We start from the raw sequence: 142985 nt of genomic DNA, 5'->3' as shown, positions 1-142985 counted from the left end.
AACAAAAGCAGCCTGACCTTACGGCCTACTCTTCTCAAAAAGATGGGACACAGTGGGGGTGTGGGAGTGCTGTGTGCCTCCTTGGGACGGACGGGGGTTGGGGTGAGAGGAACCAGACGCACCAGGACCGCCCCCTGTGCTCCAGCACGGCCTGTCAAAGAGTAAAAAGTACATTCAAAGTATATTTCATCTTCTCATTTGAGAAAGTTTAAGACCCTCCTGTAACTTTGATTGGAGACATGAACACACAGCAGCTGTGTCATGTGCGGCTTCACGCACTCACAATGCAAACTCACTGTCAGCCACACAGACATTAGTTAAACATAAACCTAAAACACACACACACGCGCACACACTAGCACAACAACATGAACTTGAGGGCAGAAAACACTGAGCTCCACGTGTCTTAAAAGAAGAAGAAAGTGAGAAAGTGTTTAGAGCTCCGTGACTTCACCAACGTCCCTGTTTTCACCAACAGGAGGCCTTAAGCAGAGCAACCACGCGCAAGTGCCTCAAAACGTAATATTGACGAACTATACCTTTAAATAAATAAATAAATAAATAAATAAAGGTTTGTAGAAAGTCTTCCCAACTAATGGCTCTATTTTCTGTTCCAGTGTTTGAGGCAAACTTGATCAACAAAATGTCGGCATTATTTATTTATTTTTAACGCAAATATTGAATTAGATAAAACAAAAACAAAAACTGGGGCTTCTGTGCAAACTGTCACGTGAATCTGCAATATTGAAATTCACCAGGACACATTGTGACTCCGTCATATAAGAACAATAAAAACCTCAACAACAAACAAGACACCCCCGACCGAAGCGCCACTTCGCAGCACCGACAAGGACTCTTTCACGTGCCGCAGCCCCCTAACCGAAACCACACCCCTTCTCACGTTGCAGCAAAAACACTCTACAGCGTTTTATTTCCCATCGCCTCAGACCTTTTTCCCACAATTCACCTGGAGGGGCACGGTGACGACAGCGTGCCGGTGAGGAGTTCAGTGGCGTCGGGAGAGTCATAGACGGCGAACATTCCCAAGTAAGTAGTGCATCTCAGTGCATATTTTTTCTTAATTCGCTTCACCCAAACATCACCCTATGCTTTTATGTCGTTTGGGCCGTGCAAACAAAACGATCAAAGCACAAAAACAAATTTATACAACTTAACGAAGGAAGATTGTCGACCTTTATAGGTCTTTAGTCAGTTTGTTTCAATCTGTACGATTATGGAATGGCCTCGATTTCACAGTGAAATGCGGACCAGAAGGAGGAGATGTTAGTCTGAGGGTTTTTTTTGTGACTCTAATTTTACCAGGAGGAATGAGACAGTTTGAGGTTGCTTGTGTAAAGAAGTGTGAACACTGTGAGCGTTCAAGTGGATGACTGCTGAACGGATGGCCCCCAAAGTGCACATCAGCAGATGACAACAACAAAACAGACGGAGCTATTAGGAGGGCGATAGCGTCGTTAGCTATCGGACGTAAACATCCAGTGGGTTTTGTCCGTGTCCCTCACTATTTGGTGTGGGATTTATTGAATCCCCAATCTTCAATACAGCGATGTGGTCTATCGACGCGACCCATCATGGTTGTCACGTATGCTAGTTTCATTTAGCTGCATTAGCTGCGTGGCTTGCTAAGCCAAATACATGTAAATATCTATACGAATGCCAGGCTACAGGCTTAGCCAGCTAGCGCCAGTGCTAGCTTGTTAGCGAGCCAGCTTGACTAGGCGAGGTGGAGACTGAGAACAGGCTGATGCGAGGAAAGTCAGGTAAGACAATTATACCGTGTGTCTAATCAAATGTGTGTCAAGTGTCATTCGTTAGAGACGGTGTATCTGCGAGGTCGTGGTGGGGATTTTGTTTATTGGTGTCACAATTCTAAAAAAAAAAAAATTAATCGATCTCAGTAAGAGCTGCGCGCTGGCCCGAACAGCTGTGTTAGCTCATAGCCAGTTAGATAGCGGGTTATAACCGACTAGCTTGTTCGTTAGCCGCTGACGGGGGCCCCTCAATGTTACAGTACTCGTTTTTAACCGCAGGCCTCGATACTCGGGTAAACAAAAGTGGCAATGTTCTCTCCTTCTAATCAGTAACTATAAACACTTCATTAGACACAAATGATTAGAGAGTCTGGGTGAAATGCAAAACATCAACGCCGGTTGTGAGTCCAATACACTCTTTGATGCCAGTCTCACTGAGTTACTGCCCTGTTTAAAGTGCTAAAGTGCCGTTGGATGTATCTCAACATTTACCCCATTCCCATTGGAACGATCACCTTTCTGACTTGCAACATACGTTTGCATGTCAGCATATGTAAACTATCAGGTTCTTTTGGTATGCTTACAAAGTTTTTGCTCTGTCTTGCATCAGGCAAACACATTAGATGACATCACAGGACAACAACAAGTCACTTCTAACACGACTAACCCTAGTGGCTGTATTTACAAGGTCACCGATAAAAGTTGTTTTAGTTGTTGTAGGGCAGCCTGGCCAGCTGAATTTTCTTCTAAACCTGAGGTGGCAGAAAATAGTCTGAAGGAGTAGCTACAATAAAATAATTCTTAGCGCTGTGTTAACAAAATGCCAAATTTTGATCCCACCACCGTTGTCTCATAATGGTGTTCTCTTTTGATCAGACACCACTGACCATCAGAATCCTTAATACGTTTGCAAAGAAATTCTTTCAAATTGTGGAAAGGGGGAATGATGTGCTTTCTCTTGCAATTCTTATGTTTACAGGAAGGACTCAAATGACTAAATGAGCAAGAGAGGCCAACTTGAAACACTCTGGAAGATCCAACATGAAGTTGTATGTGTTCCAGGTCAACAATGGCAGCACACTGACATTTGACACCGATCTTGCTGTCCAGACGTAAGGAGCTGACATTTTACAAATCCTGGTTGGAGAACCGTGCCCGTAATAATCAGATAACCTTGACCTGTTTTGCATTTGCCTCCTCTCTTCCAGCGTTCTGGAACTGAAAAATGCCATCCAAGCCAAATACAAGATTGCTATTCAACATCAGGTTCTTGTTGTCAATGGAGGGGAATGTATGGCTGCAGAGAGACGTGTCTGCAGTTACAGTGCAGGCACTGTAAGTTCACACACATTATTTGTGTACTTTTTTTTATTATTTGTCTCATTATCGTGCACATTTTTGCTTGTGTAGTTTTTGACACTGACATTCTCCTGTTTTTTGTTCAGGAAACCAACCCCATATTCCTGTTCAACAAAGAGATGATCTGGTCTGACAGGGATCCAACCATCCCCAAAATAACCTTCTCCATAGAGAGCGAGATCAAGGTTAAAGTGGAAGAGTCTCTAATGATGCCAGCCGTCTTTCACACTGTTGCCTCTCGAACACAACTTGCTCTGGTACTTTCTTTTTATCATTTACGCGCCTTTCTTTAAGTATAATCGTCGATGGAATATCCCCGACTGACTTTCTGCTTCTCCTACCTAGGAAATGTTTGAAGTTGCCAACAAACTCAGCTCTTTTTGTGAACGCTTGGTGCACGATGAACACCTTCAGCACCAAGGCTGGGCTGCCATCATGGCTAATCTGGACGACTGCAGCCTGTCTCACCAGAAGTTGCTCAGGAAATTTGAGAAGGCCTACGCAAATTATCAGCACAACTTGGAGGAGATTAAAGTTAAGCTTACCAAGTAAGTACGGCGCTCAGAACAGCGCATCAAAGAGATCAAAACAGTGATAAGAACACTTGTAAACGTCCCCTTTCCAATTAGAACACGAGTGTGTTAAAGCTGTTATTGACGTGTGCAGGTTGGGAACGGCAGTGTCGGTGATGGCCAGGATACCTCTGCTGGAGTGCTTGACGCGACACAGCTACAGAGAGAGCGTCGAGAAGTCCAGCTCCACCCCGGGAAAGGATTCGGATGAGACGGAGGAGGAAAAATCTAGCGACTCTGTGCTGTGCACGGCCGATGCGCAGAGGCAGAAGTCACCGGCGGCGAGCGCGGAGGAAGCGGCGGGCGAGCAGGAGGAGTTGAGCGACAGTGGCGGCCTGCGAGCGCTCCTGGGCGGGGAGGCTCCAGACTGCAGCCACCTGCCGTATTTCAACGTCACACTGCTGGACTGGATCAACGTGCAGGACAGACCCAACGATGTGGAGTCGGTTGTCAGGAAGTGCTTTGACTCCATCAACAGGGTGAGTCATGGATAAACAGTCATAAGAGCTCTCACCGCTGTAAATGGTAGTTGCGTAGGCCTTCACTTTATTTATTTATTTATTTATTTATTATTAATTATTTTTTCTCGGCAGCTTGACTTTCGGGTCATCCAGCCCTTTCTGTCGGACTGTCGCGACACCATTGCCAAGTTAGATAATCAAAACATGAAGGCCATCAGGGGACTGGAGGACCGGCTGTACACTCTCGACCAAATGATCGCCACCTGCAAGAAGCTGGTGCACGAACAGAAGGAACTCGCTCAGGTACATGAGAGTGAGACGTCTATGCTGCTCCGCCTGTCTTTCCTCTCCTTTTTTCAGGTCTGCTCAGACATTTTCTGTCCATTTGCAGGGATTCTTGGCCAATCAGAAGCGGGCTGAAAACCTGAAGGACACGTCGGTGCTGCCCGACCTGTGTCTGAGTCACACCAACCAGCTCATGATCATGCTGAACAACCACCAGAAGCTGGTGGACATCAAAAAGAAGTGCACTACTGCCAAGCAGGAGCTGGCGAATAACCTCCAAGTCCGCCTCAAGTGAGCGCAAACTCCCCACCTTTCAATATGAGTCGCCTCCTTAAATTGCGATCGTTTCAATGATGGCAGCTGCAGCAGAGCTGATGGGTTTTGGCTTGTCCTCCTCAGATGGTGCTGCCACGTGATGCTTCACGTGGATCAACACGGTGAGAAGCTCCTGGCTCTCCTGCGGCTCCTGATGGAGCTGTTGGAAAGGGTGAGGGTGGTGGAGGCCCTCAGCAACGTGCCCCAGATGTACTGTTTGGCTGTGGTGGAGGTCGTCAGGAGGAAAATGTTCATGCGCCACTACAGAGAGGTCAGTGCCCCAAACCCTGTAGGCCGCCTACCGCCTTCTCTTGCCTTTGGCGATATTCACAGTTGCAGTCTTGTTTTTCCACATGTTGTGCTTGAAATCTTTGACCGTGTATTTAAGCCTGAGAGAGAGTGAGCCACTCCTTATAATGATGTGTGGGTCACAAAGCAGCGTTACCAGAGTTCAAACTCCCAGCAAGCCTGCAACCTCCTGCAAACTCTTGTGTGTTCTTTAAGGGAGAGTTCACTCGTAAATTATGCAAAGTCACATAAATCTATTTTTCGACCTACCACCAATTGATTTTTACCCATTTGCTTCTCAGCCCTTTGTCAGTGGCGGCTCATGTGGCTAAATCGCATAACCCTCCTGGAGTTTCACAGAGGCAGGAAACTCTTGCAGAGCGCAAAGACAATGGGACGCCTGTGGTGCCCTAAAATGTGGTGAAAAAAGGTGCTCGGGAGGTTGTTTTGAGTTAGAGCACGGCCACATATGCATACACACCACTGCATGAAAGACAAAGCAACGCGATGTATGCCAGCAGCGGCGACACACCTGAGTTTGAAAGAGGTGTGGAGTCTTCCAGGCGATTAGGAGGCACCACACAAGGAGCAGAGAGCAGGCAGCACCACGGAACCCTGTTGTGGCCTTATTCAAACTCATCCAGCATCAATTTACATATGACTGGATTTTGGGTTCCTTTCTTACAGCAGCCACATTAACATGTCTCCTGCTTTCTCATGCTTTTTTTTTTTTAACTCACATTTGGGTGCATAGCCACAGGAGACATAGCAGTTTTTTCTCACCTGAGAAACTGCTTAATGGTTATGGTGATGAGAGATTTTCACCAAAGCCGCTACTGATAATGTGAGTCGAAACTGTGGGCTCTCCTCTTTGAAGAGTTTCCTCTTTAAAGCCTGATTTGGAATGTTTAATAAAAATCAGAAAAGATTTTTGACTTTCTACTCAGCGTGGACACAAAGAATCTGAATGAAAGAAAGAAGCAACTCTGTCATTTTGTGCTGGTGAAAATTCTCTGTCTGGACTTTTCAGTGGGCCAATGCACTCGTGAAGGACGGGAAGCTACTATACGATGCAGAGAAGTTCAAAAGGGAATCTTTTGGGAAACTCTTTAGTAAGTTTTGCCAAACTCGCACTGAAGTTGCCATCAATTAAAACATGGTGAGACATGGCGAGGTCGTCGTTGGAAACATCTTCTGTTTTCTTCCAGGAAAGTCTTTCTTGAGAAATCGTTTGTTTAAAGGATTCGATTCGTGGCCCCCAACTTCATTTTGTGTAAGTTGAACTTTCACCTCCATTCCGTTTCCTTGTGGAGAATCCATTCACTATATCAAGTCATCTCTTTTGCTTTTTTCCCCCTTTGATTGGCCTGCAGACACAAAAGCCTAGAAGGTTTGATGAGGAACTACCAGACATTTCAGTGGAGGACCTGGAGTACTTGAAATCATGTTGTCCTGCTGAGGTTCAGCCCTTCCTGATGTAAGTCATGGATCGCATAGATGTTCACATTATCCCATACACTCCTAGTAGACATGAGTTAAGGTTTAACTCATCACAGTTTAACTGGATTAAAGTTTGAGATCTGTAAGGCTGTATTCACAAAAAATCTAATGTCAGTTACTGAAAAACATATTCTTTTATGATTACTTTCGAGCTGTGAAAACTACACCACAGGAGGGCGCTAGTTATCTAGCAACAATGTTGAGCATGGAGAAGCATCAGAGAGCAGTGTTCCATGTTAATGACGTGCCAGCAGCTTCGGCCTCCTGACAGTCGGGGCTGCAAGCGATCTCTGCATGTTTGCAGCGGTGTTTTTTTTTCCTGGACTTGGCCTCGTTTTAATCTAGCCAAAGAGTGCAGCTTCAGTAGAAACCTTAATGAGTGACTGTCAGTGCAGAGGGTGCATCACATCATCTCTGCAAGCTGCAAAACACTTTGTCTTTTTGTTTTTTTCACCCCCAGGATTCCCACGTTGTGCGACTTCGAGCCCTTAAATCGCCACATAGACGCACTTCAGCGGATGGTCCAAACTGCACAGAGCGTGGACGAGATGTCTCGAACCATCACTGACATGCTAAGCGAACAAAGGGTAATGGCAGCTCTCTCGTGACTCTTGGCTCTGACTTGACTCGCTCAGTACCCTCACCGTTTCCCCCTCTGCCCTGCCTGCTCTGCCTTTGCAGGAATCTAGCAGCCGCAGCTCTCACAGGTCCACCGTGTTGACCCCGCAGTCCGACGGCCCTGCCACGCCCACGCCCACCAAAGCTCCCTCCTCGCTCAACCTCACGGCCCACGGCGTTCCCGTCCCGGCTCCTCTGGAGGATTTGTCCCCCGACAGCATCGATGCCCAGACGTTTGACTTTGAAACCATCGGCCACCCGAACATGGATCCCGTCCTGCAGCAGGGCTCTCTGGACATGGACTCGCTGGCCGAGAGCCCCGAGTCCGACTTCATGTCTGCCGTCAATGAATTTGTCATCGAGGGGAACTTGACCTCGCCGAACCCCGCCAGCGACCCCACCAGCCCCGAGAAGATGGTGGAGTCGCTCTATTCCTCGGTCATCAACGCCATCGACAACAAGCGCATGCAGGACACGACCACCCTGGAGAGGGAGAACACCAGGATCGCCGCTCTGCAGCAGGTGACGGACAAGTACCGCTCGGCCGCCGAAGAGTCGCGCTGCGGCCTGGAAAGTGTGAAGGAGGACCTGCGTCACCTGCGGGGCAAGGTGCTGAAAGAGAAGCAGGACTTTGCCTTTGTCCTGAGGAGCGTGAGCGCCGAGGTGTGCGCCGCCGTCGACAACTTCTACCGCAGCCGGCAACTGGAAATGCAGGAGCAGCAGCAGAGCGAGCTGCTGACCGTGCGGCAGGCCTTTGAGAAGAAGGTGGAGACGCTGGAGGAGGAAAATCAAGTGAACCAGAACATCGTCAGAGACGTCCAGCGGGCCATGCTGGAGCTGGAGGGGCTCCTGGAGCGCAAGGAGAAGGAGCTCACCCAGCTGGAGAGCGAGCGCGAGCGGTGTGCCGAGGCCGAGGCCGACCAGAAAGGTGCGATCGGAAACCTGGAGCAGGTTGTCAGCGACCGGACCAAAGAGGTGGAGACGCTCCAGGCCTCCAACGACTCCCTGAGCGCTCGGCTCCAAGAGCTGCGCCTGGAGCTGGAGCGCAGCCAGCGGGAGATCCGCGAGGAGCTGGGGGCTGCGGAGCGCACGCACCTGGGGGAGCTGGAGGACAGGTTGAAGCGGGAGCACGCGGCAGAGCTGCAGAGCGTCGCCAAGGTGAACCAGGAGGCTCTGGAGCGTCTGGCCGCCGAAAGCGAGGCGGTGCGGAGCGAGGCCACCCAGCAGCACGCCGCCGCCGTCGGAGCGAAGGACGAGCAGATAAAGAACTTGGAGGCGCGGTGCACCGAGCTTGGAGGGCTCCGCTGCAAGCTGGAGGTGGAGCTCGCGCTCAAGGAGTCGGAGGCGGAGGAGCTGAGGCGGGAGTTCGAGGATGCCGAGGCGCAGCGGGCCGAGGCGTTCAAGTCCCAGGCCGAGGCCGACGCCCGAGCTCTGCGCGAAGAGCTAGCGGCCGTCCGGAAAGAGCTGCAGGCCAAGAACGAGGAGTACGAGGTGGACCTGGCCGAGCTGAGGAGCCTCATGAGGATCGAGAAGGACCACTGCATCTCCGAGCTGGTGGAGCGGCACGACGAGGAGACCGCCACGCTGCGCGCCGAGCTCTCGGCCCTGCTGCAGCAGGCCGAGGACGCCAGGCAGAGCCACGGCGAGCAGCAGCAGAAGCTGCAGCAGGAAGTGGACGAGAAGGTCGACGCTCTGCGGAGAGAGCGGGAGGAGCAGACGAGAGGCTTCCAGGAGCTGGAGCAGCAGTTTAGGAGCGTCATCGGCAACCTGCAGGCGGAGAATGACCAGCTGTCCAAGAGGCTGGAGGTGGACCGGCGAGCCACCCTGAAGGAGCCGGAGAAGGAGGAGGCCTTGAAGGAGCTGAGTCAGCAGAAGGACGAGATGGAGAAGAGGCTGAGTGACAGAATCAGGCAGCTGGAGAGTGAGCTTCAGGAGCAGCAGTCCTCCAACAGGTGAACGTCTGGACAGTTTTCCACCTAGTGCCCTTAAGACAAAGCCTTTGATGACCTTGTGCTTAAACTTATCCTGCATTCACTATTATTAGTTAGTCAGTTTATATGTGAGCTGGAATTAAGCCTTGCGATCCAACACTCATATGACCCCCTAAACAAAACTCACCAAATTTGGCACCTCGGTCGAGAGTGGTGAAAACTTTGATCAAATGAAAAGAAAATGACCCTGTTTTCAATGCCTCTGTTTTAGACCCAAGTGGGATGGAATTAAAACCACCTTGTGCGTCTCATCAAAAACTGCTATTTATATGATGTAATCCCTTACCTAAATTACACAAGAAATGCACAACTTGAATGTAAATACAAATAAAATCCTAACATTTGAAAAGCTTAAAAACTAGGAGTACATATGTGTTGTTGGTGTTAAAGTTGGGTCTGTGACAGACAAGACATTGTATTGCAAATAATATTCATTTCAGTTTCACGATCTACATCTCCACCGATTTCATCACTCTCCAAAGATGGAGCACTGTGTCCAGGCCCTGAAAAAGGCTCTGAAAGAAGCCACAGGCTCTCATGGGGACACAGAGGGAGCACTGCTTCTTTATGAAATCACATCCTCGACACCATGCATCTGCATGACTCAATACTGGGATGATAGATTTTATCATGATTAATGATCAGGCATTGAAGCCACAGTTGTAGTGTCTTTGGAGGGTTGTCTTTTTTTTTTTTTTTTTTTCTCTTGTTACAAGGCCATCGTAACGTTACAACTACTGGGTGTCACAAAAAAGGTATACACACTTTAAATAATCTTAAAGTAGGTGTTCATTAAATTTCATTTCATTTTCAAAATGTCATAGAATTAACAAACATCATTTTGTTGCTTTGTCACTGCTGACTGCTAACTGATGTCCGTCCTGGTCAAGACACTGCTGACAACACGAAGCAATGGAATTGCACACATCAAACAAATGGTCTTTGCACTCCAACTGCGTTTTCATACCTCCAGTGGCATTGTAGAATTAAGTCTGGTTGCCGTCATTAATTCCAATGGGTTTAATCGGCATAGAAAAAACAAATAATTGGGTTATCAGCTGCCAAAGTGTGTAAACATTTTTTGGGACACCCTGTATATTTACGTTGTTTTGAAGCATTAAAGGTCCAATGTGTAAAATTTGGCTTGATTTATGATTTTTATATTGTATAAGCTTAACATAAATACATTAATAAAAGTATGTACTCACAATACCATAAAAGTTTTTTTTTTTCAACCCTTAGAATGGTTCTGATATATACAAGAATATACATAGACAAGCGTCTCGCTTGTAAGCTGTCATCTTGCGCATCTTGCACAGCCTTAAGTAAAAAAAAATGCACTGTCAGATGAGCTTCCTTAAAAATTTTACACACTGGACCTTTGAAGCTGCATCTATAAAGATGGCCAGACAGTCATGTGTCTTTAATATCTTTCTTTTTGCAGAATCCTGGGAGTTTGTGTCTCATTTATAGACAGTATTAAAGACACACAAGTGGACGACATGATTTTAATTTTTTTTAATTATACGGTTAATTATAACTTCCAATAGATGGCATATGGGGCGAGGTCCTGCTCATCCCTGCTTGCAGGGCTAGTCTCAGTTTTTTTTAGTAGATGGACATATGAGGCTTTTTGGAACTGGATTGATTTCCTTGAAACTCCAAAAAGTGTTTTATATAAGTATGTCACCAAAGCCACCATTGCCATAACAGTTAGCAGACAAAAGTAAGAAACTCCCCTTTTAACAAGAAAATGCAACACTTCATAGTTCAAGTGTCTTGCGTTGCTGCAAACATGAATGAGAACGTCCTGTTAAACTGCCCTAAAAAATATATTTTTATTTTTATTTTTTTCCTTTGTCCTCCACAGTGAAAGACTGCTGTCGCTGGACACCAAGGAGCCTGCGGGTGGCAGCCCACCTGTGTCGCTTGACTCTGGGCTGGAGGAGCGACTCAAGTCCCAGATAGAGCTGATGGAGAGGCAGAAGAACGAGGAGATCCAGAACATGAAGACGTCACTGATCGCAGAGCAACAGGTCAGTTTGGCTTACAATCAGATTCATACTGTAGCTAATAAGTTTTTATATTTGTGTTTAAATGTAAATATCCTTGACAGGAACCTCACTGACGATGTGTTCAGGTTGCACCGCAATGTGTATTTAAGAACTAATCCAGTTGGGGGGAGGGGTCGCACTGCATGCTCTCTGTGTCCCTGTTGGCACTGGCCATGATCGGGCTGGTCAAGCCTGTGGAAGTTGACTGCGGAGGTCTTTTGTTCGGATCTGGCACCTGGAAAGCTCTAATTAGAGCATTCATGGATGATCTCATGGAACTGCAACATTTGTAGGCAGATGGCTCCCTCGAGGTCTTGATGATACACAAGGATGAGCCTCAAGCCTGCAAGGTCCTTCGTCTTGAGGAAAGGAAAAGTAATCGTCCGCTTCACGCTGGAAGAAAATTTCATAATTGCAAAAATCCATCACGGTCAGAAGAGCCAGTGAGGAGCCTGGGCAAACTCTTCACCAGCTTTTCTGAAGAACACCGCTGCATGTCAAGCTACAAGCGATGACCTTGATACGTGGCTCTCCAAGAAGAACCAAGGGAGACCTGCTTACAACATGAAGGGACGGGCAGGTCATGGTTGAACAACGGAGACCGTTAAGATTCCCGGACGTCATTGCAGCTACGACACTCCACGGGGAGCGAACGCGCAGGGCTCCTTGAGCCAACTGTCCCCTGGAGACTGGACGCAGCTCAGGAGAGGAAGAAGCTCAAAGTCGCCGGTCTGGCAGCTGAGTGCTGGAGGAGTGGGTGGAGGGCCTGCTGTGGCTCTGCAGGCAGGTCCTGGGGCTCCTCGGGATCTCTGGACTACACAGGCCAATAGCCATCAAGAACTTAAGGTAGCAGCTGAGAAGGTGGGGGCGGGGGAGGCGTGGCGTAGTGCGCTACCTGGACACATGCCAGGGCTTGATCACCCCTTGCTTGGTTGCCCGGGTGAGGGTGTCTGATTTAACATCAAAACAACCCATGATGCCGGGTCCATCACTGATTATGTGTCCGGGTTGCACCTCGAGTGTATTTATCATGGTCGTAATCATGATTTATATTCAGGGCTCCCTCCGGTCATGGAAAACATGGAAAAGTCATTGAATTTGTAAATGCCATTTTCAAGCAGGAAAAAGTCATGGAATTTTGTAAAATCACTGAAAGTTTTGGAAAAAGTCATGGAATTTGACCGTGCCAAACTTAGGGGCTTGCAGAATTTGTTTGTTGTTCGACCCTCAAACTCACTATGTGCTGCCCCCATGTCTGGTATCTCCAACCGTGCTACAGCTCTGTAAACAGAACAAGCCTGGCCACCAATGTACTTCAGTCTAATTGATCACCTGCAGATTTCACCTGCAATTACCTTTATTTTAGACCTACACAAATACTGTGTCTGTATTTTGAATGTTTTAAGCAATTGTTGTACCATAAGGTGATTTGCAAAGGTTCATGTCTTTTCAGAATGAAAGGTTAAGGTGAGGTCATGGAAAGGCCATGGTTAAGTTTTGAAGTTTTGTCACTGAAAATATGTATTTTTTGGTTTGATCTGATTTTTATTGTTCACTGTTAACCAAAGCCTGTCTTCGCGGCTTACGTCAAACTAACCATTTCTCATCCTGCTGTCTCCAGACAAACTTCAACACAGTTCTGACCCGCGAGAAGCTGAAAAAGGAGCAGATCATCAGTGAGCTCAGCGAGAAGCTGAGGAAAGTCACGCAGCAGCAGGATAAGGACAAAGGTGAGCGCCTCCGCAGCGTCTGTTACTCAAGTGAAGCTGCTCCCGAGTTCTGGCCGCTGTTCCTCACTGCACCCAGTTCCAACCAGTTCCACCTTCTTCCAACCAGTTCCACCCTGTCCCAACCTGTCCCAACCTGTCCCAACCGGTCCCAACCCGTTCCCAACCCGTTCCACCCTTTTTTACCCAGTTCCAACCTGTCCCAACCTTTCCCAACCTCTCCCAACCTCTCCCAACCTGTCCCAACCTGTCCCAACCGATCCCACCCTGTTCCAACCTGTCCCAACCTGTCCCAACCGGTCCCACCCTGTTCCACCCTGTTCCACCCTTTTTTACCCGGTTCCACCCGGTTCCACCCGGTTCCAACGTGTTCCAACGTGTTCCACCGTGTTCCACCGTGTTCCAACTTGTTCCAACCTGTTCCAACCCGTTCCACCCTTTTTTACCCAGTTCCAACCTGTTCCACCCTGTTTCAACCTGTCCCAACCTCTCCCAACCTCTCCCAACCGGTCCCAACCCGTTCCACCCTGTTTCAACCTGTCCCAACCTCTCCCAACCGGTCCCAACCCTTTTTTACCCAGTTCCAACCTGTTCCAACCTGTTCCAACCTGTCCCAACCTGTCCCAACCTGTCCCAACCGATCCCACCCCGTTCCACCCTTTTTTACCCGGTCCCAACCGGTTCCACCCGGTTCCAACGTGTTCCACCGTGTTCCAACTTGTTCCAACCTGTTCCAACCCGTTCCAACCTGTTCCAGGCCTCATCGAGACGCTGTCCGAGGACCGAGCCAGTGTCATGAGGGAAAAGAAGCAGCTAGAGGAAGAGCTCAACCGGCTGCGCAGCACAGCGTTGGTCTCCTCCGCCTTCTTCACCCCCAACACCTCAGCTCAGGAACCTCCAGAAGCTGCTGCTGCCGCTGCCGCCGCCGCTGCTGCTGCTGCTGCTGCTGCTGCTCCTGCTCCCGCTGCCGTCACCATGGCGGCGGCAGCGTCACTATCCCCGTTGTCACCGGCTGTAGTCGCAGCCTCGCCTGTCGATGGCGCCTGTGCCTCCGAGTCCACGGCGGACGTGGACAGACTGGCCTCCGTGGCGGCCCTTCGAGACGACGACCAGGTGGAGTCGGCGGTGGAGGCCAGCATGGTGGCCGTCCAGTGAGTGTTCTGCCTCTCAGGAACCCGTATCGCTGATAGTTTGATATATGTTACCTGTACATCACCCTCAGGAAATCTGCGTTTGTTTTAGTTTAGTTTGAACAGAATAAAATTAACATAAATAAGAATGCGTACATGTGGGTACACTCAAGAAACAAAACAAACTAGTTGAGAATTATCAAACATATCTTTGGACATTTCAAGTACATAAACAAATATTTCCATGTACTAAAAGGAGCAGGAAGAAGTTCAGAAAAACCTTTTTATTTTTAGTGCTACCCCTTTTTCCATTTATCTTATATTGTATATAATCATTAAGTTCAAAAGAGTTTGAAAAAGAAATTGTATATATAATGAATATAAGAAGGAATCAATGGTTTTTTTTTTGTCTTGACCTGATTTATATACGTTCCTCTTGCATCATATTTACCACCTCTCAGTTGGAACAACTCCTGCATACCGTCGGGTACCTGCTTATTGTTTATTTATTATATTTACTTGTTTTGTATATTGAAGTTATGACACATTAAGTTTTCATGGCAGCACATGAGGATGAATTAAATTTAATCAGTAGCATTTTTTTTTTTTTTTTTAAATCTGCCGCATACACAGTTTAATGTTTTCAATTATAATTCAGCAATGAAAAAGCTGCACCAAAAATAGGATAGAAATCTGTATTCTACCTTTTTTCTGCCTGCACTCCAAATTTCTGTATGCTGTATTGGAAATAAAAACTCACATACAGAGCATACAGAAACACAGTGAAGCAGGCACCAAACTGAATGGTATAAGACCACAAGCTCAAAGCCACACACGTCTCAATGAGAGCAGAAGAGACTTCAGAGTTTGAAAGGTATCAGGATCAGTTCCTTATAAATGACCTTTGACTATTAATGAGAGGTGACTCGAGGAGCAGATGCTGTTTTGATCAGGTTTCAGGCTCTTCACTGATCTGATGTGACGTGTCTTGCAGTGACAACATCCTGGTGTCGGAGGAGAAACAACGGATACTTCTACTTGAAAGGGTGAGGAAAGAGAAAAGCACTCGCGAGAAGGCACAAATATGGTGAAAAAGTGTCTGCCGCGCACTAATCGGTTGAATCCGTCCCATTTTCAGACCTTGCACATGAAGGAAGAAGAAAACAAGCGACTCAGTCAAAGACTGGTGAGTCCACGCTCCTGCGAGCTGTGCTGCACCTGCTCCAGTAGGTGGCAGTAGCATCAAATAGTAAAATCCTGACCCAGGAGGCCAAAGAGCTCAGAAAGGAACCAAATTTCATGAAAGGTTGTCCCTGAAATATTTAGAAGATGAAGTATTACATCTATATTGAATGCATATTAAGAAAATAATAATAATTATTAAAAAATAATAATTTCAGGAGATGTAGTAGTGATTGACGCACAGACAACAAATGTGACATGAGATTAGGAAATAATGTTGTTAAGCCAAAGTGGCTCATCAAAGCTGATCCCTCCTAAAAACCTGAACCGGACGAGTGACGGAAGCCGGCAGTGTGCGTGGTCTGCGTCAGTGACCTTCCGGTGAACGTGACACATCGCCGCCATCCTTTTCTTTGCAGATGTCTCACAGCATGTCGTCGGTGTCGTCGCGGCACTCGGACAAGATCGCCATTAGAGAGTAAGTGGGAAAAAAAGCCAAACAAGCGTGTACTTTCTGCTGTGTTTTCCCCTTCACCTCCCACCTTTCTGTTTTGTATCCGCAACACCCGATTATGAGTGGCGCAATTATACATATTATTGTGTAATTACCATTAATGTGTTGTCTTTTTAGGTTCGTTGTTCAGTGAACTCGCTGTCGCCATTCCTTTATCTCATTGTCCATCTTTTTTTTTTGTGTGTGTGTGTCTACGTGTGTCTGTGTGTGTGCATGTGTGCGTGCCCCAGTTTCCAGGTGGGCGATTTGGTCCTAATCATCCTGGATGAAAGGCACGACAACTACGTGCTGTTCACAGTGGGTCCCACCCTCTACTTCCTCCACTCAGAGTCTCTCACTGCACTGGACCTCAAACCAGGTCAGCTATTTTTCAGACGCACCATGTCTGCATTATTAAATAAATACAAATAGCTGATTCATTTGTTAGATTTTTTTCTGTGCAGTCCGTCGTCTTGATGTAAATGTATCATCAGTTGCTGCTATATTCCAAATAAACAGCGTCTTCGCTGAGTCTTTGTTCAATGCGCTGCTTTGTTGTGTTTTCACAGCGACGGGGACCTCAAGGCGGCCGTGGGTTCTTGGAAAGGTGATGGAAAAAGAATATTGTCAAGCTAAAAAGGTATTAAAAAAAAAAAGAAAAGAATGCAATGAGCTTTATATATATGTACAGACAGTTACAAAAAAATAATAATCCTGAAAATAAATGAGATGTGACGTGATTGCCCAAACTTTCTGCACAGGGCTGAAATCAGTTTTATTTAAGAGTTTTTATTGTCTGAATGTTTCAATTGGTATTAATTCTCACTTTTTTTTTCTGTCCCTCCAGGCCCAGAACAGATTCAAGGTTCCTTTAGGTACCAAGTTCTACAGAGTGAAAGCTGTTGCATGGAACCGAAAAGTATAGCCAAGTGCTGAGCTGAAAGAATTTATATTGCTTAACTTTTGAGCAGAAACTTCACATCCTATTTCATAACTTGAAAATCAAAAGACTTCAAAAATTTTAAAAAACCCAAAAAATAAAATAAAAAGAGTTCATCATGATATGCTATTATAATTTTTGGCTGGAAAGCCCACCTGCTATCTTTATTTTTCTCGAAATCCCAGATTTGGTTTTGTGGACCAAATGCTACTCGGTTTTTATTAGGGCATGGCCCTATTATTCACTGTGGCACGGAGCCACCTGACCTGTGTGTAAAGCAAGAAAATTTGGATGTTAAATATTAGTTCTCATTACCTGCATATGTCCTTTTGTGGGGAAATAATGTGTCATTATCCACCTAATTAAATATACATTTATCTAAATGTTTATGGAGGAATGTTCATGGCATGCATACTGATATATTTTCTTTGATTTTACTTATCCAGATAAATGTTGTAGTTTGAAACCGTAGTTAATGCTGTTTGTCACTCACGGAGCAGTGTGGCCCTCCATCAGCATTGAAATGTACATTTAAGGCTGACGGGTGGAGGCGCTCGCCTTTGCAATCCTCGAAAAATGCACTTTCAAAAGCGACGCTTTTTTTTTTCTTTTTCTGTTGAACCTGAAAAGGGAAGTTGATGGAGCTGTCAGAACTAAGTAAATATATCGGCACAAAACTTCTCACTATCATAGACTCTCTCTCAGTATGTAGAAAGGAAAAACCCTGTGGCTGTGTTCCATCATCAGATGACATTGTACATTACCAGTCGAATCACACATGTAACAATAAATGACTGTATTGTAAAAGATAGAGTTTTGAAACAATAAAGGAACGATCCCAAACATGTAGCCATGATTATTAACAACCCCCTCAACACTTACCCCCCCCCCCCCACTCCCAGTAATATTTCTGAGTGGTGTGATTGTTAGCATTCAAATCTTTAGATGCACATGGACAAAAATAAACATGCAGCATTACCAATTTCCAACTTGAATCGTCTGCTATTAAAAAAAAAAAAACTATAATCCTGGATAGTTCTACCAAATAAAGGGAGTTCTGGGAGATAAACAGTAAATAGCCTTTTATTCTTTTTTTTGTTTTGTTTTTAAAGATGCTTTTTTCCCCCCATTATTTTCTGTGGAATCGAGGAGTCAGCGTGGAATTGCACAGTATAGTGTGTTCATTTGATTTTGCATTCTTGCTTTTGTGGAAACATTAATGTTGGCACGCTGCTGCAGGAAACAGACTTCAAAAAGGCTTCAAATCGGGGCCCAAGAACGATGCGGCCCTCATGGAGAAGGAAGCCCACCAACATCACTTTCCCAGTTCACAGCGGGGAGCATAGCAGCTCTCCGCCCGAGCACTCTCTACCATGTGGGTCTAGGGGTGTTTTAACAATGTTTAGCTCTATTTTCTCCATTTAGCATAAGCCTGTTGTCACATTTGGATGGCTCCTTCATAAATTGATGGTGTGATTCCTACAATTTCGGGACAGGCCTGAATGACAAAATATGCAACACAACATTCGATACCGAGGTGGCTGGCAAGCGACGACCATGTGCACTGGACAGGCTCTTAGTGTAAATGTTTACAACCCCCCACTGAGCTCAGTGCTGCTGGGAGTCCCTCTCATCAGGCTGAATGGGATTCAACGTTGCCATGTGTATTCCCCGGCTAGTTCCGCCATTAAAACTGCCTTTGACTCGCTGTCAACTTTGTATGACCCTCGACGACTCATCTCCAGTGATGATCTTAGTGTGTCATTAATTTTTAGCTGCTGCAATTTATGCTCTGTCTGCCTTTGTTTATGTTGTGTTGGAAAAAAAAGAAAACAAAAACCCACAAAGCAAAGGCACTTGCATACAATAGTGTATGGTACAGGACACAGTGGTACTTAATAACTACGGAATCATTATTAATAATTATAACATTTACACAAACATGAAAGGGGGAAAAAAATAGGTAAGAGTATTCTGGGGCCATTTTTTCTATGTGCAATAGTCTCCTGTATAATTCACACCAGCATATATATTATAAAGGACAATACAGCAGTGTCCTAAGATCAGCACTTATACTCATGTATAAGTATTAAATTACTACTTAAACACTTGGCACTTAAACTGATAGGGTCTCCTAATTGTTGCACATGGGCAACATTATTTATGTGTTTGTTTACTTATTGTGTATCGATTATTATTGTATATTATATTGCAGTTGTATATGTAGTTGAAATCAACCAGCGAAAGGGACTGAACATAAAATTTGGCTGTCTGGCTAAAATCTTTCATTGTTTCAGTTAAATTTTCATTGATGCGTGCTGTCGATTTCAACTGATGAATACATTAAAGGTAAATATGATAATGTAGTTTACATATGTGTATTAAGCTATTTAAACAATCATGTAGCATTAGATAAATGACATTATATATGTATGTGTATATATATATATGTATATATATATATATATATATATATATACACATACACATACATATATATATATATATATATGTACATATATATATACATATATATATGTACATATATATATACATATATATATGTACAGTATATATATATATATGTATGTGTATGTGTATATATTCATACACACATATATACATATCTTCTTTATACGTATATATGTGTGTATGTATATATATATATGTGTGTATATATTCAAACACACATATATACGTATAAAGTATATACGTGCATATATACATTTATATGTGTGTATATACTTATCTACATACATACAGACATATATATATATATATATATATATATATATACATATATATATATATATATATATATATACATATATATATATATATACATATTTTATTTATATATATATATACGTATATTTATAAACATATATTCACAGATTTTGTTTGTAATCGACAGCAATTCTTCAGAGGCCTAACAAACTGTAAGATTCACTTCAAACAAAGGCCGGCCTATACGAAAACATACATTTTGCTCTCTTGGAGTGAAAGACAGCAATGAAGTGAGTCTTGGGATTCTTTTTGAGTTGTTTTAGAGTCAGTGAGTGAATGTATCTCGGGAATGACCTTATTGTTGGGCACCGCTCCCTTAAACTTAAATATACCTCCAAACACAGGATAGCTCCTGTCAATATCTTGTGTCGCTATCGTGCAGAGTTGAAAAACAACCTGAACTTTATTTTATTTATTTTGTGCCATGTTATTTTTTTCAAATGTACAAAAGCATAAATTCATCACAATATGCTCGATTGTTGTGCGAGGAGGGGACCATTAACGCAGCTTTCAAATGCCATCAGCTGAAATTCAAAGACGTATTAGGATGGCTTTTCTCTCCTTGTCAACATATGCTGCAGGCACTAAATTAAGGTTTAGACGAGTAAAAGGCGAAATATCAGAATGATGTCAGGGACAAGTCTCAAAGAGTGTCGCGCAGTCTCAGATCTCACCCTTTTGTTACTGATCTCCCCCCTCTATTTGAAGATAATGCACAAGTTGCATTTGATTAGCCAATATCTGTGACACGACACCAGATAGACGGGGCTCTGCAAATAAACAAGCTTTATTTGCTGTGGTAAATATATGCATGAACTTCAAATGATGGATAAATGAAAATAAATAGGGGAGCCTTAACATAACATTTATATTTCTCTGAGAATCTAAATGGAGCGAGTGCGTTGAAGAAGAGCCAAGAGGCATTAAGGCTGAAACTGCAAACCAAGGAGTAAATCGACTTAATGCCATCACATTTCCACCCTATTCATGCCAAAGAAAAGGGTTAGGGAAAGAGATTAGGTTATATATCTGCTGTCAGGGACTGAAGAGACCAAGAAGAGAACTTCACCTAAACAGAATGATGATCAAACAGACATGCTTTAACAGACATGCTTTATAATCTCATCCGTTATTGTCCCCTCGCTGCCTTCACAACAGGTTTGGTAGAAAATCTTAGACAGGGGCAGATTAAATGTGTGATGAAATGTCTGAGAAATATGTGAGAATGTGCAAAAAAAAAAAAAAAAAACAGAAAACAAATATATATATATATATATATATATGGATGCTTGATTTTCTACCCACATGACGAGCATAATCACTATTAGTAACACATATCCACATAAATATGATAATTCAAAATTTAAAACACATTTATTGGGCTCATATTGGAAATCATCGCCATCTGATGGCATAGTTTTATGGATAATTACCGGCGTGGAGATAATGCAGCGTATGAAAGGGAAGCTTTGAGGCTTCTCCACTCACTGGGAGGAGAGTGCGTAGGTTTTGTTGTGCATCTGAGCCTTTTACCCAACAGGCAAATGTGTGGAAAGTTTGGTGACAAGCATCCAGCCGTGTGGCTAACAAGATTGCATCTGCAGAGCAGGAAGTGGAGGGTGCAACTTAGCCACGTATTCAGAAAGGGGGGAAATTGTTTTCACATTAAGTTCAATGCCATCGGTAATCCCTCCAAATATAGACAGAACTATTTCATTTTCAGCGGGAAATAATTATTTAAAACCCTGTAGTGCAAATCCCATTAATTTAGTGCATGACACAGTTTTAGATTTCCCCCTACCACGGAAAACAAAAAGCGGAGAAGAATCCAGTAAACATTAAAAATCTGTTCTCTTATTTTGGTAATCTGGCTCCTCGCTGACAAGTGAATAATCAAGACAAATAGTTCTGAAGTGTCTGAAAATAGACTGGCGATTTAAACTGTAACTAACAGCCGTGTGTTTTCCAGCTGCAGTGCAGTATTGAGGAAATGACACCAGCTTTGATGGGTTGTATAGCTTTTGAGATGAGCCTCTTTATGCCGCTTGCAGTTCCATTATGGCTTTGTTCGAAAGCTTGTTTACCTGCTGATAACATACACTGGTGGATTCAGGAGCAGCGATCCAAAATCTGCTGCCAAAGTCACTCAAGTCTCATTGTACCGCAGGAGGGGAAGAATGAAATGTTTATGCGGAGGGGAATGCAAATGCTAAATGTGAAATCAAACTATGGGACCAATAAGGGATCAGAACAACTTTGCCAGGTTTTATTTTTAGCCCAGTTGCAATGCTAGCTTTGTGGAACACACTCTCCAGTTTAGCCTCTGTGCATCTGTGCGCTTAGGTTTTACTCAGAGGAGAAAAGCCTGTTCCAATTTTTTTTTTTCAAACAAAATTGTTTAAAACCCCGGGATTGTGTTGTTTTTCTTCTAAATAGTCGAGAGCACAATCTGAATCATTCATGCCAGAGTGCTTTAGAAATCAACTGGCAAAAAAATGAAAAAATCGCTTACCTAGACGGAGAAAATTTGCGATTATGGAGGACGTGTCTCTGATAATATTCAGTATCAAAAAGCCGGCGGATCAAAAAGTGCTCATCAAATCTCGTGGTCCTACATCACTTGGATATTTTTTGGATTTCACTGTTAGAAAAGCTATGGTCCCGGGTCAGAGGAATGGCCCCTTGGTTTGCATATTAAAGAGGCTTTGCGAGACCTCTGTTAGCCATGCATCTCCATGCAGGCATGTCTCCAGGGGGCCAGCAGGACCCCACAGACGGGCAACTAGGGGGCCAGGTGACCCTGTCTCTGAGGTTAGCAGGAAACACTAAAGAGGGATGGGCAGGGAGCTGCGGAGCCACTGAGTGCGAGTGTGCAAGGCTGGTGATGGCAGCTGTCAATGGTTTGGAAGGAGAAGCAGACAGATTGTGCGTTCTGTTGGTGCAGCCAGTTCGCCACCTGGCAGGCTTTTCCTTGTTAGAACTTCTTGCTGTTTCTGTTCTCATCAGAGAAATGTTTTTCCTCTTATCCTCTGTGTTCATGGGAAGTTAAATTTGTCAAAATGTGTAAAGATGTTTAGCGAAACGCAATTGTTTAAAGGACGCTCTGTGCACTCCAAAGGATTTCTCATTTCTGCTTTGTGATTAAATATGCACACAAAAACCAAACAGAAAAAAAAAAAAAACACTGAACGCGAAACATCACTTTGGATGACGCAATGATTTAAATAAAATTGTAAAACGCGTGCCAAATTTGACAATATGCCTTGTGAGTGTTGATCTTTGTGCATTTGTTTTTTTTAAAGGAAAAAAGCAGGGGGAGGCAGGGTATGTTTCAAGGGGAAGGATTTACTCCAAAAAAAAAATCTTTAACTTTCAAATCCCATCACAGCCGTAAATGCCGCTCCACGTTGTTTAGTTGTGAACAAGAAGAAAAAGAAGAAGAAAAAAAATGCAAACGCGAACCATGAACAGCTTAAAAGTACATTTCAAAATCAAATTTGGCAGGGAGTCCTTGTTCCAACAGGATTAGAAAAAAGTCTTTCATTTGATATAAATATATGCAAAGAGAGTGGTGTGGTGATCTGGGTGCCAGAGGTGGCGCTTTACTCTGGATATTCTGGCTTGGGCCTGTAAGGGACATAAATTACCATGAATTAACACATGCATGCAATAAGAAAATAATTAATTCAAGTTATCAGTCACCTCTTCCATTCCAGGAATCTGATTGACAAGATAAAGTAATGTGCAAACTGCTTTTCAAAGCTAACAGCCTGGAGCACCCCTCCTATTAGTTAGTCATTCCCTCAGTATCACACCCAGAATCTGTCATTTCACAATTTTCTCCTATAATGCATATGTGCCGCTCTCACCACTCCACTACAGCAACTGCCATCTAGCAAGTTGACACAGAGAACGATACAATTCACGTCCAGTATTCAGTTCCATATACCAGCGAGCAATCTGAGGCAGACGGGTCAAGAATATGGTACATTCTGTTCTCTCCCTCAAAAATTGCTTTTTCCAGGACTCTGAGAGGAGCTCGATAAAGCGCCCGCGACGTCCTCCAAGTACCTAACAGGAGTCGTCGGGATTAGAAATGCTCACCAGGAATAAAAACACCCGCTGCTAAAGAGACGTTTGAAAATCACCTTTTACAAGGACATTTATTTCACCTCTCAGGGTTGTATTTGCAGCAAATATCACACAGCAAAACTGTAAATACACAAAATATATAAAGATGTGTATATTTAGAATGGCTGTAGATAGTACTGTAATACTGTTTTCACGTTTCACATGAGGGGTCATTTTGCCTTGTACCCGAAAAAAAACCAAAAAAAAACCTCTACACATCTCTGCTGCCACATTTTACAGGAAGCAAGTCAAGAAGAAAGTAAAACCAAAGTCTAGATAAAAAGTGTCCCTCTCATATTTTGCCAGAGGGCGAGAGGAAGTACATGCAGTTTACCTCCACACCACTGGGTGTCTCTAAGAGTAAAAACGCCTGCCTTTTAGCGCTTGCATCCTGGTTTGGCAAATGTATCCTGTTCAAAATTTTCAGCCGAAAATGGGGAGAACTTTTCGCTCAATATTTGAGCTGTTGAAAGAACAGCAGCAACAAAACTTTGACACATTTTTACACATTTTTTTTTCACAGCGACTGCTCCACTCTGTCCAGCTGGTTGTTGCTTGTTGATGCTGTCAGAGAACATATAAGTCAAGCCTTAGTCAAGCACTTTGGCAAGGTCTGTTCATAGCAGTTCAACCACATGTACGGATGTATGGTTTATTATCAAAATCAGGATTTGTATCATTGAGTGATTGTATGTCACTGAGTGTTAGGTTTAATTTAGAAAATCGCATTTGCATTATTATTTGGCTAAAGTAAAATGTACCCCCCCGCAGTTTTGCTTTATAGTATTAGTATTAGTATTTTATTGTATTTATTCTTAATTTGCCTCATAGCATCAATGTTGTTTGTTTTGTTAAAGGCCCAGTGTGTAAGATCTGGTGGCACCAGAACCTGAGCAGTTCTGAACACTGTAGAAAGATGGTGGTGCTGTGTGGCTCTCTATACAAGGTAATTAAATTTTTTACGTATGGCTGAACAAAAACACTCAACAGTTAAGTATTAACAGGGAATTTATCTGATGAAAAACATAAATATTTATTTAGTGTCTATATATCAGTTTTAATATTACACGCTGGCCCATTAAAACCTGTATTTGTACCTATTTATTTCTCTCTCAGCACGTACAGTACAGGCTATATATGTCTGCCATTGGCACAGATCCAAGTCTATATGACAGCATGTTCAGCCTTTGAATCAGACAGTAATTTCAATCTTTTTTTTTTTTTTTTTTAGATTGCATTCATGCAAACAAATCTATTTAAAAGCTACACGCCGTGCCTTTACATTTCTAAATATTCCTTTGCAGACAATGTCTTTACTTTGTGTTACACTTGACATTAATTAAATGTCAGAAGCATTCCTTAGCCTCCTCCGGCTAACTATTCAGACATATAGACGTTTTACTAATGAGGCCGTGGGATGTGTTGATTTGGATGAAAGCGAACCCTGAAAACCCCCCTGAAAAACCCTGTCACTTTCAGTCTGAATTGGGCAAAACGGGCCGAAATAAAAGAAACAAGTGAGGGCAGGATAGTCTGCACAAAAGTTGTTCTGTTGCCGTGAGAGTGTGGTGTCAGCCGGTCCCAGCCCCTGCAGCCTTCACCGTGCACTGTGCAGGCCTGCCGGGAAAGCAACTCCAGCCCAGGACATGGCCTCGTTTGTTCACGGTCCCCCCCTCTGTGAAAAGAGTTATGCTGTCTGTTTTGAATGGACAGCGTTTTTCTTTGTGCGCCCGATCAAAACAGAGGGCAAAGTTAGTCAGCAAGTTGCATAGCTTCTGCATTCTGGTTCTTCGAGCCTCTTTTGTATGAAGTTTAGCACAATGTTTTACACCGCTTTTGACCTGACTGGCATGCTGGAGGTAGGAATATATATATATATATATATATGTTTTTTTTTTCTCCCACTGATGACTAAAAAAATTAGAAAGGGCTAGAACGTTATTTTGTGTGTGTCAAACGGTATTTATAAAAAAAAAAAAATTAAAAACAGGGAAAACCAAACAAGGCGAGTGATCGCATGGGGTTAAAAACTCAATGCTGCAATACACAAAATGACAGAGTGCCGTGGCGCTAAAATATTTATACGCTTTTATCTGATCTATTTCCTAACCAGAAGGTATTTGCCTGTGAATCCCTGGCACTTTTGATATTACCTGAAGGCAAATGGTATATAGATTTATACAAGTTATTTACAACAACAGCCAAGCCATTCCTCTGGAAACTAGGCTGCAGATCAAAGGATTGTTTTGATCTCTACTTAGCATATTTGTTTAACCTAGCCAGTGATTCTGAAAAGTGCACAAGCTTTTCGGTGATATGCAGAGCACCCTTTATCCGTCTTTTTCTTCTGTTAGCTCTGGGTTTAAGTACTTTCTGTATTTAGGAGACAACTGGATTTGCCAGCTTTTGAAATTTAGTTGCCCACTGCAAGCAGTCTTGGCACTCAGAAATAGATAACTAGGTATGTTCCACTGCTAATCCTGATCGGCCTTGTAATAGTATTTGCGGACTGTACTGCACTCAATTAGGGCATAATGTGCTATTTTTATTTCCTTTAAGTTGGATTTAAATGTGAAAACATGTTTGTGTTTTTCCCCGCTCTCTCCGCCGCCGACTGTTTACCGCGCGAGCACTTTTTTTTTGCAAAGTATTGTTTTATACTATTTCAATCGGCGAGTGCTCTCTCCGCACAGCATTGCAAAATGTCAGGAGAAAAACAATGTCCAAGCGCTCTGTAAAAAAAGATGCCAGGGCAATCAGGAAAATTTCTGGAATGCTTAAGAGAATGCATATGCACACAATGCCCTAATTCTCCCTTACTTTGGGTTTGGGAAAGATGAGCCCAGGTTTATTGAGAGCCAAAAAAGGGGGCAGATGGCTCACAAGAGGGATAAACCTGGGAAGTCATGCTGTAAATGTGTTTTACAGAAAACAATGAAAGGAGCGGACAAAGCGATTGTGGCAAAGTCCTTTGGAAAATGGAAAAACAGCTCTCTAAGGTCCAGGACCATGGAGAAGCCGGATGAGCCGTCCGAGGAGAGTAAGGAGGAGAGCCTTTCCAACTGCACCTGCGAAGCCCCCCAACTCGGCAAGAAACCAGTTGGTAAAAGTGCCTTATTTTCTTATTTCAACTCCATTCACACAACGGTGTCTTTGCAGCTTTTTTTCTTTCTTTTTCTAAATTTTTACTTGCAGCAATGTTAATTATTACTGTGGTGACTTTTTTTTTTTTCTTCCTTTCTTTCCTTTCTTTTTTTCTACCATTTGACTCTCTGGCCTGCCATATCCGCTGAACAAACAAACCACATTGTTGGGCAGGAGAATTCCTTTTGAGGGAAAGTGTGTCTCCGATGATACAGTGGTGCCAGAAAAAGACAAAGCAAAAAATAGCAAACACAAAAACAGTCACAGGTGCATGGGAAAAAGAGGGAAGCGAGTGAATGGTCACTGCGGTCCCCAGGAGGTCTTTCAGTGTTAGCCAGTGCGGTGGGTGGACTTCTGACAAGGACGTTGGTTAGCAGCCAGGTGGAGTGTGTAACTGAGAATGCCTGTGTTTATTCTTTTTACATGCTAATGTGGCTCCTATGCGACTTGAATGCGGCAAAACTTTTTTGTTGCGAGTTTACACACTTTGGCTGCAGCTCTACCTGCTTGTGCACTGCGATTGTGGACTGATCCGGCAGCTCAACACACTGCTATATGGGTTTGGGTCGGTGCCAGTGACAGACATATATGGACTGTGTCGTATGTGCAGAGAGAGTATCCTCAGTGTCAATGGTATATAATGTGTCAGTGGAAAAAAGGTAGCTTTTAAAGGTGCATCATGTAGCATTTAAAGGGGTCTGCTGGCATGAAATAGGATATAAATGTGTGTTTTTATTTAGCCAAGTCGTTTAAAAATAAACGACTGATGTGTTTTTATTTGCTAATAATAGCTCTCTGTGTTTCGATAAAGAGCAGGTGCACTTGCAAGTAGGCGGCCATATTTTGCCACCATGTTTGGACAGTAACCTTGAATGAGACTCGTCTGGTGAATTTGTAATTTCACTCTGACATGCCAGCTGCTGCAAACGTGGCCGTTGTCTGCAGTACACGTCGTTACCATTAGAGGGCACTAAATCTTACACAGCAGGCCTTTAAAAAACACACACACATTTGTGAGGTATAATAAGCATTGTGAGTCCATACAATGATGTCGAGTTGGCCTTCCTTGGAAGACGGCTGTGCCCACAGTGTTTATCTGAGGATGTATAAACGCTTTATCACTATTTCGGTCACGTGGCATTTGTCCCTCATACTCTGAAAAGTTGATCACTGTGTCTGTTCCATTATTAGCCTTTCAAAAAGCTGTCAAAAAAAAGAAAAAAAGCCTCTGAAACCATAATAAAAGACTACACGAGGCCTGGAGTTCTGAGCAAATGCACCCCTATGTGGCCAAAGTAAGAACAGTGGGCTTTTCAGATCAAACGGATCAGCTCACCAGCCCTCTGTCTCCGTTCCCCCATCACGCTGTCTGGATTGTTAGCATAACAGGATATCAATATAGCGGTAAACACACTCTAAAATATATCTTAAGCTTTCATTAGTGGCTTTACAAGCCGGCGTGGCGTCTAATCCAGGAGCACGGACGGGTCTTCCCCTTGCTTGTGGCACTACAGTGTGCAAATAGCTTTAAAAAGGCACTTGGTTTGCCATCTGCACTTCTAGGAACTCTTCTGCATAGCCATTAAAACAAGCTGTCTCGGGAGGACATCATTCGTATTTCAGCCTCAACCCTGAATTACTGTGTGTTCATTATAATTATAAGGGAGGAGGAGGGCTGCCAGGCCAGACTGCAGAATGCCAGGTGCACACTTCCATAATCTACCGTTTTAAACAACTCGCAGCATTAACAACAGTATCTACACGCCATTCAGCCATTAGTTCACTGCGGCTTTCAGGGCTGAAACTCACATCCGTCACCCGAGCATTTTGCATGTTGCAACAACACCGCGCGCGCAAGCACGCACGCACACACACACACACAGAGGGAGAAAAGAGAGAGAGAGAGAGAGAGAGGAAGAAAGTGCAATACTTTGTAGTGTTCCATTTTCCTAAGCCTGCTTAGGTTATGTGACTGAGCCATGCCGCTGTGTGAAATTTTTATCCCGATACTGGCACGGTATCCATGTGAGGGAGTCTTGTAAAATAGGTTTACTTAGCGCCTTTGCTGGCATTTTCCGAAGATAGCAAATGCACAAACACTGTCCATGATCGGATTAACTGTTCGACAAAATGATGTAACTCTTTGTCTTTCTTGTGTGGCATAGGTTCCTCCGCTTAAGTTTGGTGGTCATCCGGCAGAGAATAGCAGCACTCTGGAATCCAGTCACATCATTATAATCCATATATTACGCATATAATAGATGACAGCCTTGATTAGTCACCCTTTGTCGCATGAATGTGACATGTGACTGCCCAGAGTGAATCACATACACGCACACACACACACAGACACACGCGCGCACCCCTGAAAAGAACACGGTTGATTTTTTTCCACGATACTGTCTCCGACTGCACAACAGCGGCTCCTTAAATTAACACAAGTCCTAATTTGTGGAGCGTTTAATTTTGAACTTAGCCCGATGTTCCTCTTCCAGCGTTCAGGCGCAGGATTTAAATTGCATGTGATAAGTGTGAAGGAGTTTTCAAAGCATCCGTGCATAGTGTTAAGTATGCTATGCCAAGTATACAGAGAGCACAAATTGGCACCTGAGGACATGCCACCGCTATACAACTGGAGTCACAAGGTGTGTCAGGAGAAAATGTTAATTGCAACGTTTTGCGATGGAAATCAGCTGAAATATCTCCATGGATCTCTCTTATTTACATTTTAATTACTACTATTACTTATTCTTTTCTTTTTTTTTTTTGGATGTGACCACAGCGAGCCCAATTCCTCCCCTACACTAGAAAGAAGCAAAATGACTGTTTTCCACTGGAGGTTTAGATGCTTGTTTATCACTTTTAAATACCATCATCTTTGCTGAAATCCCCTCTCAAAAGAACCTTTCACTTGCTGGAATAAATTCAAATTAAAATTTAAATCCCTCTTTGCATTTCTTCAGCCTTTTTTAAAATAGCTGCCTCCTTTTAGAAAGCTGTTTATGTAGTGATCTGTTCATAATCCAGTTTGTTTCTCAACAGCGAAAAAACACAGAAATCGTATTATCACTATCTTGGAGAGATGATGCGAGAAATCGGCAAGTATAAATGTCGGGATCTGTGGAAGTTTTCAAAGTTGCAAAGCCGGCGGAATGTGGCAGAAGCCTTGCGTAAAGTCGTCGACAGCACAACAATTTGACTTGCAAATGCGTGGAAAATATAAAGTACATTGTGCCGAGAGGAGTCAAAAACAGCTCGGCAACCTTTAGCCGGAAAAAACAAGTTCACGCAGTGACAATGTGCTCATCCGACAGGCAGCGCGGATTCTGCCATGTTCCAGGCAGCGCGTCGAGGATGCTCTGTGTATATACTGTATGTGAGGGAACTCTTGTGTCGTGAATTAAAAGATTAACCTTTGGCACCGTGGCTGGCGAGTCGTACAGAACAATATCCAATCAAAAAGGAATTGTAATAAATGTAAACAACCCTGTAAAAAACCAACACAACACTTTACATGTGTGTTCAGAACAAACGGTTTCAGATGTAAATTGACAGAGAAGAGGCCATAGGGAGATTTAATTTTCGCCAGCCAGATTGGATTTATTGTTTGGAAACAAATTATAATTGTGTCCTCGGAAAGTTAACCAAGATCTAAACAAAAGGAAATCAATGACCCGGCCCCGTTAATCACTTCAGCGCCAGCTACTTGTGCTGAAGAAACTTACTTCATAATCAATTTTCTTTGTTTCGCTCGACGGGCATTAGCATTTTTTAGCCCGCGTCAGCGAGCTTCCTGGTATGTCGCGCAATCAGAGATCTCAGCCAATCCGAATGGCGTGGAGTTTCTGCTATTTAGTCAAGTGCATATCTCTGAATACTCGCCATGATTTTATCTTTTTATGCAAAATACGTGCTAATACTGTCAAGATGCAGGGAGGGGGTTTGGAGTGGGGGGGGTTAAAAACCCAGCTGAGGGGCAGACTCAACTTTTCACCTGCGCTCCGCCGTCGCAGTGACAATGTGACTTCCACACGGGCCGTAATTCTAACATTACTTTTGCATTAATGGCTAACAGTCGCGCAGTATCTGCTTGCAGGATCTGCCGCTGAGCTCCCGCAGGACCTCCCAGGCCAGACGGTGATGCCTCCTCTTAGTTTTGTCTAGACGCACCATTAAAGCCACCGAGGTCATTATCAAGCTGCGCATCATACACACCTGTTACCATTGTACGGGATGCTATTTTCTTTTTTTTGTTTTGTTTTGTTTTCTTGGCTGAACATCCCAGCTTCTATCTGGCCATTTATAGGCGTGTCTGCTTCATTGTCTGCTTGCCTGAGTAGAAAAGATGGGCAGGGACCCCCAGAGATTCAGATCTGGACCTAACCTCTCAATGACACGACACAATGATCCCCATGGCCCTTTGGGCTACAAAAGGCAGGCGTCCACTGATGCATTGATTTTTTTTTTTTTCCTTTTTCCTTTTTAGATTTGAACAATCACATGCTCTTGTTTGAGGGCAGCAAGTCTGAGGAGCAAGCCCAGCCCACTCATATCTTTAGCTGTTTTTCCAATCTATTCATTCTTTTACTGCTTTTTCATTTTTTAACAGAAATTTCAGTCGTTTCATTCCAGCTCATGCCATGTGCAGCTTAAACTCTATGCTGTTGTTGTTGCTGTTTTTGCTGCTCCATGCAACCTGTTGTTTTATCAGCGACTTTCCGGACAAATGTGACGTTATACTATATTTTTGAAATCCTGTTTTTCCAATTTCTCAGTAATTCAGCGTAATTGAGCAATAATGTGTGCGCTGCAAATATAAATCAGCGGCACTTTGTTAGTTTTGATGAGGAACAAGTCTTTTTTCCCCCTATGGCTCTAGTTTTAGAAGGAATTCAAAGGTTCTACATTAAGCAATTATTTATTTATTTATTTATTTTTGAAAAAAACCTTCCTAATAACAAGAAAACCCCATCCTTTCTTTCTCTTGCTTAATCCGGTTTTGTTGAGCAAACGGTTGTGGAAATCACCGCTTTGTGATGTCACAAAGGGAAATAATCTCATTGATAGCCCTTCCTCAGTGACAAAATCCCCTGCCAGGTGTTTTATCTCCTTCCAAACATGTGGAGCGAAGCGTTTTAGCAGGGAGCTCAAACTGAGTTCTTTTTTTAAATTGCAGCAGGCAGTAAACACAGGGCTAAATGTTCTAGATAACAACAGAGTTTATTGGTGAGCGAAAACGAAAGATTTCTCAATCGATAAAATACGGGACCTTAAATGAGAAGAACAGGCAGCCACGTCAGAATCACAGTTACAAAGGCACAAGTTTAATGCATATGTAGAGAGATTCTTCATCCATATCCTATATTTGTCCATGAAACATTTAGAAATGTCATTGAAGTGGCTTCAAAAGGCCCTGAATAAACATATTGTTTGGTTGCTCACGGTCATACACAATTCGCCCCAAAGGGGATCGCCAGGAAGTAATCTAATCATTGCTTTTAAGTGAGACACAGTGACATGCATTGGAGATAAGGATCCCCATGAAAAATGAAGTGTGTTTTCAAAAGAATATTCCCCGTCTGCTGACATTAACATAAAGATAGTTCTACATCCCGGAGCCATATCAACAACATGTACTTACGTTTGCTTTCTTGTATTTGCATATGCAAATATAAACGCACACACACATACATATATATTTTTATTTAAATTTAAATCCTTTTATGCGACTTTCTATGATGAACAAGCGGCATCAAGTGGTTGCACAATGCAGGTTCAGAGCCACCAGGAGGAGGCATTCGTGTCATTTCCGGCCCGACTCAAAGCCATTTTGGTCTAAATCAACCGCAGTTTATTATAGATTTTCTTTTTACACGTGTGTGGCGTTCAGTGGCAGAGTGTGAATATGCATTGTTGCAGGGGGGGGCACGCGGCCCTGCCACGCAGAATTAGCCGCACAGCTTTGTTGCAATTACGGGGCAGTGTTTGTTGAGTGGGGGGGGGGGTAGCTGAAGATCCACGGCTGACATTTTGCTCCCGCGTTGCATTAGAAGAATTCAGTTCAACATATTTGTGTAGGTTTCACAGGAGGAAGGTATGGTGCTCAAAACAACAGGGTGCCTCGACCCTTCGCTTTGCTTACATAATTTGCAGCCGAACGCGAAAAGCTTTTAGACACAGATGTGACCCATTGTAATACCCTTCTAAATGCAATCAAACACTTTCTGCAGGACTTTTTAAAACGTGAACCCTTGTTTGACATGTAATTTTGTCCAACCCACTCCTCTTTCATTTCTCCATCAGCTCTATCCAGTTATGCCAACATTTTCAGTTGATGAAATAGCTTGTAAAAACACACACTCACATGCGCGCACACACACAAAAACACTAGTTTGTGTTCTCTGTCGGCTCTGAATGAGGTTCTGTTTTCGAACAGATGTTAGGGCCAAAAGAAAATGTTGCCTTCCTGGTTTTTCATTTTATTTTATTTTTTTGTCATGTTAGTGCTGTGTAGTCTTCAATATGTTACTCTTTTGCAATTTGTCAGGATGGCTTTACATGAGTTGTTTTTTCTTTTGGGGGGTGAACCCCTCCAGCTCATACATGAAGTAATCATCCACAGAACAAGCTTCTTTTGCGTGTCGCCACAGCACAGATTGTCCGCATCAGCAAACAAAAGAACGTGTTATTGGATAAGATGCAGGGATAAAGGATCCTATACAGTCATATATTTTCATTTTTTTAATTTTTTTTCCGGCTCAAATGAAGAAAAAGACAAGGGGGCGGGGGGTGGGGGGTGGGGGGCGACTAGAGAGCAAGGGCTGCTCTCTTTTGTATGTCTCTTTCACAGTGTACCATGAATTGGCTCTTGAAGACAGTTTGAAATTAGACTTTCAAATGAGGCATTAAACAAGGTGATGATCAACTGCCAAACCTTAAGTAATGATATTCTCCATCCTCGAGTCCCCAGCCTTGAATAACCAAATGAACAAATCACGACAAATAAAAAAAAAGGTGGGGAAAAAGGAACCCAAATACATTATTATTACATATTGTGTTCACACAGTCAGTCCCGGGGGAGCCGGGGGGGTAGAAATAGGCGACAGATAAGCATGTTTGGGTGGGTGGCCCCCGAACCATCAGCTGGGGAAGGGCTACCGCTTGGATCTTGGAGGGTGGGGTGAGGCGGGGAGGGCTTATGGGTATCACTTATTTTCAAATCCTGAGCTACACCCCTCCCCTCTGGCCCCTCCACCCCCCGCCCCGCAGGCTCCACCCAGAAGTGTGGTTGCCTTTTGTCATTGTAATCTGGCCCCTGTTTGCTAAACGCTTCCACTGTTTACTCTCCGCTATAAGGGCTTGTATGAACAGGAGTCAGCAGGACGCGCACAGTGACATCACCGTGCAGGGGTGGGGTGGGGCGGGGTGGGGCTGGGGGTGTTTGCAAAGCTGCCTTTTTTTCTTTTTGTGTGTGTGTGTGTGTGTGTGTGTGTGTGTGTGTGTGTGTGTGTGTGTGATTCCTTCCCACCACCACCACCACCTTTCTTCTTCTTTTATTCCACCCCACCACCACCACCACCACCCTCCTTCCTGTCTCAATCCAGGCCTGTCGAACGCATGAGCTAACTCAGGAGGCTAACATGGCCTACGGGGAGGAATTACACCTAATTACGTGAATAACTGCTAGGCAGCAGCCTTCCGTAGTCACCAAAAATCATTTCCAGGTCTCTGCCTTTTACTGATAGCCAGACTTCTTGTGACAGAGAGGGGGCTCTGGGTGGGAGTGTAGGGGGGGCTGGGGTGGATGTGGCGGGAGGGTGGGGGGAAAGACCCCATCAGACAAAGCTTTTTACATTCAAATGGTCCAGGAGAAATGAAACAGACTGACAGGTACGGACATTAAAAGGAGACGAAATCAAATTAGCGGGACAAGGATTTCATATCATCTATTTTTGTTGTTGCCTTAGCGATAAAGTCGCAGACATTGAAACTGGTCTGTTGAGCCATTGTTATCATCCCTGGCCATCTGCTGCCGAGGAGTGACATTCCCTCTCATTTGCATGATGAGTGATGTATGAGGAGCCTGGGAGGGCATATGCCCTGGTCTTATATGACCAGGCAAGTGAAAGTTCTCCTCGTTTTTTCTGTTTGTTCTACTATTTGCGCTGTTGCTATTATTATTGTTCGTATTATATTTGAATTTCATTTGGCTTGGGCACGTAGAGCAAGGATCAGCATTGAAGTAAGGCTTTGGTTATGGTGGGGGCAGGGATGGAGGGGAGGTGGCTGGCCAATCACCTGTGAGTGCATGTGTGCGGACACGTGCGAGTGCGTGTTTGCATGTATGTTGCCTTCGCAGAATCTGTGGCGTCTGCATCTACGTGTGCTTGCATACACACACACACACACACACACACACACACACACACACACACACACACACACACACGAGCACGCACACACACGCACGGTTAGAGGCTAGTGCGCGCATCTGCCTTCTTGTGTGCCCCTGTCTGTCTGTGTGTGTGTGTGTGTGTGTGTGTGTGTGTGTGTGTGTGTGTTTTGCGGATGTGGGAGTAGAGCGAGGAGAGAGGGAGGGAGGGAGAGAGGGAGGGAGGAGAGAGGAAGGGGAGGGGTGGGGGAGGTTGGTGGCTGTTGATGTGCAAATGTGCATCATGTTGAAGGGCTGTGAATGGGGAGGTGTGACGTAAAAAGGGACCCGAACGCAGGTGCTTATCTCGAGGCTGTCAAAGGCACAGTATGTCATATTCCTGGGGACTACCTTTCAAAGCCACAGCACCAGCTCAGCTATCAAGAGACTGGGAGAAAATCAAACTTTTTGGATCACAGCACTAGGTTGGTGTCAAAGTTTCTCTTTTTTTTTGCTTGTTGTTGTCTGTATTTTCTATTTTTATATATTTAACTATATATATATATATATATATATTTATATACCATCAGCCTGATCAGCATTTATCTGCTCTGATACACTGTACGTTGTGTGCCTGTGTGAGGGGATGACATGCCCTTTTTTTAGCTCACGCTTTGAGCGTCTGTTAAAAATTGTGTGCCCCCCCGCCACCCACCCCACCCCGTCCTTCCAAAAAAGAAAAACCCCGAACAAACAGGGGGCTGAAATGCGTCGGGGAACTTACGGAGATTTAGCCGGCAGCTAAACTTGTGTTTGGTGGATTTCCGCGAGATTATGGGGAAACACTGTTCTGCTGGCAATCGATTTTAATTGTGTCAGGAAGTGTTTGGAAACTACGGCTGTGCTCTGAGGAGGATGTTGGCGGCGGCGGTGGGCTGGTTTTGGGGAGGGCTAGACATTGTTTGCGGGATACAAATGTTCTTTAGAATCCTTGCAGGGAAGCGGGCGGCAGCTCCGGTGCAGGTTTCAGACAGTTTTGAAGAGGGGGGGAGTGGGAGATTAAATGGCTCAAACTGTTTTTTTTAAGAGGCATGACCTATTTTTGATCATCCAGATAGCATGTGATACCGTCTCCCTAGATTAAATTCACGGCGTTTTGCTGCCATTGAGTGCAAGCTTGTCTTAGAGGAGCACATGTTGGCATTGTTGTGCCGAGACAAAGCACTGTCAGGTCGCCTGTGGCTTTGACAGTGACAGCTGTACATACAAGACCACTGAGCCTAATGCACTTAAACATTGACTCTGTGCTCCGACAACATATTTGAACAGTCGCCCGAGTATTTTATTGCATCCTGAAGGGGCTTTCTGCAACTCAGGTGAAGTTTGAAAACTCCAGCATGGTGGATGGAGCGCGGAAAGAATTTTTTAAAAAAGCAAAGCAAAAGGCTGTTTGGTTGTTCAATTCAGTGGATGTGCTTAAAATAAATAAAATTAAAAATGTTAAGTAGTGGCCGGCAAGAGCAAAACTTGCTTTAAAAAATTCAAAATAAAAAAATAAAAATTGCTTGTATTGTGAATGTTGATAAGTCTGAAAATAAAAAAGCCAAAGTGGAATAAGATTAGAGGGAAGAACAGGCTAAAAGTTTTCTGACATGTAGTCCATACGGGATCCATGAGCCAAAGCACTTGACAGTCTCCACAGTAGATATTTATTTAGGAGGATGGAGGCAGGATGGAAAAGTTCATCATTTACCAGTAAAAAATGTCCAGCCGAACATCTCAGTCTTATTTTATTTTCTTGCCTACTCTGTTGGCAAACATTTTTTTTTTGCACTGGAGAAATAATAATTACCGTAAACTGACGTGATCCTTGAGATATATACTAAAACACATTAACCTACACATTTTTCTAATTTCTGAAATTAAAGTTTGATTTATCGATATTATTTAAGAGGTTTGGAGAATTTTCAGGAGATTTTTCACAAGTGAAAAAACTAAATTCAAATTTCTTCTTCAGTTCTTGCTGTTAAAACCTCCATTCAATTCCAATCTTTTCAGCTGGATACACTCAGCTCTCATCTCTGAAAATAAAAAAACAACAACAACAACAACAAAAAACGAGACAGGAGACTTGAGGTGAAAAAGTGGCGTTTTCGACAGCGTGCCACATCCGGCCGGCCCTGCCGACAAAGTTTGGCAAGTGATGACAAACGGAGGCGGGACGCGTGAGCCTGGGTTATAAAGTCGCACCTCGACTCTGTTTTAATTACAGAGGCAGCTCAGGTTACAGCAGGGACGTGTGGCAACGCCGAGATAAGTGAGCGCCATTATTCCCGCCTGCTCCCACCTTCCACTTGAAAGCAGCATGTCAGTTGCTACACAACACGCAAATGTAACATGTGTGGCCTGCTGGAGCTGTCCAAGGTACCTGCTGCCCGGGGAAAGTGCGCCGGCAACAACTTCTCCTGCGAAACTTACACGCGATGGCAGTGATTTTGAATTTTACTAAACAAATACATCTCTGTTTGTTTGTTTGTTTGCTTTTTATTTGATGTTCCATTCAATCCTTCTTCCTACCGGCTGCCGACGGCTACACAACAGCAGCAACAAATGCCAAAGCAGTGCGCCGCCGCCGCCGCGCTACGTTCCGTGTTACCTGTTTTTCCAGCCCAGTCCAACTTCAGTTGGTTAATCCAGGAAAATGAATTATGTGGATTTAATTCTACAAGGTCTCCCAGAAATGATCCATCTGCTGTGGAGCAGCTGGCGAAAGGATAAATGTAATTAATTACTTAACTTTTAAACAGTGTTGCAGAAAAACAGCCCTGTTTGTGTGACCTAGTAGACGTGGCGTAAAGCAGCTGAGGGACGTCCACGCTCAAATGTCTGTCCAGTTGTCAGTATCATAGATACGCGCTATTCTTTATGTCATCTGCTAATTTTTTTTAAATGGCCTTTTAAAGCGCAAGATTTTGTTTTTACTGCTTCATCGCAGTAGCAAAACAACACTGTGAGACTCAAACAAATATATAAAATTCACTCAGATTTAAACTCTCACTAAATGAACTTGCAGGGTGATTTTACAATATTTAATTATCTGTAATTAAAAGCAAACATTTTTTTTAACCAACTATCATAATTAAATAAATATATGTAACTGGCTTGCACATGTTACTTTTCCCCCCAGGCATTTTCCTTTAAACTAATCGATCCAACATTTGGTGTTGCATTCAATTCAACTTTTTTTAATTTTATTATCACAACAGCATCGTTGCCATAAAAGCTAATTACGTGTAAAATACAGGGTTTTTGCATCACCGTTACACTCGACAGCAAGATGATCTTAAAAATATTGACAAGGCTGATGAGATTATTCTCAAAGAATAACACAGCACGACAGATAAACCCTTTCAGTGAATGGTTATATTTACTCGACAGGGCACGGCGATGAAATGTTCCTAAATTAATATTGCATGGGATTTTTCCCAATCCTCTGCCTCCCTCTTTTTTAAAAAAAATATATTTCAGAATTTACCTTGACTGTAATGTACCTCATTGGCTGCGGTTTTGTTTGTTGGCCTAACTATAAAGGATCTGCTTATACCCTTGTGGGTTGGGAAGAATTAGGATTTATGAATTTATTTCCTCTGTTGTATTGTTTAAACAGCTTTGGTTTAGTTTTGATCCCTTCCTCTTGCCTTTGAGGCTGTTCCACGGTGTCAGCTGTTGACTGATAGTAAGAGAACTGCCTCACAGTGTGAATGAAAGAAAACTAGCGGTTGGTAAACACTGATAAGGGATAAATAGAAAGCGGTCAGGCAGAGATAGTTCTGTGGGAGCCCAGATTGTGTGCGGTCTGTTAAAATGAGATTCTGAGCCTGTCCTTTTTATTCTTCCTCCCCTCCCCTCCCCTTCTCCTCCCCTGTGCGCCGTTTGTCTGGAAAATCTCCAGTGACCCGGCTCGGCAGTCCCAGGCTGCAGCATTCTCTTTTTCTATTTGTTTTGTTTTCTAACAAGGGTCAAGTTGGCCAATAGACACGTCCCTGATGCTTATAGACAGCTGTCATGACTTCAAGTACTTACAATAGTTGTTACATTGAACACACACACACACACACACACACACACACACACACACACACACACACACACACACACACACACGCACACACACATTACTCACCAAATAAAAAAGTGAAGATTTTTTTTTTTTTTGAAAAATGATTTAAAAAAACAGAATTAGCTTTATCATTTACACTACACATCACTACACTTCTGTCCACTTTTCAAATTAAACTTTTTAAGTAGCTTGTTTTCAGCAGCATCATTTACATGTGGCTAAAAGTACAATTAACAAGTCAAGGCTACATGCACGACCAGGTCATGATAATATCAACATGCCATAAAAAAACAAAACAAAAAAAACCTCTTGGAATAAATAAATATCAATTCAATCAAACTGGGTTCACCCTGACCGATTTATTTCACCAGTCTTCCCAGTAATCAACTAATTTTTTAGTCTCTCCCTCCGACCCTCTCTGGTTTGTATCTATCTTTTAAGTCACCATGTGGTGTATTTACACAGGAAATAATTCGGCCCATTGTAGCCCGGCAGCTAATGAGATTGGTTGTTAAGTGAATGACACAAAGGCTACAAGGAGGAGAGAGGAGGAGGAAAAAAAAAGAAAAGCTGAGCGTTTCGGGTGAATATCACAGTGTCCCTGAACGCACGCGCGCGCGCGCGCGCGCGGTCACACACACACACACACACACACACACACACACACACACACACACACACACACACACACACACACACACACAGAAACGCAGCGGGCAGACGCGCGATGAGAGCAGCGCGGCTCTCCGGACCGCCCCGGACCGACACACCGACGTCCCTCCACTCCGTCTCCCCCACCGACGTCACCATGGGACGCAGAACCAAACCAGGGCCGGAGGGGTCGCGGTGAGTCGAGCCCCGTCGGACACGTTCACGTGGGCGCGCGTGGGTGCTGTGGGGAGGGGGGGAAAGGGGTATGTGACCGCGTGTCCGTCCGCGGGCTTGCGGGCGAGGATGTGCAACGCGAAGAAGAAGGAACAAAATAAGAGCCTCGAGCTCAGAGGAACCAGCTTCGCGGAGTGCGCGCGCGACTCGGCTCGCGGGCTGCGCTCGAGCTGCAGCTCAAACTTTTCGCTCTCTCCACGAGCCGCTCCGGTCTTGAGACTCCGCGGGGTTAAAACTAGCGCGCGCCTGCGCTGAGACAGTTCTTGGTGGTTTTCAGGAACGCGAGGGGTTTTTCTCTCCTGTCCGCGAGCTTAGCCGACGGTTAATTGACGATTGTTGATTCTTGCCTCCGTGTTGTCTGTTCTTTTTTTTCTTTTTTTTTTGTATTGTATTGTATTTTTTTATTTCATTTTATTTTTTATTATTATTGAATTGCGCTTCAGAGCGTCAGTGAGCAAACAGCAGCTTTAAAGATGTATCTTTTATTTTATTTTTTCTCTATTGTTTGTCAAGCAGGACAATTTTAAGCCGCGTTTTATCATCGACCTCCTGTTCTCCCGTTTATGATCTCCGATATTATAGCACTGGAGCATCGTGCTGCCTCCAGCAGCAACACACACACACACACACACACACACACACACACACACACACACACACAGGCTGAAAAAAAGTGCATTAGCTTATCACGCTCCACTCTCGGGCCTGAAAGTGGGTTAAAGTCCATCACGTATATTAAACCCTGGACTTAAGTCAAATTTACATTTGTTAAAGATTACTCCTTTTATTGATGCTTATAATCATATTCATGGACCATCTGCTGATTTGGCGAGCCTGGATCAAACTCAACACAACAGTCCCGCTAACCTTTTAAGTACAAAATAGTCTGGCTTAAGCAGAGGAGCGTGTGTGTGCTTGTGTGTGTGTGTGTGTGTGTTCTTGCGTGTGTGTGTGCGTGCGTGTGTGTTGCTAGAGATTGTATGGATATTGGATAATACTTAATTTAGATCCTCTGGGCTGCTCGTGCCATATTTTATTTTAGCACGTTGGCTTTGGGGAGCCGAGCGGGGCTTGTGTTTGAACAACTGGGCAAATAGTGTCTGCCTGACAATAAGCAAAGCAGGATCTTGGTGTAAGAAATCTGATTAAACTCTTGACCACGACGGGCGGCGCTCTGAGTTCATATCGGTGCCGGCGTGTTTGCTTGGATTTCACGGCGCAGCCATCGCACACCTCCACCTGGCTGCGCTCGGCCTCTCCAGAGCAATAAAGCGCCTCTAAAGGTTCTCGGAGCTATCGCCCGATAACCGGTTTAGCCGTCAACTATCTGCGGCTTCCTCTGTATGCGTGCGTGTTTCCGTCGGAGCCACGACTCGCCACTGGGCATCCCTTTTTACGGCACCAAATACTTATGTTTGACTCAATCCAAACAAAGCTTACGCAGATTGAGAATTCATATGCCAGAGGTAAATCCGAGTTAACACGGATTTAAACTGGCATGAGTTAAAGGACTAGAGTTTGTAATCCAGGTGGCCGAGGGATTTCGGCAGTACAGTGGCAAAAATCACTTAAAACTCCCCGCCATGCACTGCGCCACCCCCCATAACATTCTAAGCCACTGAGCTCAGCGAGCAGACAGATTGTTGAGAATTGATGACAGCACGACTCTGCCGCAGCTCCATTCCGAGCGCCTGTTTGCATATAGGAGCGTGTTTGCATCCCTGGGTCTGTTTCCAGCGAGAACTGGACAGATTGATATTCGTTTCTCCTGTATAGGGGAGGTGTTGTGGAAATGATATTGCGTTCAATGTGCAAGAAGATCAGCGGCAGTGAAACACAAGAAGAAGAAGACGACGAAGAAGAAACACTAGCAGCCCCTGGGAGAATGATAGATATCAGAGTCGTACTGGTATCCTGATAGTTGAGCTTTTACTAGTAGTTTTTCTCGAGTGCACAACAAAGGTCGCCCCGGGTGCATGTTTTTTTTTTTTTTTTTTTTTTTTTCAGGCCTTGTGTGAACGTGCACACCCGTGTGCACATGATGTGCAGCCAGGGACAGGGGAGCGCAGATAGAGTGGAGTTGTTTAATGACAGGAACAGCTGACTCATTTAGAGGGAGCAGTGAAAGGTAATTAACCCTGGGAAAACTACAGCTGCCGTGCGAGCTGTTCACTTCGGCGCAATCTGATTAGGAATCACGGCTCCGCTGGCCGACTCCTTTCAGACGCCGCGCGTGTCTTGTGTGTGTGTACGAGGCAAACTTTTCCACCCTCCCTGTCTTCCTTTCCCTCACCCAACATCCCCTCCACCTCCCCATGCACCTCCACCCCTCTCCCTCTCCCTCTCACCCACCCGCCCCAGCGCTGGAGACCTGCCTTTTGTGACGGCCCCGGGAAGGAGGGAGATTAGCTGGAAACGGTTACTACGTTTCTGCGAATGGCAGACCACCTGGTAGCATTAGCGCTACCTCCTCCATGAAAAGGGCCTCCTCGGGCCGGGACAATAAGCGGGATTATGCTGCTCATTGTTACACCGGGGCTGGAACTTCTTTCTCCCCAAACACCTGTCCCCCAAATTAGACAGGTTTGGGGGAGGGGGGGGGGGCGTGTTCACGACACAATTCAAAGATTCAAACTAACACCAGCGTGTCGTGGCAGACTGGAGTCTTGCCAGCCGATGACTCGTCTGCCACACCATTTTCATTCTGCTATTGATTCATATATTTTATTTGTGCCGTTAATTTTTTTGCCGTTTGTTTTTTTTGTTTTTTTTGGTGTCCTTAATTGGATTGAAACGGCCGAATAAAATAGCATATCATCCAGGCGCCTTTCATGCGACGGGGGAACTAAAAGCAGCAGAAATTTGGTCAAAAACAGAAATTGGTTCTTTGATGTCAGAAGAAACAATCTGGACTTGGAGCCTCTGTGTGGTCCGGCTCCAGATGAACTCAATTTAGAGGGAAGGCTTTGGGATGACTTTGGAAGGCGATGACAAGATTCATGAATCACCTCGGCAAAGGTGTCACCATCTGACTCTTTCATGGGACTCTTGCGAACTCCGTCCAACGACAAGTTTCCCCTGTAGTTATGCCATCACAACAAATCATTGAAGCGATAGCGGCTAGCCAGGCTCCTAATTGTCTGTTAAGAATTCAGCGGAGCTGTGTTCTTTTATTGAAGCATCTCTGTCTTGGAGAAGCGATAAGATGCCAATACGCTCCTCTATAAAAGTACTCTTTGGCAAAAGGCACAAACACTTTGCTTGGCCGTCAGGGTAGCTGTGAGGCTGTTATATCTGCAATCGCAGTTGACTTCAAGATTTTTTTGTAATGTGTCTGCATGAATCCACAAACCACTAGCAGGCAGAGGAATGCTCATATAGTGCCGATTGCAGATTTTTTTTCATTTAGTTTTTTCTCCTTGAGAAAACAAACTTTCCTCTTCACTTGGCTTCTGAACATAATAATTCTAGTATATTATATTTAAAAAAAAATGTCAAGATCCTGTCTTTGATTTTTAATCAATTCTAATGTTATTAGTTTTTCCAGTGCAGCAGTGCAACAAGATTTAATAAGCTGCCACTTTCAATATGAGGCCCCCAATAATTAAACATTTTGTAATTAGCCAAGTTTAAGACATAAATTAGACCTTCTAGACCTCTTTTGTCCCCTGTTTTACTGACCAGCTGGTGTTAAGCCACGGGGCGTCTGATTGGCCAGCTTCCAGAAAGCAAAAAAAGACAAAAAGAGGGGGAGCTTATCTCCAAACTCTGTGAACAGAAGTTGATTTTAATCGCTGAGCAGAGTCTCGTCCTTTCACCGCATTTACACCTCTGTGAAAATACAACCTAAAAGGAAAAGAAAATTCCGCCTCCTCTGTTTGGTTTTACCTGTGCGGCACAGAACGGCAGGAAGTTATTTGCCAAGGCGGTGTGTCACTTCCTGTTAGGCTTCAGCCAGGGTAGCTTTATGTTTAGCCCCCCTACTGCCCTCTCCCCCATAGGGTAAATTTAAAAGGCGATCAGTTCTCTGTTTCCTCAGACATTCATTACAAGGAAATATGATAGCGAAAGGTGCCATCTCCCGCCGTTTGCTCTTTATTATACACGAACAGAAAAACACTTAGCATGTAAAATTAATGTGAAAATTATTCTCGGGGTAAACTATAAACACAGAAGTTACCCTGCACATTTACCCCCGTCCCCCCTCCCCCCCCCCAGCCCCCTTCCCCTAGATCAGAGTGTAATTGCCAGTAATCAGGTCTGTTTGCTGCTGATAAAACCACTCTGAATGCGAGGAACCCTCTTTGTGTGATGACTCAATTATGCCAGAAGTGGCTCATCAAACCTGGCCCATCAGCTGCTTTAATAAATAAGGAGGAAAACTTGCTGCAGGCGCATTATAATTCCATTCATTCCATAATTAAATCCATTCCAGTTTTAACCCTTCGCTCCGTGCGCTCCTGGAAAAAAAAAGGGAAACAAAAACACAGAGGTGGAAGAGGGGTGGTGGTGGTGGTGTGTGTGTGTTTGTGTGTGTGTGTGTGTGTGTGTGCAAGGGGGCGGGGGGGCGAGCTACACACCAGACAGTGACCTTGCACAGAGCACCCATCCGTTCCTTATAATTCAAGAGGATACTGTTGAAGAAAGGTTAAGAGAGGAAAAAGGCTTGTGGAGAAAGAGGGGAAAAAGGGATGGGAATCAGTTACGAAGCACCTCCCGCTTTTCTTTTTTGTTGTTGTTTCTTTTCAATTTTTTTTATGCGTGCATTGTTCCCACACACAAACAGTAATTATATTGCATTATATAGAGAGAAAAAAAGGAGGAGCTTAATCTAATCATGACAGTTGCTTTTGGTTGACTGTGCAGCACTGACATTCTGAAATCTTATTTTACGTAATCTCATTTGCCTCTTATCATCTCACCCGGAGCCTCTATCTAAAGGAAATGTAAATAATGTCATTAATTTTATGGTCTCCAGAATCCTACCCTGCTACCCTGGCCTGGCTTTTTTTTTTTTCTTTAATTGCTTCCAAGATCAGACCACAACTAGTGAGGTTGTGTGTGTGTGTGTGTGTGTGTGTGTGTGTGTGTGTGTGTGTGTGTGTGTTTCTTGGTTGTTTTTTTTTTAGTTTTTTTTTTTTTTTTGTACTCCATCACAATAATGTCTGTGTTAATTACATGAGAGCGTCCCCAAGTGCACGGATAAGCTGGGAACAAGGGGTGGGGGAAGGTGGGGGGCGTGCACAAAGACTCAAGGTCAGCGCTGAATATCCACAGCAGCTGCACAGTATTAATAAGGCATTAAATGAAAATAATCATAATGGCATCGCTTACAGCCCGAGCGGCGGGAGTGTGGTTCAAGTAATGTGAAGAGCACCGGCGTTGTTTTACAGATATTTTTTTCTCTTCCTCTCTCGCTCTCTCTCTACCGACCACCACACACACACACACACACACACACACACACACACACACACACCCTTCCACCATCACGCAGCCTCGGATGCAGCCAGCTCTGCTTGCTGATAATGGTGCGATGGCGATGGTTATTCATGACTGCTGGACTGGCAAGGTCCCTCTCTCTCTCTCTCTCTCTCTCTCTCTCTCTCTCTGTCTCTCTCTCTCTCTCTCTCTTTACTCTAGCCCTCGCTGTAGCCCATTCTCTCTCCCTCTCTCTCTTCCAGTCACTCTCCCTGTGCTGTGCGGTGGGAATGCTAGCAGATGGGGTTAGAAGGGGGGCTAGGGTGGAGGGTGGGAGTGGAGGGGGGGCACAGGATGGGCTCAAGGACGGCTAGCGGCCCGATTAACACGTCGAGTATCACGGAGGGACTCTGAAGCGCCGGGAGACAGTCCTCCGAGATGCATTATTTGGGTTGGACTCGGGCTTGAGTGTGTGTGTGTGTGTGTAAAGGGGGGGGGGGGCTCATGGTGGGGGTGGCGGTGCATAAATATGATTCAGCAGATGACGAACCAGCTCAAATAGTAGTGAGTCTTTTTTTATATGCTAATGAAGCTGAGTGAATGCCCCACAGCCCCTCCCCTCTCCCAACCCCAATACCCCTCCCACACTGTTTTTTTTGTTTTTTTTTGTTTTTTGTTTTTTCCTGGGGAACTGCTCAGTGAGCTGTAATTAAGAAGATGTTGCGTGTTTGTGTTTTTTTTTAATTTATTTTTTTTTAAATGTTTTTTATGTTTTGGGGTTTTAATTCTTATTTTTGACAAAGCAAAGGAAAAAAGGGAAACAATTTAGATGTGATCTGTGAAGTGAGAAGGCTTAGTGCGGCCGCCCCCCGTCCCAACACCCCCCCCCCCAATGTTTTGTCTTAATTAGAAGCGGGCAACTCGATCTCTGTCAAGCAATCAATTTGCATCAGCGTTGAGGTGCTAATACGCTCTTTGCAACGTATTTTTTGACCTCCTGTTGACATCCCGCGAGAAAAAAAAAAGCGCCAGGGCCTAAAAGTTAAACGGTTTGCAAATTTCTAATGTATGCACGTCTGTTGTCCTCTCCCTCCCCACCCCCGCACCCTGCATCCCTCTTGCAGATAATGATTTACATGACCGCCTCCTGAAAGAGGACACGTGTGACAGCATCAATCAGAGTGGACAGAACGGACCTGGCATCTCTTCTCGCAGCGAGTTCGAAGAACTGCAGACCAAGGTAAACAGTCTGCTGGAGCGCAGACCGAGCCGAAGCACTTCATCCAGAGTGGAAATGGATGTTGTTTGGAACAAAAAGTCAGAGCTGATTGCATAACGGTGTTGTGGATAAGTAGCTTTGGTAAGTGGTGGAGTTTCACTGCTCCTTTGACCACAGTGATCGCAAACTCAGGCTGCTTTTTACTTATGCGCAGCTGTGGGAGGCAGTCGTCTCTGTTATGCACTGGATAAAAAAGTATTGCTGACTCAACTTCCTCCAAAGTCGTGGATGGCTTTTCCAGGGGTTTTTTTCTCCCCCTCTCGGATGGATTTTGACCAAATTAAATGTTATTTGAAACCCGGATGTAAAGAAATTGAAAAGACCAACATAGTGTTGTTCATCACTATAGCTAGATAAAAATATGCATGTGTATTTTTTAAATTCTATTACAAAGGTGAACTCTGAATATGTACAACATGAACTGAAATTTGAATGCGAAACAACTAAGCATACAGTAAGATGCATGATTGTGAAAATTTGAGCAAAAATATTTTGTACAAAAAAATTTGATGAAATAAATGAAAAGATTAACACAATTTTGAAAGAGTTGGTTTGCATCATGGCCCAAAAGTATAGAATGTAAACCCTTAACTGATACATAAAAAATAATATGTGTAATATATACTCAGAGTAGGGTGCAAGTCCAAATTTCAAAAATGTACACATCCACACCAACAAATTTATAAAACATATAATACTTTTCAGCAGATACGAGACCTTTCAGATGTTACTTATCACATAGAAGCTACTTCCAGCATGTATATCGGCGTAGAGGAAAATTGAATGTGCGATAAAGTATCAGGGACAGTCTTCTATGGGCTCAGTCTCTGATAAAGTCGTTGTTAATACTCAAAGGCAGGGGCCAGGTATTGGTGAGCGAGACACTGAATGTCCATGTGAATGTCTGTTTTATGGCCACGTTTGTGGGTATTGTTGTTGTGCCAAAACTACCTGTTACAGCTTTTTTGTTGTCTTGTTTGTTCCTTGTTATGTTGATCACGTTCAAAAAAAGCTGTTGTGTTGAAGCTGTTTTGTCATCATCATCATTATTATTATTATGTCAGGGATGTGCGCCGTCCTAACGAAAGAAATGCCTGTCAAGTTCCAAGCGACATAATGTGGGAAAATGAATCCGTGGGTCACGCTAATATATGCTGATTCCCACTCAGACACACAGCATTGTGGGGTATTGTGTTTAATTGGTCAGGCAGCCGTAACAATTACTATAAATTGAAATTTGAGACCTAATTTTCTGTTATTCCTCCATTTTTTTATTCAACAAAAAAAACTAACGAAAAAACTTGCTTTAAGCATAGATGATACATTTAATTATAAAAGATTCATCAGATAGAATTAATAGATTCAGACATAAGAGTATTCTGGGTAAACCATAAAGCATTTCCCTGCTTAAAAAAAATAAATATGAGAAAGGGCAGATCTGAAATGCCAAATGAGACACGTGTGAGTCATTGTTGATATTTGCACATTGTTTGATCCCTGATTAACATCGGCGCTACGGTCTCGTGGCTGCACAAGCTCTAAGAGACGTTTTTTAGCCTTCGGAACAAGAAATTTACACCAAAACACCAAATTGTGTCTGTGTGGAAGAAGTGCTGCAAACTAATGAGCTACATTGGTTTTTACAGAATGTAATCTATAGTGTTTGGAAGCTGTTTGTCTCAATAGGCTGTAGTAATCAAAAGTAATGAACCTATTATGAGCGGGACCTCTGAGGGCCCGGCGTGGCATTAAGAGTGTGGCACATAAAAGGTTTATTAAAGGAAATTAAGGTCCATCACTGCCACACCTGCTCCCCTATTATAAATGTATGACAGGTCAGTGCCTTCAATCACAACAGCAAACGAGAGAGAGGAGTCATGTTTCCCATTACCAGGGAAAAGTAACAGCATATCCTATGACTCACAGATTTGACTGGCCTGTGACCACTATACGCCACCATCAGCCTGGAATAATTATGTTTAATAGGTTTTATTTGGGGCCCGCAAGCAACAGCCAGCGAGAGTGGATGGATTTTAGCAACTATTTTTGTCTAAACACGCGCGGCGAGGTGCCGTCCTTAGTTTCATGTGATTATTTGGTGTCATTATGTTTTCACTCGGGCTCTGCAACTTTCCCCCCTTCCAACACGACACACTTTTATGTGTTTGCATGTTTGTTCAGGACATACGCATGTGCTCTTTTTCTGTTGTTTTTGAGGCACAGTGGTAACATGTTATTGTAAAAACAAGATACATATATCGAAGTGTATTTTTATATATTTATAAATATATCTCACAAAAGGAGGATTTTTTAAATTTATTTTAATTTTCAGAACTGAGACATTTGTACGCCTTGTGTTTTACTTACAGATGGATTCTGAAGGCGAGGAGTTAACCCTGAAAACATGTAACAGCAGCACAGGTAAGGACGGCTTTTTAAAGTCAGCCTACAATCACAACACACACATGCACGCACGCACACATGCATGTTCCACTTACCTTTATGGGTTAGGGGGAATCGGTTCAACAATCCAACTTTAGAACTGTCAATTTTATGAATTATCTTGCAGGTCTGAAGAGCACTGCACTGTCATTTCATTATTCAGAGGGGAATAACTTCATTAAATTGGAACACCGGCTCAAATTAGTTAAGGAGTGTGTTTCTGTGGTGTGATTGAAAACCTCTAGACTGGCTATGTCATTATGCAAGTGTTCGGGGGGCCTCTGAGGCCCTGCCGGCGCACGGCACCGCTATTACCACATCCGGGAGAGGGGGGAGGGGAAAAAAAAATCATGAAAAGTGTTATCGTTATTGGTTGCGCTTGACGGGAGAAGGGGCAGAACTTGTGAATGAGGTTCCCGAAGGCCTCGTGGGGGGAAAATTGATTTAGCCTTTTAGATGGTGTTGTCAATGCTGTCAAAGGATGAGCTGCCGCTGGTGTCGGCGGCTGAATGAAAAGCTTTTCAGATCAATGAGACGACCGCTTCTCTGTCCTTATGCCGATTACACCTGACGGCATTGTGATAAAGGAACAAATCTTTGGCGACACCTTGGTAAAGTAATGTTAAAATAGTAATAAAACATTGTCGCCACTCATGCACACATACACACACACACACACACGTGTGCACGCAAAAGCAATTAAAAAGTCAATATATATATATACATACGTATGTATATTGTTATATATATTTATATATATTGACAAAACACAACGGTTATTGTACCTAACAGCTTTATATAATAAAAAATATACTTATATATGTATACATATATATCTATATACAAATATAGATATATATGTACATATATCTATATATCAACATATATAGATATAGATATAGATATAGATATATATAGATATGTATGTATATTTTTAATATATAAAGCAGTTAAGTACAATAACTGTTGTGTTTTGTTTTGCTAATGGTTAGCATTTCGTCCATGGGAGGCTATTTTGTGTCACCATGTTTCTGCAGTCATCCATTGTCTGGTTTTTAGATGTTGTACCTAGTGGGATTTCGGGAAAAGGGATAAACAATGACACTGTTTGCAAGTGTGCTTTCCTGCCATTAGAGGCCACCAGATCTCACACACTGGGCCTTTAAAATCCTTTGTGGATCACACCGGATGCTCTTAACATGGCTCCTCATCTGTTCTTTTTCTGTCCTCCGTTTGGCAGGAATGTCTGACTGCATCGTGGAGACTCACAGGTGACTTCTTTTGGTTGTTGTTGTTGTTTTTGTTGTAGTTGTTTTAAAATATTTTTAGTCTTCATACCAGAAAAAAGAAAACATCAGTTTCATAAAAAAAAAAGTCATAAAAATATTAATTGATGACAGCTTTGACTTTACCACTAAAAAAAAAAAAAAAAAAAAAAAAGGCTCAAATTGAATGCATTGGACCATTAAAAATGAGCCAAACGGACTCCTTTTGTTGACCCTTCTGTGCTTTTTGTCCACCCGGCTCTTCCCTCCAGCCCATATGGGTCCATGGCGAGGAAACGGAGCGCTCAGGAAGGGGTGCAGGGCGCCCCCGTCAACAAGAGAAAGTCCCTGCTGATGAAGCCCCGCCACTACAGTCCCAGTGAGGCATGTGAAGAGGAGAGCGAGGACCTGGCACCGCCACAGGACAAAGAAGAGCTGAGGAACATTGACACTCCAGCAGGTAAACAGATGTCCTGTTGTTTTGTCTGTTTTGATGAACAATTGACGCTGAATTTTAAAATCCCATCTGTTGCATTCATATTTCCCTCCCTCTGCCATCAGCCAGCAGCCGCAGTCATTGTGCAGTGGAAGTGAAAGACTACACTGCTGGGTCCGCATTAGTTGTGTCTCACGTCCACAAATTGAAGTTTTGACAGCTGATCTGCCATGATATTTCTGGCGTGGCTTTACCCCCCTTTGATGAGGCCAGATTTCAGACCCCTCATCTGTCCTCATTCAATAGCCAGTCCAAACCCATTCACGCCATAGAATGACAAACTAAATGGGGGGAGTGCTCCAGCTCGCTTTGATTTAAATTAAACTTCCTGCCGTCTTTCAAACTGATTTTTTTTTTTTTTTAATTGAAGTTGCCTATTGTGTAAAAATAAATGAGGTGTCAGCAGCGTCGGCGCTTCACCGTTGAACTCCACCAAACCACGGCAACATTTAATCAAGGGTGTTTTTTTGAAAATTGTTTATCGTCACTTACGGCTCTGTCTCTCTCCTCAAGTAGTGGAAATGTTTTCTTTCCCCTCTAATGAATTGAATTTTGTGCATTTTGGCAACAAACGCTCGTGGTGTACATGTGCATTCTCGCCCACTATAATCTGCACTGATTTGGTATATTTTTAACGATGTAACCAAGCAACAACGTAATTGTCCCTTTCAAAAGCTTTTGTTAGGCCCTCTAACACAGTCTAATACATAATTAGGCATAATGTCTACTGCTCATTATAGTACACATGTGTGTAGTTAAATGGACCAGGAGAGTAGCTCACTGGATTGTGAGGATTCAGTGGAAATGGAATTTATTTGTTTCCTGGGTTCATATTACAACACAATTATCCAAGTAATTCACAGCGCATCATCAGGTCGTCCTTATGTTGTCTCTCGCAGTGGCTACTTTTTTTTTCTTTTCTTGAATTAATTTAGTCTTTATTTACTGATGTACATTTGTCTTCTTTAAACCTGCTATTCAGTGAACTGGTTTGGACACAGAAGCAAATATATATATATAAGAAAATGTCATAATTTAAACTCATTTTGCAGACATTGTCACAATTCAGGGGGACTATTTTCCTGAAAATTGGAAAAGTGGACAGGAGACGGGAAGATTTTTTTTTTTTTTTTCAGTGGGAAGCTGCTCGTATCTGCATTTTAACAACAAAAGGGAGAAAAATAAGCCTCTCGTTTGGTCAGGCCACACTGCGTTCAACTCCAGCCAACTGCAGCCCTGCTGCAGAGTGCTGGTAATGGCTATTCTGGAGTACAAACTGTTCACCTGTTCCAACACACAAACCACCGCAGGGATCCAAGTTTTTTTCTTCCATCTCTTTCTTTTTTTTTCACTCCACTTCTGTGTCTCTGTGCTTGTGTGTGTGTGTGTGTGTGTGTGTGTGTGTGTGTGTGTGTCAGGGTTTTATGCGGCTGTGTCAGGCCGGGGAGTCCATCTGGATGAAAAACAAAACCCTTGTTGCCTCATAAATGTAAATATGTGTAACTGCAACAGTGTTTGTCTTCAGACACCTTTTTTTCCAAGTATATTTAACAGCGGGGATCTGACTAACATATTGTAGCGTTTGCCTATAGACAGAGTGCACATTGAATTCCACATCTAATAAACACAACGAGTCATATATTAACAAATGCAGTTCTTCTTTTTTTTTTTAATGGTGGCAAATAATTCACATGAAAGCTCTTTTGGTGTGGATTAAGGTTTTTTTTTTTTTGTGTGTGCTGTGCCCCATTAATAAGTCATAGCTGTTTGATAATGCCTCAACATCCTCAACAGTGTGTGATCTGATTCTCACAATCCGTCTCTATCTTCTCATCGAATCCCACTTTTTAATTTTTTTTTTTTTTTTTTTTTTTTTTACCTCTGACGTCCGGCCACTTAAGAGGATCTACCCCTGTCTCCACCCGCCAAAGTCCAGCCTGCTCAAAGTGAAACAGCCCAAAGAGCCTTAATCGAGCATAAGTTTGTAGGATTTTTGGGGAGGGGATCAAGAGATTTTGTTAAATCGATCCAGATGATAGCTTTCCATTGTTAATCACTGTCCGTGACTTTACATGGCCGGCCGTGTTGATAAAGGCTTGTCTCACATGTATTTGGGAAGGCGCCGCGCAGTCTTCTGGGTTTCTGTGCATGTGAACGGGATTTACTGGATTTGCACTAAAAGATAGATGGCAGGAGGTCAAGGCAAATTAAATTATTTAGAGCACTCAGCAAAATAAGCTGGGTAAAGAGATCACTCCAAATAGGGCAAACATTAAGAAGGAAATTCATATATATGTATATATATATATATGTGTGTGTGTGTGTGTGTGTGTGTGAGAGAGAGAGTGAGTGGATATAGTATGTTAATCTGCTCTGTACATGAACTCCAGTAAGGATTTAAACATTTTTTAGATCAGGGTTTCTTAAACATTATTAGCACTGATTTTTTCCCCCCCCACGTGTTTCATTTTATTATCACTTAATTTTAAAATTCAATACAATCGGGTTCATTCAAAACATTGAATTGTGTTAAATAAATCATCCTCTTTTGTTCAAGCGGTTATTAATGGACTAGAACCCTGTAGACACCACTTTTATTTCTGATCAGGTGAATCTAAAAAAAACAATATAATCGTATAAATATTGTCTTTTTTTTTCTATTTTTCAGCTAATTTTTGGGCACCGTAAGCTGTTGTGCTGTTATCACTTTTTATAACAGAAATATTTTTTTTTCCTTTTTTCACAGTCGGTAATGGTTGGCTTCCCCTACGTCCTGCCTCTCTCTCACACACACAGCAGCAGTAGCAGCAGCGCAGGAGATTTCTTCCTTTTAACTTAATGTTTGTGTTTTTCCTCCATCTGTGTTTTAAGGAGTCCTCTTCACGTTCCTTTTCCTCCTTCCTTGAAACAGCAATTGTGTGTTTTTAAATCCCTTTTTTGTGTGCAGATGTTGACGTGTTGCTGCTTAGCTCGCCCCTTAGAATAAACAAAAACCACACATAACCAATTAAAAACTGATTTTTTTCCCCCCCTCCTTCAGCGCACAGTTAAATCCCCTCTTCTCTTGCCCTAAATCTGTTGGTCAGATTGGAAGAAGAAAGAAAACAATTGTCTTCCTCATCTGCAGGTTTTATATTGAACTTGCAGAAGAGAGGGGTCATCCGTCCTTTTTTTAATCTTTGTCACACAATTCTCATAATTTCTGTTGCAACATGTGTTTGTATTAATCCCTCGCCGGAAGGTCATAAGAAAACATGTTTTTCTGACATATTATTTTCTAGAAAAGTCACACAAATTCTAAAACCTTTAAAGGATTTGGAGAAGCTTATCAAGGACACAGCATTCTTATCCTGGATGCTGCTGACACTGGGTCTTAACAGGAAAAATAACCCAGATGAAATATAATATGGGTTTTCTTGTTATTTAAGATGAAAACTTGGGCGCCGTCAATGGAGTCGCAGCAGCAAAGCCCTGCGATTCCGTGCGATGGTCAGAGGTCACGCCGGACCGATCGCCGCTGTGCGAGCCGGACGGCTCTGGACGTCTGCTGGGGGAGGAAGATGGGCAAGAGGAGGAGGAGGAAGAGGAGGAGCTGCTTCCCAACGATGAAGACGATTGCCAAAGTGGAGGCAGGATGAGCGGCGCCTCGTCCCCGCAGACTCCGTACGAGGACGCGAGGGAGGCCGAGTGGGGGCCGCTGCCTCCGTCTGCCAAGGCCAAAGACTGCAGCCCCTCCAGGAACGGCCCCGTGAAGGAGGAGCCCCCGTCGGAGTTGGCCGGCCTCATGGGCCGGGCCAACGTTTTCCAGAGGTACAGGCCTCTGGCGGCGGAGGAGGACAGCGAGGGCGAGGCGGAGGCGAGGCCCGCACGGCTGGACGGCTGGGCCCTAGGCCTGCACGAGATGAGCCGAGGACGCGTCAACTTCAGCCTGCTGGAGCAGGCCATCGCCCTGCAGACGGAACAGCGGCAGGTGCTGCACCACGCCTACAGGGAGATGGACCGCTTTCTCATGGAGCAGATGAGCAACGAGAGGCGGCACCAGAGGCTGATGGAGATGGACAACAGGCTGGCCTACCACGGAGGGAAAGGTAGGCGGAGGAGGGTCGTTTTTAGTTGTTGTTGTTTTTTTAAAATGTCCATCAGTCACACCACAGATAGACCACTGTTCTTATTTGGGTGATTGGGCGCTCACAAAAAAAAAGAAAGAAAGAAAGGAAGCATATGCAGGGAGGGGTGGGGAATCAGAGAGCGTAAATCCTCTTAGGTACCGAAAAAAAACATTCTGGCAGTTAAGTAATAAATAAACAGACCAAAAGAAAGAAGAACAAAATTTTCCTGATGGAATTGCGACTACTCCGAATATTGGATTGTGATAGGAATCAACTGGATATTTAACCGTGACCATAAGTCTTAAATCCTCCTAAAGTACCTCTCATGTTTCCCTCTGATTCTTCAAATGACTGCGGCTAAATGTGTAATCCCACGTGTAATCTTTCGATGGACGGGCATTAAGAAGTGAATTTGCTCTGTGGTGAACTGCAGCCTTAACTAAAATGATAGATTAATAGATGCATTTTGTTGGGGGGGAGGAAAAAAAGAAAAAGAAAACCCTCTACGGCTTTTCATGATATTTCAATCTGTTGCATGAAAATACAAGTGTGTTAGTGGTTTATCGGACTTGTTTTCAAACCTGCTGCTGCAACACAAGTATAAAAAAACCCACAACAAAACAACCTGTGTTTTTAATGTCGGAGCAGCTGTTCATTGCTGAACTGCTGGTGTGTTGCCCTGTCTGCAGAATCTCCACGCACAGATAAGAAGGATATAAAGTGTCCGACCCCGGGCTGCGACGGCACCGGTCATGTGACTGGCCTGTACCCGCACCACAGGAGCTTGTCTGGGTGTCCTCACAAAGTCAGAGTTCCTCCAGAGAGTAAGTCCAATGAGCGAATGCATGCTGTAAAAAATAAAGATGTATTTATTTTGTCTGTTTGTTTTTAAACTGTGAATTTTAGGATTGGAAATCTGTCCTCCATAATTTAAATCCTCCCCGAACACCAGAAGACACCAGATGTGCACAGAACTTTTTGTTCAAAACGCACACTCGGTTTCTTCTCTTCCCTCGCTTTCCTCGTCCTTTCGTTACGTGCAAGTTCTACTTCTTTTCTTCCTTCTTCTTCTTCTCCTCCTTCCTCCTCCTCTTCTACCCCGCCGCCGCCGCCGCCGCCCCGTGCATTGGCGATTGTTAAGTCATTTCAATGCAACTCAACAAACATTCGACATTAAACAGCAATGTTACAAAAGGAACAGAAAAAGTAATTAACTTTTTCAAAAAAGCGCGTGCTCTCAGACTGCAGGCAGTATTTGCAAATCAAAGGGGGCTAGCTAACGCGGCGTTGGAAAAATAAATAGACAACTCCAACAAACTAATTGGAGGGAGCGCGCGCACATGGGAAGTTTCTAAGGATACAGCGCGGACCTTTAACGACGCGCTTGTTTTGAAGAACATAATCAGCTGTCTTGTTGCGCTCCTCTGTGCGCTAAGCTATTTACATTTCAGCCACATTACAGCGTGCGTCTCTGTCGCAATGCGCGAGCCTTTTTTCCACCACCACCCCCACCCCACCCACCTCTTCTGTCTCTGTAGGATCTTTGCTCTATAGGCATTAATGTAGCAACCAGTTAAATCACCATTTGATGTCCCTTAAAATGCATTTGTTCCGCTTCCAAAACTGCTATGTATGTATTTACCATATTTTAGTCTTAAAGCTTAATTATATCTTACTTGGAAACAGTTTCTTGTTCTGCTCTGAACATTCCCTTGCTGTTGTTGTTGTTGTTGCTGCTGTTGTTGCTTTTTTTCTGAAAACACAAAACAAAAAAACACATCTCCTCATTCTGATCCCTGGCAGTACTGGCCATGCATGAAAACGTCCTCAAGTGCCCTACGCCGGGGTGCACCGGGAGAGGTCACGTCAACAGCAACCGTAGCACCCACCGGAGGTACTCGCCTTCTCCGAAGATCCACCGCCCCCGCCTGCAGCCATGTGGCGCTCACGCTCTAACGTGTTTCCTTCCTTCTCACCCCGACACCAGTCTTTCAGGCTGTCCCATCGCTGCCGCAGTCAAGGTCTCCAAACCTCAGGATGAGAGCCTGAAATGCAGACAGACACCTGACCGCTCGCCGAGGTAACGCTGGCAACGAGGAAAAGTTGAGGTTTTTTTTTTCCACTGATAACGGCGGTGGCGGCGGCGTCACTGGTGCGGAAAAGCACTGGCCAGGAAAGAAAAGAAAAAAAAGCGACTAAAAGTCACATTTAGCTCTGCGGTGGCCCCGGAGGTTGAAAAAGCTTGAACGGAGGCAATGTGAAAAAGTGATAAACGCTGGTATTGTCAGGGCGAGTGCTGGGTATTTTTTATTGAGGGATCCCAGCAGAATGCAGCCTATTTCAAGCTTTCCAAGCAGACATAAGCAACGGTTGCTGCTCCTGTGAGTTCTTCTCTATTAGAGATGATAAAAGAGCAGAAGTCTTTGTTCCCTGTGGATATATCATGGGCAGGATGCCCACTCCTACTATATTAATTAGTCTGGCAACCTGGCTGGGGATCTACAACACACATCAGATCCCAGACTCGATGTGTACAAAAGCACTGGCATCCCTGATTGCTTTCGAACAATGTCTGTACTTAACTGCTTAATAAGAGCTTGTTGGGCCTTTTCATTATCATTATTAGTCCACAAGTTTTTGGACAAGAAAAAAAATGTCTGGACTTAATCTTGTTTTTTTTTTTCTCTCTCTCTTTTGTCTTTGGTGTCTTCTTCTCAGAGCCATTGGCTTGATAAAGAAGTTCGAGATGAACCAGCTGAACTACAGGCTTTCCCATCCAGTAGCAGCCTTGCAAAGCAGCCTCGCAAAAGACATGGACAAGTACAGCAGAATCCGCTTTGATTACGCCAGCTTTGATGCGCAGGTCTTCGGCAAGCAGCCTCTCATGGGCGCCAACCAGGAGCCGGAAATGTTAGCGGATGGTCAGTTTTGCTTTTTTAATTTTTACTGTTACCGCATGCTGGTGTTTCTTCTCATCAAAAATGTGATTTGATGCATTAATATACGCCTGACAGCCACTTTGTTGGGTACAACTTGCTTTTATCTGCATTCAGAGATGCTACTCTGCAGACCTCGTTTGTGGTGATTTCATTTGATTCTGTGGTTTCCAACAAGTCTGCCTATTCTGACCTCTGACCCCTGACTTGACCAATATCACCCTCCACACAACTGCTGCTCAGTGGGTATTTTCTCTTTTTGGCACCATTCTATGTAAGCCCTAGAGATGGCGGTGATAGGTGTGGTTAAAATCCCAGTAGATCAGCTGTGAAACTCACCAACAACCACGTTCAAAGTCACTTAAATCCCCTTTCTTCCCCATTTCAATGCTGCCTTTGAACCTCAGCAGGTCGTCTTCACCACATGCCTGAATGCAAGGAGTTGCTGGCATGTGACTGGCGCATTAGCTATTGTGTTAACCAGAAATTGGGCAGGTGTACCTAATAAAGTGGGTCAGAACCAAAGGCAGTTTGAAAAACAAGGCTTGGTGGAAGTAGGAAGCGCTTGAGAAGCTTGGAGTCCAGTGGCAACAGAGCAGACACGCAGCTCACACCTGCATTTAAAGGTCCATTGTGTAAAATTCTTAAGGAAGCCCAGTATTTAAGGCAGCCTGCCTGGCATCGTGTTTTGTATTTAGGCCACTGTCAGTTGCTTCCTTAAAAATTGGCACCGCAAGATGGCAGCTAACTAGGAGCAAGACCCTTATTGCTCCATGTATATTCTTGTATATATGAGAACCGTTGTAAGGATAGGAAAACCAATACTTTTATTGTACTGCGAGTCTACTCTTTTATTGATGTATTTATGGGCAGTATGTTCAGGTTTTACCAAAATAAAAAACATAAAGACATCAAACTTAATCTTACACACTGGACCTTTAAATTGCACGTTGCTGTTTTAGTATTTACTCTCTTGTCTTAGTTTTAAACAAAAGCGCAGTAAAAGGAGGTCAGTGAGTCTCAAAGGAGCAGACCGGCCTTTTTACCACCCACTAAACTCAACTACTCCAACTATTTGTTTTTTGTTTTAGCACCTCAGCAGTATCCTGGCTACCTCGGAGCTCCAGGTGGCCGCCTGCCCCCCTCTGGTCAGCGCAGCCCGCCGAGTCAATTCCAAAAAGAAGAGGGTCTCCAAGCCTCAGCAGCCACCGCCGCCATCCTTAACCTCTCCACCCGCTACCGGAAGAACATGGAGGCTGTCGCCGGCCGGCCCTTGGCAACCTCCACAAAGGTAATCAAATTAGACCACTTGGAAAGGTATTTAATGTGGTCATTTTAAAGGAACTCTGATTTGTGTATAAAAAGGGAAGACATCAAAAAGCGGAATTTGGCAAAGAGAGCCCGGTGCTCTGGTGGCAGACAAACAAGGAGGTCCGCACTTCATAAACCTTTAATGTACACAAATGAAAATGTGTGTAATCACATCAAACGGACGGAATACAATCGGCCCTTCTTTCCCAATTACAACTACCCGCATATTTTTTTAATAAAACATGTGGTCTCGCGTTTTGTTTCGACATCGGCTGGCATGTAAAAACCCTGAACTGTTGTCTGAGAACTGCATCTTGCCCGCCACAGATGGCCGAGGATATTTTGCTTAGTTATATGATCCAGCAGAGCCGGCGTGTCTACACCAGATCGTCTTTAAAAGCGTTTTGAAGGATTAAGCCAATGAGCTCGAGGAGTTAACATCTGAAAAGTTAAACTGGCACCGAATCCAAACCCTCACCACCCCCCCCCCCCCCCCCCGACTCCCGGAGGAGGCCGATACCCGTCCAAAACCTCTTCCACCGTCGCTCACGGCTGCGCGGCATTGTGTTCACTTTCATCCAGACTCACTTCGTGATTAATATTGATCACATTCTGTGGGTTACATACGTGCACGGTGTTACTGTAGATGATTCAAGGTTTCCACACCTACACAGCACAGATCCCCGTCTCCCAGCTTGCAGAGCTGAGAACGTGGCCCTGTACCAGGTAGCAGCCCACTGAATGAATAAAACAGTGTTAGCAAGTTAATCATCTGTTCTCGTTTACAGCTTACTTGTCTCAGACAGACGTAAGGATGAAGGGATAAAAGGAGAAGAAGAACAGGTTTCAGGTCTGGGAAAAAAGAGACCATATTTAACGTGTTAAATGCATATGTATGTGTATCGCATATGTATTTTACACATTGAAATGTCACCGGCATATAAAAAAAAACTGCCCTTTAAAGCATAAAGCTGATCTTAGGTTTTGAATAATGAGATGCTCAAATGACACCGCTAATTAATAAATTGAATAATTAAAAAAAAAAAAAAAAGGATAAGAAAAATCCTTTTTTTTCCTTTTTTTTTATTTGAACAGCTCCTAAATAAGTCCCGACACTTTTTGTTTCTTTTGATTCGGTGCACACATCATCAAACGGCCGTATAATTAAAGTGGACGGCCACGTTCAGCGTCATGTAAATTATCCCCTTTAATTAATTTGAGAGCGAGCTCGCCTTTGTTCGGCCAGCGGGAAAAAAGAGGGAGAAAAAGAGAGATGTATAGGGTTTAATGAAACATATGCGTTGAATAATTGCTTCCGTTCATGGTAAAGGGGATTTCCGCGTTTAATGAGGGAAAAGTTTGTGGGGGTTTTTTTCGTTTTTTTTTTTTTTTAATGCCATGAAACAGCCATAAGTCATCACTCTATTGCATTTTTAGCACGCAAACAACAAACACATCTGTCAGCCGGGAAACTTATGCCACATTAAGCTTTTTAATTTTTTACTGTAATAATGATGACCTAAAACCAGCACACGCGCGCGCGCACACACACACACACACACACACATACACAGGCACAGGCACACACACAGGCACACACGCACACAGGACATCCCCACCCCCAGCTGCCATCTTGGTTGTGTGTCCTAGAAAACAGATGACACAGCTGTCACTGGAAAACTACACACTAGTGATTATTGTGTTTTTGTGTTTAGCAGAATTAACGTTGGCTTAGTTTTGTACTTTGTCTGCCTGTGAGATAACCAGAGTATTCGTGCGCGCCCGTGTGTGTGTGTGTGTGTGTGTGTGTGTGTGTATGCCTCCTTTCTCCGGTGCTGCATGTTCTAGTTCAACCTGTCACATAGATGAGCCACAGTTTTAATAAGGTTCATTTTTTTTATTGTGATGAGAATATAAAAAAAAAACCAAAAGCGCCTGGGTTCAACGACACGCTGTGTGTGTTCAGTGACATTTGAGTGTCAAACCGCCTCTCTAACCCGCAGGACATGCCCATAGAGGTGGATGAGAACGGCACGCTGGACTTGAGCATGAAGAAGTGCAAGGAGAACGTGAAAGCCCCGACAAAAGCTCCCCTGGACGAGTCTCTGGCCACCTCGGAGTCGGCGGCCATGGCCAAAGGTGGCAGCGTGCTAATCAGCCCGGCCTTCTACCAGCCAATGTGTGAGCGAGATAGCTGGGAGAGCCCCGTCAACTTCAGCAAGGTGCACGGCGTGCACGAGCCAGAGGTAAAAAGGGGGAATTTAGAAAAAAAAGAAAAAAGAAAAAAAAGAAAAGGGGAAATGTCTAAAATTGTTCACCAAAAGCATTAACATGGTCGGGGGCTTTCTTGGTAGTATGAATAAGCTATAAAGGCACCTGATAGAATTCTGCTTTCTCCAAGCTTACATTTTGTTGATGACAATTGCAGCAGAAACTCAATGATTCAGTTTGCCATAAAACAGCATGCGGGTCTAAATTTAGTTCTGAGTCCTCCTAACAGGAATTAAAATAAACAATGAAGTCCAGACCAGTTCTTAAGGAAAAGGAAAGACAAAAAAAAGATGCTGATGACAAACATGGCATAATAGCCGTCATAGCCGTCAGATTTATTTTTAAAATCCCAAAGTTGTGAGATTGTTTCGTGTGGAAATCCCTCCTGCAGCATCTTCCGCATTCCGGCTGATATTTAAACTCTGACAACTGGTGCTAATCTGGTCGCCGCATACGGCTCTCGCCCCGGGGCGCCTCAGGGAATCTTTTACGTGGGTTTTTGAAAAAAAAAAAAAAAAAAGGTTTTCATTCCTTTATTTCACAGGTGCTCATTCATTCATAGGCCGTATCACATGTGACCCGCTTTCTCACACGACATCTGGTGCCTGCACAATCTTGTCTGTGGAGGAGAGGAGGGGGGAGGGGGGGAGAGAAATCCACACATAATGGCCAAACATCATAAATACTGTGTGGATTAAGTGTGACTTTAAATCAATGTATGGCTGACTTCTCCATAAGTATCCTGCTGCATAATCTCTCCACGCTGCGTTCTGACCCGCAGGGCTTGTCTTTTAAGAGTATTACACAGGGTTTTTCATTAATTATTCACTTTTAGGTCACGGCTGATCGTGTGCAGGTTTCTTTTGCTACTTTGGACAGTTCACGCTACATCTTTCTTTTGTGTGCGTGTTCCTTTTTTTCCCCCTTCCTACGCAGGAGGATTACGATCACGTTTCCTTGGAGGAGCACTATAAAGGAGACGGCAGCATGCTGAGTCCCAAAGCCAAGCTGCTGCTGAGGGAGTCCAAGAAAGAGCTCCTGAGGTATGCTCCGACCCAAAAAACAAAAAACAACGAGAAGGAGAGAGAGAGAGAGCGAGAGAGAGAGAGAGAGAGAGAGAGAGAGAGAAAGGAACACCTCAATGGACCATCACCGAGTCTCCTGTGAATAATCGGAGCTTCCGTTCTAGTTGGCGGACGTTGGGTGTTAGCATTGAAAAGGTTTCTCGCCACGCCTCAGCCTTTTGTGTTCAAAAAAAAAAAAAAAACAACAAATCCAACAACAATATTTTTTTTTTTTTTAAAGCAAAAGAGAGTGGAAACACACTGACGCTCACCAGCTCCCTATCGTTGTAACCGATATGTCTGCAGGTTCTTGTGGAGCAGGGATGTAATTAAAAGTGAGTCTCCTCCCCTGTACGTCAGCTTCACAACTCTTTGACTCTTGTAGTTAGAGTGCATGCTCTGCTGGGTCTCCACAGTAGGATCCTGTAGTTTCTGCAGCGCAGCACACACACACACACACACACACACACACACACACACACACCAACACCCCCACCACTCCTCCCCTACACTCACACGCCCCCTCCCCCTCCAACCACATCCAAACACGATTCAACCTAACGTTGGGCAGCGTAATAATAATTTCCTTTTACTAAACTTCCTGCTCTACTAACTCCTTAATGGCCGTGGGAAGGTTTTTTGGGCGTCGGCAAAAAAAGAAGGAAATAAGTCAAAGACAGAGAAGCGTCAGTTGAGTCCTGTGGAGGGATATGACCTGTGCGCTAAGTGCTCTGTGTTCTCCTGCAGCTGTCCAACCCCGGGGTGTGACGGCAGTGGTCATGTGACGGGAAACTATGCGTCGCATCGCAGGTAAGGTGATTCATTACAGTCCCGTTAGTGAGACACAAAGACGAGGGCCTGATGTTTACATGATAATTGTTTCAAAAACCTGTTGATTTTTAAAAATCATTTTTAAAGGCCCGCTGTGTGAGTTTTAATCACATCCGCATGGTGAGAAAGCATATGTATCTCTTAAAGATCTCTTCAGACATCAAAAACTATCTTGCAGTTAAACTAAAATCTCCAGAGTGAGTTCAGCGTCAGTATTTTTCTCTCCTTTCTTTCTCTTATTTTTTCCCCTTTTTATTCACAGCAGTGTGGTGCACTATGGCCACTACTTCACCAGTGGGCCAGCTCTTTATAGAAACATAAACAAATGGAAACACAACATATATTCATTTCTATGGAAGACAACTAAAAACACACTGTATTGTAATGTATTTTCCTTGTCCGACTGATGCCTTTAGAAATAACATTACACACTGGGCCTTTCATTTATTTATTTTTTAACATGACAGAGCCTGCGGAGTGGCGGTTTACAAATAACTCTGGATAAATATGCGCGGAGACATTCTATTGAGATTATTAGATTCAGCCGTGATCAAAGAGTGCATTAAAATGACTGTTAGCTCTTTATCCTCTCCAGTGTGTCTGGATGTCCCCTGGCTGACAAAACACTCAAATCACTGATGGCAGCCAACTCTCAGGAACTAAAGTACGTATTTATTTTGATGAAACTCTCACTGCTACTGAAGGATTCTTTCCGCCAATGAACTAGGCAGCCTGTTTCTCTCCCCGCCCCTCCATTCCTCCTGAGGCCGACGCCCTCCCTTCCGTTCTCACCTTCTTTCCTCTCGTCCCCTGTCTTTTCACGTCGCACCGTGCTACGCTCGTATCGTGTGTCCGTGATTTTTTTTTTCTTTTTTTTTTGCACTCCACACCACGTCGCCGTTTGCTATTTGAACCGCCTCTCTTGCAAATTGGCACGAACCCCTGGGCTCGGCTCGCAGTCTTTGCTGTAAAAAGCACCTGGTCTCTGTGTCTCTCAACCCGCAGGTGCCCAACACCTGGTTGTGATGGATCTGGACATGTGACTGGGAACTATGCTTCGCACAGAAGGTAGCGGGAAAGAGGAAGAGGGAGACAGAGAGAGAGAGAGAGAGAGAGAGAGAGAGAGAGAGAGAGAGAGAGAGAGAGAGAGAGAGAAAACATTCATTGCAACTGAGCATGAAACACATTTGTCAGATGCATGACATTCAGACAGATGGTGAAAGTCTCACTTTATGCTGCAAACATGGTGCACTTTTGAAATTCTTGTGTTTATTGATTTACTTGGCTGCCTCTCCCATCCTATGTGTCATGATGATAACGTCATGTGCGAACCCAGTCCCTGGGGCTTTGATGAGTAACATTTGATCTATAGATTAGGATGTGTTAAACTCCCATGTTCCTGCTCTGTCTTTTATTTAAATCGCTCTGAGCGTTAACCCAAAGTGTCTCCCGTCGTTTGTAGCTTGTCAGGATGTCCACGTGCCAGAAAGGGAGGTTTGAAGCTCACACCAAACAAGGACGAGAGACAGGATGAGCAAGAGCTTAAGTAAGAGATTGGGTTTTGTTTTTTTTGTTTTTTGCTTTTTTTCTCTCTCTTAGTCAGATGCTTTTATTTCTTTTGTTCAGAGAATAAAACAAGACCATGTCGTTAAAAAAAGGGGGGAAAAAATTGTCTTCAGCCTCGGTGCCTCCGGCTTTCTACCTGGAGGCCATTGAGTTAAACAAAGAAAATAATACTTCTCTCATGGCAACATTAGTGAATTATTTTCCGGGGATTAGCGGCGTGTTTTTGTGGGATTTTTCCGTTTTTTCCCAGGGTCTCTTTTATTCTCCCTATTTTCTGAATGGGATATCTGGCTTATCACTGAGTGCTTTCTTTATAATTAAACTATATTAAGAAAATGCTGGTTTGCACTCGTTTGCAGCTTAAAAGCCGTGTAAGTGATATTAAAAAATATATATAATGTAATTGATTTGCTGCTTGAAAGTCCAATATGCAAACTCCTTTGTTTACTTATACATCTGGACACAGATTTTTTTTTTCTTTTTAATTACTAATGCAAGGGGTCATGAGCTTAGGAATTAGACTGGAATGGATCTCATACACATTAAAAGAGAAAGGGAGAGGAAGGGGGAGGGGTCGCAAATGTCCTGAGATTATTGTAAATAGTGGGGCCATATGGCATATGGCTCCATTGTCCCGGTGCCTTGCATCAAGCCACCTACCTGTGCTAGTTGTAAGTAATGGCACTGCTGTTGTTTTGTACTCTAAGTGCGGCGGCTCTGGCGAGTAATAAAATGCTGAAACAGGCTTTTTGCACGCGGCACTCTGCAGCGCGCATGCCGTTTCGTATCATCTCAGGTGACCTTTCACCTTTATCAATAAGAGAGAGGGCTATCCACCTCCAAATTACATTCTTTCGCATGAGGGGGACACATGACAATTATCTGTAATTCATGTCACTCCATTACTGACCTGCAGGGGGAAAAAAAATAACAGGCCTGATTTCCAACTGCTAAAAAGTCCCTGTGATGTTTAGTGCGCTTAGTTGTGTCTTTGTTGGGTTTTTTTTTTGTCTGTTTTGTTTTATTCTTTGAGCACAACCAACCGGCTGCAACCTCGGAGCACGCACGCTGAGCGCAGCGCTCAAGTTTTAGTGGATTAGTAACTTGTAGTTAATGCGATTATTTCTAGTTTTGCCGACCTTATTTTTTAATCAGCATTTGGCTGGATTAATCAACTTAATGGTTGAGAAATCTTCCGGTCCAGTTGCCGAAAGAGAAATGTTTTTAATGATGTGCTTTGTTAGTGGCTTTTTTTTTTTTTTTTGTGGTGCACTTAAAGGCCCAGTGTGTAAGATTTAGCAGCAACTAATGGTAAGAAAGCATATTACAAACTATGTAAATGTTAATCCCTGTCTCCTGATGTCCCACTTTATCTTGCATTTTGCTTACACCAGCTGTGATGACAATCACAAAGGCGTTTACTTTTACTGACTTTATCTTCATAAAAATGCACATAGAATTTTTTTTTTTCCATGTGTGTCCTGCCAATAGAGGCCTTTGAACACTACAAACTGGGCCTTTTTAAACATCTCCTTTTTCCTCAGTCACCTTGAGCCACAACAAAAAAAGTTATTTATGCAAGTTGCCTTCTGCCAGATTGAATCCCACAGTGTTTGTAGATTTACAGCGAGTGTTTCTTTGTCTGCTGCTCTGTTAGGTGCCCAGTCATTGGATGTGATGGACAGGGCCACATATCGGGGAAATACACATCCCATCGCAGCGCCGGCAGTTGTCCACTGGCTGCCAAAAGACAGAAGGAGTCGTCCATCAACGGGCTGCCCTTTGCTTGGAAGGCCAGTAAACAGGAACTGCCCCATTGTCCCTTACCTGGCTGCAACGGCCTCGGACACGCCAACAATGTGTTCGCCACTCACAGAAGGTGAGCTCGCCTGTCGTCCATTTTTATCTCCAGACAATACGGCCAGTCCACGTGTTGGACCCACCTCCCTCCTCCCCCGTCTCCCTTCCCCCGATTACAACGGCACCTGTGGATGTTCATTTCACCACGTCCTCCGCTCGGCGTTAATTGTGCCATTTATGACCCACTGAACCAGCTTGTCGGGATGCCCGCTGAACGCACAGAGCATCAAAAAGAAGCACTCAGAGGAGGAGATGACTATCAAGCTGAAAGCCAGCAGCGGTAAGCCACTCTGACACCTCGCACGGTACGGAACCAATCACATGTTCCGCAGCTACTTGTACCTTGGCGCGGGCGACGCTCTCTTTGGGACATGACAACTTAGATGATATGCTCCGACTTAGGTGTCGAAGAAGACGCGCAGCATTTGGATCACGAAATCAAGGAGCTGAATGAATCCAACATGAAAATCGAAGCCGACATGATGCAACTCCAAACGCAGGTAGATATCCACTCTGCGCTCCTCTCCACCATTACTTCGGGAGGAGAAGTTCTGCTCACGCTCGCTCCGCTTGACAAGTCCGCTCACTTTTCCCGGTTGCGCGTGTCTTGTACCCCGAAAGCAGATATCGTCTATGGAATGTAACCTGAAGTCAATAGAGGAGGAGAACAAGATGATCGAACAGCACAACGACAGCCTTCTGAAGGAGCTCGCCCGCCTTAGCCAAGCCCTCATTAACAGCCTCACAGACATTCAGCTGCCTCAAATGGTACAGTAATCCTTGACCACCGACTCGGCTCATTTCTATCTCAACCATATCGGAAGCGACTGAACATGTGTACATTTGTTTGTTTGTTTGCTTTTTTGCCAATTGCCATCTCTGCTGCTCTGCTGTTTTCACTTCCAGCCTGATGTGTTTCATTTCTCCTTGCAGGGACCCATCAGCGAGCATAATTTCGAAGCCTATGTGAACACATTAACTGATATGTACAACAACTCGGAGCATGAATACTCGCCGGAGTGCAAGGCCCTCTTGGATAATATCAAACAGGCTATTAAGGGCATCCACGTTTAAGCTGCAGAGCAACCAAGAGGTTTCTTTGACTTGGGATAATGGAACTAGATAGCTCCATTTTTTTTCCTGAAGAGCGCTGGCTTGGCTGCGTGTATAAGACGAGGCTTCGGGAAATGTGTTTGGCGTTTCCCCGGTAAATACACTGCACTGAGAAAATTACCAGCCAGATTTGTAATGCTTTCACTGTTTTTCTGCATTCACTTAATATGTTTATTCTGGTGAGATTTCCAACCCCTCTCTTGCACTTAATTATTTTGTATGGTTTGCTTGATTTTACTCTGTATGTGTTCATGTCATTCTTATATTATTGCTATTTATTATTCTATTTGTCCGTCAGTGTATTTATTTCCTTAATTTTGTTTTTGTATTTATTTTACAGAGCTAATATTTAAGAAATGTGTTGGACTTTCTGCACATTGTAAATTACATAGAAGCACATTCCAATTTTGTGGCATACTTTCGCTATCTAGTGTTGAAAAAAACATATATTATTAGAATTATGATTATTATGATTATTATTATTATTATTATTGTTACTAGACCCTGCGTTGGATCTCCCCTGAAAGTTTTTAAGAAAAAAATCTACCAAAATGACTACGCATTGATATTTTTAAGCATTGATTTGCTTCATTTATTGGAAACTGAATGTATGGCAAGATAAAGTGAACACACTGAGATAGATTTTAAAGAGAAAAATGCAATGCAACTGTACTGTACCCTTTCCCTTTGAACCAATAACAGCTGAATGCAAACAGAAAGTGACATATTTGAGCAAAAACAAATCATTCGGTGAAGTGAATGTCCGTCTCTGCTTTGCAAGAAGAGTGCAAACAAAAAAGAACATCAGAAATCCACTTTGTCAAGATGTCTTTTTTTAAAAAAAAAACAAAACAACAAACTATATAGATATTAAACTGCCTTCTGTGCACACATTTTGACGTGTGCATATAGTATGTGCCTAAATGTATATGAATCCATAAAAATATACAAGTACTATGTTTGTGGTAGGACAGTATTATGTGGACGGTGTATTATATACGGTACAATTATTTTCATAGGAGGAAGTGTTTCCTGATGACTGTTTGGATACCGTTGTCTCAGTAGCCGTAATCTCAGAGTCAGGTTTGGAAAAAAATATCATCACTGAGATTGAAAAAAAAAAAAAGTCTGGTGTTTATTTGAACTTTTGCTAGCATGGAGAAGAAAAAACAACAACTTCTGTTTTATCTTATACTGCTTACAAGCCTTAACATTTCAACCAGTCTTACACTTTGAATATTCTTGTAATGCTTGGGGCAGATTTGACTAGTAGCTATTTCAAAACTAAACTGACCACCACACAGCTTGTCTTTCTGTTTAAATCTTGAAATATTAATGGGGGTTGGGGGATGGAATGAAAATGTAGACAAATTATATTTGTTGGCCAATCAGTTTATTTGCATCGATTGCACTTTTGTATTTGTGTTAATTATTTTGTGCTTTTGGTTTTCCTTTTTTCCACGCTGCCCTTGACTTAAACAGACAGAACCAGGATGCTGCAGATGCATCGCAGCACAAAACATGTCGAGTACACCCGTTAATCACCGGAGGTAAATGGTAAATGAGCAATACGCTTCATAGCTCTGCAAAAAAAAAATAAAAAAAATTAAAAGACATGTAGCCTATGAAAGGTTTTAAAGATATAAGAAGAAACAGAACAGCAAAAGACTCGAACATTTTAAATAGGATCGTATTAAACCCAAATACTCAATGCTTTAGTGAATTTTAAAACCTTTAAATTTCTGAAAATTTGAATCTCAACTTTCTGAAAACAACTACCAGTCCTTTTAGTATTGCTTACCTATATCAAATTACTAAACCACACATTGTTTGCTCAGGAAGTTTTGTGAATATTTCCCCCCTGTTAGTATTTGATGTTTTGTATTGTGAATGCTTTTTTGTGAAACGATATTAGTATGATATGAAATTGTATTGTATTTTTCTTTTTTTTTCATTAAAATGTAATGCTTTTTTCAGTTGAGGTAGTTTGTAAATTGAAACTTCCAATTACTTTTACTATTTCATAACAAACAGATATGCGCTGTGTTGTACAGTTTGTGTATTGTAGAAATAAACTTTTCAAATGCTTGTGGAGTGTCTCAGGCCGTCATGGCAACGGGTTTCTTTGGCATTACCGCCACCTTGTGGTCAAAAGTGTGTTTTACATCTGAAGTGCTCTTAGGGGGTCGAAGTCAAACAACAAACAAACCGAAATGTGCTGCTTTGGATGCTATGAGAATTGTTTTATTGTTTAATTAACAAACAATATATTCATCCTTTTCTGTAATAATTAATTAAAGGTTATTTCATTTGATTTAAATAGCTTGTACATATACACGGCTGGCGGCTTCCTGGAGACAATTGTGACATCTTGTCATTGCTTGTTTTTCTGACACATGGTCAACTTATTCAAGGAAGGTTACTTTGATTATCCAATACTTACGAAAACTATTTTAGATTTTATTGTTGAAGGACTTAAAAAGGTAATTTCTTAGAACCAAAAATGTGTTGATCCTATGTCAAGTTGACACAAACCCAAAGTCATTGCTCGTTACAACAGCCTTTCTTCCCTGGTGAAACTCAGGCTTCTGTTTAGAGCTGAAATGCACATTTATTTTGGCTGAAACAGAAAACATTGTCGGCGGCAGAGGAGTAAAATGCTGGTAAAAGTCAAATGGAGCCTACAAGGCTCCAAACTCACCAGCAGCAAGTGTAGGTCTTAGTCATCCAGAAGTCTCGTAGCTGTGGGTGAAACTGCCCCCTCAGAACGCTCTCAGCACAAATAAAATCACCAAGCATGACTGCCCTCTAAGCAAGGCATAATCGAACCTCATGTTTCCCTTCAAAGCTGTGTAAGGGGGAAAGGGGGCAGTGGCAGGCAGACCAGTTTAATGCCAACTCGCTTCATTTTGTTTGCTTTTGGAATAAGCAGTGATGCTGACTTCAGACACAAACGTCTAGCAGCTCATATGCAAATATTTTCTCCAACTTTAAAGTAAGAAACAAGACTTGCGCATACTGCTGGAACAAGGTACTGTTGTCTGAACAGCAAAGTCAAGCCTGGGGTTCTTTCAAAGCACAGAACGCCTATTAGCATACCTCAAATGTACATGTAGTTTCCTTCAGGCCGCACAGGGTGCTGACTTCCTGTTTTGCTGTGTACGCACACTGCAGGAGTGCTACTGGGGGTTGTGGGGGGACAGGGGCACAGAGTTTGACAGGCAGCTGAGGCACTGCAGCAAGTTATTTGGTGTAACAGAAGATGCAAGCATAGCAAATTCCAGCACCCACCATTGTGCTGTGCACTCCTCTCTACATTGGCAAACTTTGGAAGTCATGTATATTACATTTTCGACCTAAGCCGACTAATACGCTGAGGGCATTTCCTCACAATCCACTAAAGAGGAGTGCATGTGATGTTTTCAAAGGTAAGTGTGATCATGCATATTTTATTTTTGGTCATTTAAACAGAATGCAATAAAACAAGTAAATGTGTTCTTGTGTGTCTAGATAAGTTACACAGCATGCGTCATGGAGCAGAGGCCAACCCATGTTATGAATTCCCCAGGTCTGGCCTTGGTGTCATGTTTCATGTACTAATCATGATAGTTATGAAGCCTGTTGGTTATATGACTCATCTTGAGATGCAAGGCACCAGTGTGAAGCGACTGGTGCCTGAACAGAACCCGTCCGCATTCAGCCATCTGTAGCATCACCAAAGCACAGGGAGAAGTGAGGTCTCAGAAACCTCAGGTGGGTGTTTATCATGTGTCTGCTGATCACTACTGTCTCTTTATTATTAAACCTGGTGATTGCACTTAGCCCCCGCACTCACAACGAGGCAGAAACCAGCTGCAGGCTAAATTTAGGGCCTCTCAGTTTGGGAACTGTGCACGGTTACCAGGTGGGTGAGGCTTCCTGCCATCTTTCCAGATTTGTACAGTCTTGCTCGAAATTAGGATGTACATGCTTGTTCATCAACAAAAAAAAAGAAGAAATTTTGCTGCTGCTCACTTGGTTATCTAAATGTTTTGGTGCCTGCAGAGAGAAAGAAAGTTGAAGCTTTCCTTTCAACACCCAGAGGGTGAAACGCTTTGTATGTCGGCTTAAATTCAGGTTTTTGACTGGTGGTTGTGGTTTTATGAAGATGTTGGATGCATTGTTTATTATTTATAAAGGCTGATAGTGAAGTTAATTTTCTAATTAGTAGTTGTGCTGGCGCACAAATTTCATCTAGTTGTAGAAATACAAGAAAAAAATATATATTAACTAAGAGCCCCTGAGGCAGTTATGGTTTCTTTTCTTTTTTTTTTTTTTTTTTTAAATCAAAGATAGATAGATAGATAGATAGATAGATAGATAGATAGATAGATAGATAGAAAGAAGAGGAGCCGTGCTCCCCCCTGCCGGCAGCCTTTGGAAACGATCACGTGACATGTGTTTACATCCTCTCCTCCAGTGTTTCTTTCCTCTCCACTTGGACACAGAGGCTCTTCTTTACCTTTATAAGCAGCCTGTCGGTTAGTTCAGTGAACCACAGCTCGAAGAAGACAACTGGCGCCGTGTGAAAGTCGTTGTCACTCGCCGTCGCAGTGTAACGTCCACTGTCAAGGAGTGAGTTCAGACACGACGTTGTGAGTGTTGACTGTTTTTCCCCCTACTTGTACTCCTCTCACGGTTCTTTTTTTTTTTTTAGTGTTATGGTCCTTCGCATTGTTGGCATTCCATTGTGCTGAATTTATTGTGTGTCTTCTTTTTCAAGCACAACACGCCAGGACGAGCTGCGGCGTGTGCGTGTCTGCTCGCTGTGTAACAGTACGGCAGCGAGGCGAGCTTACCTAACCTGCTTTGTCTGTTTTTGATGATGGCGCACTCGGGCCCACAAAAGCTAATGTTAGCACCGTTCGTTTATAACCGCCGGACTGCGACACTGGACAACACTACTTGCGAAACACGCCCAGGTCTTCGTTGCTCGTGTTCGGGTAAAAGTGGTCTTTAAACTGCAACATTTGCATGCTTGACTTTTTCTTTTGTTTACCACGCACCGACATTCGGGATTTTGCTGTCACCCCCTCCAAAAAAAAAAACGGTTTATTGTGCGGAAGAGACTCTCAAGTTCTGATGTGAATGCCTGCGTTGGTTTGGATTTTATTTTGACAGTGTTTCTCTGAACCCCAAATTGTTTCACCCTGTCCATGGCTCGTCAGCAGAGCCTTCCGTCGTGGAAGAATTAGGTTAATCGCACTGCAGAGCGCTGGCTAGCTGCAAGTGCGTGCATGTCGACAAGTGGCAGCAACTATAACAACAACAACAAAAAAAAACAAAACTGTACAAACACGCTTAAATGCACTCGGCAGAGTTTTTGAGTTTCTCTCAGCGGCTGTGACTGACGCGTGTTGTCGGCCGTCGGTCGCTCTCAGGTGGCCGCTGGCGGGATTACTGACGTGACAAACGACGCTTGACGTGGTTTTGCTGAGAAGTGCGCTGTTGTTGTTTTGCTCCGTCGTCACACGCAGTGCGAAGAAAGCGTCCCGCCAGCCGATTGGCTGAGCGGGCCGCCGTTCGTGTGGCAACTGGACCACGTGACCAGACCGGCCGCCGATTGGCCCCATCGGATGTCACTCGTGGGCCCCGTGGAACATCTGCGTTTAGCACCAATGGTGTTTTTGATCAACAGCGGCGCTGGCAACGCTGCCGCTCTTCATCATTAGTTATCGTATCTTGACAGAGGCTAATTGATATAAATGATCATGAGCTTGGTCGAAAAGAGCAAACACATACCTATCTGATGACTGGAACGACTCACACCTGAAGCCAATTGACTGATTATCATACAGACGTTTATAATGTTAATGTTGCAGCTGCTTGTGAGGAATTGGAAGCCCATTTGATTGGTGTTCCTCACTGCTGGGTGGCTTTAGACCAACCTCGTCAAAACTGTGGGCAAATTGTCTGAATACAGTATAATATTTGTCATAACGTCATGTTGGGATGTCTACTGTCTCAGTGGTTAAGAAACCACTAGAATTACAGCAGTAGTGCTGTGCTGCACCAGACTGTGTTATTTCATAAAGTGTCGGGAGGCGAAACCCTAAGCTGATTGTGAGATAGCCTGGCTGGCTGGGAGGGTTATCTCTTACCTGCCAGAGCAACCGTGTGGTGCCAGTTCCCTTTGTGACATCACGTGGGGCCCCAGACCAGAACTACGCATTTAAGCTCATATTATTTCTGAAAATCAGAGCAAAGAAAAGATGACTGCTGTGTTAATTGACAGACGAGAGACATTATTGCTATCTGGCTGCGTGGTTTCTACCTAATAAGGGAACTTTAAATTGACGCCTCTGGCAGCTGAAGGCAACGCTTTACAGTCCTGCCACTGCTGACAGCTCTGATTATCATTGGCGGTTGGGGGGGTTAAAAACAATAATATTCGGTGTGAAAATGCAAGATGGAAGGCTAAAAGCGAAAACAATGTCGGCAGGCAATGTAATTAATTACAAGCAATTTCAACAGCAGCAAATGGTTCCATGTTCATTCAGGCTGCCCAAAGAGACACATTCCTGCCTGGGTTGTTTGATATGGTATCATATCCGCAAAGCAGGTGTGTTTATCCAAAGACTTTGTCAGCGCGGCTCGTGAATGCATGAGAAGAACATTTCAGCAGATGTGTCATGTGGGGACGTGGTGTCATTTGGGGGGAAATCATTAGCATGCAGTTGGTTCCCCTTGTTAGTTTTTTGCTGTCACATTCCTTGGCTGTCTGTGGCTAATTAAAACAGTCCAGTAGTCAAACTCGCACAAATTAAACAAACATGTAGTTTTATTGAAACTGAAAGCACCCTATGATTTTTGCAGTAGCCCCAGGTGGACTTGCATAAAAGGCCATATTGTCATAAAGTACAAAGGACTTTCTGAAATCTTGTTTGAATTTTTTCAATTCAGTCTTAGGTCATCATTATAAGGGCTCATTCTCACACTGATATTACATTACCTTTAAAATCACCTAAAAACTACTGCTATAGATATGTATGACAGGAAACAAGCACCAGTTACTGAATGAATTAAAGACTGGTCCCTCACACTGATGTGGTGTTGTGATTCTCACAGTCCTGCCTGCTTAATTGTACAAAACAGTAGAGTTTCACTCCCTGTTTTTTTTTCTTTTTTTCTTTTGTATTAAATCCATTCAGTCTGGGAGAAACTAAACGGTTTCTTCTTTCACTTCTATTCCCACAAGAAGATTCTGGAGTACATGACATCAATAATGTATTCCATTTTCAGCTATTTCAGAACCAAAAAACAACGACAAAAAAATACATGAGCACCTCATTGAATTTCTGCATTTGACATGTTTGCAAACATGTGGTGTCAATGGGGCTAATGCGTCTGACGTGACGGAGGAAATAGCAGCACAAGTAATTTTCTCGTCGAGCCAAATCTGCCTAATTGCACCTCCTTGCGTCTATTGTCTGCAGCCTTATCCGGTGGTTGCAAACCTCGAGTGCTCCTGTTCCAGCTGCACTCTGTGCGGCACCAAACTCTCATATGCAGGCCCCGGGCGACGCACACTCTCCGCCAGCATTTGTGTATTCACAAGCTGCGGTGGCAGAATATGAGAAATGTTAATTGGAAATGCACTCCAGGCTGCCGGAGCCTTGAAACCTAATTCGGTGACTAAACGGAGCAGCGGCCGTGGCCTCTCTCTTCAAACGTCACAATAACCTGCACTGTGCGCTCTCTCTCATGAGGGCAAACATGAGACCTTTCGCATCCTTTCTGTCCTGCGGCTCCGAGTTGTAGAGGCCTTTCTCTTTCTCTGTCTGTCTCAGACAAACACGCAGATGAGGTGGTAAATGTGAACGTGGTTACTATGAGGATTATCAGTTTCCATCGCACTTGGCTGAACACGCTGCCGCGCTCGTCTCTGTGTTGGGGGTTCGTGGCGTTCAGAGCGCTAGGCACCAGCTTGTGTTGCTTGGGGTGGGGGTTGGGGGGGTGAACTGTTACATATGGTGCTACCCTACAAGGGTAGCACCAGGTCTCCCCAGTCACCCCAGTCATGCAGCCAGTCCTGACCTGGGATGGCATCAGAGAGTGTGTACTCTTTAGGCAGAGGGAAATTGAGGACACACTCTGCGTGCATTTAGCCTCGGATTACAAAGTGGTCTCTGGGGGCCCCTTTCTTCACAACAGCAATGAATATTTATACTTGGATTTATCCTTAACTTAACCTATTGGATTTTGTTTTTGTTTTTTTGTTTTTTTAAGAGGGTCAACGTTTAAATTGCAGCTGTGTCCCAAGTCACATCCTTGGGTCATTACACTTGAATGCAGCACACACACTTGTGTATAGTGTAGTGTTGTCAAAAAATAGTTATAAAGTCATCTTTTACTTCTTCCTACCACTGAGTATTTTGTATAACAGTGTGTTTGAAACTGATAGTAAAGATAGAAAACAGACTTTTTTTTTAAATGCCATTAAAACCAAAAGCACACCGTAGCAGTAAAGCCTGATTCAAGCATCTCTCGTACTTTCAGCTTGCAGATACTAATGTCAGCCAGCACACTGATGCCGTTATAGCAGTTTTGCCAACTTTGTGGCTTTGTTCCGCGTGCTTTCCAGTCTGTTCTGACAACTGAAAGTGTAAAAACACAACTAGCAACAACAAAACTGGCAACTATGCTCTTTTTTTATCAGATGTTTGTGTCGCGGTGCAGCACAACTGCACTACTTCACTACCACTGATTTGATTTGATTTGATACTCTAACTTTGTATGTCCTGGTTTACCATATTGAGTGTGGGTCTATGCCACAGTGAGTTCACAGGAGTGCATTGTTCCACTCCCCCCCCACCAATATAGCATTCAATGACTCTGAAGTGTCTGCTGTTACACACTATTCATTTGCATTATTTTAGGTGTGCAGATAGTAAACTGCACTCTTGCGTATTTCTTTTGACTCTTACACACTCAAGCTATCAAATATCTGGTGTAGAAGTATGTGTTTTGGGACACACCTATCGACTGTCTGGAAACTGTGGCATGACTGTGCAGCAACACTGCAAAGCTGCTTGCTTGTGGAATACCTCTCCTGACCTATTTTCTTTCGTAACAGCGGGCAAGTCGGGAAGTCTGTGCATTTCAGAGAGGATGGAGGACTGGAGGATTATGAAAAAATAGATGTGCACACCTGTATATTATCAGTGGCGCCAAATGCATCAGCGTAGAACGCCAGTGGGAAATTACCTCAGCGAGCCCGGTGCCAGCAAAGTCACCTCAGAATTGAATCTGTATCAGCTGAGTCAGATGTGGAGACGGTGAGAAGGCACCGTCTCGTTTTCCTCCGGCGCAGATCTAGCAGTTGCAAGGGTGATGGATTTGTTTTTAAACCCCAAAAAACAACTGCAGATGTTCAAAGATGACGTGCGTAGTCTTCTTTACTGCTGCTATTCTGTGCTTCGGGTGATTAACAAAAGCAATACAGAAAAGAGTCAAAGGTGCAAAGTATTCTGACTGCTTATGTTTTTAATATGTTTTCAAAGATTCATACCTGGAGCATTTCAAAATACAAAAAGGGAAGTCTTTCAAAGTATTCAAGTGACAGGTAGAACACTGTAGACAGTGTTTTCTGAATGAATCTGACATGTTGCTCTGTACTTTTCCAACAAACACTTCCTGGCCTCACTGTGCAGAAGGCAGTGGAACAGAAAATGCAATTTATCTTCAGCAACCTCAAGATCAAATAAACATCCTCGCTGCCCTTTAGGTGCTGAGGTACCTGATCTGTCCTGTCCTCTAGTTTCCTACTTGTATTTGGGCATCATTTCCAGGTTTTCACTTCCTCTAAATGTCTTTCCTGCTCTTTGCTCTAGTGGGTTTTTCATCCTCATTAGCATTTGGAAATCAGCTGAAAGAAAATGGCTAATCTCACAGCCAAAGACTCACTGTTTTCATGCACAAAGAAGAGTTAGCAATATTTCTTTTAGTCGACGTTTCTGCTTTTGCTTTTTTTGTCTCAGGAACAGTGCAAACACTGTTCATTGAAGGTGTAATTCGCCATCCATGTGATGAAACGTAAGTCGTTTCCCCTGGGGATTGGTAAAGTAGGTTTTTCGAATTGATTTATTTGTTGTTGTTTTTTTTCTTTCAACAGTCCAACAGGCTGAAGTGTAGATCTCTAAATCACAAATTAAACTTGAATGTAAACAGTAGCTGCGCCGTGTGACACTATTTACTGGTCTTGTAGAGACTCAGCAATTCATCACCAAAATATTCATGAGCCGCAGCGTCACAATGGATTTATAGACGCATCCAGTGGGGAAGGTAAAATAAGTCATTCCTCATTTTGTCAACCACTTTAACTTGAGAAATAGACTTGTTTACCACAAAAGATATTTTGTAGCATCATGGCGGGGAGCTCGTGACAAACGATGGCTGGCTTCCATTTAGCATCCCAGTAAGCCATGAGCCAGCATGTAATGCAGCAGGATGTGATTTAAATGGACAGTATTAATTAATCTGCACTCTTCCCGCATCTGTGTGTCAGAGGATTGCTGGGGAAAAAAATGGCCTCCGCATCGACTTAGTGTCAGAAACTGGTGTAAGAGTTGAGATTGCGAGCCGGTAGTGGAGGTAATGGGGATGCGTGCAAGAGAAACACAGACAGGGCTGGCCAAAGAAAGTCATGAGTTAAAATTAAGAGAAGAGGAGCTGAAGGGCTACTTTAATTGTTTCAGACATAATGGGCAATGTAATGGCTGGGACGCATTTCAAAAAAAAAATGGCAAAAAACTTTTGGAAGAGTGTAAAGGTTTACCAACTATGAATGTGTCTGTAGCCTGTCAGAGAAGCCTCCAGGTTGCTCCGCTTTTCAGGAAGTGTGCACTAAAACACATTCTCAGCCCCTTGTGATGTCACAATGTGGCCTCTCCCAGGTTAGTGACAGCACCCTCAGCTCAGCCAGGTGTCGATTCCCCCCTCTAAGACCACCTTGGTCATTTTCATTCCCTTTCTAATGCGTAGAAGGTCCAGCCTGGAGCTAAAAACCAAGCAATTCTGCAGGAGGCTGTAAACAGAGGGCTAAATGTGCTGCTCTGGAAAGAATGTCCTCGGATGATCAGTTATGCAAGGGCTTTAAATAATTCTTTCCTTGCATCTGCACCTTTGATCTGTTCTAAATTCCTTTGGATTTAACTGCATACGCACGGTGTGCTTTTCCCTGACACCTGTTCAAATCCGTGTTTCAGATTGTCCCCCTGCGTGGACATGACCGCTGTTTGAGAGCCAGTGTCGTTCACCGCGGAGGACGCTCGTCTCCATGCCTCTCTGAGGAGGAACCGCTCGCTCGCTCAAGTTCCCGTCCCCCAGCGTTTCCTCGTCTCGACCGTCGCCATGGGGGGAGCCGTGAGCGCCGGCGAGGACAACGACGACCTCATCGACAACCTGAAGGAAGCGCAGTACATCCGCACAGAGAAAGTGGAGCAGGCCTTTCGGGCCATCGACCGCGGGGACTACTATCTGGACGGCTACCGGGACAGCGCCTACAAGGACTTGGCGTGGAAGCACGGCAACATACACCTGTCTGCCCCGTGCATATACTCTGAGGTGATGGAGGCCCTCAAACTCCAGCCAGGACTCTCCTTCCTTAATCTCGGTAGTGGCACTGGCTACTTGAGCACGATGGTGGGCCTTATCATAGGTAAGTGTGTGTGTGTGTGTGTGTGTGTGTGTGTGTGTGTGTGTGTGTGTGTGTGTGTGTGTGTGTGTGTGTGTGTGTGTGTGTGTGTGTGTGTGTGTCTCCAAAGGTTCTGTAAAATCTAGGCAAACTGTTCTGTTTTGTCTGGAGGTGCAGGAAGAAGCATTGAGAACCAGTAAATATAATAAATAATGATAACAATATTAACATGAGCTTGCTATTAAACTGGATATTCTTTTCATAGAATAGATCACTTAATTAATACCAAAGGGCAGATTTGTTTCCCATAGTTGGTGTCACAAAGTAGGATGGACAGCAGTAAAAAAGAACAAAAAAATGAGGGGAAAAAAAGAAAAGCGTGCAGTAAAATGCAAAATACCGGCCGTGTCAATGGACAAAGTCCATGCAAACAGTTCACGTTGGCAGCGGTGTCTGGTGAAAGTGTATAATTATCCAAAGGGCCAGCTCCAAATTGCTTGTTTTGTCTGGCCAGCCGTTCTAACCATACAATTAGCTGTCACTCAAATGAAAGAAGCAAGGGGCATGCAGAAAAAAATTACTTGAATCAATTTTTTTGATAATAACCCAGGTGGGGACAGTACTTAATTTCCATCCCCCTGCTTCCTTCCGTAGGTCCCTTTGGTGTGAACCATGGCGTGGAGCTCCACAAGGACGTGGTTGAGTATGCCCGAAGGAAGCTGGACGACTTCATAAAGAACAGCGACAGCTTTGACAAGTGAGTGACACGACTCTTCACTGACTGCAGCGTAAGACGCGAGCGGCGGCTCTCCTCCGCCTGTTTCTTCATCTGCCCAAGCGTGCACTGGTGCGTTTGTTTATTCACGAGGCTGCGGCCACTGGGACGTAGCTTAGCATTAGCTTTGCATATCTGGAAACAAGGGAATGCCAGAGAAGAAAGTAATTGCATTGATTAAGATCCAGCGGTTATTCCTTTAAAGGGCCTTTGTGCAACATTAAATGGGATGTTTGTATGAAATGGAATTCAGATTGCATATGCACCGCTGGACAAAGCCAACAATACAAAATATGTATAACTCATGTTATAACATTACATGTTTAGATTTGCATGAAAACAGCTGGTGTGTGGGAGACAGGAAGTGGCTCATAATTCTCAGCACTGACTGCAATATGCTCTCTGGCCATTAGATGCTGCTGTATCCCACCGGGCTCTGACAGCGAGGCAAGCTAGCCACCGCCACCCTTTTAAGGGAAGCCATTATTCCAAAAGACATAAAAATGTCACATCAGTCTTTCCTCTCAACTGGTCGTCAACACACTTTTTCTCCAAATGTCAGGCTGTTTATTATTTTTTTTTTAAATCTAAGACTCTGCTGATTTCAGTTGCCAGTTTCTCCTGGAGCGCCTCTCATTCCTGCCATCTAATTTACATGTTTCTGTCACGGCTCGTCAGTGCCGTGACGAGTCTGTTTGCCTGCTTGTAATACTTGATGTTGCTGTGGTTGTTATGAGCACTATTTGTATTTTCATGATTCCCTTGTTTTTGCCACAGGTTCGAGTTCTGCGAACCCGTCTTCCAGGTGGGGAACTGCCTGGAAATCTCCACAGACAGCCACCAGTACGACCGCATTTACTGCGGCGCCGGAGTACAGAAGGACCATGAAAATTACATGAAAGTGCTGCTGAAGATTGGAGGCATTCTGGTGATGCCCATCGAGGATCAGGTAAGAACCAGCAGCCGGGCCGGAGGTGATGCTGCAGCACAAAAATCAGGACCGCTCCTCAAAAACACTCGCAAACACTTGAAGGGCCAGAAAACCCAACCTGGTTTTGACCTGCAGGACTGGTTACGCAACGTGCACATAAAATATGGAAGCACGATCCCACCTGGTTTTGAGAAGATGTTGAAGGAGCACAGACAGGGCCGTATACACCAATGTTTTATTTAAAGCGGCGGCCCCGCGTGTGAGAGTGAGCGCAGACGGACTGCAAGGCCTCTGAGCAGCCGTCCAGGAGAAAGAAGGAAAGAAAGAAAGAAGGAAAGAAAGAAAGAAAGAAGGAAGGAAGGAAGGAAGGATATTGGTTGCAGGAAGGACGAGTGTCAAGGTTGCGACTCGGCTTCTGAGTGAGTAAGTGGCCAAATTTGAGCAACGCAGGGGATGAAGCCAAAACGTTTGGATTATTATATTATTTATGTTGCCTGATTTTTCTTTCTTTTTTTTGTTTGTTTGTTTGTTTGCTCCGAGTCAAATAACATTCACATCGCAGAGCCAGCAGAACCACGTCCACGTGGAGGGTTCTGTTTCCATCATTATTATTATTGTTATTCTGCTCTTTCAAATTCACCCCCTTCAAAATAATAGCTCTCACACTAGAAGACACAGAAAAACAGGTCAGCCTTTTTTTTTCCCTTCTTTTTTTTTTTAGCACGCCTCGAGTGGAAGGAAGAAAAGAAAATACACAAACAAGAAACAGAAAAATGTAAAAGGTTCTCCGCAGAGTTGTGAGCAGAGACCTTGGCCCGGCGAGTGAGATGGTTATTATTGTGAGACGAGGGAGGAGAATGGATGAATGAATGAATGAATGAATGAATGAATGAATGGAGGTTTTCTCCAGCTTCCAGGCGAGTGCCACAACGTTAATGGACCTGTTGTGTCACTCCAGTGCCCCCAGGAAATCATTACCCCCCACCCCTCACCCCACCACCACCACCACCACCCCACCTCCCCCACTCCCATCCTTCCTCCCTTTCCTCCCCACCGACGTGCACACTCCATTTAATCGCCGCGCACGAGGAGCCCGGCGGCAGCGTTTAATTGTGTCTTGATCAGTGTCAAGGCCGCCGACGGGTAATTACTCTCTGCGTCCAGACTGCGATATCTGCCACCTACCGAGGGGCTCGGTCCTGTCAGCCGCAAACGTTTTGATGATGCGTCTTGGCAGGGAGCAGCGACGGCACACCGGCCTTCACGCCCCGGCCCAGCAGATCTCTCGCTCTTCTCTGCCACTTTGCGTCTCCTCCGCAGACTGCGCAACAAAGACACTTTTTTGTTTTTTTGAACGTCGGGCAACTCAAGGAGGAGATTGTACCACAGAGATGTGATAAGAATCAGGCTCGCCTTATATTGTTATTTAATGGGGCAGGGGTAAAAAAAAAAAAAGAAGCAACTTCTGACGTTCATAAACATCTTATCATTTAATTGCGAAAGCTTGTGGCGTTGATAGCGCTCTGACATATTTTTACCCTCCTTTTTTTTTTCCAGATGTTCACCGTCATCCCGACTTTGTGCACAGCGCTTCCAGAGAGTCTATACGGCACATTTAGCCCTCTGTTTATAGCCCTCCCTTGCAGAAATGTTGCGATTGGTGTCTTTGTTGTAGCAGGAACAAGGCGGAGAACCTCCACTAGTCTGATAGAGTTAGCAACGCCCTTAGTGATGTCACCGAGGGCCACGTTCCAGTGAGGTGTGTTTTAGCACACATGGACACATTTTTAAAAACGGAACAAGAAAAAGAAGCAAAAGAAAGATAGGTATTTCTAATTTGGGGAGGCTAGCGGTGCAAGAAAAGAGAGTATTTTCAACATTTTGAACAATTTCTACATAATCAACCTTTCCAAAGGTAGAAGTCTCATTATTTTAATGGATAAATAAAGTTTTAATGAGGATCAGCCGTGTGTCAGTATTAATCTGGCTGTCTTTTATTTTGTTCTGCTGAAATCTAGTCTAGCAGAAATGATCTTGGCATCGTAGGACTTGCTCATTCCAACTATATCTGCTGTATTTTCACATGCAAGTCAGGGTTTTTTTTATAACCAGCGACATCTTCACTGACAAAACCGGCTCCAGACAGCGCATCACTGCCACCAACTCCTGCTTCCATATCCTGTCAGACCATCAATGGCTTGACTTTCATCTGCTCACTTTTCCTTTTTTTTTTTTTTTTTTATCTATGTGCACACACATGCACGCACACAAGTATATAGTTCATCTGGCAAAGTTCCTATTTCCTGATTTGATTGAAAATAGCAACACAATGAAAAACAAGCTTGAGGTGGTGTGTTAGGCTGCACTGCTTTAATCCTTGCCCTCCTTTTCCCCTTTTCCGTTCTTTTTTTTGCCGCCCAGCCTCTCATGTCTGATAAGTGTTGCGCCGCTGACTTCAGGTTGTGTCTCTTCTGTGCAGCTGACCCAGATAACCAGGACCGGCCAGTGCACATGGGAGAGCAAAAACATCTTAGCCGTGTCCTTTGCCCCCTTGGTCCAGCAGAGCAGAGCGGACGGAGAGAAGCCCGAAACTGTCCATCTGCGTAAGTTCCCGTCCTCGCCCCCCGAGAGACTCCCGGCTTGCCGCGAGTGTCGCTGATGCGCAAAAAAGCACGGCGACCGACTGATGTGACGAGACGTTTCCCGCGGCGCCGTTTGCTCCGACGCACAAATCCCGCTCGCTCGCGATCTTACTGACTGGCTGGCTAGCTGGCTGGCTGGCTGGCTGGCTGGCGGCTCCGTAGACGCATTTCTTTGCTTTTTCTTGAAGTGGCGACACACTGTGTGACGGGCTGCGCTCTTTAACACTGACCTACTTGAGGGGCCCTGGCGCAGCGGCGAGCATTACTTTTGCAAATGCCTCAGCGCGTGTTTTTGTCGCAGCGCTCGGCGCCACGGTGTTTGAAGGACGCTGTTGTGCGTGATCGTGTTCAATGAACCATCGCTCGTGGATGCATACGTACACAACGTGAAATGAACGCGCTGTATTTCTGCTTGATTAACATTGCGCTGTGTAAGAGTTTAACTTAATTTTAGAGTGTGCCAGATTTCCATAGAAAACCCACCGCGCGCACGCCGCAAACAGGCGTTGTGTGTCACGGAAAAAAACACTTAAAACAAATGCAAGATGCCAATGCAAAAGCAAATGAAGGCAGCAACAGGCTCCTTCCTCCACCGTTAATACATCTTTGTCCTCATTTAAAAAGGCCATTTAAATGTTTTTCTTCATAATAACAATACATCAAATGTATGTAGGGTTTTTAGGACACTCAAAGACACTTTACATTAAGAAGAGGAAAAATAGATCAATAAATAAGTGAATAAATAAATACACAGATTAAGCAAAGGCCAGTTTGAACAGGTGAGTTTTGAGGAGGGATGTAAAAGTCTGTAGTGAGTCCAAGTTCCTAGTCCCCGAGTTCATGTTTTTGAGAATGAACTAGGGGCATAAGCTGCAGCTGGCATCAATACTGTGGATTATGGGCAGCAACAAAGTGTTAAACTAACAATGGGAGAATGTTCTGAGGCCAATGCTAATATAAACCCTGATAATGGAGTTAAATTGAGAAGGATTCAAAACTGGATGCAAAGGTGAAATGACACATAGTTTCAGTGCTAAAACTGATTTAATAGGCTGTGACAGCAGTTTTGAAAAACAATAAAGAAAAGAACTACAGTTCATTTTTGGAACCAACCATGAACGTATAATTCCACATTTTTCAATTCTGAACTAGCCATCCATCTTCTGCACCAGCTTCCTCCTGAGCCTGCTAGTGCCTCTCCCGGCAGGGTGACACTCTGCAAGTTGCCAGTTCTTCATTGGCTCACAAATAGAAAGACAAACAACCATTCACACACATACCTACGGTCAATTTCCCAGTTCCCAGTTTGCCTCACATGCATGTTTTTGGACTATGGGAGGAAGCCAGAGAACCTGGAGAGAACCCACACAGACACAGGGAGAACATGCAGACTGCACACAGAGAGGTCCCAGGTCCGGGATCGAGCCCGGCAACAGTGCTAACCACCGCACCGCCGTGTCGCACTACTGTCGAACTACTGTAGTTCATTTTGAATTTTGCAACGTGAACTTTGAACTCCTTCACATAGAGAGTGACCTTTCCCAACACTGATTCCTGGTATTAATTACCCCCCCCCGCCCACCCTCTCTCTCCTTCTCTCTCCCCCCCCAGCGCCCCTGGCCGTGCGAGGCCTGCAGGAGCTGTGCCGCATCTACATCCGCCGCACGCTGCGGAGCCTGGCCAGCGAGGACGCGCACGGCCGTGGCACGGCGCAGCGGGTCCCCCAGAAGCGCAAGCGCAGGCGCTGCCGGCGGCGCCGCATCAACACGTACGTGTTTGTGGGCAACCAGCTCATCCCGCAGATGGCGGAGAGCGAGGAGGAGGAGCACCCCGAGGAGGAGCACAAGGAGGCAGCGGCGGCGGCGCAGGAGGAGGAGGCGGGGGGGGAGGAGGAGGAGAGGGACCTTGGCGACATTGAGCTCCTCAAGCAAGTGAACGTTCTGAGGGACCAGATCATGGCGCTGCCGCTGCCCGAGTCGCTCAAGGCCTACCTGCTGTACTACCGGGAGAAGTGAGCGCTCACGCTGCCCAGCGCTCCTCCTCTGGTTTTCTTTCTCCCCCAACTCCCCTCCTCCTCCTCCTCCTCCTCCTCCTCCTCCTCAGTACAAATGTAGCATTATTACCATGCAATCTTGATGGAAGAACTGTAATTGCCACGTCATAGATAATGCTGGATAATAATGTTATGGTTGTCCTTTGTTTTTCCCCTCCTCGCCTCTCAATTTCAATTGGAGAAGAGGAGAAGTCGGTGAACCATTGTTGCTTTTTAGATTTTATCACAACGCAGGGCTTCTGCGGACGGGGTGCGGAATAAAACTTGCATGAGAGAGAAACAAATGTTGCTAAAAATAAAAAAGAGAGACTTCTATTGACGCTTTTGTTATTTGGAGGCTTTGACCTCCAGTCGAAAGGTGCCGGTTGATTTCCTGCTGCAGAAATGGGCAAACGACGCCGTCGCTCAAGTCAGTGTTTCCTTTTTCTTTTCAGTTCTGATAATCAGTTTTTTCCTTCATGTGACAGAGCAGCGCTGCAAGTAAATTTTCTTCTTCTACACGGCACCTTTTATCAGAACTTTTTATACAGGATGGTGCATTTCTGCATTTTTTTTGTGGGTTTCTTTTTAGAGTAACTGACATCCTGCTTCAACAATGAGGTATTTTTAGCCCTCCATTCTTAGTGCAAATGGTTTGTTTATCATCAGCGGTGAAATCATTTGGGGGGGGAAAAAACAATAATTAAAAAAAAAGCTATTGATGGGTGTTTTAGTGGTGAATCACATTTTTCAGCTTCTAATAAGGGTCTTGTGGGAGACATTCTGCCACTCATGCTTGATTATATTGTTACTGGTGTCAGGTGATACTGACCGTCTTCCACTTCCTGTGATTTTGTCCACTGGAGGTGATGTCCCGGGTTAATGATTTTTTCTTTAAAGCAAGAGTCTCAATTAGATGGCCTTGATGAAAATGATCAAACACTGTTTAGTACTGCGCTTTTTTTCTTCTTTTTTCCCCCCAATCCAGCGACAATGCAAGTCAGAATCTATGAAGATTTTGAAGCCTTTTTTTCTATCCTGGACTGTAGAAACGTCCAGCAGAAGCACCTTACTCGGCAGTCCTGAAGGTTAGAAGAGAGTGCCATTTTGGGGGGGTGGTGGGGTGGGGGATGGGAGAGGCGGGGCTTAATTTGTATCTCGGACTGAGCTTCTTATGATGTAAATCCTGTTTGAACTCAAGTACAGCTGCTTGCAGAATGTCCCTGATAGTGATGGCCTCCAAGTGCCAACACGTCCACCATCACAGGAGGGGCCTCTGCAAGTCCGCAGGCACAATAGATTTACTCCAAATCAACCTATGTATTTCTACTCAAAACATAAAAATAAAAAAAATAACAAAAGACATTCCACAAAGAAAGAAAAAAAAAAACAGCAGCAGCACATCTGTGATAGATGTCACTTTTTTCCTTCTTCCTGCTTTTACAGATACAGACTTTGAAGTTTCCTTCGTCTTACCTTTTGAATGCATAATTTAGTGCTCCCGGAGCTGAGCCGAATGTTTAAAATATGACTTCTGTTCGATATAAAAGTGATACATGTGTGTGTTGTTCTCAGTCTGCCTATACGGTTTGATTTGCATTTGGTTTGTTGTAGCACCCTCTTGCTGTACTGTATTCTGACACTGGGAACTCTATAGATTGAAACTCCACTGCTGTCTGTTTAGTAGATAGACAAAACTATATTAGTGCTCTAGGTTTTAATTTCCTTCAAGTGTATAGAGATTTTTTTTCGTTTGACAAATGAGGGTGTGCATTCTATTAGTGGTTTTAAGTGTGAACCCCCCCCCCCCCTTTTTTTTTTTTTTTTTTTTTTTAATTTTGCCGTCATTCACAGCTTTGGAAGTTAAGCAATAATTGGACGACTCATCATCTTTAAATTACCAGTGACAACACGTTTGTCATTCGGCCCGATGCACATCCATTTAGAACTCACATGACTAATGAGGAGCGCGCTGCGTTTAATGTGCAATCGCCGATCAGAGCGCACATAAAGCTGGGGACCTGAAGCCTCGTCTCTCAGGTCGCGCCTCGCACCAAAGTTTACGGGACGGCCGTGATGACGTTTGATGTGGACATGAGTCGGCGACAAAACGAAATGGAAGTCGACAGCGATGGAGTCACAGGCCCTGTTTGCACTTGGTCATTTCATGCGTTTTTTGCCGATCGGAATACAAAAAACGCATGAAATGACCAAGTGCAAACAGTCCAAATCCGTTTTGACATCCGAATACTGTGGTCACATCGCATAAAAACGCATTCATCACGGACGTGTGAACAGAATGCGATCTCAGTCCACATTAACGACCGCCTACTCCACTCACCTCTCCCGTGTACGTACTTGGTCGGCGCCCCACCTCCCGGCTTCGTCATTATAAAGTTACAAACAAGAAGCCAAAACAAATCTTTTTTTTTATTAGGATGCTAATAAATTTCATTCCGGATTAGCGTATTTTGTCAGTGGAGCGGCGGTCGCAGTTTCCCACATATGAGATTAAATGTGCGAGGTTGCATCCGAAAATTTGCCAGCCACTGTTGATCCGAAAATAAAGTCGTCACCACTCTGTCCCACCAGTCAAACAGTCTGGTCCTTTTCTCTTGGTTTCTCTGGCATAGGTTGATGCCCATTAGCCTGTGCACCTTTTTTTTTTAATTATTATTTTTATTTCGAAACTGTGTTGTTTCCACCCAGTGAATGTTTGGCACAAAAATAAAATGTCACAATCACACGATGTCTCTGCTGATCATTGGAACAGAACAAATTGGTGTTTTCTTCTTTGTCAGTCTGTCTAAAGCAGCCGTATGAGTTTCTGTCACAGCTGTGACAAAGACCTGTCCTTTTTCTTATTGGGACAAATGCACATAGTGACCTGACAGCCACACAGATTCAATGGTTTCAAACCACAGATGAAAAATGACCAGGCTCCACAGGACAAATAGCTCATGGTGACAGGAGCCTGGCTGCGTCCGAGGTCGGTGGTTCAAGACTCAGAAATGAAGGCGGAAGTCCTGCAGGATAAGTAGCCCAGGATGTTGGCAGATGAATTGTGAATCAACAGGTGAACGTGGGATTGTCTCAGAGTGGTCGTGATGGAACAACTGGTTGAGAACCCCTGCGTCCCTCTAATCCAAATTCTATCTGCCACCCTCTGCAGAGAAACACCTTGATCTTCCTTTTTTTTTTTTTTAAATCTAGTTTGTGTTGCAGAATCCCAAACAAGTAAGACGGACCACAAGTAAACAGTGTTATAAAAGATATTTTATTATTATTATTACATCATCATTATCACTGATTTATTATTACACGGGATAAGTGTTAATAAACATCTGCAAAAAAGATAAACATGTCTCTCTGAATCCAGTGTACATAAGGGTTTTGCAACTGAGATCATTCAAAAGCACAAAAGCATGACTCAGACTTTCTTTGCATAGACTGCACCACCGCCCTTCTCCTCCTGTCAGCTTAACAAGGCCGCACTTCATTTACTATCCTCTAGAGTTTACTTACCCATGGGCCCTGCTTTGCATTCAACTATGTAAGTGGAAGGGAAGAGCATGACTAATGGAGCTAATTGACCCGAACTTCATTATTATTTTATTTTAATATGACAGTTAAGCTTTTGCTCTGCCGCATTTATAACTGAAAGGTTCTATATTCATCCAAATTCTCTTTATCAATGTTTTTCTTTGCTCAACAATAATGTGTCTCCAGTCTGTCCACCACTCCCCATCCATTTAAAAAAAAAAAAAAAACAGAAAAAAAAAAAAAAGGTCCAACCTCTCCCTCTATTGCTGGATTCGTGCAGAAACACAAATCTGTGTGATGGCACAAAGGGCATCAGTTCCTGGTCGGTGACAACAGCGACACACCCACTCCAAGATATCAGGTTAAGACAGCACAACAAAGCATTAAGTCTCAGCCAGAAGCTAACACTGATGTTGTAAACACAGGGCTAATGTGCTGTTTTCTGGGCTCTAAAGAGATTCTGGGGATTATTAAAATATGAGGCTGCACCACTGGAGACCAGGATAAAAAAAAATTAATGAAAAAATAGAAAACATTTACCATTAGGGAACTTTAATACAGAGTGAAAATTTTAAAAGGGCCTTTGGAGGCGGCACCGCTACATCATCTCTATTTTCCTCCTGAGGTGTTTTCTTTTCTTTGTCAGTGGAAAGTCAATGTCATATTTACAAGATGAAGACTGATCCCCTTAAAATAATGGCCTAGGTTGTATTTTCAAGCATACAAAAAATACAAAGTGCACCAGATATAATTTCACGAAAAATCATAAGTATAACTAACTATTACGAAAAGATGGCCAATTTAAGAACATGCCTTTGGCAGTTTAAAGCTGACTTTAGCCAAATTAGTTCTGCAAAATTTCACACATAATTCACACTGTTGACTTTAGCCATTACACTTCAGGGAAAGTTCACATGACAGGAAGCAGGTAAATTCCCCAGAGGTGGCCAAAATAGGTTTAGCCATCATTTTAAGAAGGTGATGACATTGTAAAGAAAAATTTCCATAGTGCAGGTCCACAGTTTAATCAATGACGGAGGTTAAGAGATGTTCCATTGCTTCTGTCGCACAGGGAAATTAAAAGAAACAGCCTAATCCGGGCAGGGAAATCCCTCCAGCAATCACCGTAATTCACTTTTTTATAAATTCATTTGGACGCCAGTGTTTATTTACATAATGAAGGTTTGTGAGAGGAAAAAATAGGATGGAGGTCAATCAGCTTTGAAGTGAGCGTTGTTAGATACCAATGGGCTGGATGGTGAACCATCAACATGCCATCTCTCTCCCCATTGGTCCAGGCCACACAGGTCTCAGGCTGTGAGTTGGCATCACATACAAGGAGAAAATCAACTATAGACTGCTGTGGGACTCTGTGAAATCCCATACTTTGCAAGAAAAAATCTTTTGCTGAACATTTGTCTCTAATTACACTCCAGTGGAAAACAAAATTGATGACTAGATCAACTTCAAGAGGGCAAGAACAAGTTTTCCAGCCTAGAACAGACAGACAACAAAGGTGAAAACCCTGCGCAGACTGTCGCACCACATGCAGTGTCCTCATAGACTTCAAGCTGTGTACCTCTGACATTAAAAAACAAAACAAAAAAAACATTAAAGCTGCTTATGACTGTCCTATTAGTTTAGCATGAGACAGAGTAGTACAATGCAAAATCTCAACATGTCTTAAAACAAAAAACAAACAAAAAACAAAAAAACAAAAAAACATAGTATAGTGTGTGGTTTGAGTTCCAGAACAAAAAAATCCCCAAAATACGTCAATCAGCCCGAAAATTTGTGCTATCAGAGTTTGGCATTAGACAGAATGTGTTGCCCTAACCCCAAAACATACCTCATCTGATACCAAGTTGTTAGCCTGACAACTATGGAGTTTAATGAGTCACCCTATTTATACACACACACTACTATAAGCTGTTTTATGATACTATAAACTGACCAATATGTTAAATGTACCAATATAATTTGATCTTCTTCATTTGATTGTGATATTACCTTCTGTTATTCATTACTTATGAGGAAATTAGTTGAAGAATCTTTTGTTTTGGTTACTTGCTGTCCTTTGTTTTATATATTTATTTTTTTTCCGTCAGTGTGTAATTCTCTGTCGTTTGAGGCACTGAGGCCTTTATAGTTGTTTGGTCATCCGAGTGTGTGGAGCAATGTTGACTCTCAACATGGAGATCATCAAAACTCAGTGTAGACCAAAGATACAACACTTGTGTGTTTATGTATGTATGTGTGTGTGTGTGTGTGTGTATCAAAACAAACCAAAAATCAACAAAACAACCAAAACTTTGTGTCTGCCAAATTTCCAAGCATTTTATTCTTCTGAGCTGTAATTTAAAAGTGAGATTTATTTTTTTTCTTTAGGGAAAATTGGACATAAAACGCTTCAGCTTCACTTCCTGTTACACTTGTACAAAGTGACCGACTGTTTATTTTACCCTGCAGCTGCAGTTTATTCAAGAGTCCAGGGACAAAACGTACCAATGTCAAGTTATTGCTGTTTATTTATGTACTGATAACCCTCCACAGTTAATTTCAGGGCAGGTTAGCTCAGTGGGTTAGGCTGCTGACTGTAGTGTGGGAGACCGGGGTTTGAATCCTGGTTTCCACCTTGAGAAAAGTAAATGTCTTTTAAAGTCAAACTGAGAGATTTCTTTATTTTTTAACTTTTAGCGTTGACACCATATAATAAGGGAAACAACATACAACAGCATGTTGTTTTAGTCTGGCACCAAAAACAAAAACAAACTTTTATCAGCTGAAACTCACCGAAATGACCGTCCTGAGATCTTTTATCATGAGCTGGAGTAGTAGAATGCAAAATCTCAACATGTGTGAAAATTGAAAAAAAAAAAAAAAAGCCATATGTCATTTTTTTTTCTTTAAAAACTCCCAGAAATGACCGCCCTATCATAGTTCAGCATTTCATATCATTTATGTGTGTGTTCGAGGCAGCTGCCACAGCAGCAGGTGCCATGTGTCTCTGTCTTACATCTGTGTTGTCATGCTGTGAGGATCTTTGCTCAGCTGCCCCATTTGTTTTGTGTTATTATTTGTACTCATTGGGGGAAAAAAGTCAATAAAAACACATAAGGAGAGAGAAAAATGAAAAAGTGATGAACAGAGAAAAAAAAAACAAGACACAGTAGGGATTGAACCTGGCTCTGCTGACACCACATGAAAATCGGAAAACAAAGGTAACCTCTGAAAGCTGAACCTATGACCTTATTAAATATGTCAGGGTGGAGTCACAGAGACGTACGTTGGTTGCGGATTATTCCAATAAAATGACAAGTGGTAGAGCGCATGCGGTGGATCAATAGAGGTCAGTTTTGTTTTGAAACCAGGGGAACAAACGCTTCTAACGGGGCCATTTCTAAGAGGAACCAGAAAGTATTGATATGTTTGCTTAGCTGTGGTCATGAGGAATCTAACTATGTAACATTTGCCCGACTCAGAATAACAGTGTAGGCGCGGTGAGTGAATGAAGGGAACAGTAATGCGGAGTCCATGACAGGCTCTGTATTTTAAAGGGCTCGGATTTGCTGTCCGGTCTTTAAAGAGCTGTAAAGTCAAAACAGTGCGTTTTCGTGAAATGACCCAAAGGAGAGTTTTGTTGATCAAAGTGTTTTCTGCCATATCTTGAGGTTTGACTAAGATTAAGAAAAAGGGCTTTGAACTCGGAGGGATTTAAATATTGTATGGTAATAGATTTGAGCAGGCCAGCTGATTTTATTTCTGTAGGTGGCGCTGTTGGGCGCTGCTCTGTTGCAGAGCTGGTCTTATCGCTGGGGCTCAGTCCCAAATAAAGGCTATGACCTAAAATGACCCTTCAAAATCCTCGAGCAGATCTTAGAAAAAAAGAGAAACTACCTGCACATTTTTCTTCAGAGTGTGTTAGTAAGAAGGGTATTCAAGGATCAAGAGGACCGACTCAATTGAAAAAGTCTTTCTGCACTGCACATTTTGTGTCCGTCAAGTCTTTTTGAGAGGTTTTGCCACAGCAGAGGTTTGAGTTTAGGTCCACAGTTATTCCAAAAGTCCAAGAATTCAGAAAAGTCATCAAGTGTGTTCTGCCAGAGAGAGACAATCTATTCCATGGTGAGTGCAGCTGTCCTCCACTGTGTGGACGCCCCCCCGCCCTCACTATTTGAGGCCCTGTTGCACGGTCCTTTTACGGAGCGTCTGGGCGGAGCAGCACCTGTCAAGTGGCGTATTTGAGTTTAGGAGTCTGCGGATTGCACGGGATACCAGTGAGGGAAGGGAAGCCGGTCGTGGCCGCATTGCCTTGGCTCTCCACAAACATCGGGTCCAGGCATGCAACTTTGGCAGCAAAGAAAGCGTGAATACAGTGGAGCACCGCAAAGAGGTTGGAGAACTCCAGCTCCTGAAAAACAGAAACAAGTGGGGGAAAAAAACGTTTAAAATAATTAATTTCACCGCTGGATGTCTCGGAGTTCATGCAAACCGAAACAAAATGGCGCAAGAACATCCAAACACCCTCCAAGCAACCAATTTCCCTTCTCCTTTTCAAAACTTGTTGTGCGTGTCCCGGTGCAAGACTTCTCTGAGTCTGAGCGACACACTGCAGCCAGAGTGTCTTTGCTGTGGCTGATCCAAATCGGTAGAACAATCTACCTGAAAATTTCGTATATTGATCCTTTAAAGGTTTATTTTTTTATTTTATTTATTTTTTTTACCTTTGCCTCAATAGATTTGGAGTCCTGATTCTGGAACAAAAACTTGATTTTGCTCTTCCCGTCGTCAGATGATCCTTTCAGCTGGGAAAACTTGTATCTCCACAGGACAGCCTGAAATGTGAAAACCAACAGATTAAAAAATAGTCTAAGTTTACAAAAATAAAACTGCATCTGGTCTGTTTACAGCGGGATTCCTGCGCTACCACTTTTAATGAATAATTTCCCTTTTTTTAAAAAAACAAAACAAAATTGCAATTTCACATGAATGTGGCGAGAGATGAGGGGCGTCAGCAGGTCGCAATGGTGTTGGCCACTGGGAAATTTAACGAGCCGCAGCCGTGTCACCTGCAACAACGGCGCCTCCTTCAAGGTTTCAATTAGCGCTGAGGTGAATAAACAGAAGCTGCAGACGGAGGCAGCCGCTTACTCCCCAGACTGACTCGGCAGGTAGACAGCTGGCAACGCCGTCGACATGAATATGCATCGCTGCCTGCAACTGCAATCATTACGGCAACACTGGTCTGATGAATTATTACATAAGGAAACACGTTGGGCGTGTCACATCTCAGATGTGTTAACAGCAGAGCAGACTCTAACAGGAAGTGTTGCTGCTTTTCTTTTTTCTAGGGTGAGGGGTGTGTGAGGGGTGGGGGGCTCGTAGGCATTGAAGGGATGTGATGAAACTCCCTGGTGTGAATCTCAGGCTCAGCATCACTCCAGTATTGACTGATGGGAAAACATACTGCAGCAACGTTACAGTAGAATAGACTAGACTGAAAGGCCTTTATTAATTCCACATTGGAGAAAGTTTCATAATTACAGCAACAATATAGTGTAAGGAGAAGAAACATCATATTAATTAAAAAGAAATAAAGAAATAAAATAAAATATTTATAGAGTAAGAAAGGATTGAGGATGAGCTGCAATACAGCTCAACCTGTCTCTGTAAATGGATCACATGTATCACATTTCTGACTCTGCATTAAAGGAAACAGCTGAAACACTTGGCGTCCACCGTGACGCTACATCCTTTGGAACTGACACAGATTAAAGTTCATTTGTTTCAGGTGCACAATCATGGTTTTACAGACCAGAATGCACCTGGTGAAGGGGAGGAGCCAGGCTCCATTTGTGCCAAGCGGCTGCATGTCATCAGGAAGTTTCTGGCGTGTAATTTGGTAGCAGCTTAAAGCGACAGCGGCAGTTCCTCTAACCCCTGAGATGCTGCTTCCAAGATACTCCCTGACTGGCAAAAAAGGGAGGCTGACACTCCTGTGGTTGAAGCAGTGCCTCCAAGCTGGCCTGGTGCAATGAACACAACTTCAGTGGACAGAGAAGAAGAGTAAAAGGAAAAATCATAGCCTAGAGACTCAACATGGCTGATCTAGCCCAGTGCTGAGCTGTGTATATTCCTAGATCAAACTCCTGAAGTGAGTTTGCTTCATATCATGCTGCAACTTTAGGCCCAATCAGAAGAGCAGCTTCCAAGTCGGGTTGATTCTAAAAGCACAATATGTTGTCAGGCTGGCATCAGTTAGAATGTTACATGTCAGCAGGATTGTGCTGCATAAAACACTCATTGTACACGAAAAAAGTTTTGTCTACATGTTGATGTACACAATAACGCTTATAAAATGCCTTGTTGTTTTTCCCATCGCACATCAGCTTGTGTTCTGGGAAAAAGTGGATCCACATTGTCCCACATGTTCCTGCTAAATTGTCCTCAATTTCCCCGTGTATCTGGAGCAGTGTTGCTTTATGAGGTTGGAGCGATGGTGGAGATTCTCAGCGGCGCCTTATCCCGCAGATTACAGCCAGACTAGTCATCATGTTTGCACTGATTGAAAGCAGTTCCAGGGCGGTTTTGAAAGTTGCCAGAAGCAGCTCTCGCCGACTGAATAATCCCGCCCAGTCTATTGTCTGAAATAGCGGCAAACATATGGATTATGGTGTCTGCAAACAATACTCTGGCAGCGTTTTCAGAATCCTTGGGCGGTAACACCATTGGTTCACACTGCAGGAAACAGGGCCAAGATCTTAGAGAGCAATATGGTTGCGGTTCTGGTGAGCTGCGCGTTCACGCACTGGGGAAGGCCGAAGTTGACTGCAGGCGGGAGCAAGGCGTTGGTGTTGGTGGGGAGGGACACAACCGTTTCAATAAATGTGCTCGGAACTTTTCGAATGGCTCTAGGGGTTTAGGATTAACGTCGATGACGGCGATTACAATCCAGCCGTCTGCATGGACGCAGCTCCTTTTTTTCTGCGTTCTTCTCGACAGTAGACGCCGTCTCGCACCTACCTTTGAAGCCGCATCAAAGCACACAAAGCCCATGCCGAAGTCAACCGTCAGTCCCATGAGGTGGCTCTCCATGATGCAGGCGTACGTCTTGCACTGCGGAGCGCGAGAGTAAAAGCGGTAAGCGCAAAAGCAAGACAAGGACAGAGAAGCAGGTTCTTTAAAATATATAAATATGTATATATGTCACAGGAGCATCATCAATCTTCGTATCAAACGACTGAGCCGTAACGGCGCGTCGCGCCTCGGAAAAATCATCCCAATTCCCCACACGTCGCGCCCCCCCCCACCAGCAGACCTGTATCCTCTCCACCTCCAGGAAGGTGGCCATCTGAAAAGCCTTCTCCCAGATGAGGAGCTCGCCGTCCAGCTCCACGCTGAAGAACAGGTCCTCCCCCGTCTCCGTCTGGACGCTGAAGCAGTGCTTCCTCTTGTCCAGGAGGTCGTTGTCCTTGGAGGAGAAGGTGCAGCTCAGCAGGTGCAGCAGCTTCTCAAGCGAACACGAGTTCAGTTAAGTCGCAGGAGTGAATTCTTTTCAACTCTCCCGAAAAGATAAATGGGAGAAAGTGTGTTTGCATGCAGCCAGTTTGGACCTGATGTATCAGCCCATGCTACACAACACAATGTATGCATTCAGTCTAATACGTGAATCTGCCTGCCATTAATCTGCCTGCTAGGTCAGAGACTTCATATAAATTCTCACAATGATTTCTTCAAGTGGCCTCAGACATGCAGAGAATGTATGAATATTCTCCAAGTGTCTCTGTGGGATCAGAGCTGAACCCGTGCAAATGCATCAATGCCGAGGTTGGTATACTTATTCTACTTTATATTCTCCCAGTGTTCTGTCAGAGACAGCAATGCCTCCCTAAAGTCCTGGGGAATGAGGTGGAACAAAATCCCTTACCTTTAAAATCTTGCACATAATCTCATACACGGTGAAGGTTTTCTCTGCCCTGGTCCAGTCCCATGTTGTCACCTGAAAAAATATACATTAACATTTGACATTTGCGCTTATTTCAGTTTCAACTGTGTTTTTCTTTAGTCTTATTCAAAATGTGCCTGTTTGCGTACTGCCAGTCAAACTGACGCACTCCTCACACGTTTGTGGTTCCACAAATTAGTCTTGACTGAAATAATAATCGGCCAGGATGCATTTATAATCTTTGCAACATCAACATTAGCGAATGGAATTGCTTGGAAATGTAAAGTACATGACAGCTTTCAGACAGACTTATTAGCCATCGGCAGTTAACTACGCTGAGCTCACGCTAACATTGATTCTTGGCAGCTACTCAGCATATCTCATGGTGTACTTCACACCATTTGAATACATCAAGCAGTATTCAAACACGAGATGAAGATTCACATTGTTGCTTGTTTACCCTAAAAACGTTTAGATAATAACTTGCATTTGGCTATGCCCAATATTATTTCAATAGGTTGTGTAACAGTCGACACTGTTTGCACACCTATGACGGCTGCACAACTTGATTTTTCAAGCAGACAAAGCAGCTGTTGTCTTTGGCTTTCAGGATCAGCTTGCGAGCACCGTGTCTTGCAAAGGCAAGCTGAACAGTGGAGGAAACTGGCTGCTGATGCTCTGACTCCCCAATAAACTTTTAGATAATCCCATGTAGTCCCCTTTTAAATGTCAGGACGACCCCTGTTAAAACTTTATTTAAGCTAGGCTAATGTTAGCTGAGCATTACAGGCAGGAGTACTGTTTAAAACAAACCAGCAGAGGAGATATTTGCACTATTTTCCCCGTTCCAACGTGGCACTTCTATTTTTGAGGTTCCTAAATCGGATATTTTTCAAAAAAGATTATCACAAGCTTATCGTTTTCACAACATATGTTTCCTTCTCATATGCTTTGTACAACAACCACAGCTTTAAATCTTTGCTGCTGGCTCTCGGCTGCCAGACAATCACTTATCAGCGTCAGTAAATGTCACCCATTTTGACGTAAAACTCTTGTGGGACAATATTAGTCATCAGCAACTACTCGGCTTGTAATAAAGAAGCTGATCATACTGTGTGAACAAGTGGTCCCCTATATTCCGCCATCCACTCACATTAGCATATTCCATTTATATCGGCAGATTCGAGTTGAGTGGACAATTTCTGTAATCTATCAATCTGCGCCCATCTCCAGTGCCACCAGCAGCTCCTCTCCACGTCGTAATCACTTAAACGGCTGCCGGAGTGCAACCGCTTTAATGATCTTCATCAATCAAGAGAAGGGGGACGGTGATTGAGCCCTTTGTTTTTCCAACAGGAGCGCGACTCGTTAAAACGGCAAAGCAAGAAAATCTCAAGCGGAAACTGTTCAGCGGATGAACCAAAGGCGGGGTCATCCAACGGTGGGTGGGTGGGGTGGGGGGTTGGAAGGAGGGCACTCACGGGAGGTGCAGTGAACTTGAAAAGTGAGGAACCCCTCAGAGCGAGGAACTTTGGCGAGTACATGCGGTCCTGGACGGAGTCCTGCTCCTTCTCGTCGACCCAGCCCATGTAGACGATCTGTGGTGAGGAGGAGAGTCATGAGGAGCTCAGGAAGAGAGTATGCAGCATGTCAACACACACACACACACACACATTCACATTAAGCCATTGCCTCAAGGCCTCGACATCCTGCAAATATCTTATCATATTGAGTGATGGTGCGTGTTGGGAGTCATGGGACTGATTTCACATTAGATTAGGTAGATTTGGTAGATTTGGGCTCTCACAACTCGTCTCACTCAATCCTAAAGCACAAATTCACATTGATTACATTCTGTGGTTCATGATTTTTCAAATCCTCCTGCGTTAAAAAACGTGCAATACATTGCAGAAGGAGAGATAGTTGTGTGTCTGTGGTGGGCATGAGCACATTATATTTTTGCTCTATTTGTGTTACAGTGAGGTGCTCAGTCCCCAAATAGAGCCCAGCTCTAAGGAGCTTTACAGATTAACCGCGCAGGTACGTCACTTTTCGGAATATCTGCCAGATTAAAAACCTATGAGAAAAAAAAAAATCCCAGTGATGAAAACCTGAAATGATATTAGAATTAAACAATCATGCAGAGTGATCAGGGCGGCAGTTAAATTGGAGCCCTAAACACATCGTCCATAACCAGAAAATACCTTCACAGAATTGTAAGTCGTGATTCGTCGTCTCTATTTACTGATTCTCTGACTCGGCCCAGTTATTTCTAACTGCTTTTGTATAAATACCGCAAGTATTTTTGTTTCAACTCAACTCCGACAAATCACTGGCTGGCTCACAGTGGCTTGGCCCCGCCCACAAAATGGACAAATCACTGAGTTGCTCTGGGACAGTGGGCGGAGCTTGTGCACCCATCTGGAGCCGCCTCACACTCTGGGTGACTGACTCAGTGATTCAACTGAGTCAAAGATGCAATTTCCTTCGGTGCTCGACTCATATCAACTGAAAACTTGAACTAGAATTGAGTTTTCCATCACTGTAAGCTGAGGTCTGTGCCTCGTCTTGAGGAGATAAAAAAAGAGGTCAGACCAACAGGGAGACGGCTAGAAACGGAAAGCTTCTGCTTCACATGTTGCGTGACATCATTTCATGTTTCATGCATCAAGTGAGTCTCGACATCAGGACTCATTACAGTCAGACTGACTGCAGCCCTCCAGATGATCCCCCTTCCTTCCTCCGTCTCCCCAGTCCGCATTTTCTTTTAATGGACTTATGACAAAAGCGCCAGGGGAGGGGTCGGAACGCACGGCAGCGTCTCCTGCCCTTCTATTTTTTTTTTTAAAATGAATTGTCAAGTGAGCGCCTGTGCCTTTTTGCGAGGCAGGAAACCACAGCGAATAAGTCAGCAGTGCCACTCTGCGTGTTTAAAGTCAAACACGGCACCGCCAGTTAACGGGCCGTCGGCTCTCGAGTTGTTTGTCGGATCGTTTCTCTCAGCGGACGGATTTTTAATGATGCAAATGGCGCTCATGTCGCAATAGCTGGCAAGATGTGACGGCGTCCTTCCTCACTGTGAGCGAGTTGCTGACCTGCTGACGAGCGAGCGAGAGGGCGGTGGCGGCGGCGGCGAGACTCACCTGCTGATTGACTGGGAAGTTCCGGTTTATCTTCTTCACCTGCCGAAAGGTAACAAGAGCGTCAGCATGATATTCAAACCTGCCATGTGGAAATAAAAACAGCAAGCCGGCAGAGTTGGAAATAGCCCTTCTCCAAAGGGGGGAAGTCAAGCGTGAGTCACAGTATCTGCGCTAACGTGCTAGCTGCGGCGGTGAAGCAGCCAGTGCCCACGGAGGATTTATTCAACGCATGCAAATTACAAAACAAGACAGATAGAGTCATTTCCACAAAGACCTGAGGGCCTTCCGAAAAAAAAAAAGAATCCATTTAAAGAAATCCATTCCCTCTGTGATAATAAAGGCGTAGACGGGGAAACTACTGAGTGGGCACTGAGGCTTTAAATTAAAACATTCTCCTCAAATCACAGGTATCACTTGCGGTTAATCCGCACGCCGCACCATCAACGCCGGCCTTCCCCCGGCGGCTCGCCGCCCAAAATTGAGCCGTGCAGCCGCGATTGTTTCCTCCTATAGAAGGTGAGAACAACAAGATCCTAGATCCTTTTTATAGGTCAACCCGTTTCTTTTTTCCAGCTGCGGGGGAAGAGAGGAGACAAGCAGGTAACTGAGCTATGATGCGATTCAGGATGTACGAGAGCGGCTTCGTCCATCGCCAGCTGTGGGCTGTTGTTCTATTGCAGCTTTAACCCTTCTCAGGAAATGAGGAGGGCTCCTGTTTCATCTACTCAGTTATAAGACGCACTCTATCAAACTGTTTACTGGCGGCTGATGTTTTACCATGAAAACGCACGTTGGTGAATTTACTCGTCAGACCACATATCATTTCACTGAAAATATTTTCTTTTGGTTTGTACTATTAGGAGTAGCGCACACTAGGTAAGGCAGGCGCTGGGACAGTCTGAAAGGCGCGGGGAACCGGTAGAAGCACGATCAGATGGCTGCAGGGTTGGAAGGAGGACACAGGCAGAGTGGAATCCAATCAACGCCATTCACTAATGGACGCTCACAGGAGATTTGGGATTCGCACACACACGTGTCTGTGTGCCATGATGAAAGAATAGAACAGAAAAGATCTGTCAGAACTACTATTTCAATAATAGAACTCAGCATTCATTTCACCATATTAACCACATTACCAGATTAAAATAAAAAAATGTATTTGTTCTTGAGAAATGTAGCGTTAACAAAAATACATACACATTAACTCATCATCAAATTACATACAGAAATGTTGACCCTTATTGAGTGCCCACTGCAATGTTCTCAGCATCATCGGGCCAACAGTCACGCTGCTGCTTATGATAATGACTTGCCGTGCATGCTGGATGTTGGTTATGCGCTTGACTAACCGAACAACGGAGGTGAGGAGAAGGAAAAAAACGCGCGCAGGCTAATGATGCTGCTCTGCAGCAAGGAGTTGGGAGAATTGCTACAACCAGGAGGGTCGTATTGTTTTCATAATGCTGTGGTGAGGATTACGTGCGCACCCTATGGTTGGTTACCTGGCGTGCCTACTGGAATGTGCTCTGGGATGACTTCATGAACCAAACAGTTGGACGTCATCGGCCTGGTGGCCAGTTATCAGGGAAAGGAGGGAGGACTCTGTACGTACATCGACTGTTTGGTAAAACTGTGAATAAAGGCGACCACTGGTGGGTTCGATCACCTCGTCAATAATGACTTCACTGGCCCCTCGAGGGCCAATGCTTGAGCAGCAGTGGAGAAAATGAAGCAGGAAGAACATTTAACAGGTAACTTTGGGTGGAAATGGCGAAGTGAGGAAGTAAACACGCTGCAGCGCTAGTTTATTGATGTGGGAAGATACAAATAGTCGCCTAGCTGGAGCGCTCGATTTGTTTAGGAAAAACACCAATATGAAATGCAATACAGACATTGACAATAACGTCGTAGCAAACGTTCAACACTTTAATAACTTCGTCTTTCATCGAGGTTACTAATTGGGTTCCATTCTGTCACTTTACAATATTATGTATTTGTAATAGTAGTATGTAAGACTGCCACTAAATAAACGTGTGACGTTGCCGTAAAGTGGTTCGTCCGGCGTGTCGGGTCGCGCTTGAAAGTTACGCAGTGCAGATACAGCTGGCACCCCTCTCACCCCCCACCCCCACCCCCTCTCACTGCCGAGGCGGCACCATTGATCCTATTAATCGATTATCTACCGCTTTACTGAGTTTGGAATCATAATTTTATGGAGGAAAAGTTACCTAGAGCTGCTTTTAAGGTACCCATGATGTATGTTTTTGGCTGGAAAAAAAAGTCTCCCAATATTTGAAATGGTGTATCTTTCCAATAATCAGATGGATGGATGGATGGATGGATGGCTGGCTGGCTGGCTGGCTGGCTGGCTGGATGGATGGATGGATGGATGGCTGGCTGGATGGATGGATGGCTGGATGAATGGATGGATGGATGGCTGGATGGATGGATGGATGGCTGGCTGGCTGGATGGATGGATGGATGGATGGCTGGATGGCTGGCTGGATGGATGGATGGATGGATGGATGCTGGATGGATGGATGGATGGATGGTGGATGGCTGGATGGATGGATGATGGATGGATGGCTGGATGGATGGATGGATGGATGGATGGATGGATGGATGGATGGCTGGATGGATGGATGCTGGATGGATGGATGGCTGGATGGCTGGATGGATGGCTGGATGGATGGATGCTGGATGGATGGATGGATGGATGGATGGATGGATGGCTGGATGGCTGGCTGGATGGATGGATGGATGGATGGATGGATGATGGATGGATGGCTGGATGGATGGATGGCTGGCTGGCTGGCTGGCTGGATGGATGGATGGATGGATGGCTGGCTGGATGGATGGATGGATAGAGGATTGCACAGTTCCTCGTGTTCATTAGCAGATTAATCTCAGCACTGTGACCTTTGGCGAAGCGCAACAGCCCCGGCGGTTTTGCACTCAGAGTGAAAAATCTCAATTTCTCAACTTAATTAAAGTTGCCAAGTGCAAATTCATAATGAATGCAGAAATCTCAGGTGACCTCCTTTCTTCTCACATGCCGACAAGGAAAAACTAAACGCCAATTTGCGCAGCTCTGTTGTTTACAATAAACTCCCGTCATATGTTTTGCTCAGCGCTAATTAGCAAATGTTTGCTAATTCAAGGCCTAATTTATGGCCGCGAGGATGGGCAAGACTGAGCCGGTGTCTCTTGTGTTTATTAACAGGAGGGCTGAGGGTCTGCGGACCAAAAAATAAATAAATAAAAAGTCGGGTTAAATTAAGCGCTTCTCAAATACAAAATAGAATCCAATTAAAAGAAAGAAGTTTAGAGAGGAATCAGCAGCGTGGGCATCGGATGGCGAGACGCTCCTTCCTTCTTCGGAGCTCTGAGTCTTTCACATCCATCTACTGTAGGTGTCCGGCTCATTCACATCCCAGTCAGTGGTGCCAGGCCATTCACTTCATCCACTCCAATTAAGTGTCATTATTCCTCGGAGACTCTCCCTCTCTCGTACTCACATGAATACGCACACCCACACACCAACCAGTGGATATGTGATAATTACAAATTCCTGCGTCTCGCTGCAATTCAATTCCAGATTCATTCAGATCATGTGGGGAGAAACTGCTACTGTCTCAGAGTGACGGAAATGTCTCCTGCGATGATTATGTATCCAAGTACCCTGGCGCTTTACATTTCACATCGCATTTTTTTTTTTTTTTTCGCTATTTCATCTTGAGAAGAGACAATATGTCAACACATTTTTCTGTGGATGGATCGTTAAAAAAAAACGACCCCGTGTTGTTGAGCTTCTTGCTAAGCGCTGAGATTATTCTCCACCGCTGTCAGTTACAGCGAATAAGTTTCTGGGTTAAGCGGCGGAAAATGTGCAGTGCAATTGCTGCCGTGACCTCAGGCTTTTACTCACGGTGCGAGAAGACATCACTATGTGTCTACTTATCGCCAGGGCCAAGGATTTCACAAGCTGGAAGTTTTGCTGCTTCGGCACCCCGGCCAATATGCTGCTGGTCTGCGCAGGCTGCCGGGCGGAGGCAGGCCTGCGAGAGGTCGCAAAAACTGACAAGTGCGATTGTGTCATACTCACATTGTGCTTGGTGAGACTGGAAATGTTCCCGGCGATTGCCTGAAGCCAGTCTAAGCAGTCTTCGGCTGTGGGAAACTGTATTACTCCACTGCAAACTCCATCCACGGCTATGACCTGGAACGCATTTTTCCTAAAAGTGTGGGAAGGAAAAGGAAAGTCATGAGCAGGACAAATTTCACACTGTTTAGTCCAGTAACTGCAAATGAGACACGTTTCGGGAATTGTCAATGGGCGGGAAACAACCAGCAAAGGCTAATGTGTTGCTTTCAACATGTGTTTTTTTTCGGGGGCCAACTTTAAATCACAAGCAGTAATTCCATTTTATTTTATCGCCTCTCTCTTTCTCATTCTCTCTTTCTTTGAATCTTTGAAAATCTCTTCATTTCTCTGGGGTAATTCTCTCTCAAGACTCCACCGTTGACCAATCACACCACAGTTTCACTGCAAAGCTGCGTGAGGAAGGAGAACTGTTCAAAAAAACAAAAAAACATTTGTGGGCGTTGATTGAATGAGAAACAACAGGGACGGAAGGATACTTAACAACAAGCGCTAAGACAATTTAAGAAGTGGCGCAGGTTCATTGAGAGGGCTGCCTCACAGCTCATTAAATACAAGTGCCGCCAAACTCCATGAGGACCAACAGGAAATGCTGCGAATGGTTCAGAAGGTAATCTCTGCGAGTCAGACACCTGCTGGCCCGACGCTCCAGAAGCTTTCAGTGAGGTGGGCAGGATTAGCCCGTTAGCTAGCTGCAAATTCCCAAAAGTCAACAGTACTGCCAGTAGAATAAACAGCTTTGGCCTTCATCCACAGCGGCCAGAGTGAAATAATACACCGGTCGAGTTGGGTCAAAGGGGGTTCATCTCCAGTACATTAAACACATTGATTATACATCCAATCAGCAATAAGAGTCTCTTGTTCTCATGAAGCGTAACGTGAAAAAAAAACTCCCATGGCTTCTAGGTTGCAAAGTTTTTAACTCTTATATATGGCTTTTCATCTTGTCAACCGTATTCAATTGGTCTTAAAATTTCAATAACCAATCAGCTTGCTTTTCCAGATAAAGCAGTGGGAGGGCTGAGAGCAAGAAGCAAAAAAGAAATGTAAACGATATCTTATTGCTGGAGCCATTAGCACGCAAGAGCGGTCGTTTTATGCTAACTAAGAGCATTTTCTCAACTCATGGATCAAAATGTCTTGATGGACAGTTGCTTTGGGTTTAGCAAAAGTTAATTTGAGTTAAACTGCACGACAAATTTCTCCAGTGCTTATCTTACCCCTCACACCAACTGATAGGAAGCTGCTAAAAGAAAAATCTACAGGCAGTTCGCCCAATCGCCCAATCGCCCTCCAAGGTTTGACTGCAAACACTTCCCATGGCTCTTTGCCAAAGAGACACATGAGATCCATCCAAAAGATTCAGTCGAAACTCCATCAAGGTGTCAATATTAAAATGCAAGGATGTCAGTCAGTTCCAACTGCCACTCGCACTTTCTGCCACAATTACTGTGGGGTTGGTTGAGTGGTGGTGGTAATGGTGTGTGTGTGTGTGTGTGTATGTGTGGGGGGGGTTGTATGTGTATGTGTGTGGTGGTGGTGGTGGTGGGGGGGGGGGGGGTGGGGGGGGTTATTGAGGGGCGGCGCCCCCACAGCAGACTGATATCTGCCCGGACCACGACCTTGGATTGGCGGGCCAAGGGGCCACCGCTAAGCCTCTCTCACAGGCCCCTGGCAGACATGACCTGACACAGCCTCTGAGAGCAGTGGAGGCCAGTTTGACTGCTAATCAGCTGATCTCGAAGCCGAGCACACACACAGGAATCTGAGAGGGCGCAGCATATTTGAACTGCATTGCCCCTGCCTTCTTATTCATCGCATTCGTTTTGGGCTTCTTAACAAAATCCACTCAAAAAAAAAATTATTTTACTTTGCAAATAAGAGATGTAAGTTCTGCCAACCAGCTCATCCTTCGAGGGAGTGATTATGGTATATTGCTCAGTTGACAGAGCCTTCAAACTGAGACTTGAGGCCAGATCCAAAACGAACAAATAACAGCGTTTTCACCAACTGACTCACATTGCGTCCACCACTTCAGTGTTTTACCCACAAAGGTTTTTACCTGAGCGACATGCAGCCGCAAAACACAGCACCTTAGTCGGTCTGGCAACCTGGCTGCAACAAGCCCGGCAACCTGCACCTTCATATAAATTCCATTTCTCTGATTTTGAAAAAACTGAAACCCTGGAAGGCAGTCAAGGCCTGTCAGTCTTATATATTCTGCTCTATATTTGACAGTTACCACCATCTGAGTGCGATTTGTAGCTGTTTTGTGGCTGATCTGATCGAGTAAGTGCAGGTAGTCACGTTGTCAAATATATTTCAATATCATTCACACCTCATCAGCTCTTCAGAGAGGAGAGAGCCACTCTGACGCCAGAAACAGCGCCTGGTTTTGGCAGGCGCTGTTTATGTCTGTCAAACTACATGCAGAAGTCAGTGTCTGTGGATAAGGTGCAGTTTCATTTTGCACAAAAATTAATTAAAATATTTTCAAATGAGTCTGCTGTAGCCCTGTCGCGCCAGCACCAGCCGCATTTCCCCTTTCCGTGCAGTCTTTGCATAGGATGCATTTATTTTAGTCCAATTTGAACAGGTTTTGGACTGTGTGGCTCTGGCCCTCAGTGTCTTTGGTGTGCTGGAGCTGTGAATGAGCCGAGTTTCAGGAATGAACATTTCTGGGGGAAAGAAGAAATATTTTCCAAATGTTGAAAGGGGGTGCACCCCAGAAGAGTGACACATTCAACACACCAACAGCTGGCCAAACTGCAGAGCAGGTGTCAGCCGACCGGACAGAAGAAACAAAAACAAAATCCAATTTTGAGCAGGATTAATCACCGGCACGAAGACTCCCTGTGCTTTGTGTGTTTTGGCTGTTTTGACATCGCTGCGGGTGAGATCGCTGCCTGGGAGGCAGCGGTGGCACGGCGACAGTGTGTTCTCTCCACAAACCAGGCTGGAGGAAACACAAGATGCTGAAACGGCCGCTTCTCTCTGCCTTCACAGTCCAACTGGTTCTACTGAGTCACACACCAAGCACCCCAAGGCAGAGCTGCGCTGCGCTCTACTGTGCTTCCACAATCTCGGCCTGATAGAGTCACAGAATTAATCTGTCTCAGTTCAGTTTACAGTTCCTGTATGTGGTGTGAGCTGCGGCCTCTCAGCTGCAGGGAGAGGCACTAGCAGAGTTAAAACCATACGGAGCATCACAGGGAGCCAAAGACTTCTCAGTGAGCGTTTGTAAAAATCTGACTAACCTCTCAATAAAAGCAAATTGTCAATCCTATTTATACATTTATGAGACATGGCTATGTAAATTCTGCATCAGATGCAGACCTAACGTGTCCCAGTATGATGCAATGGACACTTTCTGCAACGGCAGAGCAGTCACAGAAGAGGCGTCATGGTGTAAATGCTGGTAAATGCTGTGAATAATACTCCTGGCGACACCGACTCAATGTAATCAGGCGTTGTTGCTGTTGTGGCGGCTGCGGTTTGATGCATTTTCATCTTTCATGTCTTCGCAGCCTGTTTGCGGTTCATTCATTCATCCTTCAACACCTTCTATACTACACTATCTTTCTCCTGTACTCAGGGTCGCAGAGGTTAGCCGGTGCCCACAGGGCGAAGACAGGGTCACAAGCCGGCAGTTTATAGCAAAGACAGACAAGCACTCACCTACGGGCAATTTAGAGTTTGCAATTCACCTCGCTGCAGGAGGAAGCTGGAGAACTCGGAGAGCAGCCACACTGACAATGGGAGAATAACTCCACACAGAAAGGCCCCAGGCCCAGGGATCAAACTCGCAACCTTCTTGCTATGTGGTGACAACAGTACTATCCACTGCACCATTGGATCACCCTGAATGCAGTTCATCTTTAAAAAAATAAAAAAATAAAATAAAATGGGAGCAGCAGAAGAACACAAAACATTTAATAAAATTCAGCACTGCCCATGCTGCGGTCTGTGCACCTGCACTGAAGCTTCCTGCATTGGAAGACATATCTGTCAAAACAGGTGCGACATCTAGCTGCAGTCCCGCTGCTCACCTGCAGGAGTCGGACCCCGGGGTGTACTGCGACATGCGGGAGTGCAGCAGCGGAATGAGGCGCAGGTCCACCCATCTCTTCTCCCAGCGCAGCCCTGGAGACGTGGGCCAGGAGGAGCAGGACAGTGTGTCCTGGGGAGACGCAGCAAACAGGTTTAAAAACTCCGTACAGCACCCCCCCCTTCCCGCTTGCGCAGGGAGAGGGATCTCCGGGGAGAACACTTCGCCTCCCTCCAAAAAGATGAGAGAGTGCGGCTCCCTGACGATCGGCGACAGTTGCATGGAAACAAAAATTCTCCCTGGCAGCAAAAAGAGAGACGCTGCTGCATGGTTACAGAGAGAAGACAATTATAGAATCAGCCCGTCTGACAGAGTCGGACACAACCAACACGCACCGTGTTGTTGGGATGGTAGTTCAAGTGGAGGCCGCTATCACACAGAGGGGAGGAAGTCCCACTGCTCTGGTCGCTGGGGATGCCTGGAAGCACAGTAGGCACGCACTCAATGAGAAGCTCCAAACTCAGAGCAACACCTCCGTCTGTTTCAAGTGCGCTGAATCACGGCCGCCAGCAAAAGTGCGCCGCTTTGTTCTCCACAGTGGGCTCCCACTTGGTGCCAATTTGTGTTCGGCTGACTGGCTGGGCGGCCGGTCAACCTGGCCTATGCACGCATATGAAAGGACTTTATGAATGCTTTCATGTCGGATGAAGGGCTAAAGCTCTCCGATCGGCTGCAGTGCAAAGAGCAAATTCAGTTCTTTTAGTTTGGCCTTTGTTATCCTGACGTTTTTGACTCTATGGTACAGTGGTTTAGTAGTATACTGAATATACATATTTACATACATATATATATATATATATATATATATATATATATATATATATATATATATATATATATATATATATATATACATATATATATATGTGTGTGTGTGTGTGTGTATATATACACATATATACTGTATATTAAATATATAGTAGTAATGCACTTTAAAGTAGTTGAATCTTTTGTTTGAAGTGGTAATTAGGATGAGAGTCCAGAAAGAGCTTTGCAGTCACCACGACAACCGATCCTGGACTGAAAATAGCAATGCATGTTGTAAAAATCACTGATGGAGGTGGGAGGCTTCAGGTCGGCCGCAGGCTTCTTACACGTGCAGTCCTCGCACAGGGGGAGCTTCAGGAAAGCCGGGGTCTTCTTCAGGAACGACACGGTCAGGGTCACTTCCTCGCCCGCGTTCCTCAACACCTGCACCTGCAGGGCCAAACAGCAGAACACATCCATTTTTTTACCTACAAACAAACAGACTTACATATACACATACATACAGTGTGTGTGTGTTGCGTTGGGTTGTGTGTGTGGGGGGGGGGGGGGGCGGGGCTTACCACTTCCTCATGGCGGTAACTCCTCACATTTATCCCATTGATCTGCAAAGAACACCAGGAGTCACCGTTCATGAAATTGGCAGCGTCACGTTACTTTCGCTTTGAGTGACTAACGAGGCGAGCCACGCCAACAACGGAGGAACAGCAACGGCGCCCCCGCGCTGTTGTAAACGAGACGGCCACATGCACAAACAGAGAACTTCCTCCAGTGGGTTCCCTCAGCATCATGTAAGGCCACCACTTTGAGCACCTCTTGTAATAGTAAAGGCCAAAGGTAGCTTGTATTATGTATTAATCTTGTGATGTCTAAATAAAATATATGTATATCTATATATATATATATATATATATATATATATATATATATATATATATATATATATATATATATATATATATAAAATATATATATGTACATATATATATAGAGAGAGAGATAGATATGTATATATATATATATGTATATATACATATATATATATATATGTATATATACATATATATATGTATATATACATATATATATATATATATATATATATATATATGGAAAATATTTAAAGGGTGTGACATTTACACACCGGATGCGCATCACTTGTTACCCTGTTACAGGAGCATGAAATTTTAAAGACGCACTATTGGCTATTTTCCATGTGGTGTAAACTGGCATTTAGAGGCGAGTCGTGGCATTTTTACCTGCAGGATGCCGTCGCCGATGAAAAGCAGGCCGGAAAGTTCGGCTGCAGACAGGCGAGAGGAAACAGAGGAAGCGGTGAAGCAACTGGAGCGGGTGGAACAGCATCCAAGGCGGCAAATCCAACTATTTACCTTTTTGCTCTTTTGATATTTTGGAAATCACGACTGGGATTTTGTGCTCGGCTCCACCCTGCAGAGACAAACGCAGTCCAAGTCAATTACCGGTGATGCACGGCAGAGACGGGGATGGCAGCTAATCCCTCCCGGCCCGGCGCCGTCGGCGGCGCTTTGAAAAGACAATGGTCAATAACACTTGTTCAGACTTGGTTTAAGGAAGTTTGGCAAGAGGCTCCTAATCGCCCGGGGATCTAAATTACCTTGATGCTCAGGCCGAACCCTCCGATCGTCTGCCTCCTGATCGTTACAGTGCGCTCCTGCAGGGGATTAAGTGAGAAAAGCCAGTTCAGAGCGATGAAGAAGCAGCAGGAGCTCCAGGACAGATGGGAAGTGTCACTTATGTCACGGCATGGCATTTTAATCCTAATGCTGTAAAGACGACGCTGAGATGATGGTCCGCAATATATAGCACGGTGTCTCAACTAGACCCAATAGATAGAGCCGCACTGGCTAACTGGCTGAAAGACTTGAAAGACACTGGTAGTCAATGTTGCAGTCGCTCCCACTGGTGTGGTGAGTCGTTTCCACAGCTAATTTATTTGTACGAATGCATAAAATATTGTGACTCTTTTGTCAAAACTTGAAGTGCCTGTCGCCCACCTGGAAGCGAACCAGAATAAAGTGCTGGATTCCGACAAACAGACAACTTTAGTGAAGGTGTAATGTTCGGCACGCAGGCGGCACAACTGGCAAAAATGAACAAAAAAAAAAACGTAATTGCAGAGCCTCGGGCCTCGAGAATGAATGAGAGCGCATCAAATTATGAACACCAGACACAATATATTTGGGCGTCTTCTGAGGCAAAATGCCTTTTCGTCCAATTTGACAGAGAACAGAAAATGATGAAGATTATGATTTGCTGGGAGTGTCATCAATCATCTCCCATGTTGCTCGCCTGGAGAGATTTAGCATCGGTTGACAGGAGCCGCCGTAACTCTCCCAGCTCTCTTTAAAACCCTCCAGATTTACTGAAGCCTCGCCGATCACAGCAGTTCCTGGTCCACTGCCACCTCACAGCTCAGTTGTTTAGCTAGAGGCAACTCAGCCTGGCTGTTATGGTGTGCTGCGAATGCTAAATGTTTTGAGTGTCTTGAGCTTTGAGGCGCGGTCACTCTGACAAGTATGCAGTGTGACCGTTCGCACAGCCGATGTACTGTACCCTGAAAAGGTGAATGTGTAACAAAGGACACACGGCAACAATCCGTAAACGACATACTGGTAACATGCTACAAGCTGAGGTTGTCAGGAATTTCAGGAATTCATGTTCTGGTGTGCATTTGGAACATTCTACGTTGGTAAGTGGCAGCTCAGAGACACTTGGGAGCATTAGCAGAAGCATGTTGTTTCCATTAACTGGACGTCTCATAAGAGACTGTGAAAACGTAGGACTTTTTCCACTGTTTTTGACAAATGCCATGGCCCAGGCACCATGATAGTTTTATTTTTTTTCTAAATAAGTTCCTAGTTTATTAAGATAAAGAACAAAGAGATGTGGACGTATTACTTGGACTGCAACAACACAGGTAAATCATTAGCCAACAGCAAGATCTGATTTATCTGAGCGGATTAAGTGGTGACGTGTCACTGATGGTATTGTTATCCCACATGCACTGCGACGTTCACATTACAGGTTATTTCAATGATGCACTGTTACTCACGCTCGAATAAAAAGGCTCCCCTGACACACAGATGACGTCTTGCTCCTGAATGGTGAGAATATCTTTGGCCAAGTGCAGTCGAATATTAAACGGCTCCTCATTACCTTCCTGCATCAAATAAATCCCAGTCTTTGTCTGTGAACAGTCAGAGAGAGAGAGAGAGAGAGAGAGAGAGAGAGAGAGAGAGAGATAAAAATCATTCATCATCCCTCCTCGACCAAATTAACTGGCCATGAAATGAAATGTCATTGAGAGCACTCCATGCACGGCAATCAGGGAAATTTCTGTGATGACTGTTGTTTTCCCTTTCTTTTACCACTCGCCTTGCTAAAGCTAATGTTGCCACGGTTATTTCAAAGTTATTGACACAAAAGCACAGTTAAACAAAATAAAAAAGGGGAGCCACTCGAGAACGCTTGATTTACAGCTGTGGTGCATTTTTCTCTGCGCCCGCTTTGTACTTTTCCAGTGAGGGCCGTGACTGTTTCCAACGATGCGTTTAAAACATGCTAATCCTCTCACATTTGCATTCCGCGCATCCTCCCTCTGCCCCGGCTAATTAAGATGCCTGCCCTGTCCTTGAGTTAAAAGAGATCTGAATAAAAGAAGCACCTTCACCTGACAAGGCTGCTTAAAAAAAAAAGAAAGAAAAAAAAATAGCAGCTACTAGTGTCAGCATACTTGTCACCCCGGTTACGCCCGCTCATCTGTCGACCATATAGGTGCTATTTTTAGAACGCTATGTCGGTGGCTGGTCAAGTTCCAGTCAAAATCAGTCTGCGGCGCCCGTCGTCATCATTCAGCCGTAATGAGGAACGTGAAGACACGAGCCCACCTCGCCCACCCGCCACCGGCAGCGTGAGAGATGAAATGCAGGAGTCATTCATTCACATTAGGTGAAATGATGTGTGTGTGAGAGTCATTATCCGAGCAAAATGAGGGCAGTGGTGTCACAGCAGTACGTGGCCGCTTCAGACGGCGTGTCGGGGCAGCTGAGCGATGACCTGCTGCGCCCACTCGTGTGTTGTGGCCAATTAGTCTCGTCCTCGACGCCGCCGACGCGTTCCGTTCCCGAATTATCGTCTGCATCACAACCAGAGCAGATACGCAACCACAAGCATCTGCTCCCTAACCCTTTTGGGGGAATGGGGGCGCGTAGCGATGAGAGGAGGAGCGGCAGCCGCGAGGAGCGACGCCGTTAGCGCATTAGCGCGCGCTAATAAGAACATTTGCCGGATGATTTTCTTACAGCTGCTGCTAATGACGGCTCTCACGATCAATTAATGCGGCGAGCGCTCACACACCAGACTGATCAAACACATCGTATCTGCATCTACAATGAGAGGGAGGAAATGAACCAGATTTGAAGCTCAACAACATAAAGAAAAACGTGAAAACAATCTTCACACTGACATTCCTCGTTTCCGCAACAATTCCTCCAAAACATCCAATGTGCACCGTGCCTCTGATGTCCTCATTCCTGATCATAATTATTTATTATTTTATACCTGTGTGCCAGGTACAGCTGCAAGTTAAAACCCAGCGTGCCTGGGGCCTCAATTGACACAGTGGTCAGTCGAAATTGGGCGATACATCAATTCTTAAGGTAACACGCTAACACAACAGTTATCAAGGTGAGAAATGGAGTTGCAGTGGCCACAGCCCCAAAAAAACTCCAACGACGTTCACCGCAGGTCCATCATCACCGCGCTTTCAGGCTGGGAGCGTGTGAGACGAGGTGAGTGCTGCAAATGTCAACTGAAAAACGACTTCAACAAGCCCCTTACTGCACTTCGCACTCAGCGCTACAAATTTTCTGGACAGCTCTTTTATTTTCTCCCCGTGTTGTTTGCTTGTAGATTAAGGGATATCCACGGCTGCACAGACAACCAGGGAAAGCCTCTGAGCCACTTCAAAATGCCAAGGCCATTTCTGCAATCTCAGGCAATTCACTGCGGAGACATTACATTGATTGAATCCCACCAACCTCTTCATTTGAAGTCTTGAAATCCATGTGCCACTATGCGGTCAGAGATACTGCAAAGGGAAGAAACAAGATAAATTGAGCTGCGGAGGCAAAACATTTAGTAGCACAATGACGAGGTTCAGGTGATGCCTTGAAAAACAATCATTGACAAAAGCCGATACTTCTCTCTCCATTACAGGCTTGCTTTGCTCATCTAGAAAAATAAAGGAAGTTTTTGACTGATGCGTGTCCCTTGGAAAATCACCTCAAGTGAAAGAAAAAAAAACACATCCAGAAATCTCAGGAGAAACCTGGAGCCCATTCTGCAGCAATGCATAATTCATTAGAACCAGGTAGCCTAATAAATGTTTCAATATCGAGCCCGGTGCGCCAAAAATGAAATGTTTTACCATATCTGATGCCTTATGTGCATAGAACTGAGCCACTAAAGTTGTGAAAAGGTGGAGGATTCCACAAATAAGAAGACATGTTTAAAGGCCCAGTGTGTACACTTTACTACACATGTAATGTGAATATATCACTGCTAATCCCTATTTTCTGATGTCCCCTTTTCATAGCAGCTGTGATGTCAAGGGTCAAATCATGAAACATGGCGACAACTATGGCTGCACGTACAAGTGGACTAAGTACTTAAAATTAGCAAACATAAACACAGCAGTTATCAATATTTAATGACTTCACATAATTGTACATTTGCATACTTGAAAGTTTACGTCATACTCATAGATCCCTTTACTGTAAATGATACAAATTAAGCCTTTAATTCAACCAATCCTAAATCGTGGGCCACTGCAGGTATGCGGGGGCACAACACGATGTCACTACTGTTAATTATCTTCAGTGACTTTGTCACACTGAAACGCAAATGTTCTCCATTTCATTTAACCCCAGCAAACCCCTCGGGATGTTACGCAGTGGGCCTTTAAAACACAGGTTAATAGCTTTTACTCACATACAAACACAGACTTTCTTGAATTGCTGCCAGTGCCTCGTCGCCCCCAGACCCTCAAACCCCCAACCTCCCTCCAAAAACATTTCCACTCCCATTTCAATCAGGCACGACTACCAGTTTACTCCACCAGGAAAAAGGGGGGCGATTTTTAAGGTAAGGACAATTGGGGGCCACACAAGGGCTCACGCTTGAATTACGGCACCTGTTCCCGCTCAGACCCACCTCAGCAGAAAGGCCCCCAGCTTTTAGCGTTGCGAGATCTGGAGCAGCGAGTCGATCCCCGATCTGAGCCGCTGCAGCAGAGGGCCACCGCCCATCAGGAGAGCGGTGCTGCTGTCACCTCTCCTGATGGCGAAGAGCAGAACAGTGTCTCACTCCCGCTCGCCGGCCCCGCTGAGGTGATGGGACGAGGCCGCGGCTGAGCTCATCGTCATCGTCGTGGGAAGCAAAGCCGCCAGCAGGAGTGTAGCTGAAAACAAGCGCAAACACAAAACATGTAATGCAGGCTGGGAAATAATGGTGCTGATTGAATGCGGCGGAGAGATGATGGAGGGCAGCATGAATCCGAGGCTATTCGCCGCTTTATTCTGTTGAAAACACAATCCGGGTTCCAGCTGATCCAGCAGCGGCAACCTTGGTCCTCCACTTCGGTGGCACGCATGCGCTTGTGAAACCTGTGGATTCACGAGCGCAAAACACCACAACGCAATCAGCCAACATTCTTCCGTTCTCTTGGATCTCGCAACGCCAGCCAACAAACGTCTCTTTTTGAAGTGGTTAATAATTTCCTACAGCGCACCCTCAACAGCTCATCCTCGTTAGCATGATCCTTGTTCAACAGAACGTATTTTTCAATAGTTTTGGGGAAAGCAGCATATGCATCTAAATCTACAAATCTTTCAAGCATTTACCATTGCTTGCTGATCATTCAGTTTGAGCGATGTTCAAAAAAGTACATATATATACAAACACAAATATATTTGGTGAGGCGTTGTGAGGAAGTAGAGGGATTCATTATTATTTCTGCACAGAAACTTCACAAGTTCTCTGGTTCAACAGACCCCATTTAGTGTGAAAAATAATCAGTTTAACACTGTGTACAGTTCCTCAGGCAAACCTTATTTCACTTCCATGTTTTGTAATAACATAAAGTACTGCACTTTCGTAAACTGCAGCAAATCTCAATGGCAATATGTGCATACCTAATCCAGTTTTAAAATGGAAATGCCAAGATAATGTTTGCTCTAGGTTCAATTATTTCTGCTTTCATGAAGATCCACTCTTTGAACAGTGTCTTAAGAGGAACTAGTTGCCATGACTTGCAAGTTTGACTGAAGGTCAACATACACTTGTACACTTTCTATTCTTCAGTTTGTCTTTTAATGGGCCTTAATGTCGGCTTATTTCAATCACACACACTTGACTATTTTTCAATATAAATTAAGGCCTTAGGGACACTGCTGCTGTACTGACTGCATTTACTCAGAAAAAAAACCTGATTGTATGTGGCTACACAGAATTTTTCTTTGACCACCTTCCCTTTCAAAAGCTTGATGAGCTTCAATTATACTTTTAAGAGATGGAAGGTACAGGGCAGGGCAATCAGTCATAAGGGCAACTGGTGGGCGGCACATGTACTCTGGCCAGACCAGAGGAGGAAGTCATACAGCCACTGCTTGGATCCATGGTGTCCTCGTCCCACTGGAACAATTACCGTGGCTTAAAAGGGAAAGAGAGCACTTCTGCTTCCTGTAAAAAGACCTTCACCAGGAATAGCATTGATTTGATTTAGGGACATCACACTCTGCCAGATATAAAAAAAAAAGAAAGGAACAAAGGTGGAGGATGGTTGCAAAGCGCTCGCTAAAGCAGCTTTGAGGGTTTGCCACTTGGTGTAAAAATAGAATCAGCTGAGTTATCAGCTAATGTTGGCGATCTTTGATGATCTGACTCTCTCCTTTTAATGAGGAAATGTTTTCAAATAGTGATGTGAAAAATGCCATGACAGCTCTGTCCAAGTTAATATTGTCGTTGGCTGTCCTCGCTTCCAGATTTGCCCTTTACTTCTCAGAGGATAGACCTTGGTCAGGTTTTGCTCTGACGAGCGTTGAACCAATGTTGGATTTGGATTGAAAAGTCTAAGATCTATAGGTTCACCTAATAAAGATCAAAGAAATAGCAACAAATTAAATCCTTATTTTGGACTTCGGTTTACTATACTATTTGTCGTACTATCCAACGTAATATCAATGTCCTGTTTTTTTTGTATTTTTTGTATTTTCTTTTTGTTTTTTTTACAACTCAGATACCGAGCAGATGTCTGTTCCAGATACATCAATAGAAGTGTGTTCCTTAGGTTTACGACTGAAGTTTTATTGACTTTGAAAAATGCACTAGCTCAGTTCTTCTCTCTAACCTCTCTCCTCCTACACAATGAGCTGTCTGTGTCAGGGACGAGCTCGCTCTGTGATGGATGTAGGAGAAATCCTGACACCGTTTGTAGGCCCACTTTAAAAAATGGGTGCCTTCATGTGGTGGGAGAAGAAAAAAAAACCTGTCTGCGACTAAGATTCCTTCACAGGTGCCCTCTTGAACATCTTGTCAAATGCATTTCTTTTAACAATCTGAAGGCTGGATAGCCAAGACCGGCCCCATATTACAGCCGCCTTAGATCTTTATTTTTCATCCCGTTTCATCTCCACAAAAAAAAAAAAAGCATCATTAGCCCTCTGTTTAAAGCCTCCTGGTAAAACACTCTTCTTCAGCCCCCTGCAAAACTGGTGCACTGACAGACTGCCACCGCACATCACTGCGAGCAAAGGCTAGTTAAGTGAATTTTATACGGAATGAGACTTTTAAGCTGAGTCAGCACACTTACGTCAACACTGTCGCCATCTGACACTTTCACGGAAATTGCCAAACGCTGTGTTTCAAATGAGTTCCATGACAATGGCGGGAAACAGAGAGAGAGAGGAGCTGCGCTACATCACCCGGGTAATATGGAAACTGCGACATGTCATCTCCATCTCAAGGCCCAATGACAACAACGGATGATGAATCGCTGATTGTGAGTGCAGGTGAAGAAGCTTTAGCACGTAAGAGCAACAAAACGTTCACTCGTTCTGTGACCTGGAACATACCGTGCTGTGGAGTTTGCCTCATTCATTTGGCAAATGAGGAGAGAGGATTTTACTGATACGCAAAGAGTAGGGCGTCCCAGACGGGCCGCACTTGCTGCTGCTAAACACAAACAATAGAAGGCGGGGGTGAGGAGAGGTAGGAAGGGGACAAAGGCCAGAGACGATTACTTATCTTCGACCAGTAGACATTTCCCTGACAATTACGCAGCCTGCAATTACAATTACAGCGTTATTTATTGAGGAAAGTTTTCAGGATGTTAGTCATTCTTTTTTCATTAATCACTATTAGACTGATAGGAACAACTGACTGCATAACAACAACAGATGTCTCTGTCTGGCTGCTGCTGCTGCTGCCTGCGTACACCCGAGCGGTTTGTTCTTCCTTGTGTGGTGGCGTGGTGACTTACTGAGACCTTTAACTTGACAAATGTGCAGGTGTACTTTGCAAAATCAATTTGTATGGAGGACAAAAAGCAGTCATCAAAAAACAACAATAATACCGACGAGCACAATCATATTCCCATTTTAACCTGCTCCGATTATGGTTATTTATATTGCCATGTAAAGGTCAATTCATCCTTACATCAGTATGCAATAACTGCGTTACATGGAGACTATTCTGAACTTGTTTATTTTAGGTTATGGGGGCATGAATACACCATAACTACAGGAAATATTCCAACATTTTTCAGCACTTGCTACGGTTTGCGGCACCTGCTTATGAGATGTTAAACTAATATCGACTGTAAAGCACGGCTCCTCAAAACAAGACGAGTAATTTTTGGGGAGTGTTAGAAACAGCATGTTCAATAGATAATCAACCATTCGCGTGGCAACAATTCAATGCATTTAGGCATGTGGAGATGGTGAAGACGACTTGCTGGAGTTAAAAGTGAGCATCAAAACAGAGGAAGAAGTGGATTAAAGTGACTTTGAATGTGGTGAACATGATTGTCGGTGGTAGTCTCACTGTTTTAGCACTGATCTACTGGTATTTTCACCACATCACAACCATCTCGAGGGTTTACAGAGAACAAAAGTCCAAAAGCACAACATATCTAGTGAGCAGCTGTGAAGGAAAATGCCCTGTTGGTGTCGGAGGTCAAAAAACAATAGGAAATCAAATAACTACTGGTTACAACCAAGGTCTGCATCAGTATCTCTGAACCCACAACACATTGAACCTTGAAACACCCACTTTAATCAGTGTATGCAAGCTGTACCTAATAAAGTGGGTGATGAATGTACATTGATTATTAAGAAATGTTAGTCACAGCTGACACTGATGCACATTTTGTTGGAATCTTTATGAAGTTGTTTCAGCCATTATAAAGCATTTAACTGTGGCAATAATTCTGCTCTGGGATGAAGCTTTTGCAACTTGGTGCTCAGCTCTCCTGCAGTTCTCTCATTAGGAAGCCAGAGTGGGTAAATTAATGGTTTCTCCATCTGAAAACTCTGTACTCTGCCTTCATGTTACCTCATGTGTGTTGCAGGCTGGTGCACGACTGCTTTGGTGCGAAATGGAAGTTTTAATTGAAGTGTGGGCACTGTTAATTGCATTGAATCTGCATCTCCTGAGTATGAAAAGTGCGCTAATAGAGCAAAAAGTGGGTGAAGCAAGTAAAACATGAAGCGATACCGTTTCTCACGATTGTCTGCAGCCGCGGTCAAGGTAAAAAATAAATCTGCAGAACAGATGCAGATCGAACACTATAAGGCAGGGTTGACACTTAGTGAGACAAGCACGATGTAATCACTCACTTGATCATAATTGGTTCATATTGTAGGCATGGCATAGCATCACACAACATTGTGCGAAAAGTTAAATTCTTTCCACTACTGTGACGGGCCTCACGTCTCTACATCGACTTGCTGGCTGCTTTCTTGAGGCCATGGAAGCTGGAAAAAACAAAGGTCAAATCTTGGTTGTTCAAATTGTATTGGGCAGTTTTGCAGTGGACTATTTGAATCATTAAACTTTTGATTATTTGCTCTGTCAAACGTAGGAAATTTGCCCACAAACGTTTCTCCAACCTATCCGGAAACCTTCACGTTTAATCAAGGCGGCGTGAAGATGAAAAGAGCACAGCAAATCCTCCCATCTCGGCCGCTAAAAGATCTGGGATTTTGCACGGCTTTCGCCGAGTGTTAGCGAGAGTTAGCTGTCTTCCTCTTTACCTGCCGCTTCGTGACACATTAATAAACTCAAGTCTGCAGCGCCGTTCTGTATTTACGGAGCAGGAGCCGCTCCAGGCATCTTCATCTCTTCCTGCTGATTGTCAGATTGTGATGTAGACAGGTGATTCAGGCATTAAAGACTCACTGTTTGTGATTCTGTTTTTTTTGTTTTTGAAAATCAGCTCTTTTCATCATCTTCTAAGTCAAGACCTGAAGCCCGGCTGCAGCCAGAGGCACTTCGGATGTGGGATGTTCATGACTGATGGGCACAGGAGTAAATTAGTGACGGACACATTTATAGAGCGAGGCCCTGACCTCTCCTCTCCGACTATAATCTATGTTTTCTGGCAGTTGTGAGCCGCCAGGTATCAGGTAGATGCCAACTTAAATCAGCTAGAATCATCTGATAAACCGGTCGCCCCGCTCCATGCTGGATCTCAGGGAGAGGAAACAGGCGGGATAACAGAGTAAGAGAGGAGACCAACCCTGCATCATCATCTGACAGGTTCCGTAACAGGATTTCAAATCTTTTGTTTTGTTATTATGTGATACAGTAGCGGAAGTGCCTGCGGTAAAATACAAATTAAGCATGTTATGTTACATGCTAAGGCTTTAATTAAGCTCAGCACACGGCCTTGATATTGCATAATGTGATTCACTCACCTAATTTATGCCATCTACGCAAAAGCAAACGGGCATTTTTTCCCCCATTCTTTTGCTTTTGTTTTTTTTTTCAGTCTTTGAGAGCTCGCGGCCGACGACTCGCAGGCCTGGAAATGGCCTCATGCTGCGAGGGTGGCACACGAAAGCATTACAAAGCTCAACACACTGCTGACAGCCAGGCTACAGTGAAATGAAGCGGCGCCCGTCGCCGGGGCACATCTGCTCACTTACTAAATATAAAGCACGGGGATACGCAACTGCCGGCTCGGGCGAATTATTTATGAATTCAAACGGCGTAGCGTGAGACAAATTAGCAGCTTGAGGGTGAAAATGGAAGCGGCGTTGATCAACGCACATTTACTCCTTTTTGCGGGATGAATTAGCAAAGATTTCCTCGGGGAAACTTCCAGCTGTTGAGGCGCGACCTGTTGACCAGGAGAAGAACTGCAGTGTTTGTCGCCGCTCCGCCGCTGTTTGTAAGATACAAGAACGGAGAATTGCGCCCAGTCACCTGTTACCTTGAGAGCCAGACTTCAAAATGCAAAGGTCTCGTAATATATAACCGCAGTCTTAAAGCTGTGACTCCGAGGATTAATCGATTACCATGAGACTAATTATGTTCCCGCCAGCCCATTGATTGACTGATTCAGCTCTACCCGAACGCTCGTGTCGTTGCCGGCAATTTCCAGTCGTTTTAAAGTAAACAAGAACTACGCAAGGCCTCACGCTGTGCTTCACCAGCGTCAGCGAAAAGAGAAAGTAGTTAATTGCCGCCGTGGGCTCTTCTTACCGTTTGTAAGTCTGACGGGTTGCAAGCGCTTCAAGAAAAACGCTGTAATGGAAATTTACAGTTACACGAATGCCTTTGGCGTTGACGCCGAGCCTCTATTGTGGCCATGTTGTGCCTCCTTGATCAAAAGTTACCTAAAATTGTCTACCTACTTGCGCAGCATCAAGAAAAATTGCACTGAAAATCCTCAAGCGTTGTGTCAGATGTTTTTAGCGCATGTGTGTGTGTGCACGTGTGCGTTCTTGTGTCAAAAGCCATTACGTGCAATGTGCTCCCCCCCTTGTAGCGTTTCCCTAAGCGCTTATCACCTACATGTAGCTTCCACCGCGCTAAGATCTAAACCCCCGAAATCAGACAAGCCTGTATGTGCGGCGCATGCGAATGAGAGTGAGAGTTTGACGCCATCCGTCTCCACTGCCCCAGACTAATTCTTGTAGCATCACACAGGGCCTGTCTGACGGACCTGTGGTATTTTATTCCCCGTGCGCCGATGTAAAGATATACAGTTTGTTTCCTTTGTATAGCTCATAACTCACCCTGAAAAACAAACAAACACCTGAACTGAACATCTGGGACATGACTGCCGCAGCCAACACTGCCATAAAAGAGCCACAAAAGCAGCAGAAGAAGAGTGTTTGTTTTTTTTTTTCTTCCTCCTCCCCTTCCGCTGCCGGGTTCTCAGCTCAGCTTGTAATGGAGACGTCCAGTTCCTCTGTAAACCCACAAACAACTGTATTGATGAAACAATTGCTTGACATGTGAAAGAAATGATATCTTTGGTATCGGGGAATGGAAGCTCAAAGCGCACGTGTTTTGTGCACTCCCCCTTTATCGGTCAAAATAGGCCAGTGAGAGCTGCAGTAGTGTAAGAGTAACCCTTGAAAATCCTCATTTTACACACTCAGGGTGACGCTGCAGGAGTGAAGCGGCACTTTGAATATCGTACAATGCATAATTGATGCACGTGTGTGAGCGTGCGTGCATGCAGGCGTACGTTCCAATGCTCCGAGTGATGCCTCACGTAGACTTATCCCATTTGTGCATTTAAGGGCGTTCAGCTCAGTGTGGATACTTAAACGAGCCGCTGGGATGTGGATAGAGGGAGAGGCGGCAGGTTATTGATCAGCCATGCAGGGGTGAAACGTGACGTGCGGCACTGAGCGCCATCGCAGATCTCGGCGCAGGCTGCACCTTTGCACTCCAGGGTGGTGTGGTTTTCAAACAAGTTGTCCGGCCGCGCCACCGCTCCCCTTCGCAGCCCAACCGTATTGACCAGACGTGAGTGACACCATCTCACTCAGGCTCGATTCCAGCTCTGTCACTTTGGCCAAATTGCACTTTGATTTAAGACACACAGGGAAGCGGGCAGAGGAAACCGGCGCTGGCTTGTGCTGTGGTTATAAAATTGTCAATGACACGTCAACGTCTTTTCCCTTGTGTGGAGGGGTGCGGAGCCCCCTCACCCCCCACTACATCAAACAGATTGCTCCTGACCTCTGACCTGCAGATGGACCGGCTCGATACATGGCTGCAAGAGCTTGACAGTTCAAACTCCTCTTGTCTCTGATTTTCTAGCATCTGACTCGGGCTTCCAGCTGAGGGCACTTATGCTAGCTGTCATCTTGTACCTTGACCAAAACTAAAAAATAACAATAATAACAATAATGAATGGAATTAGAGAAGCAGCAGGGAATGTTGCCAGCTCTCTGGAGTGGCGGCAGCAGCCTGCGACTCCCCAAGTTGAGCCTATGTGCCTCGGCGTTCGTCAGGAGGGAGATTTTGTAACATCTGACACATTAAAATGAGCCATAAAAACAATATGAACCCTGGGACCCTTTCTAGAAATAGCACTTCAATGGCAGCACTGTGCTGCTGCTGCTGCTGCTGCTGCTGCACTGGGAACTGCAGCGGGTGCTGCTGGTGAGTACCTGCACTGTGAGGCAATGCAAAGGGGGCTTCTGGAAAGCCACATATCCGCCAGTTCATTTAAACACACACCGTAACGAAACCAAGTGCCACATCAGGGGAAGGGCTGCGATAATGAAAGAAGGCGCCGTGGCTCGGACGGGAGGCTTCATCAGACAGCCGAAACGTGCACGATCGCTACAGAAATCTGGGTGCGCAGCGTTCAGACACGTTACACCTCAAAAGGAAAAGATTAAAGTGCACGGATTTGATGTTGCGTTTCACGGTTGTTTAGCCACAACAGTCCTCCTCTGTCGTCATGCAACCGCGTTGCGAGGCTCAGTAGAAAATAAAATAAATAAAAAAGAGGAATTTAAAAAAAATACGACGTCTTACCTGGTTTTAGGTAACAGGTGGCGATGTGGTATGGGGTCCCCCCCCCCTCTGGAGGTCTTGTCACGGCTTCTCTCGACCTGTTTTAGTTTTTAATTTATGCTCAACACCTCTGCGAAATCACAATGAATGCATCCCTTGTGGCAGCGTCGCCCACACGGCACCTCGGTCCACTATACTCTGGAAAACCGACACGGAGAGGAGGAGGAGAAGAAGAGGAGCAGTCCGCAGAAGAGGAGGGGGGATGGAAGAGGAGTCAGATTTGTCCATATTTCCAAGGCAGCTCTCGGGGATCTCACCGGCTGTCCGTCAGCGTGCCGGGCTGAGGCGGAGGCTCCGGTCTGGCGGCTCTGCGTCCGGCTCCCCTTCTCATCGCGCAGCTGCTTAAAGCGGACCGACGGCTTGGAAATCACACGCGGTGGCGTTATTTATTTATTTATTTATTTATTTATTTATCAAAAAAGAAAAAAGAAAAAAAAAAGAAAGAAAAGAAAAACGCACGTCAATCGACTTGGTTTAACCCGAGGCGACCGCGCAAACTCCGGGTCCATGAATATTAGATGATTCCACTTTCTGGGCTCCTTCCAGAGACGTCTGCTGCCGCTGCTGCTGCCGCTGCCGCTGCTGCTGCTGCTGCCCGCTTCCGCATCTCACTGGCGAAGACACACAACTACATCTCATGGAGCGTTTTTCTAACACTCTCACTGTCCCTTCCTCCCGTCCTCCCTTCCTCCCTTCTTCCCTTCCTCTGCCAATTACATCTGCCGTGCACTGCAGACCCGCACGCCTCAATTTAACAACTTGGGAGGGATTTAAAGCAACACTGTTAAGTTTCTGTACCTTGAAAAAAAAAAAACTATAATATATATATATATATATATATATATATATATATATATATATATATATATGTATATATATATATATATATATAGTTATATATACATATTTATATATATAGATGTATTATCTGTGTGTGTGTGTGTGTGTGTGTGTGTGTGTGTGTGTGTGTGTGTGTAAAATCAGACTTGCTATGTATATAGACTTGAATCTGGAAGAATGACACCCCTGCCACTGGCACAGCGCCTCCCGGCTGGTCGGTTACTGGACCTATCTAACTTTGGTTGCCTGCCCAGCACCCTGTCCGAAGAATATGCCCAGCTAGTCCATTGCTTGGCTGCTCTCTCCTTCTCTTCTCCTGTTCAGTTGGTCTCCTTGTTGATTTCTGCCACCACAAACACAATGAGACTAGCGTGCTTACTAGCTTCCCGTAGTGATGTTGACATCTGGGGTCGCTGGCACAGCAGCAACAGGTTCACAGTTAATCCAGCCACTGTGAACAAGCCCCTGACGTACGTCATGAGAGCTGGAAGCATTTTGACATTGTGATGTGGGTGACCAGGCGTGTAGTTTTGCTTCTTCTTCTTGTTGTTGCACAGGTTGCAACAAGGCAGGGCTTGGTTGGGATGGAGCTCTCCTCCCTAACACTATCAAAATCATCACGTCAACCCATTCACTTTAATAGAGGTCTACATATGCGCCATTATCCTGCCCTGATAACATAATTCAGCTATGCCTCTGCACCCGAACGCAGTGTCTTGCGTCGATACTTCCAGCTTTCACGTGCTAAACCGATTGGAGCTGAAGCGCTTTTCATGGTTGGTTGTCTTATAAATGTCAGGTTAGCACGGCCTCTAGGTCAGCGGAAAAGCTCCTGACCTGTCACTTTCTTCATGAATCACTCGCCCTTCGCGCCCCCTTTCTCATTTGCTGTGCGCGTGAGAAGCGTGACTCACAATTTAAAATGTGTTAGGTTTTGTAGCAGGCGACACGCGTGCGAGGATAGCCGCTGTCAGCAAAATTGTCCGTCCATGTCTCATGCTTATGTGGAGACGGCCATCCGCGCAAATATTGTTATGGTAGCTTAATGTACATCGCTTCTGGCTACTGGCAGGGTGAGTTTTACTATTGCATTGCTCTATTGAATCGAACATTATCCATCTGTATAGAGTTCAGTGCCACCGCTGTTGATTTTCCTCGTCAGTATCACAGCTTAATGACAACACTGTCCCTCTTTCATAGGCTCAACAATGGACGGCAGGAGTGCAAAGGAATGGCAAACACGCCACGCAGATAGTTGAACAGCCATAAACTCTGGCACGCGTTGCAAATTGCAGCAAATCAAACTCTAGCAGGAATATTATTAAGGTGTTTACATTCCTCAGTAACGTTTGTAAGTGCCAGCATACTTTAAATGTTTAAATTGTATGTTTACGCTGCAGAGTCGGATTTAAAATATGAGTATCATCAGGTTAATGTGGGAAAACTGCCGTGCCAGAAAATTAGACAGTGACAAACAACACGGATATAATTTATTTGCTGGATTTTTTCTTCTGTTTAAACATTGTTCAGAAACATTGAGTTTAAAGCGTACCCCATCACGTTATGTCCATTAATGATTTGTTGAGAGTCCCTCATTGTGTTCTCCTATCAGTCAGTGAAAGTCTATCCATACACACACTGGCAGCCAACATTCAAGATTTTGCTTCCAATGTATTGTAGACATCCATTGAAAAATGCGCAAATTAATAAACTTGGCAGACACGCTGGACAACCTTTGGTTTTGGGGGAGAGCTTTGGATGTTTTCAAATTATCAGAAAAGTGTTTCTGCATTGTCATGCCACGCCGAGGTCGCCCATTTGGCTACAGAATGAGCATTTCATCATTTTATAAATTATTATTGTCGATGCGCACTGGCTACCCCTCAGCCCATGAATCAGTCAGGCCAGTGTTCACCATGAACTTGACTTTGGCCTTTGACTAATAAATTCTAAGCCATTTGTCCGTGAGTTCTGAGCTTTTGTGCCAGATTTCAATCTATTCATCACCTGGACTGACATCCCCAACAAAAAAGCATCGGGGCGGCTTATTGTCAGTCTGGTACAGTCAGGCGCTCATGACTCAGGTTGTGCTGTCAATGAACCACAATTGCATCTTGAGAGCTTGAGCACACACATCTGGCCACATATGTGTTCGGTCACTCTGTGGCGCCTGAGCTCCTTCCCCAAGGCCGCTTAGCAGCTGCACACGGGACGACCAGGTGCGCCTCCATCTCCCCACTGTCACCGCGCCGGCTGGAAACTCGACTCGTCTGACACGTGTGTCGCCTCCCCAATGTGACAACCACCGCTCACGAACGAAGGAGCATGTGGCATTTCAATCTGAAACCCACTGTGGATCCAGAGCCAAGTTATTCCGACGTCGCTGCAGATTAAAGGTCAGCACCGTCAGAACCGGGTTGCCGGGTCCTTTCGGTCCCGACACCACATCACCACCTCTGACCATCCTCCACTGAGAGGTTTTTCCACAGCAAGCTCCCCTAAAGCCTTAAGTGTGATGCATTAGCCAATCAAGGATAATTCACACTGGCTGATGGCTCCAATATCCCGAACCCCTGAACCCTTGAGATCCCACCAGAAGCCTTATTATGCCCAGAAGCTATTTGACCTCCCTCCACAGGGATGTTCAGATACTGATTGATCAGTAACAGAACCAATCCTGACTGGGCAGCTCATCCTATGCTTTTATTATTATAGGTGGTTTATAGTCATTATAGAGGGTTCAATGTTATTTTTGTCTCGATGTAATAAAGGCAAGGCAACACGCTGTAGCAAGAAGGCCCCAGGTTAGATCAAATGGGAACTCTAAATTTGCCATGAGTGCGAGTGTTAATGGTTGTTTTCACTGTGAGAAACTGGCCACTCATCCAGGGTGTAACCCCACCTTCACCCAAAGACAACTGGGACAGGCTCCAACAGCATCCACAACCTTGAGCGTAAAACAACATTCAGTTGATGGGGCACTATTTTGGGTCACAACCTGAAATTTGAATGCAAAATCAGCAAAAATGTGGACAAAAATATTCTGACTTTCATTAAAACATACTTTCTGAAAGGAATGTCTGCAAAAAAAAAAAGCCTAATTCGGTTGAATTTTGGTTGCCAAACAATAAGACACTTCTTCTCACCAGCTGCGTTGTATTTGGTTAAATATAAAATACGTTAAAATAAAACGTTACGTTTCTGTCAGATTTCTCTCACGTACAGGCCTGTGCCTGTTCTTGGGTTTGTTTGCTTTGTAGTTTTAATAAAAGATATGATGTCCAAAAAGCAATTCATTCGGTAGACACACTTTCACAGACTTAACAGCCCTGCGCCAAGGACTCAAAGTAAACAGGAGACTGAGCAAGAGAGGCGATAAAAGTGTGTACATAAAGCGCTTCTAAAAGCCCAACGAGGAGGATAAGCTGGATTACATTAAACAAAATTAATGAGGCATCAAAAAGGCGGTAGCAAGACAAAAAGGCAAGATATAAATTAATATTGGCCTGTCCACTGCTGCTTTTCAGTCCTCCACCGGTCAAGCATTTACCCGTGGTGTCTGAGGACGAGCTAGGATTCAGCGGGTCGACGTCTGGCTGCGGGTTAGGATGTGCAAACAAGTAAACAACGTGCGCTGTGAGGCTGCGAGGGAGAAGAAAGCATGTCATCCTTTCACATAGCATTCCACCAGGACACAAAAGACGCGCTGGTGCTCAACTTGAGCAGTGGAAGATGCAATGGAGGGTCAAGGATGCACAGCTGTTAATTAATTCTCAAGCTCATAAACCGGTTTTATCCTCCTCATATTGGCAGAGGTGCTGCGCCGCTTCCACTGCTGCCACTCGTTCTTTGACGCGGAGAAGCTCCGCTGAGGCATGAAAACTGCAAGGAGGCGTGTTGCACCTGCTCGTGCATGCAGTGCTCCATATGGTTTAAACTGTTGGGTTATATTGATTTTACAGCATTACCTCTTTTTTTTTTAAATTATTATTATTATTCTTTCTAGAGCGCACAGTGTGTCCCTCTGCATCCCGACACGTCTCCTCCTCCATCCCACTCGCTGGACGGACTGCTGAGCCTAGGACAGTACTCAGGAGTTATTCCGGAGAGATAACCTTCCCATTCCCTTTTTAATCCCGGCCGCCACAAAGGAAAACCATTCATGATCTGCAATTATGCTCTCCAGATAAGATAAGCGGTTCACAATTAACTTAAGGCCTGCCCTAGACATAAGGAGCTTTTTCATATCTGCTGACCCAGCCAATCCAGGAGCTGCTTTCAATATCACCATAGCTAAGCCTTTTGCCTTTGTGTGCGAGTTTTTTTATTGTTGTTATTATTTTCCCCTCACTCCCCTTTGTTACTTTCAGTTGCTCTGCTCACTCTAGTCTCCAAAGAGCAGAGTTGAACACAAGGGGGCGTCGACTGCTAAGTTTGCCTCTCCCTGGCCAAGACAGCAACAGCAGCAGCAGCTACGGGGATCAATTTGATGATGGTGTCACGTCTGACCTTGAGATGGAAACAAGTGCACCTAGAATTACATTTCGGGGAGTAACGCCTCATTGCATTAATGGCGTGAGAAAAAAAAACCCATCTGGCTCTCGCTGCACACTGGTGTAACCTGGGATGCAACACTGCTGCCTACATTTGTATATTTTTTTCCTTGGAAAAAAAACAAAAAAAAAACATACCCAGTTTTGTTTTGTTGTTGTTTTAATCCAAGCGCAGGATTTAAACCGGATGGCTGGATCGCAGAGTTCAAAATGTTTACAGTAAACATTTATGCGTGCCAACGACGAAGCTCACTGTCAAGCCATTACCATCGTTCTCCGGGCTCGCAGTGTGGGCGACAGAAGAAAAAGTCCCTAGACGTTTGTAGCACAACAGTGATCACCAGCAGTGATTTCATTAGTGCTGGCATTTTAAAACTGCCCTTGTCCTTGTGATTCGCTTATAATTGATACCTCACAATCTCTATTTTCAGGGGTGACAAATATTATATATCCAATTTTGATCTGCACTTGCATCCTTTGGAACTCTTCGTGACTTCGTGACACCTGTCTAACCACATTAAAGTGGTAGCAACCCTGCCTCTAGGGGGGGTTGTGAGCTCCACTAAAGTTCCCGTGGTGTGGAGGGGGAGAAGCCAGTTTTAATTGGCCTGAGCTCTCAGTCTGTGTAGATGGCAGCCTGTAGATGACTCCTCCCATGCACCTGATAGGCAGTATTTACAGCTCTTTACGGCAACCCGCGGCACTGTTTCCACTTGTGCTGCGCTCTACCATGAACTCTCCGCTGGACTCGGGCTGCATGGGTTGCGCGAAGTGAGCCGATACTCACCGCTGTGTCCCGCAAAGGAGGAAAAAGTTTGTCCCCGAGCTGTTTTTTTTTTTTTAAATTATTGTCAAGATGCCTCGCTCTTTTCTGGTCAAGAAGCACATCAACTCCGCCAAGAAGCCCAACTACAGTGAGCTGGAGAGCCCGACAGGTAGAGTTGGCAAACTTTTCCAAACTTCTGCGCGTCACTGTGTCTTTCTCCTTGTTGTACGCTCTCGAACCCTTGATCACTCATTGCGCGCCGGCCCTCCTTCTCTCAGTGATCTTCACGCCGCACATCTACCGGGGCCTGCCGCTGCCTGTCATCCCGCAGCCGGAGGTCCTGAGCCCGGCGGCGTACAGTCCCATCACGGTGTGGACCACCAGCAGCCTGCCGCTGTCCCCTCTCCCCAGCGACCTGTCGCCCATCTCCGGATACCCCTCGTCGCTGTCGGACACCTCCTCCAAGGACCACAGCGGCTCCGAGAGTCCGAGGAGCGACGAGGACGAGCAGATGCTGCCCAAACTGACGGATCCCCACGGCGCGGAGGCGGAGAAGTTCCAGTGCAGCCTGTGCACCAAGTCCTACTCCACCTACTCGGGACTGCTCAAGCATAAACAGTTGCACTGCGACGCACAGACGAGGAAGTCCTTCAGTTGTAAATATTGCGAGAAGGAGTACGTGAGCTTGGGAGCGCTCAAGATGCACATCAGGACGCACACGCTGCCGTGCGTTTGCAAAATATGCGGCAAGGCTTTCTCCAGACCGTGGCTGCTGCAGGGACACATCAGGACGCACACAGGTCAGTGAGCGGTTGGCCTGGCTGGTGCTGTGGACTTCTTCTACTACTACTTCTTCTCCTTTAGACTAATCAGAGCTTCTGTAGAACCTGTTACCTGTCTCATTTCAGCCTTAGAGTGCTGTGTGAAAATATGAAACCTCAGAAAGTTATGCATTCCTGTAGTGTAGCTTTGGTTGGTAAGGTGAAGGGTAAATGTATTGTTTTTTCTGGCCAAATGTCATGTTACAGGGAGGCAGCGAACGAAGATGCTCAGTGTTCCTCTTAAAGGAGCCAAATAATATATATAGCTCTATATATTGTGCGCATGCAGCCTGAAATAACAGGCCCCTGTCAAAACAAACTGACAAACATGCCTATTCAAATGCTGTCTGTGGCAATGTCTCTAACGTCTCCTCTCTCATTTCTCGCCCCACTGACAGGAGAGAAGCCGTTCTCCTGCCCGCACTGCAACAGGGCGTTCGCAGACAGGTCCAATCTCAGGGCTCACCTACAAACCCATTCGGATGTGAAAAAATACCAATGCAAGAACTGCTCCAAAACCTTCTCCAGGATGTCTCTTCTGCACAAGCATGAGGAATCTGGTTGCTGCGTAGCACACTGAACTGGGATACCTTTCCAACCACCACCAAAAAAAAGAACTCTGTTACGTTGCAATTTTCTTTTTTTTTTCTCCAAAAAAAAAAGAGACTGTCAGGGAATTACACAGAGCTGGTTCATTCCCAAGACTGAGTTTATTTTTGTTTTTTAGTCTTTTTTTTTCCTTTTTTTTATAAATGAGCATCCAGTTTCATTTCCGACGGATGAACTGCATTCTGCTCATGTGCCTGGCAGTGCTTCTGTGTTTGCAGCCGGTCTCGAGCATTTCATGCCATGTACTCGCCTACCTGTGCTATTCATGCACTTTCCTGCATGTCTAGATCGTTTCTTATTCTCTCATAAAGTCACATATAGTAGTTTGTGCCCATGTCTCTCCAATGGCTGTTATACAGTCCTCCACACTTTCCTGTCCTTTTCATAAAAAATGTTTTACAACATGATACCAAAGAACAACTTGATGAATGACAGTCTAAAGGAATTCTGAAGCCATGGTTACGCAGGGAACAAGTGCACGTACAGCGCACGGCGTGAGATGATCCAGTCTATTGCACATTTTCCAGCACTCAAGCAGCCAAAACCCTCCCAAGTGCCTCAGACCTTCTTGGCAATGATACTTGTATTTCCCTCTATATGTTTTATATATTGAATGTACGTGTGACTGAGACGATTGTATATCAGCAGAGCAAACTGTAATGCTGAATGATTTTTTTTAATTTTATATATATATATATATATATATTTTCATATTCTCATGACACTTTTGAGAAATAAAGTCTCATGGCGTTTTGTAGAATTCCTGGCATCTCTGGAAGTTGCTCTCCGTGTGTGAAGCCTCCTGCTCCTCCCCCCTCCCGACCTCCACCCACCTGCACCTCCATGAGCGCCACCCTGAGCGCGAGTGTGTCTCTCCCGCTGTGATCACGCGCCTCAAACACGCACAAAAGAGTAAATGATATTTAATCCATGGCTGTGGAGATGGTGGTGGAGCGAGGGAAGAAGGAAGAAGGGGAGAGGGTTGACTCAGTTCTGGATCAGGCCTCAACCTGTTTCCCTGTGAACCTGTCCAGACATCAAACAATCTCGAAATCTCACACATACGAGCTATATTGATCTGCACTCACTTGCTACGCCCTTTGAGGAGCCAGTGGCTCTCTCTCTCTCTCTCTCTCTCTCTCTCTCTCTCTCTCTCTCTCTCACTCTCTGTCTCTCTTTCTCTGCCCAGCTTTTAAATGCAAAGGCATTTTTCTGGAAGAAAGTCATCCTAATCCTGTACACTTTTTTGCGGGGAGTTAAATTTCACATATTCCTGCTCAGTCACAACAATCCCAAGCTTGGGTTCAGTACACACATGTAACCAGATTTCAAATGCGGTTTCACAAAACCTCAAGTTCGTGCTTCTTTTTTCTCTCTCTCCTTGTTGTCTTGATTTTTCACCTTAAAGTGTGTCAAACAAGAGTGCAAGTAGTGACAATAGTACATACTTGCACTAGTTCTAATTTTCTTGACTTTCTTTGACTCTAGATTCAGAATTTTTTGGATTATTTTTGTTTCCTTGACTATGGAACGCAGGGAGCTATAGCCTCAATCGGAGACAAATCGCTTGTTTGTTTGTGCAAGGTTGGGAAATAAAGTTGATTCCGATTTTGACAAAGCACTTAGGTCACCGCTGCCGCCCCAGGCTATGTTTTGTTGACTTTGAGCCGACAGATTTTCGAGCCTCAAAACGTACAACTCCCTCGTGGGGCTACAGCCGGACGTTAAGCCCTTTCTAACAAACCCCACATGTGTGTTTCCTTTGCCCCAATTGCCTGAAAGCTGCTGACACACACTTGTTATTTTCTTTTTCTCTTGCTGCGAGGGGCTACACTCCTCTGTAGGTCGGCTTTTCTTCGCTGTGAGTCATCATGGAGCTATTCCAGGTGCTCCGCAGCTTCAAAAAGCAGGTGCAACTTAGGGGATAAAAAACCCACTGCAACAGGTCCACTGACAGCCTAACCTCTATTATGAGCTGTTTGGGCTGTTTCTCAGTTGATTTGCAACATGAAATTAAGTGATATCAGGAGGGCACTCGGTAGTTTGGTAAGGCTGCTCATCCTCGCTGTTGCCATGGGAAAAAGAAAATAACGATGTGTGTCTTTGTAGAGGCGACACTTGACTGAACTTTTGTCGGGGGGGGGGGGGACGACAGTCAAAGCAAAACCTCCTATTAGCCTATTAATCTCGTAAGAATTACCCTTTTACAAGATAACGGTACCGCGTTCAACCCCCGACATGAATATTTGATTTAGCTTTAGTTGCGCTGGTGCTGGGGGGAGATGATGATGATGCAGGAGGAGATCATTTGTCTAGCAGCGTACAGCCATTAGTGGATGTGTTAATGAATGTGAGATGAGAAACGGTTGGAGGTGTTGAGTCTGTCAGTGGCCCCGCCCTCTCACCATGTCTGCACTGAGATCTTGTAAAGATACAATGTCATTAAAATATACTACAAGATCTTTATTAGTTTTGATGAGAACACAATGATTTATTTCCCACACGCTAATCATTAATTCAGTCGCATTTTATGGCTCAAATTTATAAGTTTATAAATTTAAATCTGGCTTCATCTAAGAATAGAATAAAATTTTAACATTTTGAAACATTTTCTTCTATTCTGCAAATTTCAAGTAAATCCTAAATATTTTTTGGTTTAGTAAAAAATTGCTAATATTTGACAATCCAAAAACGCCTTGAAAACAACTTTAAAGCAGCTTGTTGTTTTTCATGCAGCCCATAATTTGGATTTTTCACATAATTGTCACAAATTACCAGTCTCATCAGTTATTTCATACCATATGTGAAATCAATGCCCGGAGACAAGTGCTGTGCTTGATGTGAAACGAGCCACTGTGCTCAGAAACCTGCTGACTTTACGGCGAATCAGGGGGTGTGATGCCTTTGTAAGCATCGAGTGAAACAAATGAAGTTAAGGGTAACTTCTGAGGAGCGATTGTTTCCTGATGCAAGTGGTCTCTCTTCAGTCTCTAACCCTGCCATATCATAAGGGAGACTATTGTGTGTTCCCCTTTGCAGGGAGTGCCTGGAGGATCGCTTGTTGGTCAGCCACAGTGTCTACAGCGAACTGATCTTTGCCATTTTAGTACAACTATCTACTGGTCTAACATATGTATTCCAGCATATGTGAAGACAGTATTTTACATGACGCTGTGTTTCATCATTCACAGTCTCATTAATTCTTCTAACAGCATTGTGGAGATGCTCTTGGAAGTACGAGCCTTATTGCAGCATCATTGTTCATCTCCACATTTGCGTTTCTGCTATAGTGGACACATAACTGTCACTTATTCTTTTATCATTATCAGGTCAAAAAACTGATCCCACTGTTTCTAGCTTTCATTTTACAGCAGTTGTTTGTTTACCAGTGTGTTTATCTTGTTAAAATAAAGTCCTCTTTGCCATGTCAGTGATTGGCGAGTCATTTAGAAAAATGCTTCGAAAACAGATTCTCTCCATAACGCTATTTATTTCCCTAATCGCGTGATGTCTTTTGTATCTGCACTATGTCGTGTCAATAAATTGGATTTGTGCAGATCGAGCCAGTGTAATTTAATCACCACAGAAGATGAATTCTTTTGAAGTTTCCCAGCATCACACATTCTCGCATGTATCTATCTAATTAATGCAACAGGGTTCATGTAAAGGGGCAAAAGCTGTTGTGAAAGGGATTTTTATCAAGTGCATTTCAGTAAACGGTGGAAGGAGGGAATATAAGGCTGTCTGCTTGATGTGCAGCTGCCTGCAGATGTGTGACCTTCTATGTAGGTCATAAATGATTTTTGTCACTGAATGGAAGATTACAACTGAGACAGACAAGCTAGTGTTGTCTTAATCAATAGCCCTGCACTCTTTTTGTTGCCTTTTTGTTGCCAAGAGGTCAGCTGTCCAAAGATCCTGTGATCATACTTGCTTGATTGTATTTACTTCCTAATGTGCAACCGGCATGACCCCATGATCACAACAGCAATACATCTTCCCCTTCAACAATATGGCTCTTTGTGGCCAGATTCGAAAATTCTTTACACTTTTTTAAGAAAACATTTTCATGTCAGAAGCTGCAAAGTCTTCAGAGCTGAAGAGATGAAACACTTTCCCTCTTATGAGTTTTCTTTCATATGCAGCCTGTCTGTGGCAGACCTAGGCCACTTTGGTGCGCAGCATGAGGCAAGCGTTCTGAAATGGACATCATGTGATTAACTAAAATAAATAAATATAAAAAAAACCCTGCAAAGTTTTCAGGAGAATGAAATGAAAATAGAATATTTACAAGAAGTGACGTCCTTTCACTGGTAATTACTAGTACTTTAAACAAGAACAATGTGATTTAACAGGAGGTGGAAACTCACACAGAATCAAATTAAAGTCCATAAGAAGGAAAACCTGAGACTGCTCTTCTGACTTGGAAGCAATGACGGTCTGACATTTGAATAACCAAGATGATCAAAACCATCTGATAATAACCACTAAAAGAAGTGCAGATTAACCTCCGACCTTCAGCGAGTTAGGGTAGCAGAGCTTTACATAGTGATGAGCACTTATCGCTGGATTTACAGAAACTTGGTTGCACATGACAGAGATTCTGTTGCATTAGAATAAAGGAATCTCCTACCTCCACACACACTAACCCCATTAAGCCAGCTGCATTGGCCTGAGATGCACAAAACATTGATAAAACATGGAATCTAATTCAAACATGAGCTGACACATCACTTGTAAACAGCCGGAAGAGTGTTTATACTTCTAGGCTGCTATTAGTTTTTACAAGCAGGATAGTAAAACAGCTTTGAATGATTTTGAACAGAAACAACGTTTTCTTCAACTCACACACAGACATCTTGGAAGGGATAATGGGTGTTTATTAAATCTATGTTTGCAGCACCACAGTGGTAAATGTAATGAGCAGCTAAAAGCCCATAGTTGGGGGAATTTAAAGAACCCCTATTAGCTGGACAGTTTGTTGTGTAGAAATAATTTTGTCAACATACATCACTCCATGCAAGCACATGAGAAAGGTGTTTAGTTTCACAGAGCAGTGCAGAAGACTGAGGCTCCCCATGCTGACCTGCAGTTTGAACCTCAGCAAGTCGCCTTCACCCCGCCCACATGCCTTGATGCACTGCCATCTGATTGGCTGATAGTCTATTTATGTTCACCTGCAATTCAGAAAATCACCTCATAAAGTTGCCGCCGAGAGTGCACAGATGCATGCTTGACCAATTTCATGATTCACGAGAGCAAATAAACAGTATTTTTTACAGTTAGTATCCATGAGTTCCTCTGGGTCCTGTGTTCCAACCTGTGACCTTTTAGCGTACAGCACTTGTGCAACGTATCAACAAAACATCTCATTCTATCACTTTGCTAATGGTGTAGCTATGGGCTGTCACGCTGCTTCAAGGAGATCCAATGATTGACCAAGCCGCACAACAGCCACAGGCACTGGATGTGGTTTTAGATGTTACGGAGGCTCAATGGTAGTCTGTGTCAGGCTGGTGTGAAGTAAGTAAGAGACTTCATGATGTGTCCCAGTGCCCTAGATAGATAGATAGATAGATAGATAGATAGATAGATAGATAGATAGATAGATAGATAGATAGATAGATCGATCGATAGATAGATGTTGTTTAAAATGCATGAGAGAAGGAGATAAAAAAAATTAAAGCATTCTTAATCTGATTGAAACCTGATTAGAAGACTTGAAGAGATTAAAAAATTTACAAGCACAAAAATGTAATATTTACCAAAAGGTCCCAGAGGAAAGTTCAAGGACAAGGTTGAGACGTTAGCCTGGGAGAGAGGAGAAAGCTCAGGTCTTCAAAGCGTGTGAAAGTTGCCTTTTGTTCAGCAAGTGGAATCTCTGTGATCAAAACATTCTTTTTTTTTTTTTTTACAGCTAACGCTTGTTCACATTGTTAAAATAACCTCCAAATAAACCAGTTTGGGAATGTAATCTTTATTTCATGGTTCTTTTTAAAGCACTTGTTTTACACCATCTGTATAAATAGATCACACAAAGGCTTGTGATAGAATTTTGTTTCCACACAACGAGGCAGGTCTTGATTGTTATTCTCAACCGCAGCATTTTTCAAAGGCCATTAAATATTCATATTTCTCTCGTTCAGTTAGACAACACAATTCTCCCCTATGCTGCGTTCACTGAAGGTGTTGACAGGCGTCACAACTTAGGAGTAAATTGATCCCTCTGGAGTTTACCGTAAGTTGTCAGTGTTCTCGCAAGTTAGGAATTGGTGATCATGAATTTAAGGCAGCACATCATTACTTTATCTTCAGCCAAACTGGAAGGGGTGTGGAGAGGAGAGAGAAACTCACACTGACAGCTCACAATGAAGACAATGGCGTTGCAAATGTCAGAACCTCTTAATAAACTCCGCTGTAAACTGCAGCACAAATATAACACATGTTGTTGTTGTACTTGTTGTTGTTGTTGTTTGCCCTCTAGGAACTTCAGGGCGCCTCAAACCAGTTTGATATGCCAAACTCAACTTCAGCTAAATTATGTGATGCTATGTGAAAGCCATAATTTCACTCTAAGAATCCAGAATGAAGCCGTAAAATACAGCAGGAAGGCTCGACGCACGACAGAAGCCCCGCCATTGCACAAGACGTCTTCCTGTTTAATGAGCAGAAAAGGAGTGAGAGGAACCAGCAAAGGTTTCAGATGGAGTTCCTCAAGCTGAATGAGGCACATTTGCAGATTTTCCTCAGTTGATACTAATATAAAACATTTTTGCGAAATATGCTCTGTTGTAAGCAGATGCCAGGACAATTGGAAGGCCTAGCGTAGCATCAGGACTGAAAATGAAATACAGTTAAATACACTGAACATTGAATACACTACCTAAAACACTTTTAGATTTGCAAAAAATAGCACATTTTGAGTGCAATATCCAAAGACAGTTGGTAACGAGTTTAAACACGAGGGTTAACGCCTCCTTTTACTTATGAGTTCAACTGATCCATGTCAGTATATTTTAAGGTTGTCCTGAGTTCCCATTTTTGAAAGTTAAGTCACTCAGGGTTGTGTGTTTCCTCTTACTTTCCTCTGATTTTTCAAGATTTGCAGCTTCACGGAGGACTTTCTGAGAACTTAGTGAATCGGGAACTAGAACTTTCTAATGATGACGGAACACACCATTATCACAAGTCTGAAGAGCCCACAATATCTTGCCACAACATTTTTTAAAGACAACAGTCATATTGAGTAATGCCAGTACACTCGAAAAACGCATTTATTCTATTTATACTTAAATTGTTTTCCTAAATACAAACACTATTTACACCTATTATATGTCAAACTGAACTTACTTCCTTACATTTTGTGTCGTATTCTGAAAGCAGAATCTCAGATAGCTTAAACAGAAGAAACATATTTCTACACTGGCTTTTATTAGCAAACATAAAAGAAACCATTTGGTTTTTTTTCTAACTTTATCGACTTGAAACCATATATTCAGTTTGTATCGTCAGGTCTATTTGATGTCAAAAAAATCCCTTTGATTTTTTTTTTTTACACACTAGACCTTTAATTGCGAATGTTGAGCCTCTCCATGAAGTTACAAGACTGTATCTTTATACTATGAGATGCTCATAGAAAAACGTGTACCCATGCAGGGTCCCAGGTACCAGCATCAAAGAGCAGCTGTTCAGGGACACACACATTACTGCATGACCTCTCTTAACTTTTGGGTAAATAGTGAAACTGAATACTCTGGGGGCTTGAGAAAAGCTTGCCCCATAGTACAGCATGACACTGGGCCCCTGCATGGTCTCAGGCAGCGTCCACAACACGTTTAACATTCAAGCATTTTGCTTTGAGCACATTTGGACTTTTTTTTCTTTGATGGACATGTTGGCCGCGATTCATGACGCAGCATGAAACGTGGCTGCAATATCCAGCAAGACACTTTTCTGCAACAGCCAGTGGCAGGGCATCTCTACAAATATATATTTTTTTTTTTTCCTTGCTGTGTCATGCTTATCTGATCAGCAGTCAAGGGAAAAGGTGAGTATGGAGTGCAAACAAAAGGTGTTTGAATAAACTAGCTCCCGGCCACATTATTCAGACTCTGGGTATTGTACTCGGCTGACAAGCCCCAACAGGCCGGGAACCTGCAGCAGAGCTCCTCTTGGGATGGCCACAACTCCTTCACGAGACTCATTTTCTCTCTTTTTTTTCCTACTTTTTAAGTTATGCAGATGAGCTGACTTTACATTGCTGCAAGTTACGCAATATGTAAACATAAAACAGGAACACCTGAATGAAACCATACGCTGCAGTACAACAGCTGTGCAGGTGTGCGTGCATGCTTGTGTGTGTATGTGTGTGTGTGTGTGTGTGTGTGTGTGTGTGTGTGTGTGTGTGTGTGTGTGTGTGTGTGTTTGTGAGAGAGAGAGAAAGAGAGAGAGTTGCAACTAAATTATGGTACATTTTAATAGTTTTCTTAAACACTTTTTTTCAATCAAAATGTTAAGTGTAAAAACATTTAGCAGTTGAGTTAATTACCTTGAGTGCAAACCTGGTAAAAGTCTGTTTTTAATGTTGGACTAAAATAATGTATAATTTGAATATTTGAATAGATTTTTTTTAGGTGTTGTCTAATAGATTCACATTTAGATTGTTTTTTTTTTTTCCTTAATTGTGCAGACAAATACACAACCCTGAAAGTGTTAACCTATTCATAATTGAATTTGTAATGAAGGCCAGTGCGTTTTACATCCTCCACCTGTGGCTAGGACTTTAATGTTGGCTATCTATCTATTCAAGAAAATAAACCCCAGGACTAATGATCACAGGATTTCTTGCTTTATCCAAACTGGAATCCAAGCTCCAGGTTTCCAGTGGGTTTTCTGGGGACACTGGAGAATGATTTGTGTGTTCAGACTCAAGAAGCGTTTACCCCCTCAGATGATGAATCTTATAGTTTTGGATCTGATGTTAGCACAACAGGCCAAAATGTCAACTTTGAACATGAGATATCTAAAGTCAGAATCCCCACAAGATTTCTTTAATATTTATGGTTTGAAGCAGAGTGAGTCCACAGCTTGTCCTGCTGCCAAAGTGTCACATGTAGTTGGAACACTGAAATGAATGGACACATGTATTTATTTATTTGGTCAGTTGGGCTCAATGCCTCTGATGTTATTGTCAGTTTTTAGCTTCTCTGGCATTAAACAGATTTAATCAGGACCCCACAAATTTTACATTTTTGATAGCCTTAATAGTTGCTTGATTTTATTAAGGGAAATGCAATGTCCCTTCTTCCTTTTCATTTTTTTCCTTTCTGGTTAAAGCAGAGCGGTGTAAAAGGAATACTGCTCCAGTGGTCCAAGATTTTTTAAAAATGACTGTAAATGAGTTGGATTTCTTGAGGGCCACTCGCTCCCAAATTAATGAATCCAAGCGAGCGTTTCTCTGCTGGCTGTGCATAATGAAATACCATCTGCATACATAAGCAAAGTGGCAGAGACAGTCTCGCAAGAAAAAAAAGAAAAAAAAAACTCATGACAAGCTTCTGTTTTTTTGGCTCGGACAGAATTTCCCTCTGATCAGTGGAACAGAGTGAAGACAATTAGACTCACCACAGCATCCAACATTGGGACTGGCATTTTTTAAAGTGGGCTGAACTTCCCATAGCTATTTTCTTCCCAATGAAAGGAATCAGAGAAAGAATTCCGCACGCCACCGTCTCGCACACGCAGCTGTAACGCAGGGTGATATTTTGCAATCATGAGCTCTATAAACACGGTATCAATATTACAACCCTCCCCCCCCCCCACCCCCCACCTCCTCTTCGAGAAATAGATTGTTTGTCTTTCCAGGCTAGCGGTCGCAGTATTCCTCGCCATAAATATCTCCTGTCACTGAGGCATCCCTCCCCTGTTAAGTATTTTCAGAGGACGCCTGCCTGGCCCGCGCCAACGCTTTCTTTCCAGCGGACTGATCACAGGCGAGCCGATCCAGCTGTGTCACCAAATCTCGGGGAAAAACGGCAGCTGATAAGGGAGCCAGATAGTGAGCGTTGCGGGATGAGGCGCCACTTTAAAAGGCAGCAAGCAGCATTTGGATTCTATTAGGGGGTAAAGCCGACAATGACGCCGAGTCGAAAGTCATTGGCGTCGGCTGTGATTAAAGGGCCAGTGTGTGAGTGAGATTTAAAGGTGTCTGATGGTCAGAAAGCATGTTGCAGGCAGCGTTGATGTTAATCCCTGTTCCCCAGTGCGTCGCTTTGTCTTACATGTTTCTTACATCAGCTGTGATATCAGGGTGAAAATCAGATCCATGTTCTGGTCGACCAGAAGTTACTAGTGGACCTGCTCATTGAGTAAACATACCTGCTTTTTATTAGCAATTGAAAATACAACCTTTTTTTTTTTTTAAACGATTTGACATACATG

At 44.1% G+C, this 142985-nt stretch overlaps 5 protein-coding genes across 11 annotated transcripts; 4 read left to right on the top strand and 1 right to left on the bottom strand.

The window, feature by feature from the left end:
* Nucleotides 1-1229: 1229 nt before the first annotated feature.
* On the top strand, nt 1230-17530 carry rb1cc1 (RB1-inducible coiled-coil 1). 2 transcript variants are annotated; one of them, XM_076021568.1, is made up of 24 exons: nt 1230-1781; nt 2752-2884; nt 2981-3107; nt 3218-3388; nt 3477-3679; nt 3798-4182; nt 4297-4467; nt 4556-4740; nt 4849-5035; nt 6083-6164; nt 6261-6325; nt 6426-6529; nt 7013-7139; nt 7234-9122; nt 11032-11197; nt 12837-12945; nt 13700-13876; nt 13970-14093; nt 15067-15118; nt 15211-15258; nt 15674-15732; nt 15999-16126; nt 16317-16387; nt 16595-17530. In XM_076021568.1, exons 2-24 carry the CDS (start codon nt 2814-2816, stop codon nt 16670-16672), a joined length of 4779 nt encoding a protein of 1592 aa, XP_075877683.1. In that variant the 5' UTR covers nt 1230-1781; nt 2752-2813; the 3' UTR covers nt 16673-17530. The 2 variants fall into 2 exon arrangements, with proteins under 2 accessions (XP_075877683.1, XP_075877682.1); XM_076021567.1 differs by lacking the exons at nt 12837-12945; nt 13700-13876; nt 13970-14093; ... (4 more) ...; nt 16317-16387; nt 16595-17530 and adding an exon at nt 11278-11981.
* Nucleotides 17531-35463: 17933 nt separating this feature from the next.
* On the top strand, nt 35464-69305 carry st18 (ST18 C2H2C-type zinc finger transcription factor). Of its 4 annotated transcripts, none has more exons than XM_076021562.1 (22): nt 35464-35605; nt 46671-46786; nt 49195-49246; nt 50508-50538; nt 50805-50992; nt 54457-55116; nt 55827-55961; nt 56941-57031; nt 57125-57217; nt 57856-58058; nt 59165-59364; nt 61388-61630; nt 62592-62698; nt 63467-63529; nt 64146-64214; nt 64556-64618; nt 65013-65096; nt 66774-66995; nt 67171-67256; nt 67379-67476; nt 67601-67744; nt 67910-69305. In XM_076021562.1, the coding sequence occupies exons 3-22, from the start codon at nt 49195-49197 to the stop codon at nt 68048-68050; spliced, it is 2973 nt and encodes a 990-aa protein (XP_075877677.1). In that variant the 5' UTR covers nt 35464-35605; nt 46671-46786; the 3' UTR covers nt 68051-69305. The 4 variants fall into 4 exon arrangements, with proteins under 4 accessions (XP_075877677.1, XP_075877674.1, XP_075877675.1 ...); XM_076021559.1 differs by having other exon boundaries at nt 35587-35605; nt 67598-67744; XM_076021560.1 differs by lacking the exon at nt 35464-35605 and adding an exon at nt 39930-40086 and having other exon boundaries at nt 67598-67744.
* A 2193-nt stretch (nt 69306-71498) lies between these two features.
* Nucleotides 71499-88889, top strand: pcmtd1 (protein-L-isoaspartate (D-aspartate) O-methyltransferase domain containing 1). Of its 3 annotated transcripts, none has more exons than XM_076021566.1 (6): nt 71499-71517; nt 79336-79787; nt 80418-80520; nt 81316-81487; nt 83949-84072; nt 85723-88889. In XM_076021566.1, the coding sequence occupies exons 2-6, from the start codon at nt 79481-79483 to the stop codon at nt 86124-86126; spliced, it is 1110 nt and encodes a 369-aa protein (XP_075877681.1). In that variant the 5' UTR covers nt 71499-71517; nt 79336-79480; the 3' UTR covers nt 86127-88889. The 3 variants fall into 3 exon arrangements, with proteins under 3 accessions (XP_075877681.1, XP_075877680.1, XP_075877679.1); XM_076021565.1 differs by lacking the exon at nt 71499-71517 and adding an exon at nt 72520-72703; XM_076021564.1 differs by lacking the exon at nt 71499-71517 and adding an exon at nt 72520-72723.
* A 4540-nt stretch (nt 88890-93429) lies between these two features.
* Nucleotides 93430-116161, bottom strand: sntg1 (syntrophin, gamma 1). Its single transcript, XM_076021558.1, has 18 exons — nt 116065-116161; nt 114891-114940; nt 112904-113038; nt 111446-111502; nt 111201-111258; nt 111069-111112; nt 110373-110414; nt 110139-110241; nt 109380-109462; nt 108986-109116; nt 104880-105009; nt 100775-100813; nt 99113-99229; nt 97614-97685; nt 97005-97157; nt 96710-96802; nt 94411-94521; nt 93430-94097 (listed from the first exon to the last, which is right to left on the bottom strand). The coding sequence occupies exons 2-18, from the start codon at nt 114915-114917 to the stop codon at nt 93915-93917; spliced, it is 1578 nt and encodes a 525-aa protein (XP_075877673.1). The 5' UTR covers nt 114918-114940; nt 116065-116161; the 3' UTR covers nt 93430-93914.
* Nucleotides 116162-131040: 14879 nt separating this feature from the next.
* Nucleotides 131041-132926, top strand: snai2 (snail family zinc finger 2). The gene is made up of 3 exons (XM_076021557.1): nt 131041-131284; nt 131394-131915; nt 132335-132926. Exons 1-3 carry the CDS (start codon nt 131206-131208, stop codon nt 132514-132516), a joined length of 783 nt encoding a protein of 260 aa, XP_075877672.1. The 5' UTR covers nt 131041-131205; the 3' UTR covers nt 132517-132926.
* Nucleotides 132927-142985: the final 10059 nt, after the last annotated feature.

This window comes from Nelusetta ayraudi, unplaced genomic scaffold (assembly GCF_046127955.1).
Source record: "Nelusetta ayraudi isolate G7.1 ecotype Tasmania unplaced genomic scaffold, CSIRO-AGI_Nayr_v1 ptg000011l, whole genome shotgun sequence".
NCBI classification, from domain to species: Eukaryota; Metazoa; Chordata; class Actinopteri; order Tetraodontiformes; family Monacanthidae; genus Nelusetta; species Nelusetta ayraudi.
The sequence above is the reverse complement of the archived record's forward strand: the minus strand, read 5'-3'. Positions and strand labels throughout refer to the sequence as shown.

Coding starts and splice junctions, on each gene's coding strand:
- pcmtd1 (XM_076021566.1), top strand. CDS start 79,481: ATGGGGGGAGCCGTGAGCGCCGGCGAGGACAACGACGACCTCATCGAC. Junction 79,788..80,417: donor GATGGTGGGCCTTATCATAG/GTAAGTGTGTGT, acceptor TTCCTTCCGTAG/GTCCCTTTGGTGTGAACCAT. Junction 84,073..85,722: donor GCCCGAAACTGTCCATCTGC/GTAAGTTCCCGT, acceptor CTCCCCCCCCAG/CGCCCCTGGCCGTGCGAGGC.
- sntg1 (XM_076021558.1), bottom strand. CDS start 114,917: ATGGATTTCAAGACTTCAAATGAAGAG. Junction 113,039..114,890: donor TCAAGACTTCAAATGAAGAG/GTTGGTGGGATT, acceptor GACTGTTCACAG/ACAAAGACTGGGATTTATTT. Junction 100,814..104,879: donor CCAGTCTCACCAAGCACAAT/GTGAGTATGACA, acceptor ACCTTTCGGCAG/GTGAAGAAGATAAACCGGAA.
- rb1cc1 (XM_076021568.1), top strand. CDS start 2,814: ATGAAGTTGTATGTGTTCCAGGTCAACAATGGCAGCACACTGACATTT. Junction 4,183..4,296: donor GCTTTGACTCCATCAACAGG/GTGAGTCATGGA, acceptor TTTTCTCGGCAG/CTTGACTTTCGGGTCATCCA. Junction 15,733..15,998: donor GACAAGATCGCCATTAGAGA/GTAAGTGGGAAA, acceptor TGCGTGCCCCAG/TTTCCAGGTGGGCGATTTGG.
- st18 (XM_076021559.1), top strand. CDS start 49,195: ATGGATTCTGAAGGCGAGGAGTTAACCCTGAAAACATGTAACAGCAGC. Junction 57,032..57,124: donor AACCGTAGCACCCACCGGAG/GTACTCGCCTTC, acceptor CCCCGACACCAG/TCTTTCAGGCTGTCCCATCG. Junction 64,215..64,555: donor GCCAACTCTCAGGAACTAAA/GTACGTATTTAT, acceptor CTCAACCCGCAG/GTGCCCAACACCTGGTTGTG.
- snai2 (XM_076021557.1), top strand. CDS start 131,206: ATGCCTCGCTCTTTTCTGGTCAAGAAGCACATCAACTCCGCCAAGAAG. Junction 131,285..131,393: donor TGAGCTGGAGAGCCCGACAG/GTAGAGTTGGCA, acceptor TCCTTCTCTCAG/TGATCTTCACGCCGCACATC. Junction 131,916..132,334: donor ACACATCAGGACGCACACAG/GTCAGTGAGCGG, acceptor CCCCACTGACAG/GAGAGAAGCCGTTCTCCTGC.